This window comes from Amblyomma americanum, chromosome 9, assembly GCF_052857255.1.
Source record: "Amblyomma americanum isolate KBUSLIRL-KWMA chromosome 9, ASM5285725v1, whole genome shotgun sequence".
Taxonomy (NCBI): domain Eukaryota; kingdom Metazoa; phylum Arthropoda; class Arachnida; order Ixodida; family Ixodidae; genus Amblyomma; species Amblyomma americanum.
Window position 1 is genome coordinate 128563087 of NC_135505.1, and position 143174 is coordinate 128706260.

The window sequence follows — 143174 nt, forward strand, 5'->3', positions numbered from 1 at the left end:
TTATGAGAAATATATAGCGCTTGGACGCTCCTAATGCTGTTCAGGTCCCAGATTTTCTGTACTTAATGGTTTAGTCTGCATAGTAACTGCTGGAGTAGCGCCAAATATTTTTCTCTTCACGTCAGAAATCTATCCGCGCTGACTGCATAAAAAATAGTGTAAGGTGAATGCTTCTTTTCTAGAATAAGCGTAGCCCTGACGTTGACTGCACGCGTCTTGCGAGGACATGCGACCAGCACGATCGCGGAATTGTGAAAATATTTCACACAAGCGCCACAAAATGCAACCTTGCCTGCGACAGAAAGAAAAATGAAGGCTTGCCTCGACGGGACGCTTGCAGTTGTCTGGTGCAGCCAGGTTCTGCAGTCACTTCGCAGCTTGTGCGACGGAAAACAAGGCGTTCAGTCACCGAAGAGTTGATAAGATATTAGCGAACGAGGAAGTTTTCTGCACCAGTGACAGCAGCACTTGCTTGGGCGTTGCACAAGCACATCAGAACAACAGGATGGTTGTGCCTTCCTTTTGCAAGCACTGCATACTGGTGTGACAACGAGATGCCTGCTCAAAGGAAAGGAGACTAAAAAAAGATGGTTTTGTTTGCAAAAACAAAGAAGAAAGAAACATGTTTTTTTTCTTAAAAGCTGCAATTGCGGCCTAGAAAGCACTGTTTTTTTAGCAAGGAATATACCAGTTTGTACTCATTTATGGCAGTGGCTGGCTCAGCGCGATTATTCCGTATCTTGGTGTCGAGGCTGCTGCATTTATCCCTTTCAAGCGCTGGGTCCACATATGTGGACGTGACCTAAGCCTCCTTATATTTTCGTACGCAAGGCGAACTTGTACCTTTGAATACCGCGCTCTTACCATTTTGACCCTCCTTATCAAGTTTTTGGCGCCATGTCTTGCAGCTAGAGCGAAATGCGTTTGCAAAAAAATAAATAAAATATGTGCATCACGTCGCTTTTTGGCGGGACGAGTAAATAGCTTCACTTTGGGCATTCTAGCTTTACAAATTATCGTGAATGATGCAATTTAGGGCTTGGAATGTGTCGATAGGCTAATGTAGAAACGGCACACGAAGTTTGATCGTCATAGACGAAGAAAAAGTGCTGCAGTAGACTTTCAGAGCTGCGCGTGTACAAATGTGGACATGGCGCCTGAAGGCCGAAAATATCAAAGTGGCATTTTCTCCCCGGAATGCGCTGTTTTTTGTGCACGTGTGGTTCGAAATGGCCTTATTCCTTACGAGCGTAGAAAACTATGCTTGTATAAAGAGAACGTTGGACGTCTCCAACGCTGAAGCGTTTTTCATAAAAATAGCCGGTGGAGAAGCACTTGCAAAGAAGTGCGGCCGATCGAGCAATAAAGACCCGCAGATGGTCGCAAACAACCGCCACTTAGCTGAGCCGCTGCCGGCAAACAGAGTGCGCTATAACCAGTGCTTAAAGTCGGGGAGGTCTGGGAGGGTCTTAGGCCCCTACCATTATTAGAAAAGGATCTGAGACCATTTGTGCTAGACTGTAGAACGCACGAATCCGAAGGCAGCACCCATTTTCAGTGAAGGTCAAAGCATGTTCTCTATAGGTCTGAAAATTCCTTGCGGTTTAACAAGAATCATTACATTATGTATGAAACCCAAGACGGGGAAAAGACAAAGTGGCAGCACTACACAAAGGAGGATGAAAAAGGGTAACCCGCGCCCTCACACCGTGGCTAGTTCAGAGCTGGCCGCTAGGCTACAAGGCTAGAAAAAATAATCAGCACATTCGTAGATCGAGGGTACAGTTTGTTCCAGGTCTCTGACATAAACTGAATAAACAACGACATCTAAAAATAATTTCTCATTTTTGCAAAAACCATGTGTAAAGCAGGCCGCAAAATGTTACCCCTCTTTCTCTTTAAACCTGTGCCTAGATCACTCGAAACCCCTTGGATGCAGCCGGATTTAAAGCATTACTTTTGATGGAGGCAACCATTGGCCCCTGCTTTTGAACACGTTAATTACACAACGGCGCCGACCTGAAGGCTGCACATCTAAAAGCCAATATTCTTCTGCGTCACAGACTGACTGATTTTATCTGTTTTATAAGTCATGAACTGCAGAATAATTCCTTGAAGTGTATATTTCCAGAGATAAACATTTATTCGTGTCTAACGATCAGTTAGAAAAGGTAAGCAATTGTAGCAGCGTTTATGCTCTGGTATCAGGTTTAAGGTGTTATGTCCACAAATGAGGCCGCGAATAAAATATGCTTAAATATCAATATTTTCGAGTAAATGTTTGCACATCACTTCTATTTAGTCTACTGATCGCCATTTATTGAAAAGCAGATTTTTCCTTTCAGCATATTTAATTGGCGCCTGAAGGGGTTACTGTCCTGCTGAGCGGGAGTTTCGAATAAAGCCGTAGTTTCGAAGGTACAGTAGCGCCGCCTCATAGCGGCAGAAAAAGTTGACTGGGCCGTACCAAACAGCCTCTGATAGTGTGCAGCGCGTATCTTGCCGGCTTTGTGCTTCGACTACAGGTTTTTCAGGCCCCCTTATAATTAAAAACAGCTCATAATGGACATCACTGTGAATTGGTTTCAGTAGTAAGTGGTTTATTGATAATAAAAAGGAAGGAAAAGATTGTTGCTAGCCCTGGCATGTGCCGTCAATACTGAAGCACCACCTGAGCCGGGGCAGCGGAAATAAGGAATAGCAGACAGAAAAAAGAAATGAGATGTAAGAGGTGAGAGGACAGGAAGAGAGGAGAGTGCATTGGCTTCAACCGACCGTTTTCGAGACAGACGCTTCGCGTTCAGTGTGACAAGATGTTGCAAGCCGAAGGTGTCGACGAGGCAGATCTGCGGGGCAGCCATCAATCCAAAAACACCGCTGCCGTCTCTATTGCTGCATGGTAAGCTGCATAGAGCATGGAAATCTCAATCCTTCCGTTCGGTTCTTCAGTTTTCCTGCAAAGCCCCATCTCCTTCCCCGGCGCGGACCGACTATTGCGCTTGATACGGCCACTTCAATGTACCGGCTGACGAGAAGCATTTTTCGTGCCACTGTGGTCACACCGCAGTACCCGTTGATCAAATGTTGCGAAAAATTTGCTCACATGGTGTGTTCACGTATAGCCGTAAGAGACATTGACCACGAGGCTACTTTTGAAGCGAGAAGCTTCACTAGGCTCGTCAATACCGGACTTCGCGTGAGCCACACTACATATTTGCTCCAGCTGCGCATGCGCGAAACCGAGTGACGCCGCGCGTAGCGTAGGTGGCCGCTGCTGCCGCAACCGTCGTCGCCGCCGCGCGCTGCCTCCGTCGTCTGACCTTTCGCCATGGAAGGAGGAGAAGAAGACCCAGAAGTGGTAGTGTGGGAGTTGGCTCAAAAGCAGCGAAGATATTAAAAATGCAAGGCCAGACAAGCGGCTGAAATGCCAGTATCACGAGAGGCATGCCTTGCTAAACGGCGGCAAAAGGACGCTGAAAATGCGCCGCTTGGCTGCGTCAATTGAGAGTGGCCAAGTGAGCGAAGACTGCACTTCGGGAGGCGTCGAGCAGTTTTGAAGAAAGAGTGAAAATGCGAAAGCTAAACGAGCGACCGAAACACCCGATCAACGAGAGGAGCGTCTCGTTAAACGACGACAAGACGCTCAAAAGCGGCTCTTAGCCGCGTCTGCTACCAGTGTTAGCAGCCAACAGAGTGAAGACGACGATGCTATGGAAGAAGAGGTAAAGACTCGCCTCTACACAGACTACATGTTGAAACTCGGTGATAGTGCCAGCGGGACCAAGGTCTTTACGACAGACTTTGTGGCCAACCTGTTCGGCCACGTGTGTGACGTTTGTGAAAGACTATGACATTTGCGGGATCTTTAACCGGCAAATGATGCCATGCGGATAGGATAGGAAAACTTTTAATATCCAACAGAAAGAGGGTAGCCAGAGGGCTACCCGCCTAGACGACGGCCGAAAGGTCTTGACTCTCGGCGGCGGCTTCGGCCAGTCGGACGAGTTGTAACTGAGTCGCCGGGTCGGAGCTCAGTAGTAAGGTCTCCCATTGATCTTTTGTGTTAATACCTCGTCCCTCCCGGGGAGCATGAGGACATTCCCATAGTATGTGGTCCAAGGTGGCCCTAAGTTCGCAGTTCGCGCATTTTTCTGAAAATTGCCCTGGGTACATAAGACTCCAGAGGGCCGGGTTTGGAAATGTGTAAGTTTGTAACCGGCGCCAGTTGATGGCTTGGTATCTGGACAAGGATCTATCCGCTGGAGGAAGTCTAGCTCGTTGCAAACGATAGTGTTGTGTAATTTCTCTGTAGGTCACCATGCGATCCCTGTCTGTGAAGACCACCTCGCTCGGGTCCGCCCGGAAAGAAAAGCCTCGGGCGAACTCGTGGGCCGTCTCATTACCAGGCAGGGATGCATGTGCTGGTGTCCAGACTAGCGTAATTTTCCGGTCTATTACATGACGGCTTAGAATTGTATTCGTAAGAGGGGAGACCCGGCCCCTGCTGAAATTTAGTATGGCAACTTTGGAGTCACTGATGATGTATCTCGCTTTTGTGCCTACACAAGCCAGTGCTATGGCAGCTTCCTCTGCAGTCTCTGGGTTACCCGAGAGTATGGAGGCACTTATTTTGAGGAGTTGTTTATTATTGACGACCGCGACGGTCATCGTGTTCTTACCATACTCAGCGGCATCCACGTAGACTACGTCCTCGTCTTTGTAGGAGCGGAAGCGTTTCTCTAGCGCCTCTGCCCGCTTGGCCCGGCGCACTGAGTGATGAATAGGATGCATATTCCTGGGTAATGGGGGTACAACTATATTGTCTCGAATTTTTCCGAGCATGTCAACTTTGGCGGTTGTTCTGTTATCTCGGCTAAGATTGAGTTTTTCTAGAATGGCCCTGCCGGTTGTGGTCCCGGCTAAGCGTTCGATTTGGGACGTTCTCACTGCTTCCGTAATTTCTTCCAGGGTATTATGCATTCCCAGCTCTAGGAGGCGGTGAGTGGATGTACGGATGGGCAATCCTAGAGCTTGTTTCGTGCATCGCCTGATAATTCCATTTATTTTTTCCTTTTCTGAAACTTTAAGATCAAGGAAGGGGGCAGCATACGAGATACGGCTTACTACGAACGCCTGTACCAGCCGTAGGAGATTATGCTCTTTCATGCCGTGTCTTCTGTTGGCAATCCGCTGTATGAGCCGCATAGTTTGTTGCGCGCAGTTTTCCATCTTAGTTATTGCATCACCGTTGTGCCATGCGGCAGACATTGAGCTTAGCATCTGTTAAGTTGAGTGAAACCGTGGCTAGGGTGTGTGCTTTATGTAGGGTGTCTTTAGTCGAAAAGAAAGTCCCTCTATTCAGTGTTAGTAATGGAAATCGCTATCCACCCAAGCCGTTAGGTCTGCCAGTGTTGAACAATGTGGCTGAGCGTTTGATAGCGCCGCGCATACCATTTGCCAAATCAGACGCCTTCTAAATTGGATGGGCGGACAGTTTGGGATAAAAGGACCAGTGGTTAACGTTCCCGTTGAAACTGATGTAATGCTGAAGCAGCTGCCACGTGACATTAAAGAGGATAAAACCATAGTGGTCAATTTGAAGAGGCGGATGTTCTCAAAGACTACTTACCTCTCGAATGTTGGGCTGATGCTTAGCTAAAAGCCCCGCCGCGGTGGCTCAGTGGTTAGGGCGCTCGACTACTGATCCGGAGTTCCCGGGTTCGAACCCGACCGCGGCGGCTGCGTTTTTATGGAGGAAAAACGCTAAGGCGCCCGTGTGCTGTGCGATGTCAGTGCACGTTAAAGATCCCCAGGTGGTCGAAATTATTCCGGAGCCCTCCACTACGGACCTATTTGTTCCTCTCTTCTTTCACTCCCTCCTTTATCCCTTCCCTTACGGCGCGGTTCAGGTGCCCAACGATATATGAGACAGATACTGCGCCATTTCCTTTCCACCAAAAACCAATTATTATTATTATTATTATTATTGGCCAAAGTGTTAAGCCTGGATATCTCGAAGCGAAAAGCTTCGTTGCGATGCTCGTGGTTTAGCTTAAGGTTTCATACATAGGGTTACAATCTGGGTATACATTTCTAGCTTTTACAAGACGTGCTGTCTTAGGTATACAAAGCTCGTACTGGTCCCAGCTGTGCCATGATGATTCATAAATCGCAGGGAGGGACTTTCGACACCATTGTGTACGATTATGCAAAGACGCATCCTCAAAAACTGGTCTATGTTGCACTTAGTCGAGTGAGAAGCTTTAGTGGTTTGTACATCACTAACGCTGAGAAAGACCATGGCCTCTACCACCATCTTGCTAACCCTGACCGAGCGTTGCAAGCTGAATTACAGCGCCTCGACAAACCCGGCCTGCTTACATTCCACACTCGGTGTATAGGGCGCTACAAACAGGCCCCGCCACAGTTTTGAAAGTTGCTGTGCTCAATGTCAGATCGCTAATTGAGCTCATGTCGGACATTTGTAAAGACGCATTGCTAATCAGCGCCGATGTTTTGTTGCTTACAGAGGTTGGTGTTGCAGTGGGATCACAAACTGTCCCAATCCCCGACTTTATCATGGCTGCTTATGCCAGTCCTAGTGGCTCTACCAGAAACTCCAGCGTGTGTATCTACGTGAAAAACGGTATTGAAGCCGTCCAATTGCCTACCGCCGCAGTGGCCAAAGGAGAATCACGTGGTGTGCGATTACGTGAAACTGGAATATCTTCACAAGTTTGTACATGTCGCCAAACAATACAGTTAACGATGTTGTGCGAGTGGCGTCGAGTGCTATACCGAGCCAAACGGATGGTGAACTGTGTGTGGTTGCTGGAGACTTTAACCGTACTTCGTCAACTCTCGATGCGTCTAAAAGTCCGCTTTGACTTCGACTTGGCCACGTCTCCCATTTAGCCCACTACACAATGGGGGACAACTATAGACCTTGTCTATCAGAGACAGGGTGTATACTGCGTAGCAGCCACATGCACAGCTGCTTGCTACTACTCTGATCACCGGGCCATCTTTATGGCTATACAAAAAGTGCAAGACATTGTGTCCATTGAAGAAGAAGAAACAAAGAGATTTTAATAGCCTTGTATAACGATTGTACAAGCTTTGTATACCTATGACAACACGTTTTGGAAAAGCTAGAAAGGTATACTCAAATGTAACCCTATGTATGAAACCTTAAGCTAAACCACAAGCATCGCCACGAAGCTTATCGCTTCGAGATATCCAGGTTTAACACTTTAGCTAAACCTCAGCCCAGCTTTTTTTTATTAGTCGCGGATCGAAAAACAACTGCGGAAAGCAACACAAGGCTAGGAGGTATGCAGCCGAGCCCAATTATTACTAAACCATTGGTCACCCCTACTGCCTCCATTGTATCCCAGGTTCGCAGTAAGGAAACTTTTCATTATAGCCAAAAATAAACGTTCACACAAAGTAAGCCTCTATTGCTTGATGCGGTCGAGGCTGAAGCGTTTATAGAAGCACATGGTAGTTCGGCCTTCTGGTCAACGCCTTCGTCCGATCCTTGGCAGTCTGGGACTGTTTGTACATCGCATGCAATCGCTACACCGGTGCACAGCTCTACGACGAAGACATCATCTTCGGCACATATGGTTGCCCTAACCGACATCAGGTGTGGCCTGCTCGACATGAACGAAGCGCTGCCATAAATACAAATCCGATCACCTGGGTGTTCGGCTGCTTCCCCCCTTGTTCTCGTGTCCATAAATACTGCCCCTACTGAAGCAAGTAAGTCATGCGTTCTGCAGTCACCTCGATCCCGTGGCCTTTTATTAATTCCAAGGCGGCGAATAAAGAGATCCAAAGCGGGGCGTCGGCCCCTTGTCTAAGTTGATGTCGGCTTACACTGTGACTCAGCGCTCTTTGTGCAGCCTGAGAGCCTGGATATTCCTCTTGTTCAAGAGCTAGTGTTTTTCATCGCTTTCGGTCACACAACGTTACGGCCACAGCAGTCAAAAGCCGCAACACATGATGACACGCCAAGGGACCGAGCGCGACCAGGAACTGCCTTTATTGTTTTTCCGTCGTCTAATTCAACAAGAACAGTTGCTGTAATCACTATTACCATCCTAAAATTATACCTAGTGGCACATTCATCGAATAAAAATATTGCTATATCTCTCATCGAGCCCTTCACGTTGTGCCCTTAACGTACAGGAGTGTAGCTGTGAAAGCATCGTCGCTTGAGAGACTTGCCGATGAAAAACCTCAGCTGCTGGTTTTTGTTCATGCACATGGCGGTGGTGGTAATGCGAAGCACGCTGCATTTTACACCAGCGCACGCATTGCCTTGGAATATGCACAATGTTGAAGGTCGAATTCGTTAAATATTTTCGCCCGCACTGCGTGCGTCCCGCTTTTGTCATTGCTTTCTTGGGTCGGTACCTTCATTACGGAGTAGAGGGGCTACCGTTTGTGCCATGGGCACTGGGGGACGCTGTTAGGTTACCGGTCCTCGAGGAAGCGCGAGTTGTTCGACCGCGCGGGACTAGCTTCGCTTTGACTGAGGGGTGCAGGCACATGTGTTCGTTTTATCTGAGACGCCGTGAGTACATTTGATGGTAGCTCCACCACTGTTGGTAGTAAGGGACTATCCGTTGTAACTGTGGCCGTTATAAGTTGGCTCGAGTGTAGTGCACACCACAACACATCCTGCTGAAAAAATCAGATACCTCGCTGTAAGCAATAAGGCTCTAATCAGAAACAGAAACAGATGCAATTCACTGAATTGATGATGCGATACGTAGCCGCCTTCGTAGCATTGTGAAAGGCGCGATCGGGAAAAGTGGCTTTGTGATTGAGTTGCGACTTGCCAGTGCCGTCTGAAAAACCTCTAATTGACGTATTTAATGTAAAGCCTTCTTAGAAGCCAACAGCTGAGTTAGAAAGGCAAATTATTAATAGCATTGCATGCGAGAGGCATTTTGAGATTCGCGAATTTTCGATCAATAATAATAATTGGTTTTTGGGGAAAGGAAATGGCGCACTATCTGTCTCATATATCGTTGGACACCTGAACCGCGCCGTAAGGGAAGGGTAAAGGAGGGAGTGAAAGAAGAAAGGAAGAGAGAGGTGCCGTAGTGGAGGGCTCCGGAATAATTTTGACCACCTGGGGATCTTTAACGTGCACTGACATCGCACAGCACACGGGCGCCTTAGCGTTTTTCCTCCATAAAAACGCAGCCGCCATGGTCGGTCGGGTTCGAACTCGGTAACTCCGGATCAGTAGTCGATCCGGAGTTCCCGGGTTCTAACCCGACCGTGGCGGCTGCGTTTTTTCATAAATTGGTTTTCGCGATGAGTGCCCGAACAACTGGCATCAGATAAGCTTCATGCTCCAACCGAATTCAACCGAATTTGCAACCGAATACAAAAGCCAAAGAGCAGCAGTGGCCGGATGGATTCTTCTCGTGTATTGTAAAATAAATAAACAAGAGTACTTACGGTAATAATAAAGGGTGACACTTTATTCTTGCCGCTCTTCCTTCTTTCGCTAGAGTGAATGCGTTAGTATATTTTGCTGCCCAACAAATACGCTGCGTTCATGTCTAGCCCCTAAGGGAAAGAATAGGCTGGGGTGGAGAGTCTTCGTCCAGTTATGCCCGATCATATTTATACAGTTTGAAAATGTGTACCAATCTGCAAAGCGCTCATTTCACACCATTTTTGTTTCGTGCACTTCCGCGTGCCAAAATGTAGGGCCAATTCACGTTATGGGGAGTGTTCGGTTCGGTGAAACAGAAGTAAACGTTAGTTCGTGGTTGCAAAGGTGGCAGTAATTCGGCTAAAGTAATTCGGTTACAGTTTCTACAGCTGCGGACGAAAAAAAACTGAATTCATCCCAAAGAGAGGTGGGCTCGAAATGGCAGTTCTCTATAGATAATTAGCCGTTCGAACAAGCGGTACGGCTATCATGGCGTGCCCTTGGTATTCAGCGATAAAAACCCATGCATCTTCGCCCATGCTTCGAAATCAAGCTCGAAACTCACGCACAATAGGTTATGGAATATTTAGAAATATTGATGCCAGCTCAACACTTGTTAGGCAGTTGGACCTCCTTCACAGTGCTCACATTTCTGGGTCTTTCCTGAGAGGAGTTTCTTATTGTGAAGTTTCCCGAAGTGTGTGTACCACCATTTAAAATGGAAGGCATATCGTTGTAGTGGATGACCCGCATAACAGAATATGTCGCTGTGCGCAATAAAAGAACTAAGAAAGTGATAAGAACAATCACGGCTGCTAATTATTAGACGTCTGCATGGAGGTTTAGCGAATTTACATGCCATGGGCCTTGAAATTAGTTACTTGAGGATGTTTAATTCGGTTCATTAAATCGCTACTAAGGAGATAAAGTACTGTAATAGGAAATCATACGCAATTTTTCCGGAAAAACTAGAAATTGAAAGGCGCTTTAGGGAGCGTACCTTGACTACCTTCGCGAGTGGTGGCGGGCTGTGAAGCATACACTCAATATAGTTATCAAACAGCGTGGGTATGAAAAATGCATTAGCGGAATGCTAAACCGTTGCCACCGGAAGTACTGCAGAAAAGTGCTTATAACTAGCGTACTTTTTTGTGGTAAGTATACGGGATGTTGGAGAAAAAATGCGAATTTCATTTTATTTGAATTACATCTGTAAATAGGTTGGTGAACGTCATAACATGCATGCACATTGTAGGGAACATTGAAGTGCAGGTATGCTATAGCAGGTGGTTGTGAATAACGACAAGTGAAAAGAAGCATGTCACAACGAAGAACACTGGAGATGTGATCGAGTTCAGGACACAGCACAGATTGATTTCTCCCTGCTATCTTTAATATGCCTGTAAGAGGAGGTCATGGAATACTTAGTAAAGAGGAGGAAAAACAACCTTGAAGACAACACAGTTGTGGAAGAGGAATCCCTTTCTTCCGTTCTCCAGGAGCGGAATGGATATGACTTGCGAGAAGCCGAACTTCGGGTTAGGCTGGTTTGACGCAGGCTTCTTGAAGGCTTCGTCGGCATTTACAGCTTCCGCTGGGTTTAATTGAAAACTCCGGCTGGCTGCTTCCTCTTGCTGGTTGATAAGAATGACTAGGATCTGAAAAAGAGAAAATGGTAGATTTTTTAGACAAAAAAGCAAAAAGTGGCACACCTAAAGTGCTGTCTTAGGGAAAGTTTAAATTTGTGGTCGGGTACTTACTTGGGCGAAGCAGCGCAGATATCTTTGGTTAGCAACAATGGTATTAAAGATAATTACGTGTTGATGAGAACCGTCACTCTCCAGGTATAAGAGGAAAGCTGCTATTGAGGTATTTCATTCATTAAAACTTTCTGCGCCTCAACCACCATCAGTACTATATCAGAAATGCTGGAGACTGCGCAAAATAGAAAAAAAATTAGTTTCGAACCCTCATTTACCGTTCGCGCCAAGAGGTATGCGACGCTATGCAAGAGTATGTGACGTGGAACGGAGGTCGCATGCGTTAATACAGAAGCGACAACAACGGACCGTTATACACAAGAGGAGATGACAATATAAAAGACATCGGTGCCACATTAGCCTAACAAGGCCAGTAAATATTCCCTGCCCGGTCAGTCACGTACTTGGGAGAAAGCTTCATTGAATCATAGAAAAAAAACAAGGCTCAGGTATCTTTGTTTCAGCTTTGTTTCCACCATCAGCATCACGAACTTTTTTTGTCCTATCCCATTTTCTTGCGCTTTGAGGATGGACAGTTACTTAAATATTAATGTGTCCAAAATGCTTTATGAAAAAAAAAAATTGTTTCTTTCTCCTGCCACCATTGAGGAATTACAGCTGTAGCACACTTTCGCTCTAGGAGTTTACTATGGACAACAGTAAGACGACCACTGAGCTAATGCAAGGAGCGGTGGTAAAAAAATAGGGCTTTAAGGCCTGCAGCGTGGACAGCAATGATGAAAAGATTACTAGCGTGCGCGAGCGATGGCTTCGCTACAAGGGGGTGCTCTTGCTTCGCGCAGAAAAGATGATGGCGTCCAGGATTCAATAGCTGAATAATCCTACGGTGATTACCTTCGTATTGATTCTGACTATACATTCTGTTCGCGACAATACGCAAACCTGCAATTTTGTTTTGTTGTAAAGATGTCATGACGTCAAAGTGAGCTTTAAGCTCCTGAAGTTGGGGGACGCAAAAATAAAAATTCGATAATAACTCAGATCTTTGCCGTGAATCACGTACTATTAAAACAATCAATACATATTACTAATCCTGCATTAGCGCCAGATTACTCTAAAAATTACACTTTCAGAAAATGTTGCCTTGAAGCCTATGAATGAGAATGAGAGAGGTATTGATCCTAGCTCCGTCTTCCGAGAGTGCAGAAGCGTCTAACGAGCATTGTTCAGGAATATAGTTTCCTGTACAGTAAATCTATCGTCCGAATAGGCTTATGACTGAATTTCATTTTTTTTTTATGTGGCGCTCACCGTATTCTTGAAAGGCCAGGGAAGCATATCGTCGTATTCGCTCCCGTGAATCCTGCACTTGAAAGACAGTTGTGGCGTAGTAACAGCTGCGGAAGGCCGAACGAAGCCAACTAAAAACTCCATCGCATAACCGGGCTTGTTGATGTACACTACACCGGAGGATATCTCCTCTGTTGTCGCCATGGCTCCATTCTTCAAGTGAGAGTACGGCTGCAGTTTCCACAGGTACTGAAAGCCAGGTGTCAGCTGCAAAAGAAGTTGCAGGAAATGCTGCGCAAAATAACCTAGACAAATAACCGCCTCACAGGGTGAAGGAAATACGCTGACAGTGCTGCGCCGTTCTACTCTGTTCATCTTGGCATGTTCTTTACGCTTTTATCACATGCACTTATCACGCAGCTCAACAACCTGCAATTGCTAAAGTGAGAACAATATGTCTGCTAAACTCCTTCTTCCAAGTAAGACTGCAGCATTCATGTGTGGGCTATGAATTAAGCAACTAATTCACTAGCAAACAAAAAAAAAGACCTTCAACAATTCAAGCAATCGCGGTGGCTCAGTGGTTATGGCACTCAGCTGCTGACCCGTAAGGCGTGAGTTCGACTCCCGCCGTGGCGGTCGAATTTCAGTGGAGGCGAAATTCTAGAGGCCCGTGTGCTGCGCGATGTCAGCGGACGTTAAAGATCCCCAGGTAGTCGAAATTTCCGGAGCCCTTCACTACGGCGTCCCTCACAGCCTGAGTCGCTTTGGGACGTTAAACCCAATCAAGCAGAAAGTACAAAAGTAAAAGCAACGAAGTAACCAGTGAACTATATGAATAAATAAAATAAAAAACCAAACAATGAATCAATACAACTTCAACTGAACATACGACTGCGCCAACGTGAATGGTAACGTGAGGTGAGATTCAGTATCTCTCAAAAGGTCGGCAGTGAATTATGGGCAGGTAATGAACAAAAAATACCATGCTGCTCAAGGGAGCCGGAAGTAAATCACGTTTACTGGGGTGTAATCGTGCTTGTACATATGTCACACTGGCCGCCATTTTGAGAGACGAGTTGGAATGTGAAAGCCTGTTCTTTCGTGTAATCTGCTTTTCGCCAGTCGAGGAGGTGGTAGAAAAAAGGTTAGTACTGCGCGAATTAGACACGACAGGAGAAGAGGAACAAACACGACAACACAACAACAACGCACGGCAACACGGTCCAACGTAGAGGCCCTCAAGTCAATACGATCTCAATACATGAAGTCAAAACGAATACGAGAGGGCCTGGTACGGTTACGACTGATCTTCAGACTACTAATCTGAACACTACAAGAGCATATAAAGCAGCTGGTATTGCACACACAAGAAGAAAATGTTTAGAAGAAAAATATTGTATGGAGGAAAGAAAACGTCTAGTAGAAAAACGCTTCTAGGATTCGTCCGTCCATAGAGGTAACTCCAGAAACCTAAAGGGTTGTGTGAATAGTACTTTCTCAAAATAGAATAGAATACATATAGCGTAGCTTCGTTAACAAACTGAATACAAATATAGTAGTGATAGAATTGAATGGAATATCTTTACGAATACTAGATACTTCTGCGAATATTTATACAAAACGCGCCATTTATTCTAATGGCGGCACAGTTTTATTTTCTGTTGACAAGGTCGGGCTTTTTTATGACGTCCACCTGTCGAAAAGTGTCGCCAGAGCACTGGGTCCATCTAATCCCATTTAATACACCAGGAAGGTGCTTCCTATAGGTGCCAGAAATTAGCTATAGCTGTCTTCCATAGGGGTACAAAAAACTAAGACAGTGTCAACTCTATGACCATCATGTCACAGGTAAATGTAATCATATCCTACGACAGCTGATGACAGTGAATAAATAAGCGGTATGTCTCAGTCGGTGACAGGGCCGAGAGCTACTTAAGAGCCACGGCCTCCGAGACCGGACATCAAAGTAGGCGTTTCTAAACCTTGCGAAACCCTTTTAGAATTAATGTATGGACATTATGAACAGTGCCTCACGAATATACCCCGCCGTCGAGCTTAACACTTTATCCCGCGCAGACCAATCGCGGCAGTTGAGGGAGTTGGAGTGAGCCCTGTTTTCAAGATCGTCGAGAAATCAATGGGGTGCCTTTTTCAAACTTGTGCCGCTCATTCGAAAACTACTCAAAAGCTTTCAAGCATACTCGATTCATTTGAAATAGTTTTAGACGTCCAACTATTGGTTTGCTCTGCGAATCAAACAGGAGCAATAGAGATAGATTCGTTCTTCAAAGATTTCGAATATTCGGCACCCCTAGAAACTACGCATTAAACTTGATGTGTTCACGGCCGGGAAGGTGGATTCGGCGATAGAAATACTAGTATTTATCAAGGCACAATAATGTTAAAAGCGCCTGCGTTAGTTAAAAACGCGCATTGTACTATTCGTTTAGCTGCATCGGCCAAACACCGATAACTCAGAAGTGCAGAGAACGAAAACTTAGTTCCAAATATGCGGACTTAGAGGAGCCCCTTTAAAGTTACTCCATGTTGACTGAGCCAGACCATCAAGTCAGAAAAACAATGTTTCAATTCAGCGAGTTACATTTCACAACACTCAATTATACAATCCGAATCACAAAAAGAATATTGTAATAAAATAGAAAATATAAGGTGGACAGGTTTATAGAGAAGGATGTGCCGTAGTCCGTGACAGTACTGGGACATCCTATATGACTAAGTAAACCAGTAGTAAGTAATGAAACACAGCAACTGCAATAAAATTTCAGCACTTCAGCCGTTCTCGCTATTGGCAGCGGTACAGTTAATAAAGAAAAGATGCGAGCAAACAAACAGAGACTTAACAAGTAGCACATAGTTGAAGAAGCCAATTAGGGAAGGAAAAAAGAAATTGGATACGAATGATATAAATTCATACACAACAAAGGAAACACTTCGCCTTTCAGGTTCAGGAACACACACCAAAAGTCCGTACGAAAACGTATGACAACAGGAAAAGTATTCCTAATTTTTGTTGCCTTATTTTAAAGTACAAACAAAAAACGCACCAGCACCTTAGCTTTGAAGCTCATCGAAGCCTTGCTTTGTGACAAACACTATAGAAACCAAATATAGAAATGTAGAATTATATGTAGAAATATAGAAAGATATGTAGAAATATAGCAAGATATAGGAACACTTCCCTTCGTTTTCGTTCTACATAATGTGCTCTGCAATGAGTTTGCTCAGTGAGTCGCGTTTTTTGTCGCAGGGCAATATTAAGCACCTCTACCAGTAACAATAGCCTGCGACTTCATCAATTGCCCCCCCCCCCCCCCCCCACCCCCCTCCCGGCCTCCTTTCTCATCCGACTACTACAGTGCAGTGACGAGTGCCGGACAAATCGCACTACACCGCATTCTGTAAACTGCAAAATTTTGATACGAATGTACGCGTAGGATAACTCCAAAGAAGGTAATTCGTTCACAACTTGTAACCTGAAATGCCTAGTAGAAATGTTTTGAGGAAGGCTTTGTGATGACTGCGCACTTGACTGAGACTGCACAAAATGGCGAAATGCGATGCATTATTATGAAGCAGGATGCCAGCATTATTATGCAGGTGATTTTGTGGGGGTTTGATGTACCAAAGCGACTCAGACTATAAGACACAGCGCACAGAGGGCACCGGAAATTTCGGCCGCCGGGGGTTCTTTAACGTGGACTGACATCGCTCAGTACACGGGCCTCTAGAATTTCACCTCCATCGAAATTCAACAGCCGCGCCTGGGATCGAACCCGAGCCTTTCGAGTCATCAGCCGGGCTTCATAACCACAGAGCCACCGCGGCGGCTATTATGCAAGTATGAGTTGCATGATGGCTAATTGAATAAGGAGTTGTGGCAGATACCAATACGGAGGGGATGAAAATGTTTAGTATCCTCTTGGAATTCGTAAGATATGGGTGCAGGGACATTATGAACCTTGTTGTTCAGGACAATCCAGGTTTCTTTCAGCGGTTTGTGCCAGTCGTATTTATGATTCCTCGAAGAGGAATGACGCGACGTCACCACTTCTTCAGAGAGGCCAGTGTCTGTCCTTTAAGGCTTCCGAAGCGGCTCATGTTGCACTAACCAAACCTCCAGGGAACAAGACGATGCCCACAGTAGTGAGAGCTGGCGTTACAGCCGAACGTTTATTTTTATAGCCTTAATTAACGTACAAATTTATGTACAAAGGCTGAAAGGTTGGTAAGAGGCACCCAATACTGCATGACATCAAATTAACTTCGGCCACAAGCAGTTCCTGAAAGTAAACCGAATCCTAAGTTCACTAACATTTAAGCAGTCCGTCTGCATCGAACTGCAGTTGTAGTGCTCGTAATATAGTCGGCGCGATCTTAAAGAGTAGCAGATCGTCCCAGCCACTCAGCTACCATAGGACGTGCGACTTCATGCAATTTTAAACTTCGTACCAAAGTATCTCACACACAAGCACACTTGCCATTGGTCGTATGAAGTTAACTGGTGAGCAGTGAATGATTATTCATGAAGTTTCTGAAAAACATGCGTTCGATCTCAAGCACCACAAGTACTGTCTCAGTTCTCAGCACTCAATCGCCGAGAGGCCGAATATGTGATTAATTCTGGCAGCGGTAGTGTACACGGCTATTACGTTTGGGCCTAGATAAGCTGTAGAAACTGGGTTATCAAAGCGAGTGTTTGGAACAGTCTGAAAACATAGCGTAAACTGAATACTTATACAACGCTCGTAAATACTGCGCCAGACAACACGCATGCCGAGGTTGATTGTGCACAGTTAAGAAAAAATGCATTCAAAATGCCCTTTGCGTAAGCGAGCAGTATCTACATAACGATTAAACCAGTAGCCTTAATTCGAAACTGATTAAAAAGAATCCAGTCTTGATAAGAAAACAACTTGTAGTGCACACGACAGAAAGTGCCGATGAGCACAGCTTATCTGAATTTCTACCGCATACATTGGCGGAACACAGGTAACTCTAGGCACGATAGATGTGATCCAAATTTCTGGTTGACTCCTCCGAGGTGTCTGAGGTTGACAATAAGGGCATAGATGCAAGTAAGATCTTCTAACTTGGCGAAGACTTAAGGAAGCTGTGGAGCGTTGCTTCAGCCATACCCCTGCTTCCAGATTCTGGTGCTTAGAGTGACTATTCCTTAATTAAAATTCTACACTACACGTGGAAGTGTTCCTAAACAAAGATAATAGCCAATGGCTTAGCTGGATGATCACATCTGGCACAACATTCTTAGCGATGCTTGACTCGCAGCCAAGAATTGTCCCTCTTCTCTCGATAGGCTTTGTTTTTCCATCACCATGGACACCCTTATATTACAATCAAATACAGTTAAAAGCATGCAAAAGGAAAAAAATTCTCGGCACGTACTGGCTCCAAGTGCAGTTCGTGATCTAGTTGCTTGACGGAGTTTTCAGTTTCCTATGAAGAGAAAGAAACACCGGAACAAAATTCGTTAAAAGGCACAATGACCGCACTAAAGAACATAATGTGCGAAAGCTTAAAATATGACTTACAACGATGTGCTCGAAGAGAAGACCCTTGTCCGCATGTTGCAATATTTTCAGATCCTTCAAATGAAAGAGTATGATTTTAAAGTCTTAAGGGTGCTTTTAGGAATTTCTACACACACGTTGTGCAGCTTAAAATCAACTATTGTGAGAGGAATGTTCACTGGCATCTCTACCGTATAAACAGTGCTGGATCTCAGAAAAGTGGAGCAGTAAGAACATGTTTTGCTTGTAAAGCTTCGAGTAAAATTAAATACTGAAATTTTTATTTTGATGAAATATAAAGCTTGATCCACATGCAAATCAGTAGTCACCATAGAGCTGACTGAAAACATGTGCGCAGGCATGTGGCCATATTCGGTTACAGCAATGTTCGCAGCTTGCAGTGCAGCCGCACAAACAATCGTCTTGATGTTGTGAAGGAAATGAATAAAAGCCCATTAGAGGTGCACCAAATAAGGCAACGCAATAATGGTTTTGGATGGATACCGCACCTCCTATATATTTCGAATTTTTTCATATCTCTCCAAAGTGAGTTTCTGCAAATTTTGTCTAAGCAATTCATTAAAGAGTAACTTGTGCATTTCTTTTTTTCGCAGGATTTTATAATTGCCTCCTGAGAAGTCGTTTGATAGGATTTGGATTCCTACTTAGCAGCCACTTTTCTACGATACTTAGTTTTGTTGTCATCGTTGCTTCGCTTTTTTGTGTGATCCAAGCTGAATTGTCAAGCTGAATGAATGGTGAAGCTGAATTGAAGCGTTACTTGTAAAACAGATTGGTCACCTGAACCTCACACTTCAGGTCGTTCAATGCTTTTTCCAGCGTAACCCGATGATTGAACTCAGCGGTGGCTTCTTTCTCGAGGTCCTCCTGTTTCATGCAGAGAAGGTGGCATAAAACTATGTAGTGCAATATGTGCGACAGCTTTCGCTGTTTTAAACATTTAAGTAGGAAGCTAACTGTGAAAAATATTTACCATCTTAGTTACCAGGTGCCTTATTTTCTCCTCGTACATTTCTGCCACCATCTTTTTTTCTTGCTCAATGGTTTTCTTCAGTCGCTGAGAAAAAAATTAAAAGAGATTAGGGTTCACTCTGTAGAAAGCCACATCACTCTAGAAACACATAGTAATTTTATCCTATCCAACTCTCCCATTTTCAATTTGTTGGGTTTTGTCTTTATGTGGTTTAACGTCCAGAAGCGACTGAACCTATGAAGGACGCCATTGTCGATAACTCCGGATAATTTCGACCACATTGGGCTCTTTAACGTGCACTGACTTCGCATATTACACGGGCCGCTAGCATTTCGCCTCCATTGAAATGCGACCGCCGCGGCCGTGGTCGAACACGTGTCTTTCAGGTCAACAGCAGAGCACCATAACCACTAAGCCGCCCCGGCGGCTGTATCCTAATGTGCTCACAAGAAATTCATCGCCTGTGCTCTCTTGCTATTTTGGGTGAAATTTATAGTCACTAAATGCATGGAAACACAAAATGATATTATGCACGACAAAAATTAAAAGATAGAATTCATGCTGGGTTGCAGAATATTTAGGGCTACGGGCTCTGTTCAGACGCCTCCATAAGAATAGCAGATTGCCCACATAATAATAATTAAAAGTTTTTGCATAAAGAGAGGATAAAAAATTATTGCATAAAAACGCGGCGTATTTAGAGGCTTCTATAAGCTTGACGAAAATGTTCAAGTGCCTTGCGGCGCTGGACATTTGAATGTCGAGCGTACCGTGAGAACAGCCATGCCTATGTATGTAGTTCGGTGGCTTCTCTTACCGCGTTGTCGATTTGCAGACGGCGGATTGCTTCAACGAGAACAGTACTGTGGCTGCTATCTGACATGTGATTTGCCATGGATCTTCTTTGTGTCTGAAATGGATGTATCTTACGTAAACATCCGTCCAGAAAGCGGACAGCAGAGCTTTTTTCACATATACAGCGTTTACAGCGCACCGGAGCTTCTGATCGCACCATTCCCAGAACTCTCCTCACTGCGCATGTATAAAAATATGGCGTTTTGACTTCTTAATAGCTTTGATATTACGTGGTTGTAGAGCCATTTTAGATGCCCGAGCGCAATAATCGTGACTACCCAGGGGGCTAATCTTGTAGCGTGTAAATGGTACATGAATGAATTGCTTATGTAGGTAGAGTTACCAATTTCTGACTGCTAGAGTCTGGCCGCTCACGCTTCCGTGACTGGAGATCAAGTTTGTTATCTAGAGTGATAAAAAACAAAACTCAGTGCTGTCATGCGGGGTCCAAGAAGCAAGAGAACCGTAGTTCCTTTCTCCGCCAATTTGAAGATGTGCTTACTGCAGAAAACTTCAAAGCATGACCCCCAGAGCACAAAATGACGATTAAGCCTTAGTGCACTACAATTCTTTTAGAATGCTTGAAGTGTTTGCCATTGTAGGCAAAAAAGAATACCATATCTTCGTTTTGTTTCCTATTCTTGTTTGCTATGCAAGGCCAGTTCTGAAATCTCGAGAGCTCTATCAATTTGTTGCAACAGGAAAAACGCTGTACTGGCAAAATGCAACCTCAAGCCAGGTTGGAGATAGGAGGTTCAATACAAGCTTGTCATGTTTCACATTTTGAAACAAACACTAAAATGTCACGTGGTACCTCTCGAAGATGTGATGAAAACGGCGCGACGAAAGAGGACAAAAGTAGAACACGCAGGAGAAGACCAGCGCCTCCATTCATACATCTTCAAGTATGAAACAACTAGTCAAAGCAAGAGTTTTACTTGGGCATGTCTCCATTCTATTTGATTCTTAAGAATAAGCCACTTAATTTCGCTGAATATTGCACTTTGCTTACAACATGCCGAAGACAAGCAATATTTTAAAAGAAATGTTCGGTAGTACTGATTGCAAAGCATAAATATTGTTTATGGGGGTTTGACGTCCCAAAGCAAATCAGGGTGTGATGGACGCCGTGGTGAAAGGCTCCGGAAATTTTATCCACCTGGGGTTCTTCAATGTGCACTGATATCGCACACCGCACATAGGCCTCTAGAATTGCACCTCCATCGAAATTTGACTGCCGCGGCTGGGATCGATCCCGCGTCATTCGGGTCAGCAGCCGAGCGTCACTGAGCCGTCACGGTGGCTAACATTGCCCAAAATAACGGGCAATTTTTTTGGAGCGATAGCTATATTACGGTAGCATTTCGAGCCTTCAGCATGGCGGTGCCGCCACTCTGTCACGTGGTGCGAAGCAGCTGCCGACGGCGCGGCGCCGTGGCTGATCACATGATGCGGAGCAGCTGCTGCTGCCGGCGGCGCGGTGCGCTGACGAAAGCGCGCAGCAACAGCTGTGCGCATGCGCCGTGTCAAGTGGGACGAAGATGAAGAAGGAACGCCCAGAGAAACTGAGCGGTGAAAGACTGACTTTGCAATTCAACCGAGCAAGTCCCACTCGGCCAGCAGCAGCTATCGTGTCACTCTAGGTTTAGCAAGAGCTAAACCACCGCCATTTATTTTTTTACCGTTACAGCTTTTTACTTGAAAAACAGTGAGATGTACGAGCATATGATCTCTGTGTGTAGCTTCTTCACAAAAAAAGACATATGTGATAAAAAAACACTTTCATAAAAATTCAGTAGCCGACCAATAATTATTTTGTTAATTTATGGAGCGAGAGTGCATTTCGATTTCGAATGCCGCCAACTTCAAACGCGAGCCAAATTATCAAATTATAAGTGCAGAAACTTTGGTACAATATATCAAAAGCGAAAAATTCCCCTCTGAAAGCTCGTGAAGTTTGATTTTCCCGCGTAGCTCACTTAAAACGGCGTTGTCACATTTGTATTGAACCAGACACAGACGCAGTTTGTGTACTTTACGTTGCAGAAGAAGCTAACGTGATTTCAGCGCGCTACCACGTGAAGCAACGCATTTCTTCAATCGTACGCGGGCACGTCATCTTACAATCTTTTGAATGCGCACATGTGATGCTTGATATTTAGGCCCTCAATGTGACAGCATGGTATGAAAGCTGTCGCAAGGAAACATTTTGAAAGCTGAGCCCTGACTCCTCAGGAGAACTTAGTAAGACGTTCTATCGTTCAGTAAGCATGGACTAGATTGCGGAACGGAGTGATTTATTAGGGAAGGCTTGTGAACTGTAAAAGATCAACAGTTGGGACATATGGGGAGGAAAGCTTCATAGGGAACCGCACCTGGGGGCTTGCAAAAAGGCCCGGCGTTAATTAATTTTTGCTCCCTTTGCAAAGAGGTATGCAACTTGTGGTGATGAGAAAAATTTGTGCTGGCGAGGCTTACAGGAATGGTTGTGCAGTGCTAGCTAGACTGAAGCGTTCCACCATCCATATTCAGCGACTATACTGTATGCGGCATGAATTTAGCATTCAGAAGATTCCTCAACCACATGAAATCTTTCATCTTCTGCGGGGACCGCTGATCTGGTCGCAGAATAGGCTTCGGGGTGCTAATGTTGCGCCATCGTTATCGGTTTGTGACTACTTGACTGAAGAGTAGTTCTTTGCTGGGCAGAACACTGGGAACTAGTAACGGCAGTCATTCGTTTGCAGAAAGGTCAGGTGAGAGGAACACCTAATGAATTGGGCAGTACGTTCAGCCACGCCAGTAACAGTGGCGGGTCTCTATTTTTTACGATCATAACGACACCATAATAGAACCATAATTGATTTCTATAAGGAATGAATCAGTGATGAACGGCGTCAATGCGGATCTCTGGGAAAAACAGTACGAAATTTTATCAGCAAGTACATCTGCCGTACATGCTCGTGGCATTTGCTAGAATCTTTAAGAAACGTAGAGAACGGGGTGAAATTGATGATACTGTTAGTCCTGGATATTTGTTCAACTAGCGAGTAGCTGGAGACGTATAGTACTTGTCTTAGATGTGTTGTCATGGGCGATGTCTTCGCACATTGCATCCGCACGTCAGTCAGTCATTAGTCTGCCTTATACAGTAGCCACTTCTACAACTGGATTCTTTTGCGTTCAGTATAACGAGCAGTGACTTCGCCTGCACTATCGGGGTGTTACATTACAGCACTGGAATTGCCAATTTACATTGGAATTTTCTCTTGACGGATGATAGATGGCATGGATGTTTGCTTGGTTAGAAACTTGCATTGGAGACCCCCAGTCATCTAAACTGCTCCTAAACTGATTGTGGTGGGCTTCGAAAAATTGGGAGCACTATTTCAACAAAACCTCCAGCCAGTTGTTGTGGTTGCCTCAAGAGCGATGGCACATACCCACGGTGGGGCATTGGCCAAGGTTTGGTGCAATTTCAAACAGGATAAAATTCATCCAGGTTTATCTAAAGCGGCAAATAAATATAAATATAAGAATCTGTGAATACAATTAACAAATTTTAAGAGATCCTGAGGAAGTCGGAATGAAAGTCGAGGAAACAAGGCGGAAATCAATAAATAAAATAAAAATAGATTAAAAAGGCTTCATCACCATCGTCGTACTCTTGGCCTCTTGTTGCTAAGAGGCGCGTTGAAAAGAACAAAACCCGACAGCACCTTGAACACCTAGGTAAAGTGTTCAAGCCGGACGGTAATTCACTCGGTTGGAAAAAAGAGGCTAAGAGCAAGCCAAGACTACGATCTCTTATGAAAGTAACATTTAACCTACACTGCGTATATATCAATCTAAGCTGACGTTCATCAATATAAAGTATTGCCTGCTTTGGGTACCAAATTCTACTGATTAAAAGTATTTCTGCTTACCTTAAAATCACAACCAAGGTCTTTAAATGGGCAGAACACTGGCATTTGAGGACATCGAGGGTAGTGTTCTCGCTCGAGCTGGAAGGAAAAACACCACGGAAAAAGTACAGTAAATGTTTACAAAATTCGTATGCAGAGTGAAAGCACGGCGTAAGATGGCAGGTGCTGCCCCCGGTGGAACCTGTGCGACCAAGGTTGGTCTCGGGCAGATAGGAAGAAAACGTTGCACGATTCTGATCGAGTCAGAACCACCGGATTAGTTCTTTCGCACTTAAAATGTACTCGACACCTCTTCATGCGCCTATATCACTCACAGAAAGAGTGCTAGTTCAGCCGTTTGAACGATCGGGGGAACTGGTTTATGGTTTATGAGGGTTAAACGTCCCAAAGCGACTCAGGCTATGAGAGACGCCGTAGTGGAGGGCTCCGGTAATTTCAACCCCCTGGGGTTCTTTAACGTGCACTGACATCGCACAGCACACGGGCCTCTAGAATTTCGCCTCCATCGAAATTCGACCGCCGCGGCCGGAATCGAACCCGCGTCCTTCGGGCCAGCAGCCGAGCGCCGTAACCACTCAGCCACCACGACGGCTCCCCGATCGGGGGAACTGATAATCGCTTCTTCAGACAGAGCACAATACCAGAGCGTATGAGGAGCTCCACTACTCTAGGCAACATGAAGGAATTGTTCAATTAAAGGGCTTTACTGTGAAAATGCTGCTAATGCAACAGATGTGAAAACTGCCAACAGAAGGAGGTAAAACTCTGGCCGGTAAATATTTTCTTCCATAGTTAAATAGCATATGCAGCTATTTTGCATTTTTTTCTTTTTTTTCCATAAAGCACAAAGTCACCACTCATTAAGGGCGTATAAAATAAGCACATTTGTCAAAGCGCTAGGACAGGCCGGCTGCCTTCAGAGTGAGTACAGAGTGGCGTTTCGCATGTTCCAAGGAAGGAGAGGTATCAGCGCTCGAGGTCGAATAGTATATTGTATCTCAGTTAACATCATTGAGTGACATGGACGTGAGACTAATTGTTTCGTGGTCAAATGAATTGTCAACTAGATACCCGCTCCTTTATCAGTGAATAGTAATCAGCTCCGGGCAGCATTCCATGCGCGTCCGGCTCGATAAGCGCTCAGTACACATTCACTGATGTATAACTTTGCACTGTAGCTGTGTAATTTTTCACGTGTTGTTTATTAGAAATGTGGTATCATAGTATTTGTGAAGCTTTGCCGATTGTATTTGATATCTGCAACAGATGTGTTAAATAATTATCAACAGGCTTAGGCTTTCCTAATGTTGATATATGTGAGAATATGAGATATCACTTCGTTCGTGGGTAGTATTACGACTCTTTATTAAATTCGTGAGGCGTGGACCACCCGAAGTCGAGCCGGCAATACGATCAGTGACTCTAGCGAGAGGGACAACAACCAGCGTAATTGAGAAACAGGACGTTTAGAAAAGATCAGCTGCCTGTCGTCGTTCTCACTTCCGACCGCCTGCTTATTGAAGATTTTGTTTTGTTTGCGAGAATATTTTTTGGCAGCGCTGTTAATGAATGTCTGCGAGCTAACGAGATATAAGAAACCGCTAAGTGTCATTGCATGATTTTTCTGGTGGCAGCAGTGCAGAATGCTTACACGGTTAAAACTCGATTTAACGACGTGGAGCGCAGCCACGAATTTGTTCGTTAAACCGCGAAATTAGTAATATAGAGGAAGGCATTTTTCAGCCCTTCAAAATCAAAATCCTAACGTGGCGGCATCCAAAAGCAACCGTATCGTATCGTTTTTTCCAATAGCCGCGCCTGCGCGTATTAAAGGTCGACAAAGGCGGCCTGAATTACTTGTGCACGAAAGCGTAGTGTGGTAATACGGATGTTATGGCAAAGTGGGAAGCGTAGCCGACTGCCGAGGCCGTTGTTTCGTGCAGTGGTGCAGCTTGCAGCCGCCTCAAAACGAAACCATGTGCGTTACTTAAGCTGCTTCATGTTACTGCTGGCAGGCTGCCAACAATCTCCGAGTCATCGCGGGAAAAATAAGTCAGAAAAAAACGTCTTTTTTATTCATTTCTTCTCTGAAGAAGTTCGTTAAATCGAGTAGAGTGGTTTTTTTTCTTTGTTTGGGGCTATTGAGAACACTGAAACCTATGGGTACTTACTGGAGAATCAAAATTAGTTCGTGCAATCAGGAACTGCATAAAATCGAAACGAAAAATCGTGTTTCGTTAGATCGCTTTTTAGAGCAGAAGTAAGGCCATGTTCTTATTTTCTACTTATCTGTCACTGGTTAACAAAGTTATTGTTTAAGCTAAGAAGACTAACTTGTCTTATTGTTTTGTGAGGAGCTGCTAGTTTGGCAGTGTACCTTTTTTAGTTTTAACTTCACGTGGTTGTTGCATTAACACTGGTATGTTGTATAAGAGATTCCGGTCTGTTGATTTTCTTGCATAATGAGCTAACAAAATAAATCTCTCGATATAAGAACTGTACTTGAGTCGTTACTGTTCTTAGGAGCTGTGGAAATAATTTGACACGGTTGTAGACTGAAACAGTACAGAATCCCTGTATGATCGGTGTTACCTATCGACCAGTGCAAGGACGGTTTCACTGGCAGAAGAGACCTGCTATTTCTGCATGCCTGTAAAGGAAGGAACAAGCATGCGGCCAGAAACGTCTGGCGAACGTCTGGCGACATTCACAGCACCTCAAACGGCACAGAAGTATCTCTGCGCCATGTGTCGACAGCTCACTTGAAAATGACAGTCATGATCAAAATAAACAGAAAAAACCAAAATCCTGCATGTTTCGAGTACAGTGTCAATCTCCAAAAAGAAGTTACCTGCGCGTAAGTTTTGAACTCTTGTCCGCAGTGTCTGCACGTTCCTGGACGCTGGCCGCAGTTGGCTTCATGTCCCTAATGAATAAGAGTAACATTATAAAGGGCACGGGCATAAATTATGCGACTCAAGTCGATGAATACCTTCTGAAAAACTTGTTTTTACATATCTCAAAGAAAAAAAAAGTAAATGATGGCCTTAAAAGTATCTTGAAATGATTTCAATGTTCATATTCTAGTGCAACAGCTCTGTAGAGGTGGTCTCTAAGTATATCAGTCAAATTTGAAAGCTCTGCGCGGACCCTATAACGCAGAAATAATTTTTAAACACCGCTGCTTGCAGTGGCTCGCAAACGATTAGGGCGACACACCTCTCCGTGCGCCCCCTACACCGATGACGTCAGTGGGCAGAAAAACGAGCCTTCATGCTTGCCCCGTCTGCCCACTGACGTCATCGGGAAAGGGGACGTGCGGCGAGGTGTGTCGCCCAAATCGGTTGTGAGCTACTGCGGGCGACGATTTTTAAAAATTTCTAAATTATAGGGTCCATGCAGAGCTTTCAAATTTGACTCGAATACCCTCAAAGCCACCTCTACCGATTGTTTGGACTACTATATGCCCATCTAAATTATTTCAGGGCCCCTTTAATGCAACTGTTTAATCTGAAAATAAAAAAGTAGGTTGAAAAGGAGGCTTACTAAGTGTTTTATGCAAAGGAAAGCCCTGCTATCCAAGATAATGGAACAAAGACTCGGATAGTTATCCATAGCACAATGTAGACCATAGCAGGCCCAAGGAGGAGATTAAAGGCGAGAAAAAGAGAGAATAGGTGCATAAGTGGCCAATAGTAGTTCCCAAGAAGAAACCAATTAAAGTATGGAGCCAAGGACAAGCTTCGATATCATCTCTGCTGTCTTAGAATCATAAGGGTCGCTGGTTGCATTGGGTTAGCGTTGGATGAAAAAAAGAAATGTTAACATGTTGACTGTGGCGTCAATGCACATTAAAAGGTGTGATTTTTTTATTAGCTGTGATATTAGTGTAAAAACCCATCCGCCGACATCCCGAAAGAAATATTGTGCCAAGCTAACCTAACATCGGAATTCGTCCTTCAAAGCGCACAACATTTGGGCGCCTAGCTTTCTTATTTTGGAAGTCAAGGATTCGCTTTTGAGGCATTTACCTTGGCTGAATCGTGGTACATTTCACTGCAGTGTTTTCTGAAGGGGATGACAAGACACGCAAGATAAGAAGGTTCATAAGGTATGGACCTAGCTGCCTCCCATTGAACCGTTTCCATGTGTGTATTATTAAAATATTTTATGAATACTCATGGATACAGTGGATTTGTTGCAATGATTGACGAATTAGAGAAAAGTTTATCCTCATTAGTTTCATTCTTTTTTGTTCAAGAAAAGGAAGGTTCTAACAATAACGAGACAATTGAAGGAATAAAAACTTCACCCACATTGGTGTGCTGTTATTTTAGTGGCTTTTTATATTTTTACCTTGAAATCCAGTTATATTTGTAACTTACACATATTTAGTTTAACAAATATCTTTATCTCTTTAGTTGTTCGCAAGGACGCTGCTGTATGAAAGCTGCTTACCCCACTGCATCATGAGTGAATGCTTTTAGAGCGGCTGATTTGGAACATCGCATCCGCCCTTGCACGAATCGCGCCTGTTGCTTTCCAACTCTTTGTGTGTGAATGAAAATCGAACGGTATGAACCTGCGCACAAATGAACTTCTATTTCATAACTTTCAGCAGAACAATATTTGCAAAAATATGTGCTGTGCTCAACCTTTAAAAATTGAAGGCTTGGTTTCCGGATTACTGCGTGAGCAGAGGTTTTCATAATGAAGCGATAACGATATAAATTATTTTTTCTTTCCACGATGGGCAATTGGTGGAAGAACAAGTGACATGGAAAGTATCCATTTTGTTGGAGAGAGATATTACATAGCTTCAATCGACTCAAGCATCTTTGATCACTTTTGTCTCATTTGTTGCTTATTTCTCTTCACTCATTTCTACAACTGCTGGTATCTGTGTAAGAAAATCCATGGAGTGAAACCACCATGGTTCCTTTAGGATGCTTGCTTTTTTTGTATGACAGCTATATGGGCATCCGCTCTTCAGTACTGGTAAAGATTAAGCGTTATGCATAGAACAATAATATTTATTGTAATATATAGCCTTGGTATCATGAAAGCAGGCTGAATGACGTGTTAAGCATAATCTGTACTTGGGACAAAAGGTGAGAAATGAACACGAGCACAGAGAAGACCGTTGGTGTGAGTACAACGGAATAAAAAAGACCACGTTTACTTATAAAATTGACGATGTCATTCTAAACGAAGACACCGAGTTCAGGTACTTGTGCTACTAGCATGATCAGAGCAGGTGAGCACATTCAATCGAGGTCTATGATAAGGTGATTAGAAAGCTTGGCTGCACCGAAACAAATTGTGACGCCGCGCCTGATGTAAGGTTTACTGGTACAAAATGACAGTCCTACTAATATTTATTCGTGCAAGCTACGTCTACCTGCAATACAATGAGTTTTTTTTTGACAAGTGAACAGGTTAAGAATAAAGCTTTTAAGTTCACATATAATGCTCATTCTCGAATGCAGCCAGTTTCAGATGTAGGAAAAAAAGGTTGATTCAACTGACTGCACGTAATACAATCAATCTCAATAATATTTTATCGTCTATGATATCTTCCTTGGCTATTACAATGTGTTGCTCTAGAGATGCGTTGCAGTAGACACCTCCACGCAGGTAAACACCTAACACTCAAAATATATTAAATCAATGAATAAAAGGCAGATTATTTTGTTTTTTTTTTCTCGCGAGGACAATCGATGAGTGAAACAAACTGCAAAATGAAATTATCAGGTCTGAGTTTTGAAGCTGCATTGGGGGATTATTCTAACAATACTTGAAAGCACTTTCTACACAAAGCTCGTTAAATGCTACTGTTAAGTGTGTACGTTGCTTGCCTCTCTTCATTTCAGTGCATATCAGTCGGTCTAGTTCTTGGCTAATTTGTACGTTCATTTTTTATTCTGGCGATGCGTCACTTTGCTTATCACATCACAAGATTTCAAATAAGAGCGATTATTTGTGTAGTATTTAAGATTGTGTTCGTGTTATTTTATTGCGCGTTAACATCACAACAGTTTATCAAATTACACTCTTGGAATTGCGTGCTGGCCTCGCAAATATTCAAAGAAATCGTTTATTTTCAGTGCTTTTGCTGTATTTCACAAGGACACAAGGCGATGTTTTCGGAGTTCCGTGTATTCGCAAAACTTTAACTCAAGCCTTCGCTAAAATGATCAATCCTTAGTATCCCCCCAAATGCAGATATGCGGCTGCAAATGAAAGCTAACAAGCTTCCACTCGAAGTTCTTAGATAAGTAAATATTCGTGCAGGCCCAAGAATCAGGACAGGCGGTAGATGCAACAGGTGAGGGGGGTGCATTATAATAAGTAATTGATCTCTTCCTACCCACTACTCTTCCTGGGGGGCCTCCCCTAGAACAGTGGACTAATTTGTGCGCTTCTGCTCTCGTTTTCAACCACCCAGCTGCTGTTTTAGATCTTGAAATAAGCAAGTCTGAGTAGAATAAGTGTATTTTGTGAAGTATTGCCAAGCAGTTTTAAAGCAGTGCGATTAAAGTTCAAAACACTTCTGCCACCCACGTAGCATTTACAACACACAGGCTAATAGTACGCACCCTTTTATGACAAGCTTCAACGTCACAGTTGCAGAAGTTGCACTGCTGGATTCTGTTGGGACACTCGTTCGATATGTGGGCCTGATGAGCCTTTATACTGAGTAATTTTCCACATAACGAGCAAGGCGCTTTTCCTGTAAAACCACAATTCTTGTAGTGTTTCTGCAAAAGAGTGAGAGGTGTAAGCAGATGGAAACATATAAAATTTTCAATCCATCGATCAATAAACCGTCACTTACTCATCAGTCATTCGTGAATGCAATCAGCCAAACAATCGCGCAATCACCGAACGCCTGCCAGCCAACCAGCACACCACCTCAAACGGGGAACCTTCTACAAGTACTTCTTTTTACGTTGCCTAAGCCATTTACGCTGGTTGTCTCTAAAAGCAATTCGGGAAGCAATTTTAGTCTCTTAAGTACAAATTTAGGGCTATAAAAGAGTAAATTTTAATCTATAATAACTACAGGCAGCCCTAGTATTTGCATAAGACTACTGCCGGCGGAGTTGGTCTTCTTCGACGCCGTATAATATATACAACTTATGATATGCTTGCTAAGGAATTTTAATGCCAGAATTTTCCACTTTATTAATCAGCTAGCAACGAGCATTTGCGTGGTACCAGTGTATATTCTTTAAAGGACAGCGGTAGGCTAGTGGGGAAGGCTGGACCGGATGGTGCTCAAAGGACAACATACTCAGTGCGTCTTTATAGTAATTTGAATACATCGAAATAAAGAAAAAAGTAATAAGGAAGTGGTGTGAGAAACAAAAATAAACCTACCAGTACTTTTTTCAAGGTTCCATCAAAAGCACACCTCACTTTCTGATTAGGGCACGCGGCTTCAGCTTCCTGGATAATGGCCCATTCTGCCGCATTTTTCTCCATCTGAAATAAGAAGAAAAACAATTCAGAACGTTTGTACATTATACCCACTCTAACATTTCTCTAATATTTGTACGCGCAGGCCGGCTTTCAGATCTGTGACGTTGATTCGCGGGCACTTGAATACATTACTCTTAGAAGCCGTTTCCTTGCATTTCTCTGTTCGAGTTCATTACGAGCAAGCTGCTGCAGCTACTCGCTTTATTCTGGCAAAATCAATGTGCTGCAGAAGAGTAGCTTTACTATAGGACAACTCTCTGCTTGCTAGGCGCTAACATAAAGTGCTGCTTTTTCAGGAAACGGCATGCTCTCCGGCACACTTACGAGCGGGCACATTTCACATCACTTGATAACAAAAAAGTGCATTTTTCTCGTGGCGCGTGTAGCAACATAATTATGCCGAAAGCGCGTCGATATCTGGCAGTCCCGCTTCACTAGAGCCGGAAGGTGTTGCTGCAAAGCTAAGCCTGAGATTGGTTGACAAAGATCTTTGATACTTATCAGCGCAAAAACACTGGGAACTGATGCGTTTGCTTTTGTTTTCCTTTTGTTGCGTTCTCATATCACGCAGGAATGAAATGTCACTGGCTTCCTTTGCACGCGTGGAAATCGGTTGTTAATTCTTTTTTGTGCTTTTCTTACGCCTATAAAGCTTCCTTTCTGTGAGTAAAAATTCAGTTGATAGCCTGCGCTTGTGTTTTGTCTCCTCGATCCCTTTTTTCCTCGTTTTTTTTTGCGCTTCTAAGTATAAATCCACACCAACTAGCCCAACTCTGTTTTTAAAGGTCTTTGAGTACGAAAAAAAAAGAATGCGTGAAGATTCGTATATGAAGGTAATCTTGTTGATGACAGCATGCAATCTTGCGAAGTTCTGTACCATCGTCAGAAATTGAGAACTGTCGTAACAACGTTGGATTTCTTGCTGAAAGCGATATGATGTTAAAAGGTTGCCGTGCTTTCTTCATGCGCGTAGAACCGCTGTGTGAGGTGTAGTGCAACTTAAATTTCAGCTACGGTAGGCCGTAGTTACTAGTCTCAGCATCGATGAAATTGGGCAGGTGACGGGCTGTTGCAATATGAAATGGCTATGTATACCCTGGCCGGAGAAGCCGCTCGACAAGTAGATGTAGAATCCTAGTCCTTTTAATGACACCCTTAGCAGTTATATCTATCTTCAGTAAAATTACACATTACATATACAGTTCGCGGGAGCCAAGTTATATTCACATCTGATAGCACCAGAACATATCGACATGCTGAAGTAAGGCTCAGTAAAAGTCAACAATTAAGCAATGCCGAACGAACAGACCTAGATAATTGGAAAGGCTGTAGAAGCTGGGAAAATTTACTGAGCACCTGATGTAAACCAATGTGCCGGTTTTTCTTTTGTTGCCGGAGATGCTGCTTTGTTGTAAGTTACTTCGTGTGCAGTTGCAACTTACGTTGAGTGCAAGAATAACGAGTAAGGTAGAAATTCTAGATTTGTTCGAACAGAGGTTGAGAAAGAATGGGCTCAATGCTCTTTGGCTACTGTTTGGCTCAACCGAACGAATGCCTCTTCAGCGGTGGTCGATGTGCCAAAATTGTTCAGCCACTTTCATATTCACTTTAGTGCTTAATATTGCACCTATCAATTTCCGTTCCATGGCTGGCTGTGGTTAGATGGTTGAAGCTCTACTTATTATAAGTGGAGTACATGGAATACAGTGAGTGTCTAGAATCTAGAATATCAGTAGACAGCTGGTGGAGCGGCGCATGGCATTGAGGCGTGTCACTATTTTATTGATGCTATAACCATCACTTAGATGAAAATATTGTGAGGTGCGCAAAAGATGCTCGGAGGATTTGTGAACGCGGTGCGTCGACAGTGTTGCGTCGGACAGCGGAGCGCTGCGCGTGCCAACCCAGCGTTGCGCGTGCGAAGGGTGTGTGCGAGGCCACGGCGACAAACAGCGTGGTGAGCACGAGGGCCGGAGAGCTGACGTGTCAGAAAACCGAGGTGTAAAGGAAGACTATGCAGCGGAGATCGGGTCATTCAAGCGTACAGGTGGCAGCCGTCGGACGTTGGGTCCATGCTGCCGTGGATCTCCCTTGGATCACCTACGTAAGCCTACGGCGTTCCTTGCAAGCGTGGAGGTGGCAGCCGATAGAATGAGGGTCCGTGATGCCGTAATATACTCTCGGATAGCCTGCTTTAAGCCTCCGGCGTTTCGTGACGCCGTCGACGGGACCTGGATACGCTTGCTCTTTGTGCTGCTGCCAAGTTCTTCGGGCTGCTGACTGGTGTCCACCGGCGTCTCCCCGTGTTCCTCTCCGCTCCTACTACCACCTGGATCCCTTCCACCGCTTTCTTCGAGGAAACGCCAGCGACGCATCGCACTACAACCACCCGCGTCCGCCCTGTCTGCAAGGCATCCTTGCCTCATCCGGGACGCTCAGTACCTGGTGAACTTTCGTTTATTTCTGTATTGTTGTACGCGTGTTGAGTGCGTGTTTTGCGTGTTTTCGTCTCGTATCGGCTCCTTTCTTTTAAATTATAAATATGACTTCGTTTTGTTTTGTTTGATCTTTTTGTTCTCTTGCCCTCTTGTTCGAATCTGCACGCGATAGCGTTCCCCTTCGGAAAGTCGGGGACGCGCTACGGATTCGCGACAACTGGCGCCGTGGCTCTGCCAAAGATAGATTCAGCGACCGTGGCAGAGGGTTTGGTGGAGATGTTTTCGCGAATAGGTTTTCCGAGAGAGATCCTCTGTGACCAGGGCTCCTGTTTCACTTCAGAAATGATGAGGGAACTCAATAATTTCTTGCCGGTGAAACATCTCAGCATGGCCCCTTACCATCCCATGTGCAATGGGATGGTGGTAAAAGTTAACGGCACGCTCAAGCAGATGCTGCGGAAGCTCAGTCAGGAGCAGCCCAAAACTTGGGTCGTTATAGCGCTCCGCTTCTGTTCGCATTTTTTTGAACGACATTTATTTATTCCACACAAAAAGTGAAAAGGGAGGGTGGAGAAAAAGCTGTTTTAATACAGCTTGACAGCGCTCCATCCCCCCAAAGGCAACAGTAACAGCTTGCATACAGACAGGTACCGCAGGCAAGTCAGGGGTTTTCTTCGTTTGAGTTGATATTTGGACGACATGCGCGAGAACAGCTCGCAGTGCTCAGAGAGCTCTGGGCAAGGGAAGAGCTGGGAGAAGGCACGAAGACGGCATATGGTTACGTGCTCAATCTAAGAGAACGTCTCGAGCAAACTGTGAGAGCGGCACATCAAAATTTGTTACGTGCCCAACATTCTCAGAGAAGTATTACGATAGGAACAGCAAGAAGCGGCATTTAAGGGTTGGAGATCGTGCCCTCATTCTTTTGCCGAGTAGCCACAATAAACTCCTGATGCAGTGGAAAGGTCCGTTCGCGGTTTCTGGCAAAAACACCGACATGGATTATTGGATCGACTTGAGCCACTCTAAGAAGCTATTCCATATAAATATGCTCAAACGGTACGAAGAGCGTGCATCCCAAGAGACTGCGCAGGCGTCCTCTTTCGTCGTAATCGAAGAAGGTGACTTAGAACAACTGCCTACCATTAGCACGGACCGCGGTAAAGGAATTGAAGCCGTGCAGATCTCCACCAAGCTCGATGGCCACAAACAGCAGGAGATTCGGAGCTTACTTGACACGTATGCAGACATCTTTTCCGAGCTTCCCGAGAAAACTGATCTAGTGGAGTGTCAACTCAGGCTCTCGACTTCTGAAGTTGTGAATACCCCGCAATACCCGTTGCCTTTTGCCATGAAGGACGTGGTCGAAAAGGAGATAGACGAGATGATGAAATTAGGGGTAATTGAACGTTCAAAATCTCCATACAATTCCCCTCTGGTTCTGATTAAAAAGAAAGACAACACCTTTCGGACCTGCATCGACTTTCGACGTATCAATGATGTTCTTGTGTCTGATGCAGAGCCCGTTCCAAGAACAGGTGTAATATTTACCGAGGTTGGAACAAAGGTATACTTTTCAAAATTTTACCTTGCTAAAGGCTACTGGAAAGTACCCTTGGAGGAAGCTTCGAGACCGACAACAGCGTTCTCCACCCAATCCGGTGACTATCAGTTCGTCTATATGCCCTTCGGCATTAGGACAGCATCGGCTATCTTTACGCGCCTGATGCGCATTCTGTTACAAGGCATTGACAATGTCGTTCATTACATCGACGACGTTCTTGTCGCGACCTCTACGTGGGAAGAACATCTTTGGACTTCAAACCGGCTATTTATCAGTGTGCTTGAGGCCAGCCTCACGATCAAGCCACAGAAGAGTGAAAACTCAGCCACTAGCACCTCCTTTCTTGGACACCAGATCGGAGAAGGGACCATCCGACCGTTGGAAACGGTGGTGGAAAAGCTTGTCAACGTACCGCCTCCGAAGACGAAGAAGCAAGTGCGTTCCTTCTTAGGGCTTGCCGGATATTATCGCGATTCCATCCGTGGTTATGCGGACAGTCCAACCGCTCGTGGAGCTCACACGCAAAAATGAACGTAACCTTGTCTCTTGGGATACCACAGCGGCAAGCCGCTTTTGACGAGCGAAAAAAACGCGTTAACTTCCAGGCCCGTATTAAGATCTCCACTACTCAGTAAGCAGTTCGTGCTCCGCAGAGGCTTCCGAGGTCAACATAGGCGCCGTTCTCCTGCAGGAACATGATGGAATCCTCCAACCCAGTATCATATGCGAGTAGACAGTTAGTACGTCGCGAATTTCGCTATTCAGCGATTGAACGCGAGTGTTTGACGATAGTCTGGGCAGTTAAGAAATTCCACACATTCTTGTACGGGATGTTCATCATTCAGACTGACCACCAACCCTTGCAATATTTAACAAAGGCTAAGCACTTGAACAGCAGGGTACTGTGCTGGAGCCTAACATTACAAGTGTATACTTTTCGTGCAGAGTACATCAAGGGCTCCAAAAACGTAGGCGACGATTGCATGAGTCGTTTGTAAATTACCGAAGGGTTATGCCCAAGGCACAGCGCTACAATCTGGGGTGTTTGCAATGGTAACCTGTGCAAACGCATGGGGTAGTGCTTGTAGGTTTTCTTCTTTCGTTCTCCGGTTATGTGTTGTTCAGTGTGTACATGTTCACTTTTATGGTACAGACGTGTTAAAAGATTGTGTCTGATGTTTTGCATGGTTTTAGTTTCCCTTTTGCCAGCTGTATAATGTTTGACCCCATGTTCCCACTGTGCGCGTTAGCATGTGCCTCCACGTGTCACTGTGTAAAGTGTCTTCTGTGACTACGGTGGCGTCTAACTTGTCCGTTTATCTCGTGCACATTAATTTTCGTGCATCAACGGCGTTTGTGTACTTCCCACATGAACATAACTGTTGTGTGCACCAACGGCAGTTTTTTCTATGTGAAAAACTTTTTCGAAGGAGGGGCATATGTGAGGTGCACAAAAGTTCCTCGGAGGATTTGTGAACGCGGTGCGTCGACAGTGGTGCGTAGGACAGCGAAGTGTTGCGCGTATGTGCGTGCGAAAGGTGTGTGGGAGGCGACGGCGACAAAGAGCGTGGCGAGCACGAGGAGCGGAGAACTGACGTGTCAGAAAACCGAGGTGTAAAGGAAGACAGCGCAGCGGAGATCGGGTCATTCAAGCGTGGAGGTGGCAGCCGATAGACTGAGGGTCCGTGCTGTCGTAAGGCACTCTTGGATAGCCTGCTCTAAGCCTTCGGCGTTTCGTGACGCCATCGACGGGACCTGGATACGCCTGTTCTCTCTGCTGCTACCAAGTTTTTCGGGCTGCTGACGGGAATCCACCGGAGTCTCCCTGTGTTCCTCTCCGCTCCTGCAACCACCTGGCTCCCTTCCGCCGCTTTATTTGACGCAACGCCAGCGACGTATCGCACAAAAACCACCCGCGCCCGCCCTGTCTGCAAGGCATCCCCGCTTAAATTCTGTAGTGTTGTACGCGTGTTGAGTGTGTGTTTTGCGTGTTTTCGTCTCGTATCGGCTCCTTTCCTTTAAATTATAAATACGGCTTAATTTTGTTTTGTTTGACCTCTTTGTTCTATTGTTCGAATCTTCAGGCGATAGCGTTCCCCTTCGGAAAGTCGGGGACGCGCTGCCAATTCGCGGCAAATATACATGCCTTCAAGCGTACCGCACAGGAAAAACTGCCGTTCTTTACCTGTGAGATAAACATCGCCTACCGTAGCGACCGCTGTGGCTCTGACCGAAATATCTTTGGTAAGGCTATTTTCGGAGCCAGTTTCATGAAAAAGTGACTCAGTAATTAGTCTACGAGTTAAGTATTCATTATAAAAAGGCAGTCGCTTAAAGAAAACTGGCACTGTCATATGCTTATAAAAAGAGATATCAGTGAAGAACGGGAGCGCATGCTTGAACTAGAAAAGTACATATAATGTTGTGCCCTCGACACGAAAACATTCAGAATTGTAAAGTACCATTCACGGTACCCAATGAAACTCGAGAGCGCTAGGGCATGACTTTGCCAAATGCAATGTCACTGATGCTTTCATTTGGAGGTCTAAAAGGTAAAATGCCATAAATTTTCCTTGTAGATTTTCGCTGCAGTGTGAGCACCATACATCCCAGTTTGGCCTTCCATGCGAGCTACAACGTGTGTGTATAAAGAAGGCATTGGACGAAGCAGATGCTCCAAATTGGGCACCGCGGAAACTGTCGTGGTATCTAATTTCTTGCATGCCACTAGTTCCCACCGAGTAGCTTCCCAAGCAGCACATATAATCGGCCTAATATTGGAGATGGATGGTTTTACTCTGGCCCTTCGTTGGACCAGTCTTGGCCATAAAGTTTCCAATATTGGGCCGATTACCTGAGCTCCTTCAGTTATTGAGTTCTGCTTACTTCAAGAATGCGGCCTATAAGAATTTCCGGCTTGAACTGTTCTTCTACAGGTTTAAAAAGATGCGTTCAAACGTGTTAAAATTAACTTACGTTTGGCTTAAATGTACCGAACTGTAAGCTTTACAATAAACTACATGACGAATTCTGACCGTCACTCTTTGGCCGCTGTAGATCCGGAATATTGATCAAGAAGTGGACATGCTTACGGTGCGTCGGCCTCCGCGCCAGTCGCAAATCAGGCACGTTAAGTCGTTCATGTCGTCTGTTAGCACGTCGGCGCACTTTCGGCAGAAGGTATGGCCATTTGTGTCCTTGATTCCACTGGCTGTGATGGCATTGCACCTCGAGCACAACAGCTCCACCTGGAGCTGTGAGTGGAATGGTATGTCGACTTCATTTGGAAAATCCTTGTGGTCTCTCAGCTTGTAGCACTGGCTTCGTTCCATTCTGAATACCGTGCTGAGACGTCACTCGCACTGCGAACCACTGGGCGCCTGCGTGATACACACAGCGAATTAAACGAATGCCGGAAAAATGAAATAGTACTTCTCGATAGGTTAACCGAACTGCAGCGCCATATTATAGTTTCTAATATTAAAAACACAATTCATCTTTGCGTACAGACAAGTGAAAAGTTCAAGAGTGTAGCACATCAAATCGAAGCTGCTGGTCGACGTAGACAAAGCCAGCATACCAAGTCGACTCTGGACCTGGATGAACTCACCGGACGCATTGCCTCATAATGTTTTCTTCTTCATTAGCTTTTTCCCTCACGCATATTGCTAATCACAACTAAAAGCAAGAAAGACGGAGGTCTTTTTTATAATGAACGAAATCAACCTTGAAAAAAAAAAAACGACAGAAACGTGGAATTTTTTTTATCTGCAGGAACGCATTGGAAGCTGTTACGTGGGGTGCTTTAAAAGTTAGTTGTTTTGCCCATTTCATTTTGGTAGTTTTGCAATGGAAAGATCTAGGGTGGACTTCTAATTAACGCTGAATTTCACAAACCTTTGGGTTACGAAAATGAAAATTGGTTTTTGAGGAACGAAAATGGCAGAATAACTATCTCACATATATCGGCCGACACCCTAACCGCGCCGTAAGGGAAGGGATTAAGGAAGGAGTGAAAGAAGAAGAAAGGAAGAAAGAGGTGCCGTAGTGGAGGGCTCCGGAAAAATTTCGACCACCTGGGGGATCCTTAACATGCACTGACATCGCACAGCACGAATGCACCTTTTGCGTTTCCTCCCCATCAAAACGCGGCCCCCGCAGTCGGGTTCAAACCCGGGTACTCCGGCTCAGTAGACGGGCGCCTTAACCACCGAGCCACCGCGACATTTGGCGCATTTCGAAAAAAAAAACTCCAGGAATTAATCGGTCACTCCTATGATTGTCCGCTGCAGCAAAAATACTTCAGTTCTCTTTGAAATTAATACTCGCTCAATATCGTTCCCCTTTCTGGGGAAGTGTTATCATGCACTGATGCTTCTTAATCCCACCTTTCATGTCATGAGATATATTCCCGGTATCCCGCCTAACCGTACCACCACCTACTTGTACTGCGCACTCAGTAATATTACCTGTCAGGGTATAATTCATTGCTTGCATATTAAACTCGATGTCTTCAATTAAAACCGAATTACTGTTCTGCGGCGAGGTCCTGGATTCCCTTACTTGCCCTCTTAATATTAACTACTCTATGAGCGTCTTCCTTACTAGTTTATTCCGTTCCCGTTTCAAGTCTATGCTAATTCCAGACCGTACGAATGTATGGTGGTCGCTACATCCCAACTTTCCGAGGACCTCCACATCTTGCACGGTGCCAAAGTGACCGCCCTGTATTCAGTCTGGTATTTATTCTCGCCGTCAGGGCTCTTCTATGTCCACTTCCTATTCTCCCGTTAGCGTAGGCCTTAGTCGCGCACAGCCTGGTCTCCAGCCCGCTTTTTATTTATTTATGAAGACTGCGACCTTGTACAAAAGATCATAGCAGGTGGGAACATTGTGTTAATATACAGAATTACAAACAAAAGGATTGCACATAGAAATTCAACAAGAAAATACAGCGACAAGGTCAATTAACAACAATCAATGCAAATGCTCTTGAAATGAATGTAATGATGTCTGCCTGACATCATCCATGAGGTTATTCCAATCAGTGATGGTCCTTGGAAAAAAGGAATATTTAAAACAATTAACTCGCGAATTTAATGGTGTTATGGAAAGAGAATGGCGATTTCTAGTTTGGTACCCCGAGGAATAAGTAAGGATATTGGAAGTGTCAAGTTTGAAATTATTATTAATTAATTGATAGAAAAACTTGCCTACCTTGGCACTGAAGTGGCCAATTAGACTATGTGTGCACTATGTACACTATGTTTAGTTTGCCCATTCCAGATTCGACGTCTTCATAGGGCTTTCGACGATCTTGTCATTACAGCTGGATATAGGCACGTAAACCTGTACCATCGTTAATAGTATAAAATTCACATATGTTGACAGCAATATTCGTTCTGATGAGGGATACACCGCTTGTAAGAACAAAGTGAAAGAGGTGCTGTAGTGGAGCTCTCCGGAATAATTTCGACTACCTGAGGATCATTAACGTCCGATGTCAGTGCAAGTTAACGACACCCAGGTGGTCGAAAATATTCCGGAGCCCTTGCTAAGGCACCTCTATGTCTCTTTTTTCTTTCACTCTCACCTTCCTTCTTTCCTTCCTTCTCTTACGGCGCGGTTCCGGTCTCCACCGACATATGTGAGACACTTACTGCGCCGTTTCCCTTCTTTAAAAACCAATTTTCCTTTTTATTTTTTTTTCTGTCCGCTAATCCACCATAGCATAGATGTTCCCGTCCTTTAGAACTGCACACGTCTAATCTGTGCTAACCTCACTAAGCGCAATGACATCTAATTTCATAAACACTTGTTCCTCGAATAGCGATGTTAGACTAGCCTCCCTGAACAGGGTCCTAGTGGTAAACGCTGCCAAGTTACGCTTCCAAACGCGGCCTGGCCGGAGCAAGAGATTGTTAGCACCTTGAGTTGCGTCACAGGTCTCACTGCCGCTTTGGTTACCGGGATTGATTGGTGTATCCATATAGTCGGTTCCTGCCCAGTACTACACCGGTGTGGCGAAACCATGTTCTGGTCAGGGAGTGCATTGTCGGTTCTTGCAACCGAGATCAGCCCGCAGACAAGGCCCGGATATGCAATACTGTCGACACGGGGGTTTTTTCTTGTTATCTACACCCACGAACTGAAAATGGCTCACAAGCTACCTTGGTAGCCGCCGTAATGCAGTCAGATTTTCCTGTTGTGTTCCTGACGAGTTTTTTGAACGTCAGGAGTGCCTCATGGTTCCAACTTGGAACCGCTGTTTTTAGTATTTATTAAGGATGTGCCGCTACACGTCAACACAAGGGTATTGTTATTTGCTGACGATATAAAATTATTCCCTAACATTGAGACCTTGGAAGACTGCCACCGTTTACAAGCCGACATTCGCAACATAGAGAAATGGTGCTTGATGAATAAGCTTAAACTGAACACTAAGAAAACTTTCGTTATGTCGCTTACTCGGAACCGCGACACAAATACATTTAAATTTACTCTTCTTGGCGGACAAATACCACGTGCTGTCCATGTGCGAGACCTCGGTGTTATTATTGAGTGAAGGCTCGATTTTCGGTTACATGTATCGTCAATTGTTTCCCGCGCATTGAGACGTATTGGTGTAATTTCTAGTTTAACAAGAAAATTTCGTAGATACGTATGTGTGCGCACTCTTTACTGTGCTCGCATAAGGCCACGTCTCGAATTTGCATCAGTAGCTTGAAATAGTGTGTCCGTTATCTCTGGCAATGAAATCTAAAATGCTCAACGGAAGTTTGTGCGCGTCCTTTACGATAGATATAATGGGCGCCGTCGTTTCTACGACTGCGATTCTCCTCTAGCAGACCTCAGTATGTCTACACTTCATGACAGGCGACCCACGCGGGACATGCATTTTCTACATAAAGTTGGTCTCGGCTCTATTGACTGTGATGGGTTATGGATGTCACTGCGATTTCATGTTCCTCAGGGAAAATGCACCAAATGCCGTGATACATTTTATCCTGGCATGCATGCCATTTCAAAAATGACTCGTTTGCAAATAAAATATAATTCAAGTTTTTAGGACACAGATATATTTGCCTAATTTGCTGTTTTCATTGTTCATTTTATTATGCTCGTTTTTATTTATTATTATTAGTGTATTTGTGATCACTTTTCTGTATTATGTCTATTGACGTCATGGTGTTTGTATTGACTTAGTGTGCGGTCGCTTAGGCCAATTCGCTGTTGAGGCACATTTAAAATAAAATCATCCGTCCGTCCGTCAGTCCATCCATCCATCTGCCCGTTTGTCCGTATAGATATGTTATAGATAGGTAGATATTTATATCCGTATAGATCCGTATAGATAGGTTGATATTTATATCTACCTATCTATATCTACCTATCTATCGCTGCATCAGGCAGAATAGAACTGGCAGAGCTTTAAAAGATAATGAATGAGCGCAAAGTAGCCGGCATCATCCTCATCAGCCTGACTACGCCCCCTGCAGCCCAAAGGCTCTCTCATGTCTCTCTGTTTTCATTGTTCATTTTATTATGCTCGTTTATATATATATATATATATATATATATATATATATATATATATATATATATATATATATATATATATATATATATATATATATATATATATATATATATATATATATATATATATTATTAGTGTATTTGTGATCATTTTTTTGTATTATGTCTATTCACGTCATGGTGTTTGTATTGACTTAGTGTGCGGTCGCTTAGGCCAATTGACTGTTGAGGCACATTTAAAACAAAATCGTCCGTCCATCCGTCCGTCCGTCGGTCCTTCCTTCCTTCCGTCCGTCCGTATAGATATGGTATAGATAGGTTAATATTTATATCCGTATAGGTCCGTATGGATAGGTAGATATTTATATCTACCTACCTATATCTACCTATCTATCGCTGCATCAGGTAGAATAGAACTGGCAGAGCTATAAGAGATAATGAATAAGCGCAAAGTAACCGGCATCATCCTCATCAGCCTGACTACGCCCCCTGAAGCGCAAAGGCCTATCCCATGTCTCTCCAACTAACTCTCTTCTTTGCAAGCTGCGGCCACCGCATCTCCACAAACTTATAAAGCTCATCCGCCCACCTAACCTTCTGCAGCCCTCTGCTACGCTTGCCTTCTCTTGGAATCCACTCCGCTATCTTTAAGGACCAGCGGTTGTCTTGCCTTCGCATTACATGCCCTGTCCAAGCCCATTTCTTCCTCTTGATTTCGACTATGATGTCATTAACCTATGTTTCTTCCCTCACCCACTCTGCCCGCTTCCAGTCTCATAACGTTACAGCTATAATTTTTCTTTCCATGGCTCGCTGCGTTGTCCTTACATTAAGATGAACCCATGTTGTTAGGTTCCACGTTTACGCCTAATAGGTGAGTACCAGTAATATGAAGCTGTTGTGCACTTTTCTCTTGAGGGATAGAGGTAAACTGTTATTCATGATCTGAGAGAACCTGCCATATGCGCTCCACCTCCTTCTTATTCTAGTTATTTTCCTGTGATGATCCTGTTCAGCTGTCACTACCTGCCCTAAGAATACGTATTCTTTACCACTTCCAGGACCTCGCCACCAATTGTGAGCTGCTGTTCTCTTGCGAGAGCGTTTAGGCTTACTTTAGTTATCTGCATGTTAATTTCAGGATCTAGCGTTCTACTCGCCGCGTTTAACTCATGTATCATGCTTTGCAGCTCACCTCCTGAGTGACAGTGTGGCATATGTTCATCATATGTCATCAGCGAATCGCAAATTACTGAGGTATTCTTCTTTAACTTTTATCCCCAACTCTTAATTCAGACCTTGGAACACCTCCTGTAAACAGACGGTGAATTGAATTGGCGATACCAAGTGTCCCTGCCTATCACCCTACCCAATTGGAATTTTATTACTTTATGAAACACTACGGTAGCTGTGCAGTCGTTGTAGATTTCTTGCAACATTTTCAAACTGGACTCCCTTACCCCCAACTCCCTTATTCCGCATTAAGAAAAAAGGAGGTTAACGAAAAAAGTTCAATTTAAGCTTCGGACTTCGAAGCGGGCTGTGGAACGGAGAACTATAGAAAAGAATATTGAGAGGTGTATCGTTAAATTTTCGCGCAGCCTAGAGCGGTCCGGAGCACGCAGTTAAGTCGTACTTTACATGCATTTTCCTGTCTACACGATGAGAAAAGGCAAGAAAATAGCAGCGGGCGCGAACCTTCGTGCTGATATTCTCTGTCTACGTAGCTTTTATGGTGCCAAAGTTGTCATTATGTAGCTACCATGGTTAATTGACATGATTCAAAAAAGCGAAGTGGAACTGCTGTCCATAAAGACGTGCCAGCGACATCAGTTAGCGGGCATGGAAATAAATCGCTAAAATGACAAGAGTGGACAAAGAATGAAAAATTACATGAGCCCACATTTATGATCCACAACTTAACATGTGCAGTAGTTTACCTCGGTTAAACTAATCAGATCGAACATAGCTAAGTTTAACATGGCTAAGCTTGGTTTTTAGAATGTATTTCACTTGTTAAACCCAAGTCAAACTTTAGGTGCGGGGCGGGCCAAATCAGGAGGCTGGTCCGGCAAAATTTTGGTTGCCCATGCATCGATTTTGAGCCCGTTATACCGAAGCTAAATTTTGGCTGGAGAAGGGGTGGGCAACCCCTATATTGTGTTGCCCATGTTAGAATAGGCTGGGAATCGATTTTGGAACGTTACCATCCAGTCCTAATTTTGGAAATTGGTGGGCCAAATTAGGGATTGGTCCAGCTAAATTTTGGTTCCCACCATCGTTTTGCCCATGCTCGAATTAGGCTAGACGTCGGTTTTGGTCTCGTTATATCGAGGTCGAATTTTGGAAAGAGGTGGGCCAATTTTGGCTGTAGCCCAGCTAAATTTTTGTTACCACCGCCGTATTGCAATGCTAGAATTTTGTCAAGCGCTCTATTAGTTCGGGCCAGCATAGCACTGCCGTCTAGGCGACATCTTTCTTGTTCCTAGCATATTTTTACCTTGTCTAGGCTGAAGGTCACTCGCTCGTGGCGGACAGGTCACATGTTGTTGAGCTGGTTGGCGCGAAGATTAGAGAAGACACATCATTACTTCTATTCGGAAACCTTTTAGGCATGTGCACTGCTTTCGAAAAAAACAACGCTTTTCTTCTCAGCATTTTTTAATTTTTTAGTTCCCTCTGATGAAACCGGCGGAATGCCACCAGCAACTGGCATTGTCCGGCCTGTGTAAGCAGTCATCTCGTGACTTCGTTGGATGCGACTGCTCGCCTTTAATTAGCATTCAAGTGCCTGGTCAGTGTTTTCCTCGGCCTGCGTTGTCGTCATCTATGCGTAGGCGCTCGTTTTTGCCAGACCAACCTCTGATGCAAACATAGGCTTTGGCGCTGCTGCCTTTGGAGAGGCCGTGTGGCTTGAGACGAACAGTGCAACGTACGCAAATAAGTGATTCTCCATAACAAAGCGCCAAAGTATGAACTACTCAACTGGCACCACACTGTGATGGTAAAGTAGTGCAGTTAATTTGATATGGTGTTGCCCCTGGCTAGCCCTAGCAGCCAGAAACGCGTCTTATAACGTCTGTTTGGGAGATGCCAGATGTGACGTCTAGATGATTGGTGGATAATTTGTAATGAAGTGCTTATTCATTGTGATTCCTGTTCATTTCCTGTAACTTACAGTAGGACTGAATGACTACTCCTTGTGTTGACAGCACTGGGTGAAATAAAGTGCGAGAACTTTTTGAGATCACTGCGAATCAACGCGAAGATAAAAAGTATGCACGGCCGCGCCATAATTTCTAAAATAGGATGCGCAGTTGCCTTAGTTGTAGTGTGCACCAAATTCTTTACCATGAACAAATAAACGCATGAGCGTCGATGGCCGAGTCGACAAGCGCCATAAACATGGAGCACAGTGGGCAAATGCCTGAGGATATGCGCGTGTGCGCAATAAACCGTCCGGTGCGAGTGTCCTGTGCTGAGCTGCTCCAGGAAACGAGCCCAACCTTGCGTTTCTTTTCACAACGTATCGTCGTCTCTCATTGTTTTATGAACGCTGCCGTCAGTTACAAATAAGAAGCAACGTAATAGCGCGGCAGCAACATCATCTGATGACATCATTTGGCTTATTCCTTAACACTTTTCATTCCTACAGGAAGGAAGGGGGCACACGTTCCGATTTCTAGTCTCTTATCAGTGGCGTGCAGAAAACAACAGAGGGCGGTAACGGACTCGAAAGCAAGTATGGATGGATCTGTTATCGGAAGGATCCCAGCGAACAACACTTGCATTGCACTGTTCGTGGCACAGATGCCCGTATTATAGCACATTCCACCACTGCGCTCTGTGATACGGCGCTTAAAGACTGTGCAGTTGATGCTCCTGCATTCATGATAAAAAGCATGGGGCCTAACATAAAATTTATATCTCTCTAAATGTTCTGGAATGCTCTAAAGGAATCATTAGCCCTAATTATCCAAAGCGCGAAGTGAATGCTGTAGCGAATGTTTACACTCCCTACATATTCGTGACCGCCAGAAATTACGACTGAAAAGGTTTGTGTGCACAGACTTGCCTATATTTTGTTGTCGTTATACTGCCCTTTATATTGCCTTATTATCGTAGACCAGAGAAGAGTGTCCTGGGTCTCTAACTCCACCTTCAGCAATGAAAAAAACTATTTTGTACCATGACGCTCTTTGGCCAAAGCTGCACTTGCTCCATAAAAATTCATCATCATCAGAATAGTGTCCTGTATGTCGTATCTCATTGTCTGCTCCCTTTGCAGAATATCGACGGCCAGTTGCTATTTCGGGAAGCGTTATTTTCAGCACCATTATGCTATTTGTGCACAGCTGGAAGCTAGCCTATCATACTCTGCGCGCGCATATTTTTGTGCTAGTTCAATCCTTGTGTTGTGTCCCCTATTCGGAGCCTGGATAGTGCGTTGCGGTTTTTAAATATCAAAATATGGGTTCTGTTGAAACTTGTACTTTTTTCTAGATGATAAAAACTCGAAAAAGACAATTTTGTCAAAGGCCATTAGCACCAGGTAGCCCCCCTCCTCCTCTCACCCCCCCCCCCCCAAAAAAAAGTAAAAAACTCAAAAACTGGCGAACAAGGAGCCAGTCTCCTTGAACTGTTGGTGAATGGGAAAGCGGAAAGTTTGTCGTAACGTTCGCACCTTGCAATTCATAGCTACACACGGGACGAGAAGAGAGAAGACGCACGAGCATTGAATATCTATAAATTTTGTTGGTAGTGAGCACCGGTCGTGTCTACTTTCTCCGTCCTTGTCTCATTTGTGGCGCTGAACGTCGATACGTTCAAGGACTTCGTTTTTGTTGTGTTTTTTTTAATTATGACTTCACTTTTTAGCCGCCCACACTGTTCAAACGTGGCGCTGGCTCCGCCCCACGAGACGCCATGTTTTGAACCTCGGGGCTTCTATGCCAGCTACGCTATCATTGCATCTACCTTCTCATCATACGAACGTTTCGGCGGCAATTGTGCGGTTAATCAGCGTTATTCATTCTTCTGTTGCTGACATTCTGCTTTCACAAGGACTTCATACCAGTCTTGAAGCAGCACCGATCAACTCAATTCGGACCAAAGCAAGAACCATACAGACGACGATGGTACCACCCGAAGGTTTTGGTCACTAGTGTAATGTACAAGCGCGGCCAGAATAATACGGAGCACTGGAACGGTCGCAGAACTGCTTACGCGCGCCACCTAGCATGAGCGTCGGGAACTATGCCTGTCGGCACGCGCAGAAAGGCGCCGGGGCACGGACCCACTTTTTTTGCTGCCGGCCTATCGCATCACTGCTTAACGTATAGTCTGCATTCCTGCAGCAAAGGTAAGGCTGCGCGCTTCGTAGCGCAACACTACTTGGCGCTCGGCGCGCGACATCGACGATAAACTCAGCCCGCTTGGAGGAAGGCATCACTTGGCGGAATTGCACGGAACAGCTCAGCATCTTTCGAGCAAAGAGAACGCCAGGGTTGAAGCAAAGAGTGGGGCTCCGTGACGGGCAATCTCGCTGCGCGGCGGAGAACCAAGTGTTTGTTTCTGTCATTGATAGGTGGCGCTTAGATGCAGTTTTTCCTTGATGAGTCGCCTGTCGCGTGCTCCGTATTATTCTGTCCGCCCCTGTAAGTCTTGCTAGAGTCTGTTCAAGGCGCTGCGAATATCAAATGCAGACGTGCTCTTAATCGCCTCGACAATGAATTACACAGCATAGAGGCGGCGTTAAGCACCAGCTCACGTAAAACTTATAACAGTCGCCTGGTATGTTATTTTTCAAATTTGACAGGGGTGAATTACTTTCCAAAAAGTAAAGGTGCGTAAAGCGCACTTAACAAAGCAGAAAGATAGCGGCGGCAATAGAGGAACTGGAACATAGGTCTTAATAATAGAAAGGAGAAGGGTGAGAGTAATCCTTAATTCAGACGTTCACACCTGAAGAGAAGCGCTACCTTTCTCTCATAACTCCAGTGCGGCAATGTTACCAACGCTCATGGCAACTTCAGCTCCGCTAACCGTGCGAAAATGAGTAATTAATTATGGATGACTAAACTGCGGTTTAACGACCCGAAGCTACGCGTGAGCTATGAGGGACGCGGTAGTGTCGCGCACCGGGTTTTTTACACCAGATGCGGTTATTGAACATGCGTTGACATCGCACGCTACTCGGCCGCATTTTGCATTTAGCCTGCATTGGAATACAACAGCCACGGCCAAGATCGAATCCACAAACTTACGCTCAGCAACCGAAAGCAAATGAGCTACAGCGGAGGGTAATTCTTAAATAGCTTCAACTGAAAACACGAAATCTACAAGTACGCTGCAGTGAAATTGTTAGGTTGGGCACTGATTCGAGTAATTTACGCGACGACGGCGATAACGTGTTCAGATCTTTGCTTGAAAGAAGACATAGATATACAAACGAAATCGCTACAGCTTTTGTTAATAATTACTTTTGAAACTGCAGGCTGAATTAAGGAAGCCAGTTTGAGGACGCCAGCCTCGGCACTGCCGAACTAGGACTAATGCGAACAGCGCTGGCGTGAGGTTGCAAAGATCCTCCCTCCGAAAGTTGTTAGTCATCAGGCACTTAGTTTGCTTATCCCATTCAGAGCCCACCAACACATGGTTCGCGTTCAACCAAGGAGATGGCGGTGGGGTCCATCTGAAGTTCCGGATTTGAAAGAAGCGATATCAACAAGTGTGCATAACTACGCAATAAGAATCGACACTCTCGCGACGTCTGAAATTCTTTCTGCGAGCCAAAAGTTAATCAGAAATGGTCGAAAAAGAAATAACGCTACAAATCAAGCCGGCTTCCAATAGCAGCGATAAGCAATGTTTTCAACGTACTCCTTTTTCAGGGACGCTGATGTTAGGTGCGGGTGGCAGCCACTGAAATGTCTTCCTCAATTTTTTTCAAAATTCTCTCTTTTTTTGGTAAATTTTACACCTTTGCAACAAGAGAAAAAGTGCCAACTTACCTACACAAAACGCTTGCGGGGCGCCGGGACAAGCACACACGAGAACTGCAACAACACTAGTGCAAAAGGGCGTCCAGTCACAGGCCCGCTGATAAGATACGAGCGGAGAGGAAGTTTTCAGCAGCAGGACGAACTGGTCGTTGGAAAAAGCTGACACTGCGCCCAGGAAGTGCCGCCATCTGTTGGCAACCAGTGAAGCGAATTGCGACTGCTGCGACAGCCAAAGCTGGCCACATACGCGTAAAAAAGAAATAAAACGAAAAACTCGTACGTAACTGTCCGTTTTCTTGAAAGGAAATACTAATCAGATCTGGAAAGTTATTTACTTCATAAGTTCGCAACACACACGGCAAGGACGCAGGACTCGGTGACCAAACCGCCAATTTTTAAACTGTCACTTGCTGCGTACCTGATCAGGAAACTTCGGAACAGAGCACTTGCGCTGCCCGAGCACTTCGCCACAGATCGAATAACACAGCAAGGGGGAAAGCCAGCATAAAAAAAGGTGGTGACTGACCAGGTAAAAGACGATAGTAATGGTGGCTGAGTGGCTATGGCGCTTGGCTGCTGGCCCGAAAGACGCGGGTGCGTTCCCGGCCGCGGTGGTCGAATTTCGATGGAGGCGAAATTTCAGAGGCCCGTGTACCGTGTGATGTCAGTGCACGTTAAAGAACCCCAGGTGGTCAAAATTTGCGGAGCCCTTCACTACGGCGTCCCTCATACCCCGATTCACTTTGGGACATTAAGCCCCTATAAATCATAAAAACCAAAGGAAGCCAGGGCAGTCTAACAGCAGCTTTAAAAAATTGTGGTTTTTTTAGCATTGCTAAGTACGGAATGTTGTGGGAGAACACAATGTTTTCTATATGGGCACCACCGCCAAATACCCGAAAGCGCGATTTAGGTGTCCAGTGACCAAGAAGCCAGTTATGCGCCTATTCTACTTTTTCATTGTCAATGCTGGTTTGGTTTATGGGGGTTTAACGTCCCAAAGCGACTCAGGCTATGAGGGACGCCGTAGTGAGAGGCTCCGTGAATTTCGACCACCTGGGGTTCTTTAACGTGCACTGATATCGCACAGCGCACGGGCCTCTAGAATTTCGCCTCCATCGAAATTCAACCGCCGCGGCCGGGATCGAACCCGCGTCTTTCGGGACAGCAGCCGAGCGCCATAACCACTCAGCCACCGCGGCGACTTTCATCGTAAATGCTCAATAACCCAACACACGCCTGTAGCCTATGCTCCGGTGCCGCGTTTCTGTAACAGTGTTGTCAACTCCAAAGCGCATTGCTCCAGTGCCGTGCTTCTGCCGGGCCGGTGTCAGCGCCAACGGATGCAGCGCACATCTCTCTGTCACTAACGTTGAAATATGGCAGTATAAGCAGGTGAATACGACCCCATGGTAGTATCAGCAGGTGAAAACGGCGATGTTCAATGCACAGCACGAGAGTGTGTTCCAGTTTAAAGCGAGGTGTGACCTGCTGTGGCGATAGCGTAGTGTTCTGGAGTAGTGGCCAGCAAAGCTGATCAATCAGTTCGCTCCACCGCAGGTTCGAATCCTGTTCGAGAATATTTATACGTGGGGTACAAATTCGCGGAGTTCTACAATGACACCACTAGACATAACCGGACGAAGCGCAACTATCAACTGACATTTATTATGGAAGATGGTACATATAAAACTCATATAAATAAATGGTACCTCAGCTGTGGAATACCAACTAGCCCCACTTGTCGCCTTGTTAGAGGATATTTATTTGATTTATTGTCATTTATTGATTTCACTTGACACAAACCCACAAATATCTCAAGATCTCGCTCGGGGTTTACCCATCCGAATAGTGCTCTCAGAGTATAATAATATTGAATATGAGAAAGTCAGGAGGAAGGAAAATAGGCAAGGACGAAAAGCCACATGGCTCCTTTGCATTTATGCCAGGGCCCCTGATTGTTAATTAAATGCAGGGCTTACCAAAGCACCACGTGAAAAAGGAAATTTGAGATGTATGAGCATTGTATATGCTAACGTAAATACCCTAGTGCAATATAGAGAGTGTACTCTGAAGTATAGGCCTCCTTATAGACTTTCGTCAAAATGCGAAGACATTAAGCGGCAGCATTTGCACTGGTCGCAAGACAGAACACTTCCTCTGTGCTATCAGCTCTATGCAGGAAGACAATATGAACAGAATCTGCAAGCTATTTCGGCAGAATAATTCTGTGCCCCATTGTACGTTGCTTCTACTGTCTGAATTCAAAAGAAACAAAATCGTAGGATTGGTATCTTGAGTGAAGCAACCGACAGACCGGAACGAGACATTGTCATTCGCTGGGAGCGCTTGTGCGCGATATGTCTGGAGATAAGAAGAGCACGAAGGCCGACCGTAGAAGGATAAAAAGGCCACCTCTGACCTTTCTAAAAAAAAACAGTACGAACAGCTGGTAACATGAAGGAAGTTGTCTGTAGCTTATGTACAACCCAGCGGTGCTTCGGGAAATCTTATCCTCCTTTAGCGTGGGTTCCAATACAGATATTTTTTGTAGGTTTTTTAGAGTTTGAAAAAGCGGTTGAGGTACCCATGGAATCATGCGCTCTAGCCCGAGAAGCAATGGTTCTTCGTGAACGACTTCGATACACGCGCAATCGGCCCTAATATTTATATGCCTGTTTCTATGGCCTGCGTAATTTGAGCCCATCCTAAAATTGCGTAAATCATGAAAGAAAATACCCTAGTTTAATATAGTTTTCGTCAATAATGCAATAGTAAAATGTATAATGAGCAGTGTGTCTGCGTAATTATGGGAGTTATTGCGTGCCTTCTTCCCCTGCGCCAGAGCAGGGAATCTAGAAAGTGCAGACGTTAGCTTCGATTCTGAAAGCGAAAGTTCACAGATCTCCGCACACAAGAAAAATTTTTGCTAATGGGTGGAAGTTAATACTGACTATTTTTATGACCGCTTCGTTTAGATTTACATACACCTAACCACATTCCAAAAAAAAACGTTGGAGGACAGCTATGCTGAGCTTAATTATGAGTTGACGCGATAGCATACGCAAGCTGTTTGGTGCGCCGCCTGAAGCTGACGCGACTATTCAGATTTTTTTACAAGATTATTTTGTTGGGACGGCGATATACACTGAAACTTACATTAGAAAACATTGGCTTTCCATTATGAGCAGTTCGACACCTTTGAACGCATTGTTAAATTTTTAAATTATTTCAGTTCATTAATTGATAACTCAAAACACTAAACTTTCTTAGCATCATCGAGCATTGTCTTTTCATTTTGAGCATTCTGACAGCTTTGAACCCTCTTTGTTAGTGTTTTTTATTTATTTTACGAATCACAGTAACTTCAATAACTCGTGATCGCCTATCACACACCAATAAATCACTAGAACCGCAAATCACTACGATAGGATTCTTTTACGCAGCCCCCGATAATCTCCGACACGCGATGCCGACTACTACTTGGCCGACGGCATTTCGTCCGAGCCAGCAGTATACGCTATCGCGTAAAAGATGCGGTTTAGCAAGTGCGACTACTTTCCGACCGCTGTCGACGCAGTGAAATACCCGGCGGTCGATCGGCAGCAGACGCCGAGCAGGGAAATATTTTTGAGCTCCTCGGTGAACGCTGGCGCTATCTTGTTCTCGTTTCCATGGTAGCGCGATAAGCCGACTGTGCTCCCACATCCTCTCGCGCCGTCAGCGGCGCTGGCAGAGAGCGGAGGCTCGGAAGGCGGCTGCTGCTCGGCTCGTCCCAATCGCTGGCAAAGCGGCGACAAGTCAGGTGAGTGCGTCTGTTTAGCACGTATGCAGCAGTTGAGGAGGAGCTCGACGCAGTGCCGGCACGTAGAATAAAACGATTAACCCAACCTTCCGGCAAGCAGTAAGGGGGGGTAAGCAGCGGGTCGTTAGGCGTAGCAGGTAGGCTTGCGTCTATGTGAGTCAGACGTGCGAGTTAGTGCGATAACACAGCTGCGGGACTTGGCGCACTGTGAAAAGAGTTATGGATGTTTTTTGGTTGGCACGCAGTGCCTTTCGATGGGACATATGACAACGCATAGAGCAAACTACGCCTCAAAGGGAGATTATTGTTCGACGCCTTGGATACGATGGTGAATCACACAATAGGTGCGGAGTGAAAGCAGTAGTTTCGCAATCGGAATCGCTTCCACTCATTTGAGCCAGTGTTGTATTTAGTGCGTTTCTACTTCTCTTGCGGGTCAGACTTTCGAAAACTTGTCGTTCGTAGATTGAATAAACAGTTTGAACAGCCGTATGTGCCCAGTCCGGCTGCTTGTAACGGACATACGTAGTTGCTCGTGTGTAATCTTTTTTTTTTTTTACAAGTATGAACCCGAACAGGAGGCTGTAATGTAATGTGTAATGTGAAGTAACGAACTGCAGTTTATTTGAACGTAACTATTAGAGAAAAATCGAACGATAGTAGACGAAATACTGTGAACAAGCGGCAGATAAATGTTTCCTCGAAATTAGATCAGAAATGAAGAGCTGCCGATGGTCACGCCTGCAGTGATCAGCTCCACAGAAGGCTGGAATTGTTGGTACGGGAAATCAGAAAATGCAGCTTATATGCACGACATTGCAAAGACTTTTTCTCTAATTTGTTTTGAACTTTCACATTTGCATCTCCTAAAGTATACGACTGGTCGTGTCAGTGCAATTTGCGGTGGCACATAAACGGCTTGTTAAGCGAGGTGGTTAGTTGCCTATACGTGGTTCAGGCTTCGCGGAAATTTGGCTTTCGACGGCACTATTTTGTCTAGTTTCTCAGTCTGTTGTTAGTGGTGCCGTAGGTGGCATTGAAGAACGTTAAAATTTACAGTAATAAAACCATTGCATTATTTGTCACAACGTTGCATTAAAACCGCTATCTTGAGCATTTGTGAAACGCCACCTTGGTAGTCGCCGGCGTTTTTGAATAGCATCAAATATAAGCTGCATTCATGTTTAGTTTCACGCAGAGCCTACTTATGTACCACCGTCAGCGCGCTTCACGGGAACGCTCGCCAACGTGGTCCTAATCTGTACTTCTTGAGAGCGCTAGCTTTGAGGCCAAAGTGGAAAGGCGCGCCATCTGTCGCGCTAGACGTCCGGCTGCCCAGATGAGTAAACTGCATTGTTCCGCGTGCGCGCAGGTGATCGCACCCACGAGCGGAGCGGGGCTAAACGAACCCGTCGGGTGCGTGTGCTCTCCTGTCGTCAGACTCAGATGAAAGACAAGTGGCTCCAGCTATTGTCAGCCGCTGGAAATATGCCGAGCATTGCTTAGGTTCCAGCGGCCAACGCTTCGCGGCGCTGGTGTTATTAGTTCAAGCCACGCTGTCGAGCGTTTGTTTTAGGCGGGCTGACGGCGGTACCCGAAATGCTCATAGTACGTTAGTAACAAGCCCGAAGTAGCAACCGCCGTAAGCTGATAGATGCTGGAATTGCCATCTTACTGCCTACCGTGATGACTCGGTGGTTTCGGTGTTTGGCTCCTGATCCGAATGTCGCCGGTTCGAACGCCGCAACGGTAGTCGCATTCTTATGAGAGCAAATGGAAAAGCACCCATCTGCTTTGTGATTTCAGCACCTCTTAAGTAACACCAGTCATATTAAACGACGAAAAGTCTTTCGGGATTTCGATCGGGACATAACATACCACACGAACTTTTTATCTTGCCAAATGATAGCTGGTGTGGCTACCAGCTAGTGGGCATAACTTTTTGCGTTATCATGGTTTATGGTTTTATACAAGTTTAACGTCTCAGAGTGACTCAGACTATGAGAGACGCGATGTGAACGGCTCCGGAAGTTTCGCAAACCTGGGCTTCCTTAACATCCGCTGACATCGCACAGTACACGGACCTCTAGTATTTCGCCTACATGAAAATGCGGCCGCCGCAGAAGGGAACGAACCCGCGTCTTTCGGGTCGGCAGCGGAGCGCCATATCCACACAGCAGTCGCACCAGCTTGTGTGTTATCAGTGAGGTGCAATAGCTCTAACCAATGTGCATATTTGATGTGGTGCAATGGAGACACAAAATTGGATGTTTTGATATCGCTTGAGATACCTGCTGTATTGTCGATTTTCAACGGTGCTTTCACGGTCGATTTCTAATTTCAAGTCGAGGCAAATACTTTCGGACCAATATATCATATCCAGGCCTCTAGAAATCTAATACTTTAGTTTTTCAACAGTAAATACTAATGATTACTTTTTTGCAAGCACGTACGATAGCTCTTATATAACATAACATCTTACTTATAACATCTTACTGCCGAAGTACTTTGAAAATGTAATACCGGGATGGTGCGCAATCGACACAGGGTTGGTGGTGATTTCTTGTGTCGAATAAGCACATTAGCTGAGAAATGAATACATCAGTAATGGTGGCAAGCCCTGGCTGAAAAAAAATGGTGGTATACATGCAGTGAAGCTGTGGGCTTTGTGAAAAAAAAATCCTGTGTGGACTCGTTGGTTTAAAGAACCGCGAAATACCCCCCAGCGAAAAAATTAGAGGTAAGGAGAGCGCACTCTAAGAGCTGCCATTTAGCATTGTACACAAATTCTTACAATCAGTCTTAATCGATAGAGTTGCACAGTGCCTGTAAATAGTTTTTCTTTTGCAATTGTTGAAAAAGTAACTTTTGCACAAGGACGCCATTGGAAGCATATATGACTCAACATCCAGTGCACGTAGCTGGGAAAGTAAGTTCAAAGGCACTCAACCACCTAAAATTAATGTTCAAAAAATACCTGACTTTATTTTGAACAAATGCGCTGCTTTTTTAAAATCTTCCCACGCCAGGTACCAGAAAACAAAGGGAGACTTTTTGTTTTTCGACTTGATTTGCTAGCTTAGAGCTTAAGATTGTGATGTTTGGGCTACACAACTTATCCTAAATGAGTGGGCTTAGCCTTTAACGCCACTGTTTTTCTCGTTAGCCCATTACTACTTTCTGCTACAACTTAGCGAAGTTGCTCACAATATATACGCAGTTTCTTAAGTCCAAACAGCTAGATAGTGTGCATGTGTACATCGCAAATTGTCTTCTTTTATCTGTGCTTGGACGGTAGGGTTTATCAATGTTTCAGTTAAACACAGACAATTGGATAGCTTTACGTAGGTAATTCTTAGGTAAACAAGGGAATTATAAAATCGAGATGTCTCGGAAGTAGTAACCAATCGGGCCGAAACCTGGAAGTAGCGAAAATGGTCGAGATTGAATATCAGATAACGCAGGGAGCTGTGAAGAATGACATGAGCGGCATTTACGGGTAGAAATAAAGCAGAGTTAGTTTCGCATCAAGCGCGAGTTGGTGGCGAAATCAAAGAATAAATTAATACGGGGTAATGCAGAGCACCAATAGACGATGGCGCGTGTAAAGGCGTGAAGGTTTGCGAAAAAAAAAAAACGCCCACAGAAAGAGACGACGAGCGCGAGCAAGACGGGTCTTTTTTTTTTTGCGCACATTTTACGTCGTTAAAAAGAACAAACCAAGTAGCGTTGCATCAACGTTTTCTAAAACAACGGTCCGTGAGGGTAGCGCAGTCAATTCCAAAGGAGATGAACGCATGACGGGTGGCAGAGCCAAGCAGTTAAGTGAAATTAGGATGTTTGTGGAGATAGGGTGGCTGCACGTGGCAGAAAACGGTGCTGTTTCCAGACTGTGGCAGAGACATTTATAATAATAATAATAATAATAATAATAATAATAATAATAATAATAATAATAATAATAATAATAATAATAATAATAATAATTGGTTTTGGGGGAACGGAAATGGCGCAGTATCTGTCTCATATCCCGTTGGACACCTGAACCGCGCCTGAAGGAGAGGGATAAAGGAGGGAGTGAAAGAAGAAAGGAAGAAGTAGGTGCCATAGTGGAGGGCTCCGGAATAATTTCGTCCACCTGTGGATCTTTAACGTGCACTGCCGTGTTCGAAACTGGGTCGATGAGGATGTGAACGCATAGGCACATCAGATATTATACAATAAGGAAAGCGTTGGGTGCATGAGAGTGATATTGTCCACTTTTACTCCGTCGAATCCAAAATACGCAGTGAGGCTTATAAATTAAACGAAAACAAAAAGGATATCCATTGTCATTATCAACGTAATCAATCGAAAGAAAAAACTCTCTTCCAGACACCTCTAGTTTCTGTCTAACGCATCTGCTGGCGATGTTACAAAATTTGCTTTGCGCTCATGTTCGGGCGATGAAATAATCGGTTGCGAGAAAAAATTAGTTATTCGGCAAATATTAAGAGAAACTATTTGGAACATACGGTGGAACTGTGCTTCGCTCTCAGGTCTATAGCGAAAACAAGTGGGCTGCAGGCAATCGGGGCCCTGGCTTTCAACCTGAATTGAAGCGCATATATATTGCACCTTCGTTTTCTGCTCTATATCCACGATAGGTACGACATTCCCGGGGCTGTATTTTTCCCTACAGAATGGATTCGCTTGCGCGTCAATTAGAGGTGGAAGGTTTTTCGGTACCCTCGAAAAAACTGCGTACCCACACCATAAATCGGCTTGCTCACCATTCCGAAGCTGTCGCGAACGCAAATTTAAAATATAACAAGCCGAGCAAAGAACAAAACACTCTCATTGGCTATACATTTAATGCGTGCTAATTTTTTTTTGAATTTCATTTCAGGCTTCTAGGAAACAACGAGATTCACAATGACGGTGCACAAGCTTTTAGTCAAGGATCGGAACAACACGTTTAAGGACAAGCTGGTCACGTTCACCACAGAAGTTCCGCTTACTGTACAGTGCGCACTTTGCGGGAACATCTCTTCAGAACTGCTGAACGTTCCCTGCGGACGCTCGTACTGTCAGTCATGCGTGAACATGCTGAACGACGACGGGGAGATCGAGTGTGGCGACAACGAGTGCAAGCATGAGATTTCAGAGGTAATGGATGCGATGCCTGTTTACAAACGCTGGTGGTCGCTTAAATGTATGAAAGCTAAAACAATGCACAGTTCATAACTATGGCGTTTATCACCACCAGGACATCATCGTGAGGACGCCTGCATCGAGATTGTCTATCTATATCTATATCTGTGGATTAGCGCGGAGTAGTAACATGTAAACGCCATAGCATAGATTTTTAGCGGTTTCAGGAGCTCAATTTGCAAAGTTTATTTGGGCTAGTTTTCTTCACCTGGTGATAAGAGCCGGTATTGATCGCTGTAAGTAAAGCCTGAATAAATTCTCACAATTGCCTGAGGCTGCTCACGATCAACCCTATCAGTGCCTACTTTAAGTGTGTCCGTAGGCGAACGAATGTAAGAATCTTAGTGATAAGGCCACTTGGCAAGCGCGCTATCCTCGGCTGAGAAGGTGGAGAATAAAAATCCTATATTGAAGAAGGAACATGTTATAAGGCAGCAAGCATGTTTTTTTTTTTTTCGCTGGGCCTGTCCTGGAGATAGTGCAGCACCGGGTCGACCCGCGGTGGTAGTGGCGTAAGCCTCGAGCGCTCCGCCGAGCTACAAATATCAGTTTAACATCTTGGGCCCAATTAGGACCACACAGCAGATAAGCTGATATGTGATGAGGACGAACCATAATGAGGCAAGAACAGCTTGGCAAAAGAGCGCTATGGAACGAGGTGCTTCGCTTTTTACAGGGTGTGGCCAAGTGACCAGTTTTGAACTATGCAGCTCGGAGAAGCTCGTTAGAAGAGGGCAATGTGCCCATTGTGCAACAAGTGGGTGCCTGGCGGTAACCGGGATCAAAAACCGCACCTCCTCCACACGAGGCGGATGCTCAAACTACTACGCTACCACTAAGGTCTCACCCAGCTGTGTCACCTAACGCGAAGCACCTTAAGAACAAGCATGCTCGGAAACGCGTCTATACTAGTGCGCATTTTAGCATGTTAAAGTTGGCAAAATTTTTCAGTTTATTCACCCGAAGTCGTCTCAGCGCTGCAAGTGAGAAAATATATGGATGTTTTCGCGGAAGTCCACACACTACTGCGTAAGCTTTTTGCTGACTCAGCAGTTCGCGACGATTTCGGACTTCTTTTTTCCTCTCTGCAGTTGGTAAGCTGCAACGAAGCGTTTGAGGAGGCGCTGCTGCTGACTGCGATGTGCCCGAAACAGGGCTGCTCCTACCAGGGATCGCTTAGAGATCTCATGGTGAGTGATCTCTCTTGACGTCTGTGCGCCGAACGCCCGACACACCACTTAAATCACTACTGCCGCAACCTGAAAGCACGGGTTCCAAGCCAAGGCAAATGCTTCCGGTGTCATATCCTTCCTCAAAACAAACTGAAAGAAAATATTGCCTTAATTGTTTAAAGCTTATGGTTGTTTTGTTTTCACAAGTCTATTAGATAATTTTGTTTTGGCCCCTGCTCGGTTCCGACTAGCACATGCTTTATATTATCTTGGCATTATGAGCTGTTGATTGGTTGATTACCACGGTATCGTTACCATAAGTTTCTCCTCAGCCTAGTACGATTTCTTTTTTGGAAATTTATTCTCTCCCCTACAACTAATACAGCAATTATTACCGGAAGAAAATAATTCTCATGCGTGACGCATTCAGCGTGCTTTGCTTCAGATTTTGGTGTAATAGGCGTGATCTTGGCGGTGTTGATTCAGTAATCACGAAATGCTGAATACAACTCCATTATCACAACACTATCACGTGATGAGAAAAATGTCTTTTCACATGAGGAGATTCTTCCGTGCTGTTTAAGGAACCAGCAAGCCAATTTCCTTGTCTTTTGCGCATTTCTGCTCGCTTATTTACATATTTAATTATTTTTATCAATGCCGTAAGCCTATTTCAGAGGCCCCAGTAGGAGAGGACAGGCAAGAATACATGGGCCATTTATGCAACAACTTTTCGAGCCATGCGAGAAAAATAGACATGAACAACAACAAAAAAATTAAATCACGTCAATGTTTAAAGTAAACAATCACGGATGGTTTGTAAGCCAAATAAACGAACTCGTATTCTCGATTTAATGGTTATGAACATAAGTTCAGGCACAACACTGGTACTTCACTCAGGCAAAGACTGCAGATACACTTCAAACTGTGACACAAGCCCCTCAGCAGATCGGGCTTGGACAATGTCACTTAGCAATCGATTCCATAGTACTACACAAAAGGAAGAAAAGAATCGCGATTAAAACGGATTTACTGTGATTCGTTTTACTGCAGTTGTGCTTAAGTGGTTTTAAGTATTTTTTTAATATTGGTATGGACATGATAAACCTCGATAAGATACTTCATAGACGCCATATTTCGCCGAGTGCAGGAAAGGATTTCAGCACGCTTACAATATTTTAGTACGCATATGTCATTGAGATTATTTTTAAGCACTGAGAATTTAGGCAAAATCGTATCCAAAGAAAAATAACTGAGGGGTATTAGAATCGCGTGCATTTTAACACAAAAACGTTTTTAGTGTATTTAAGAGGCACGGGTTTGGTGGACATTCTTTGACAATTGTGTGTGTGTTTGAGTGTGTGAGTGTGCTTGATTTCACCATTCACCGTTTTTCTCCTTGCTATTTTTTTTTACCATCCTCTTCGCTAATCTTCTTTCACCCTCACTAGGACTAGCATGCCAGGCCGAAAACCAGGCAGACCTCTCCTGTTTCATTGAAGTCCCTCCTCCGGTTCCATTAAAATCCTGCCTCCTCCTCCTCCTCCTCCTCCTCCTCCTCCTCCTCCTCCTCCTCCTCCTCCTCCTCCTCCTCCTCCTCCTCCTCCTCCTCCTCCTCCTCCTCCTCCTCAGGGATCGAGGAAACACTTCCATTGTGAAGTCAGCGGTTGATTTAGCAAGTGCGGGGTGAAAATGTCTTTGGACTGTGAACCTACGGGATCGCCAAATAATTATCTAACGGTTTATTCTTCGTTTTTTTTTTTCTTATCAAGAACCACTATAGAAGCTGTTTACCGAGTACAGCGACATGCACGCTGTGTGGAGAAGACGTTCCTGCAAAGCTGATGTCCTCGCACGTAGCAGAGGTTTGCGAATCCAGGCCGCTCTCCTGCCCATACTGTGAAATGGAAGTGCAAGCCCGTAATCTAGAGGCAAGTTTTCTCTAGGTCATTGTCATTGTGTTAACTGCCAGAGGCGGACATTCGTAAAAAGCAAACAGTGTCGAAGCAGCTTCTACATAGCTCGCAAAGCATATCAGATCACAGTGCATTTGTGAATATTGCAAGAAAAAAAAAAGGTAGTTCTGGTGCTCCCCTGCATTCATGAATCTAAATAACCCCGACGGGAGGTGCACATCTGCTGCTTCTTTCAGTTTCTCGTATTGGTGGTGTTCAGTATCAGAGAAAACTTTCTGCATGGAGATGTGTTTGTGTGTGTACTTGTGTATATTTGTGTATGCCTCAGCATTTAGATGTAAAAAGCCATTATCTAAGTTAAGATGATCACAATGAATATTATAGTGTGACGTTTCAAATGGTTCTCGCGTGCGGTGAAACGGCCTCAAGAGAATTCCCGAACCAACCTTTGCGGTTGAAGCCAGTCTTACGTGCACTGAAACAGTCGTGATATCACGCTAAGTGCCAGCAAACTAACAGAAAACACTAGAGCTGAGGATTTTTTTCGCTGTGAAATCCGAAAACTTGGTAGTACGATAGTGTATGGTCGCTAATCTTGTAAGGTATTTAATACCTTAAGGTTTCAGTTTGGTGCTAGGCTAACACCACGGCAAGCAGCGTGAAACACGGGGAGGAATTTTTCGGTCGCTTTCTGACGTCATTCAGTTGTGCAAGAAAAAGTACAGAGTACCTTGTTGTCGAGAAAACAGCCCCCGATAAACCCCCTCGATACCTTTCTAGATTCACATGGAAGACTGCGATCTCAGGCCGGCAACTTGTGACTACTGCAGTGGTGATTTCGATACCTATCTTGAGGTGAGCATATACGATATTACCACCACTACTGTTACCTCGCTGCTAACAAAACACATGAAAAAGAAATGACCTCAACTAATAGAACTTGGTTAAGGTGTCTCTCCCATTTTTGGTGAAAAGGTGCCAAGTGCTAAAGTATTTGCTGCGTTGTATATAATGAGGCAGACAATAAATATATGGATCATACCGCTACTTTGACGTTTGAAATGTTGGCCCATTTCGATTCGTGTGTTGAGTCGAGTTTTTATTAAAACGCTGGGTTTTAAAAAGATGCAGCTAGGCTGGGAGCTTACATTCATTTAAATGGAAACAGTCTTAATTGGGAGGATTGCTGCTCCTAAGGCATCGAAATGTCATAAAAGGATGAACAGTTGAATGGTATATATCCTTTGACTTGTCATGTGTACAGGGGAGCCCTCAGTGTTGATTTTATCGGTGGTTATGATAAAATGCTCCTTGGCACGAGTTAGCAGTTGTGATGTCCACAAAAATGTGGCCACGGTGGCCGCATTTCAGTGAAGCGACCAAATCTAAAGGTAAGCATGTGAGTGTGAGCTACCTTTAAATGTACCCGATGCCGAACCCAGCCACATGAAGCTATTTCCTCCGAGAAAATGCGATGACAAAGAAGAATGCATTTTTGTGTCCGCTAAGCTGAGGTGTATTGCAACCGTTTGATGAGCCTCGTAAGCGAATAAGTTTTTCATCTCGTTCAAGTTCCAGAGTCGAGTGGCTGTAGCGTTTTTGAAAGAGTAGATAATGTTTTGAATTTGCGGATGGAAGACAACTTGTGAACGAAGCTGCGGTGGTTAGAGGGTCTTCGCATCACAAAAGTTCCTTGAAGAAACATTATGTCTCATTTTAAATATTTTCTGGGTTCAGCTCAGGGACAAGCACATGGATGTCTGTCCTAACAAACCTGTGAAGTGTCCTTACCAGCAATTCGGCTGCAACATTCAGGTACTTCTGCTTTATTCAATCTCTGTTAAAGAAGGCAACAATAGTCCTGTTGTGGAGCACATATGCACTGAATGGTGTTGTTTTCAGCTATCCAACAAGGAAATGGAGCACCACTTACGCTCGCCCAGCCACGTCGCCCTTCTTGTGGGTCGTATTCTTAACTTGGAAGCCCAAAATCAGGTAAAGGCAAGGAGTGACCGCATGAGTGCCCAGAGATTGTTCAGTGATGTCTGTAACATGGGGTGGGAACAAAGGTTTAAAAGCTGCCTTTTACATGAGGATTTACAGTACAAGTTTTAGCGTAATATCCTCATTCTAAGTACAATTCGCCCAAGGAATAAGGCTTCTAAATCGCCATTCAGCCATCACTGTGCAACTAAATGCGTATTTGTTTGCTTGTTTCAACGGTACGAAAGTGAAGAAAGCCGGCGAGAAATCTAAATTGGTTATAAAATAACGAGAATGAGGCGACAAAATGCTCATTTTTATCGAAGACGAAAATCAATCTAATTAATGGGGACAGTAATGCAAGCTCGCTACTACAAAGGCGCCCATTGCCCAGTTTCTCGGGATGCAGTAATATTTGAGAGTGGGGTGCCTAACTGCTGTTTGCGGAGGAACATATTATATCTTGAAAAGTCACAGCACCGAGAGTTCGCGAATTCGTTTTAGTGGTGCAACCGAAAGGAGAAAAATCGTATCAAGTATTCTCTGCCGACTTATGGGAGGTTTGAGGATTCGAAATATAGGACGCCGATATTGAAATCAAACAGAAGTATCTAAAGTGCAATAGAGAACTGGTAGCTTCTGGCGTGCGAATTCTCGAATTTCAATCAAAATCTGACGCGAAGGATCTACAAAAGACCTGTATATAACAGCGTATGCGCCATTTTATTACTCTCGAAGCGGCCATTCAATTGATTGCTGCTACATTCTGAAAAATTATCATTGCTCATAACCAAATAAGCTGCTTTTAATTATGAGTCATAGTTAAATCAACCCTAGAAATGCCAATGGCAATTAAGTTAAGTGCCTTCCTTGAAGATAACTGGAAGCAAAAGCAGGTGCCAATTCAAGCTAGCTAAGATTCGCCTATTTCGGTTCCAGGAGTTGCGAAATGAGAATGATACCCTCAGGGACAGTGTTCGAACCATACAGGACAGAGTTCGCGCCATAGAAGACAAACAGGTAAGGATGCCGCCTAAATACCGGTCAATATTTCCGAATGATTTCATAACGAAATATTACTATGATTATAGTAAAATTTCACGAAAAGAAGAGAGAGAAACATTCTACTGTTTTATGTATGAACATTTGAACAATGACCTGCGACTTTCGTTGGGTTCTTATGAACGTATTGTGAGAGTGGTCTTATCACTCTAATAATGGATATGTCGGTGCTTCAAACCAAAAATTTGAAGTGTTTGTCCCAACAAGTTGTCATAATGCAAAATTTTGGCTCATGACTACAGCTGCCCGCTGTTGAACACTGAGTGTTTTCAGGGCTGCCGGCTCTGTATTTCACTATTTCAGTAAGGTGTAAATTAAGGAATGTCTCTCTGCATTAAGCAACAAGGGTATCTATTAATGATAGTGAGGTTCTGCGGTATTGCCTAGAATTGTCGCCCGGCCACAGTATCGAGGCGGAAAACTACGCTATGGGACCGACAAATGACGAAAACGAGTCACCAAATTTTGGTAGAGATGAGGACTTGCCATATATTGAGTGTCTGCATTCAAATACAAATTAAACAAAAAATAATCCTATTATTAAATATTAAATTAGCAATAAATAGCTAGAGCACAGTTGTGTAATTCAAACGTCGCATCAGAATGCTCAGTTAAGAAGTGTGATTGCTCATGAAAAGATCTACGAATCCTGATCTATACTACCTGGTCGTCTTTTCTGGCAGAAAATAGAGGAGTACCTTCGAGCAAACATGGCTGATACCCAGGAAGATTTCATGGAGAAAATATGTGTAAGTGTATTTTTTCATTACGCATATTAGCCCTGACGTTTCTGCTTATTTGTACGTCATTTAGTTGTAGCAATTGGAGGAAGTAGCTTTGTCAGTAACGTCGGCTGACTCTACTGAATAGCGGGTTGCGCGGACTTAGAAGATATAAAAGCTTCGCACTGCTCTAGAAAAGATGAGCCGGAAAAAAATAAGCCACTCTGGAATCAGCCGGAAACCATTATTTTTCGGATTTTGGAACACACTGGGCGCACAGGGGTTTCGTGGGGACACGTTGGAATGGGCACTGGATGCATTGCATGCTTAATGGGTTTACGCTGCAAAGGCCTCGGACACACTGTGAAGAGTTACCCTTGTACCATGATGCCTGCCGCTGGGCCACCCGGGCAAACATTTCATCGCGCTGAAATTCCACTGGAGAGAACTGCAACCGCTTTGGGTAACATTGGGCCGCACTGGTATTAACTTACTTTGCTGAGAAGGCATACTACCGAGTTCAAAAATTCAGGTTTCAATGTGTGAAAACTGTTTTTTATATGTATTTTATGTTTTTTAGTGTGCAGTTAAAGCAGAGTTGAATTTATGCTGTTTCGAAAGAGTGAACCTTAGCATGTTTATCACGTCTCAGCCAAAAACATATCCCCACTATAAATTGCCTCAGTGCCTTGGTATCACGCTTAATGATTTGATAGGCATACGTATTGCAAGCGGCCAAACCATGACTTGCTGGGCAGCTTTGTTAATATACTAAGCAAGCCAAGAGATCGTGCCCTTGAATACTAGCAGCGTACGTGTTTAAATTTCTCTTAGTTCCGCAACATGATCATATTTCGTCTAGCACTTTGAGGAATTTCTCTCCACGTATGGTTTGTTGTTAGCATTTCTGTTCTAAACTTTTATGAGGAAATAAGTCGAAGCAAAAATATGCCGGTGCAGGTAACACCTACATTGACCTACCGAGGACCGTTGAATATTGCGCATGTCGGCAATGACGGCCACACTTGCAACACAATGACTAAAGACACATTATGCCATTCACGCCCAAAACTGACGCCTCAGTAATCCTGTAACGCATTTAGTGCATGACGTGGTAGACAACGACGAATAACGGAGGTTTGCAATGCCCCCTGTTCGTAATTGAATATTTTAGAAACTTGGAGCAGTCTGCGCACCCAAAAAAAAAAGCTGCCAACGCATTGCTTTCGTCAAGATTACAGAAGCATGTCGCACTCGTACAAGTTGGTCTGAAAGCTATGTTAGTACTAACAGATGGTGGAATTGAAGAAATTAAAAACTAAATTAAGGTACAACATATCGACAGCAGCACGTGAACCACCAGGTAAAAGTCCGGAAAGAGCATGCGTTGAAACTTTTATAAATTGCAAGGAGAGAACAAAATGTTGGTCTCTTAATTTTAATAAAATCCTCCAACAGTTGAGAATTCAACCTTGTTAATTGTAAGAATTTATGGTTTCCCTGCAATTTGTGCCAGCAGGGTGCAGTGATCAAAGATGTTCAGCAAATTGGGTGACTTGGTCTTCTGTTTGAAGGCATGATTGTAAGGCAGTGGGTAATTAACTCAAATGTTCTGAGGGGTTGTTCTAAATTGGCGCGTTTTGGTAATTTTTTGTTTTATCAACGCTGAACTTATTGCTAAACGCCATATCGCTGGGAAGCAATGTGCCAGAGTTGGAGATTGCAACGAGCCATATTCACCCAGAGCGTTCATGCGAGTTATAGGCAAGTCCGTAATTACGCCAAAAAACAGGGTGTTCTCAGTTAATATGCAGTAAATGTGGAAACGAGCGCAAAAAAACACTCTGGATTTGTTCTAGAAGGCGCTCAAGGGCGCTGGTTTTTGCAATTGGGATAAAGGAAAATACCAGAAGCAGGGTATGGCAGCCTAGCATCCCGCATTTCAGCATCCAGTGCCTAGTGCCGACTGGCCCCAATGTCTCATTCTCTTGTGCCATACTGATGTGATAATCAGGCATGACACTGGATCTCAGTGGCACAGATGTCTATTTCGTTCTCACCTTAATGTCTGTGTTCACTTCCTCCCCTAAATCAGTGTTAAGTTTTACGCCTAAATTCCTCATGAAGGACGTATTGGGTAAAGTCATTGTGGTGTTGCTGTATGTAGCCTTTCGTCGCTGAAAGCCTGTTTCGCGGCTCAGATAAAGTGCTACTAAGATGGACTGCACCGAAATGTAAATGTATCTTGAAGAGGGCGATATTGTGAGGTAGAAGCCGGTGTGTTAGCCATGGTGTTGTAGCTGCATACGCCATTGGAGGCTAACTATTGTAGCATCCATATGCCATAGCTGCTCTTTTATTGCGAAAGTTGCCTTTTCACAAAATGTTTCACTTCAAGGCACTGCATAGACAGGTGGTCATGAAAGCAGCCGACTACCTTCAGTATTTGCATCTTAATGCATTCATGTACGCACGAAACATCTTTGGGACCTCCTTCAAAGCCAGTCTAACATTTGAGTTTGGATTTCTGTGATGTCGTCTTTGTTTTCCGCAGGAATTGCAAGAAGCAGCAATGAAGACCCAGCCAGAAGTGGATGCAAGAATTAAAGAACTGGAAGACAAGAACGCCACTTTTCAACAACCACTAGGCACACTTCTGCGTGAAATAGCCAGACTGTAACAGCGCTCTGGCGTTGGGCATGAAACGGCTTTTTTTCTTTGCTTTCATAGGGATAAGCATAAATCTGCTGTTCTCATTAAATGCGCGTGGATGTGCAGTCAACAACAGTTTTTATATGTTGATATTCGTTTCTCGAAGCAATAAAAACTTCAATCATTTCAATAGAGCTGTGTAAAATGACGCAACTTTGTCGCAAGCCGCAGGTAAGGCAGTCCCGCCACAAAGGTGGTTAATAAAATAAAATAATAAAAGCCTAATAATAAGGCTGCGATATTCGGCTTGTCTCAAGTGATAATGCTCGATTCGGAGCTTCGTTTGTGATCTAATAAATTTCGCTATATTAGGTTTTGTTAGGAAAGCAGATACTGATGAAAATTTGGAAGGTGTTTCAAGATGTTCTTGTTATGCTACAGTTTTGTGCACACGTCAGAGGCGAAGCCTTTGATATAAAAGGTTATAAATACTGCTGATGGGCAAACTTGTAATGGCAGGCTATTAATAAATTGCTGCATGGTAGGCTGTTTGGCTCCTTGACACAGCCGTGGCGAAGCTGATTGCTTTGAACTGAAATCCAACGAAGACAAAATTTTTTTATAGTCACCGTTTAATCACGTCGCCAATGCGACAGTACAATGGTTGCAGTAATAAATCATAGGGGCAGGATAGCCGGATGATATATGCATCGCGACTATGCAGAGAAAAATATGCGGACGATGTGAGGCAGAAAACGATGCAATAACCTGGTGGCATTCGCTTGGTCCTGGCTTCTGGCAAACATCCGACTATTTTTTTGCCAGTTTTTGGAGCGGCCACTCAGTTGAAATGAGTGCGATGGTTGACTACAGTTTTAGGACATTTTCGCTACAGTTCTAAACATTTCTTTCCACATTGCTTGCCTATGATTGGACATGAGTGCTGGCCCGCAATTTTAGATGCCTTTTGAAATGCCATAAAAATTTACAACAGATCTCAATATCCCCAGATTCGCAGCGCTACGAAGGTGGAGCCTCGCGCAGTAAGATAAGTTCGAAAAATTTTGTGAAATATTGTCTAAAAATGGAGTGAACTCAAATTATTTTTGCAACTAATTTCGCCACTTGCGTCTCTACAGAACCAGAACAGGCTTGAGATAGATCCGGCTATGGGGAACTTGCGCTGAAGTTTGTGGTGCCGATTGCAGCGCCATAACACACTGCCTAGCGAGAAGAGCAAGCACTTTTGGGTAGTATTGTTAGTACTTTTCCGCGCCATCTCCAGGCGCTTACTGGCGTGAGCCTCCGCGCTCTGTCGAAGGCGCACGTGCCGTGCGTCAGCTATCTGGGCTACGTCGAGAGAAGCTAGACAATGAACGCTGTCAGCCAAAGGCGGGTATCTAATCGCGCAGAATGTGTTCTCGCGTTTTCAGCGGCCCAAGCGGCTGACAGCAGTTTTGAGCCACCGAATGGAACAATTGCAGTTAAACCTTGGCAGCGCAGGTTCCCCATAGGACATGCCGTGGAAAAAGTAAGAGAAAGTTTGTGCATGTTGCGAATATGAATTAGCATGGAATTTTTACGTGTTCTTTTTTAATGCAGGTTTGTGTAGCTCTCCGTGATTATTTGATATTTTTGTTATTTATACTTGTACCTTTGTGATATTATTTACAATGAGCTTTATTGATCAGAGATTGTTCAATTTCAGCAAATAAATTTCGCGTTGTACAGCATGTTGCAAACGCAGCACCGTAGGGCATCATTGGTATTCCTTCCTCAGTGGTGCGGCTTGTAAGAAAATTGCCACGTTGTGCTAATATCAATTGCGATTCTACACCGCTAAGCGTAATTATGCCAAAAGTCGGTCTCCTTCCATCTTAAAAGCGAATTTGTCCACTATTTATTATGATGACGCCAAAAACAACGCAAAGAGCAAAAGCTGCGCTGGAGCGTGGAACGTGTTTCAATAGATTCGTGTAGCCTTCCTTGTGTCATTACACGCATTACGTGGGAAATTTCTAAGCGGTTGTAACAAAACACGGATGCTCTGCGTGCAGTCACACAGAATAAAATACCCTTAATAAGATCGCCTTCTATATTCTGTAGATACACGCGTGTTATTTCCAGTGCCTAAAGTGTATGTAAATGGGAAGCCGCGGTGGCTCAGTGCTAATGGTCTTCGGCTGCTTACCCAGAACGCACAGGTTCGATCGTAGCCAAGCCGGTAGCTTTTCGATGGAGGTGAAAAGCTAGAGGCCATGGTACTCTGCGATTGCAGTGCTCGTTAAAGAACCCCATGTGGTACAAATTATCAAGAGCTCTCCACTACAACATCCCTCATAGAGTAAGTAACTTTGGGACGTTAAATCTATGCAAATCAGTGTAGTTGAGTTCAGTGAGACTGGTTGCGCTGGTTGTACGGACACAACACAGAGAAAATGATACAGACGCGCACTGACAAGTGCCGAATATAAAGTTCACACGCAGGGCGTTCTTTTACCTCTTATTCGGTTAAATATAAGACAACTGATTTTTTTTCATTATCAACCAGTTTTCACAGAAACCCACCTTGCTTATTGAAGTGGACTAGAACAGAAAAGTTATCCTCCGAATTTATGTCGGCCTCGTAACGGCATGCATGTGTTAGCCCGCAGACCTGACCCTAACCTTCATTGTTGATTTCGGGATTGAGAAACCATGATTGTGAATACCTTGCGCAATTTCAAGCTACCGAACATAATGCTATGCACTCAAAGAAAAAGAAAATATGTTTGGTTCGCAATACTGGAATTTAGCCTACTTATCAGAACAAAAATTGTGTGCTAAAGGATATCCTATAGAAAATAAACTAAAATCCACATTTTGGCACTTCGATGCGCGACCGGAAAACGCGTTTCTTCCCTCCGTCAGAGAAAATCAGAGCGAGCTAGACGTGTCGGCATTCACACGGCTAGCCAGTGATAGCTTCCTCCCGGACATCAGACACGATAAGAAACATCAAAATAAATAAGCAAATGGCGAAAAGCTGACAATGAAAATTTCGAGATAGCAAATGCCCTTCGAAATGGCGCTGCCTATGTGTGCAACCGCCTAGCAGCTTAAAGAAATGCAGTTTGAAGCGAAACGTTTCTTTCACATTCTAGACGCGTGGAGCGTCATTCCTTTTGTCTGACAGACGCTCGCAGACTTTTCATTCAGTTTGGCACACAATGGTGAGAACCGCTCTTATTTTTTCTTGTAAAAAAAATTTCGAGCCTAACTTCTGCGCATGGAACTCTTATAGTGTTCTGCTGGGCAAGTACCATTGTAAGAGACATATGGCCATGAGTCAAGCGATGTTGTGTTCTTAACACTTGTTTGGGTCTCGAATGGGGTTTTGTTTGCACGGTGAATACTTTAGAATGAAAAGGACTAGAAATGTACTGTTGAGAGCAACAAGGAAATTTTTTCTTGTCGCCACTAAAAGAACTAGGTGACATGTTTTGCCAGGAAGCTAATTGAACAACGTCTCTCTTAGCGTTTCTGCTCTTCAAAGTCCGTATCTAGTTGAGAGTAAGACTTCCGGCTCATTTTTTTAGTCAACCCGACATTGACTCCACCTATGAAACGCGAAGTGCTCATATGCCAGCGGTCTGGTATAGTTATTTTTTTTTACACCCCCAGCTGCGATCTCTGCTGCGCTAAGAAGGTCGGCAAAATGTTGCAAGAGGCGTACCCTCAAATAAGGCAGCGTACAAGGTGTCTAATATTTATTATAATATTAAGTGGTTTTTGGGGAAAGGAAATGGCGCAGTATCTGTCTCACATATCGTTGGACACCTGAACCGCGCCGTATAGGGAGGGATAAGGGAGGGAGTGAAAGAAGAAGAAATAGGTGCAGTAGTGGAGGGCTCCGGAATAATTTCGACCACCTGGGGATCTTTAACCTGCACTGACATCGCACAGCACACGGGCGCCTTAGCGTTTTTCCTCCATGAAAACACAGCCGCCGCGGTCGGGTTCGAACCCGGGAACTCCGTCTAATATTTATACTTGGCTCTTTTAGGCACTTCAAAAACTGCTTTGAAAAACAACCTGTCAATTACGCCACGCCGCGGCAAAAGAAAAAGAATCCTGTATGAAACTGATTGCGGCTGTCAGAGATAGATGGCGCCACTCGTGTGAGCTTTCGTTTGATACTTTTCTGTAAAGGGCTTCACCCTACAGTGTAATGCAGCGGGGCTGATTTATCCAAGCCATTGGGGTTTGAGGTCAGTGATGGGAAAGTAGATTTTAAGCGGGTAGAAATAACAAAGCGAAGGTTATCTGATTGGTGGGCGATATCAAGAGAAGAGTAAAAGTTCATAAGTCAAGGCTAGGTGGCTTGAGCCACCGCCCTATTTAAAGGGTTCAGTCGTATCCATCCGTCCATCCATCTTCTCTTTTTGACGGGTTGCCTGACGAGTGGATCTGTTTCATAAAAAAAAAACCTTGCCAACTGCAGCCAGCAACGTTCGAGGCGTACCAAAGAACGTTAACAACAGACGGTTGCCCTCCCTCCTTTAGAAGACGCCACAGGAACGCGTAAGTTTCGATTATTTCCTTGAGCCCTGCCATTCGTAAGTGGAACCCAGCAAGTCCTAAGCGCAGGCAGTGTTGATAACGCAACGCTCGATCGTTCGCATACTTGAAAAAGGAATGTGGCTAGGATGTTTTGGAATGCAAGACCAGTGTAGGTTATGATTGTGGTCTACGTAACCACACCTACGTACACTGCCGCACGTTGCCCTCCGCGTATTCATTACCAATTACCCATGCAGAGCAGGAACTGCGTTTGCAGAAGTCACTTTTATTTTTTTGTCGTCTTTCTACGTGGCACTAGGCCACATCCCACTTCATTTCCCTTATATTGAATACAATATGGCACCACAGCCAACCACCTCCGCAGTGAAGGTTTCTGGTTCTTGACATCAGTAGTAACCCGAGCTGATTAATTCCAATTTCATGACGTTACCATAGCTATTACGTGACGCTGCGTCTCACACGTGGGGGGGGGGGGGGGGGGGTGCAGATCTTAGGGGCTGGTAATCACAGCAGCGAGTACCTAACGACGACACGTATTTAGTGAATGCTAGAGCAACTATCCCGGCTTGCTTTTCTCGTTCAGTACTGTACCGTTAAGCCGTGTTCCTAGTATCGCACTTATTTTACCATGTATTCTTCTTACTATTGCCATAGTTACTCGTGTGGTACCCATTCTCAGTTTTAGGAGCATACTCCGAAACTGCTGTTGTCATGCGCTGTGGAAACATGGCGCAAGGCATTTAAAATTTTCCTTCTTAAAATGTTTTCCACTAGATAAGCATCAGTTGCACCGCCCGCAAGTGTTATAGCAGGTAATCTTTTTTACCGTTTAGAATTTTTTATTCTAAGAACTGCGAGAAATACATCAGTTCAGTCTCAGAAAGCGGATTGCACAGCAAAGGGGTTATTATGAACTAGATAGAGCTGAATAATTCGGCAAATAGGAACTAATATCAATACCTTGCCTTTAATTTCAGACGAAGGTTATAAAGGAAATTAAACGCTGTCAAAATCAAAGGTGCTCATGATTTTGTGAATTTGTTTAAACGGCATTGTGGTTCAGACTTTTAAATCCGAAAATTGTGTATTTCCAAGCTCGTTTAGTAAGCTTCCCGCGTTGCATATCTATAAAATACAGTCGACCCGCCGCGGTGGCTCAGTGGTTAGGGCGCTCGGCTACTGATCCGAAGTTCCCGGGTTCGAACCCTACCGCGGCTGCTGCGTTTTTATGGAGGAAAAACGCGAAGGCGCCCGTGTGCTGTTCGATGTCAGAGCACGTTAGAGATCCCCAGGTGGACGAAATTATTCCGAAGTCCTCCTCTACGGCACTTATTTATTCCTTTCTTCTTTCACTCCCTCCTTTATCCCTACCCTTACGGCGTGGTTCAGGTGTCCAACGATACATGAGACAGATACTGTGCCACTTTCTTTCCCCAAAAACCAATTATTATAATTATTATAAAATATAGTCGCTGCGCGTAGTTCCGTCGCCAAAGTCCCATTAACTTCTTCTACGACGTAAAATACACAAAATAAATCTGTATTTGCTGCATTATAGGTGGAAGTGGCACCGATTTATAAATGTGCAAAGGGAAAAGTCAGCTAAACCAGCTTTAAAATTAGTGTTTTGGCTTTCGATGTTTCTAAGCAAATAGCACAGGAAAAAAATTTAAAACGAAGTGTGCCTTCCATGTTATTGTTAACAGCGAGTTGCGCACAAATAAAAGACTAGTAGTTCAGAAGCGTGAATTGTTGGTACAAGTTGGTACAAGTCCGGCGACAGTCTGTGTGCGTCTTCCTCTGGTCCTGCGTCTTTTCTCGCTGTTTTTTTTTCACGTTAAATAAAAGACCAACACAGGAAAAACAGGGAAGACGGAAAGAGCGCGATTTATCAACCAGTTTTATGCTTTTCAATACTGTGTGCATAGCCGGTGTACAGCTGCTTGTCAGAAGTAGAAGGAAGGTGTGGTAAAAAGTGATAAAACGTGTGGCGGCGCTTCATGACGCCGGCTGGTATAACTGATTAGCCAGGTCGCCAGCAAGCGGTGCGCGCTATCGGCAGACCCTTATGTTTTGAGTCCGGCGATCACTCTCGGCAGCTCGAACAGGTGCGCGTTGCTATTAACTTGCAACCCCAGGGACTTATTCGACGCTAGCTGAGATGCGTTCGAAAGGCGTTTCACGCCGTCTGAAGCTGGTCGGCAGATGGCGCGTGCGGCCTCCGCCAATCAGCATACGTCCCGACTGCATACCTTGAGTGTTTAGTTTATTCATGATGCTGCCATGAGCGGCGTGTTTTGTGCGCTGCTTTATTTCTTGTGCTCAAGTCCAAAGTCTGCGTTCTAGATCTTCTTCAGGGGGGAGCCGCGTTCAGGAACGGAATCCTTCATCCGATCGTGACAGAAAGAACCTGAAAACGCGCAATGAGCGTGTTAAATCTTGTATAATGCACAGTCCGTTTTGTTTGAGAATATTTATTTCCTGAAATTCCTTGGCATTGTCAAATCATTTCATAATTATATTTGAGAGAGGGTAAGCTCTTGTTGCTATTGTGGTTGCGATCTTGCAATGTAATGCCCCTTGGACCTCATAACTCTGGCATTCTAGATCACAGAAATGGGAGACTGAATGAATTTCATTCAGAGCCTCTTCTTGCAATTGTCTTTGTCCATAAATGTGCTAGTTTATATTAGAGTTCCCTTTAGCCTTCATTTCAAACAAATGTCTTTCTTTTTCTCTCTGTATTAATAATGGCCGCTTCTGTGAGCCTTTTAAATCGGCGAGCTAGCCCCTTGTACTAACGCACCAGCGGTATTACGCAAGATTTAAAGCGCTCATAGCCTTTTCTCACGTCCTTTTTGTCACCATCGAATGAAGCATGCCGCTCCTGAGCCTGGCTTATGCCAGAGAAGCCAAAGTGAAGCCTGACTTGAGCAGTGAAAATAAAACAGCGCACCGAGACATTCCACTAACGGCAGCAGTATGATTAAATAAAGCAATGAAGGCAGGCCGTCGTGACGTGTGCTCATTGTCGACCAATTTCAGAAAGGCGCGAGCCGCTCTTCAAAAGCACCGCTGCTAGCGCCAAAGACATTCCTGGTGTTGCATTTTAAAAGGAACAAGCACCCGTTCCAGCTGCCCACAAGGTAAGGGTCTGTTGATAGTACTCGCTGATTCCTGGTGAGTGAGCTAGTCAGTTATGCGAGACGCCTTTAGAAAGCTTTATGTCACGGTTTGTCACGCTGTTGAGTCTTCCAATTACTTCTCACAGCATATGTACACACGTGCCTAAAAAAGGAAGGAGAGGGCAAATTAAGCCTGCGCATGAATCAACAGAATCCGCGGAAAAGGTTTTTTTTCCGCATTACACATGGTTACAGACGTGTTACTAAAGCAGTCAATGCCTTTTATCTTGGTGTAGCACACTTCTGAAAGTTTACGGGCTATCTTAATTGTCATTGCTCCCGCCTAAAATTGTAATGCCCTTCTGCCGCGGCTCACAACCTTTGCATGCAATGCAATAAGATAAGTTCGCCCCTTATCTATTCTCTGTCGGCCGGGCATGATCGCCTGCGCGTTCATTCACGCAGCGGCCTGTTTGGCCGACTTACACTCGTCGGCACTTGAGCAGCATTTGATATACCATGCCCGTGGCACATTTCACGCATGTTTTGGCATGTTCTATTCTGCATCCACTTCAAGATCCTTCGCTGCTTATCTTATCGTGACCTATCGTAGCATTGAAAAGATGACAGGGACGCCATGCCTCTTTGCCACTTTCGTAATGTGGGTGGCTTTGCGCATGCGCGGCACAACTGTGGCCTTCTTTCTGAGAATGCCATTCCAGGAGAAGCTAGCTGAAAGCAGCTTGTTAATCTGATTTTAGGATCTGGTGTGCACTGCATGCGGGAATGACTTTCTAAGAGCATTAGCAACATCACTAATTCGATCATACGTTTGACGATTGTGCTGTTTGCTAATGCCGCTGAGTAGGTTACTACTGATGTGCGCAAAACTTCACTAATCAGAGGTTCGATTTTTGGCATTTTGCTTGTCTTCTGTCCACACCAGCACTCCCCTAAGGCGTCAGTGCGATGAGGCGATGTTTTCAATGCGATAATATCGACTTATGATAAAAAGCAGGCGCATGCTTTTGCGAGAATCGAGCAGCACTGGTCGCCAAAGGTAGACACAATATAACTTTGGCGTTGTGTTTTCGCATTCAAATTTTATATGATGCCACCTAATATTTTTGCAGACTGAACGCCGCTAACATGGAGACGTGTGGACGATGCCGAGAAGAGGTGTATTTCAAGTCGATGAAGATGCACGCCGAAGAATTTTGTGAACGAAGGCTGCTCAGCTGCCCTTACTGTGAAAGTGGCGTAGAAGCCCGTAACCTAGAGGTAAGTTTCTCTTAACAACGTTCCTGTCCCGAAAATTTCTGAACGTACCTGTGTGAAAATGAAATCTTTGGCCTTCGTTGTTTGGCGCTTAGTCAAGGAAGTGCGATCACATCGCATTCATTACTGTGGCTTGCATGCAAAACATCTGCTGCTTCCCTACTGTATTCTCAAACTCGGAGCCGCCTCTTTGCACACCAGAGAAAAAGCAGTTCGTATCACGTTCCCTGCGGCAGATCAGTTTCCTTTGCTACCATTGGAGAATATAACTTTTCGTTACCAGTAATTCGGGACAGCATTTCAGCCAATTGTTTCGCCACTAAGTGGTACTTGACCAGAAAGTAACGGTATATTGTTGTACTTTGGAAACAAAATTCATGGTGGCTGAGAGATTTTCCTTTAAGGACATTTTTAAGCGACATTTATTGCCTCAAGGCATTATGACGTAAAAGAAAACGATTGTTAAATGATTGAAAAATGGTTGGCGGATCAAATAAGTCGGGCAGAGCGAAATGATGTGGTCTCCCCGTCGAAGCTGTATATGACGAGGGATTGGTCGGCGAGAGACTCGCTGCCACCAGGTGACGGATTCTCGTCGGCTTCAGCTCTGGGAAAACCCATAGCAGGTGGTCGATATCGGAAATTCAGTATGAAATAGCGTAAAATGAAGACGACGGATGAATGTACAGTCAAGTATGACCTTTGCACACCTTTTCATATTGCCACAGTGTTAGCCATTTACTGGCGCCGCCTTGCGGTGGGACAGCACCCGCTGGTCTTTGTCGTCCCCGACTCGTGCGTTCGTTCGCTGAGTGCGTTTGCCTGGCTAGTCCTGGTGTGCCCCTCTGCCCTTCCTTCCGGCTTTCGGTGCCGACTTTGGGTGCCGGCTTTCGGGGCCGGCTTTCGGCCCTTGTTCAACAACAGCGAGATGACGCCGAGCTACGACCCCTCAAAGGAGTCGACCTCGAAGGTCGCACCTCGTCGCCGCCGCGCTTTTTCACACGCGGGCTATCGTCGTTCTGCTTGCGGGGTGGCATCCTCTAAAAGAGAAACTACGGTCCCACGGACACTCCTTACCTGCTCGTGGCACCAATGGTGCTTCGAGACGAAGTTCTGCACGCATGCCACGACGACCTTTATTCCGGCCACCTCGGCTTTTCTCGCATGTTGGCGTGGATACGGCAGAAGTATTACTGGCCCCGGCTTGCTACAGTTATGCAGCGCTACGTTAAGTCTTGCCTCGAGTGTCAGCGTCGGAATACACCACCTGTGAAGCCGGCCGGCCTACTGAAGCCCATTGTTCTGCCTCGAATCCTGTTCCACCAGGTCAGCATGGACTTGCTGGGACTATTTCCGACATCATCATTTGGCAACAGGTACATTATAGTTGCCACCGACTACCTCACCCGGTAATGTGAGACGAAAGCCCTTCCCTGCGCCAACGCTGCCGAAATTGCGACCTTTTTCATCTTTAACATTGTCCTCCATCACGGTGCCCCTGAGGTCGTTTTAACTGATCGAGGCACGGCTTTTACAATAGCCCTTACTAAGGAAGTTATTCATCTCAGTGGCACCAGTCACCGTCGAACCACTGCCTACCATCCTAAAACAAATGGACAGACTGAGCGACTCAATAAGACCATTGCCGACATGCTTTTCATGTACGTCGACACCGACCATAAGAACTGCGACCAGATCTTGCCTTACGTCACGTTCGCATATAACACTGCTTTTCAAGAGACGAAGCGCTTCACGCCGTTCCGTTTGGTGCACGGTCGCGAACCCACGACTATACTGGACGCAGTGTTATTGCCAGACGTTGCACAACCCTCCGCAGCTGGCGCTGAAGAGTTCGTTCGGCACGCAGAAGCCGCCCGCCAGCTAGCTAGACAGCGAACCCGTACCCAACAGGAAAGCGACACTCAACGTTACCACCTTCATCACCGGGCGGTGCTTTACCACCCTGGCGATGAAGTTTGGGTTTGCACGTCAATCCGTCGGCGGGGTCGCTCCGAAAAGCTTCTGCGCCACTACTTCGGCCCCTACGAGATACTGCGCAAACTTCGTGACGTTAACTACGAAGTGCTTCCGCAAGAGTCTGTTCGCTCCTCCAGGCGGCAGGCGGCATCCGAAATCGTCCACGTTGCCAGGATGAAGCCCTACCACGCCCGCTAGGACTTATTCTGCCAAGTCCGGCACTACAGACTTTATTCCGGATTTCCGTGATTCCGCAGCATCGAGGCAACGCCCTTTCCAAGAGGAGGGGCAATGCCACAGTGTTAGCCATTTACTGGCGCCGCCATGCGGTGGGACAGCACCCGCTGGTCTTCTTTGTCTTCCCCGGCTCGTGCGTTCGTTCGCTGAGTGTGTCTGCCTGGCTAGTCCTGGTGTGCCCTTCTGCCCTTTCTGCCGGTTTTCGGTGACAATATGTCTAGTTTTTGCTCCTTTCTGTCATGACCGTTCGCTTACTTGCCCAACTTGTAATAAACATTACCAGTAGGGACAGATGGCGGGATGAGCGTAGCAGTTCTGATAGATTTTTCTGCTTTCCAGGAGCCGTGATGAGACGGTGAAGGCCAGGAAAGTTTGTGAAAACCTCTACACTTAATTTTTTGTTCGGATTGCCTCTTCATCTTTTGTAGTGAGGAGAAAAATGCTCTAAAGGCGCAAAGGTTATTGCACTCTAAAGAGAAAGGTGCAATATAGAAGTAAACTGTCCTCTAACGGACTCCATTTTAAATAAGGCAGTGCTCTAGAGGACATATTACTCTGTGTTTTTGAGTGTGGCAACAGTGATGTCTTTGTTTAACGCTCTATAAACATGAAAGCATTGGGCATTACAGCTTTTGAGAGTATTGTTATGGTCTCTCTCCTTAGAGATATAATCCGAACAAACTGGTTGAATAAACCTGCAGTTCTCCGTTCCAGACCCACATGGAAGAGTGCGATGCAAGACCGGCGAATTGTATCCACTGCAGTGCAGAGTTTGACTCCTTTGCCGAGGTAAGTAGATGTAGTTAGCCACACTATATGGCCCCAAGGTCTCTCTTACCCAATTCTAGTGTCGTGGCGGTTTGGCAGTAAGAAACAACTAACTCGCTAATAAAACTTTAAACTTCGACTATTGGTCAATATGCAGACAGGAGCTTTATATGGCAGCATGCGTTGTGCCTTGTCGCATTGCCAAGGTTGTGGAGGGCGTGCGTACCTGCGAAATTTGTGTGCTGTAAACCGTAGATACTAAGAGTGTTAGTGAAGTCAGCAATATTCTATTTTTCATAATACCCACAATACTCTGGTATTAAACTGTCATGTGAAGGAAAGAAAAACAGGTTTCTATGAAAACAAAAAAAAATGACACCTATGCTACACCTGGCACTTTTATCACATCAGTGATGTGCTAGCCAGGAGTTGACGGAAGATTGGTTGTAGTGACCTAGGTGAGCAGTGCACTGGATCTACCTAGAGGGCCCAAATGAGATAAGTGGGCAGACAGTGTTTATCTCATTTATATATGGAAAATTTTGCGGCTTCCTAATTATAGTAGCAATCACAGGAGTGACGATTGATGTCCATAGCTTGCCTATCACTTGGGGTATTAGGCAGTAGTAAATGCTTCGTGCTACTGCGACAGTGAGAGGAGAAATTAAGAGTGGAATCTAGATCGGAAAAGAAGGAAATAAGTGTAATGTATGCTTAAGTGAACAATATGTGGAGCCTTCCGGAATGCAGAGCAATTTTTATGTTCCTCTATAGAGCACCCCTTCACACCGAAACCGGTCATGATCCTTGGCCGGGTCATCAGACTAGTGTACTGTCTTTTAAGGATCAGAGCTATGTGTGTTTTTTTTCTCTTAAATGTGTGAACGGTTTTCTTCAGTCAATCAAGTCAATCACAACTAAAATGAGCATTGTCATTTCAGCTTAGGGACAACCACTTGAATGTCTGTCCTGAAAAGTGCTCTAAGTATTCTTACCAGCGCTCAGACTGCAAAAATCAGGTAAATGTGTTTGCTTAGTAGGAATAAAATTCAAGGAGAAAAAACTTGTTGCATGCACTCGGACCACTTATTACTCTTCGTGTTCTCAGGTATCCAACAGACAAACAGAAGATCATGTAGTACCTGCTAGCCACGTCAGAGAACTGATGAAGCGTATACACGATTTAGAAGAGAAAGTCCAGGTAAGCCCATTATTGACAACATGATTCAGTCGATGGTATTGATTGATAATAGAAGTGTTTTTGTTACTCAGGCGTTTAAGATTGAAAGAAGCAAAAATGGCTTTAAAATTGAGGTAGCGTTTTATTTGCAGGAAGCAACAAAGATGAATCCCTGCGGGTGGCGTCGGGCAAAAAGCTCGAAAGCGTGAAGCTTTAGACCCCTAAAACTAGTTACAGCCTGCAAAAACATAAATACATTTTGTGATATTGAAAACATGCGCGCGGTGACAGTAGGAAAATTATTACACGCACTCAGAGCACTTAATATACTTTTGCTCCCAGGCATCCATCCAACAAATGGAACAGCAGGTTGGCCATGCCAACGTACTGAAGGCCCATATTGAGGAATTAAAAACGGAAGTTCAGGTAAGCTCTTTGTCAACAACAGAACTGACTAGTCTATATTGGCTAGTAATCGAATATTGTGCGTAATTAAACAATCATTTCAATCTAACATTTATGGAGCCCATTGAAAGTTGCTGTTTGTTTGAAATTGACCCATGTGCGTTTCAGCTTTGATATTTTGTTTCAGTAAATAGATATTTTTGTTCAGAAACGGCAGTTTTGGAATCACCATTAGAGTAGACCCTGGGCTGGGGCAATGGTAAATTAAAAATTAAAGACTGCGCTGCTTAGATTGACGAAGACGCAGTTAAAACCGGAAACAGGAGCGGCTAAACGTGTTGTCTTTAACTCTGTCTGCGTCCACCTAAGCTGCGCACGTCTTTCATATGATCATATTACAACTACCCCAGTCAAAAGCACTCCTAAATAAACAGTAGAGAAAAGTTTGACGTTGCTAGATAAGGTTGTTTTGCTAAATTCGCCCTACCGTGAAAACGACTGAAGCATTGCAATGCCTCCTGTTTTGCGGCATACACGGGAAGTGAACGTAAAAATGCCTTCATGGATTTAAGTACTATGGAATTTTCCTCTTACAGGCTTACCTCGAAAACCTAATCAATAAGGGTTAGGATAAAAAATAACTTATAAGTGCCTGATTACTGTTTCCGGCTTTATACTAATTAGAAGCTGGCCACTAACTGGTTAAAAAGGTGATCTTGGAATGAGTGCACATCACTGTAAATGACACATAGCATTTAAATACGCTAGGATTTCCAGACCATTATCTACACACGCTCCAAAGAAATACAGAAACAAGTGAACTATGCGCTGCATATGAATGCACCCAGAAATTGCTAAGTTTCTTCTGTAGTGGTGTTGCACTGTCTGTGAGATTCGGGCGCAGAGTCCAAATGGCGGCCGCATATCACTAAGTGAAATGCAGAAACTCTCGTTTGCTTCCTGAGTGCAGACTTAAAAAACACCGGGTTGTCGATATTAACCAGGAGGCCTCAACGACGATCCCCCCTCAAACCGTACGCGTAATACAGTGGGACACTAAAGCCCACACTCCATTACTTCCGGCTAAAATATTGTGAAAAGAGAACATGGCGTTGCTACGGCTGCTGTTTATAGTTTTGAGTTACAGTTAGCGCAATGCATGAAACTCTTTTGCTGGTGAATTGTCTGGGCAAAAGAATTACATGGAGCCGCAGGCATCCGTACGAGAAGTTTTATGATCTGCGCTTGATGTTTTTCTTACAGGAGTTGAGAGCAGAGAATGATGTACTGAAGAAAACCGTCTATGACATAGAAGTCGCTCAGGTGAGAATGAAGTACAGTATATTTGCCAATGCTCCAGAATTATTTCGTCCTAGTAATATATCCTCAATATGAGAGAAATGCGAATTTGAGATAAAAAAAAAAACTCACCCCCGAAAATGTTTTTTTTTTGGTCGGATCGAGAAAGTTAACCGTCATTTGAGAATTTCCCGGAAATGCTTTCAAACTCATTAGAAAACAAATTAGTTATCGACCAAAGTATTAGGCACCGAGAATGAGAGCGTGAAGCGCATGTTGTCAAGTTTTTTCAAAACCGCATCGTTGGCCAAGCAGCAACGTGTTTCACTTAGTGAGGACAAGGTGCTGGATTCGATGCCGGCTGCGGTGCCTCATTGACAGTTGAAATTCAATTAAAAAAAGTAAACATGTGTGTCATGGTGTTATTTGATGTTAATAACCTCCAGGAGGTCAAATTTAATCCCTTCTTTCTCGTCTTGTAACATTTCTTATAGCCGAACGGCTAGCTTAACACGTATCAAGTTGTGTACTACAATGGTTTCGAGAAATTAAGTACGAAGAGTGGTGAATGGGCTGAGGGTAGTCATGCATGCTGCACGCTTATATTCATTGGTCTGCCTCCGCAACAACGGTGGTGCCAGGTAAAATGAAACGGAGCCATTGCGTCATAATATCAGGAGGCACATGAAAAAAACGTGTTTTAGGGAAAGGTAACCGCGTTTGTCACAGGACAACGCAAATTGAAGAGTAGGTGGAGGGTTTGTCTTGCAGTGCAGTCTGCTTGGCTGATCATTGTAATCCTAGGAAACAAGGTTCAAAACTCGGCCGTACCGCCAAACTAGATGCATTGATCTCACGTGCTTGTCGGGGTAATCCCTTGCTGGCATTCTACATTAGTATAGATATGCTGAGCAAAAAAAAAAATGACTGCGTAATAAAATTGACATCACATGCAAAACTATACAAACTTCGCTTGTTTTTCTGCAGAAAACAGAGCAGTACCTGCGTGTGAACATGAATGACACCGTGGAATGCCTCCGAGAGCAAATGGGCGTACGTATATGTTCTTGATGTACAGGAGCTCTCTAGAGCTGAATTGTTACCGGTTCCCTTTCTTGGTAAAAGGAATACGCCGAAATACCACAACCAAGAGGCCTGACCTTTTCAAATAATGAGTTGAAGGTGCTTATTGGAAGTTGATGAGGAAATTTGCCCTGCATAATGAAGGAAACTTACCTGTCTATAAAACCAAGGCACGGTTGCTGTACAAAGTTCATTTTTATTCTTTGGACCAGGAGGACATAAGAAATATGGGAGTTTTGTATTCTATGTCGGGGCATCCCCTTTCATTACTCTACCTCCATGAGCCTTGTGATTAAATCTCTGTGCTGAATATCGACGCAGAATGAATATTAACTGATTTTAATTGCTTGTTGCTGTTGATTTTTTACCCGTCGCAGTGGCTCAGTGGTCAGGGCGCTCGGCTACTGATCCGGAGTACCCGGGTGCGAACCCGACCGCGACGGCCGGGTTTTGATGGAGGCGAAACGCTAAAGCGCCCCTGTGCTGTGCGATGTCAGCGCACGTTAAATGATCCACAAGTGGTCGAAATTATTCCGGAGCCCTCCACTACGGCACCCCTTCCTTCCTTTCTACTTTCACTCCCTCCTTTATCCCTTCCCTTGCGGCGCGGTTTAGGTGTCCGCCGATATGCGATACAGATACTGCGCCATTTGTTTCGCCAAAAACCAATTTCAATTTTTTTTTCATTTTTTGCTTGCTCCCTATCAGAGATCCTTCAGTTATGCTTGCTGACACTACTGTAAACGCAGGAAGCAGCTTCATTAGCCTAGTGATGAGAGCATCAGGGTCACATTTGGGAATAACAGAATTGTATATTTCTTCGCATTGGAAATGTTGTCATCTAACACCCCTATTTTGACTCTTTGCAGGAATTACATGCAATTGTGTTGCAGAAGGAGGAAGATATGAATAAAAGCTCCGACTGAGTGGAATGCAAGAATGTCGCTTGAGAAAGAATGCTACATACCCTTTTGGAGAAAAACAAGCCTAAAGTAAATTAGGACTTCGGCTTTGTTTCGGTCCAGTTTAGCTTTATTTCTAAATTCAGTGAAGAATTCTGTCCTACATCCTGCATGGATGTCGAGGACTCTTGAGTGACCGCTTTTGCTTCTCGAAATACAGAATCCCGTCTCTCTTGAACATCGCACCACATTATAATTATAAATTTTGCACTGCCGGAGGCATTACAAGATGAAGTGCATTTTTTTTTGTAAACCGAATGCAAAGATTTAATAAAGCGCAAACTATACCAGAAAGCTACTTCCATTCACATTTAAGAAATGTTGTATTAGGAAGCGTTTTAGGATGGGGATTTTATAAAATCATGGCTTGAGTGCTAGGAAAACGATTACCATGAAAAGTGACGTCTAATTAGGAAGAACTTTTTCGACACAAGTTCTTGTGACGAATTGCTCTTAACGGCTTCAGAAAAAAGTATCTTATTATAATGGGTTATATGCGCTGATATTGAGAGACTGGTCGCCTAATGAAGGCGGTTTTTATGCTTTCGTTCGGATATTAAACAAGGCGTGAACATATATATCTCTAGTAGCTGAAGTCCGGTGCGAGGAAGCTTAGGGGGCATGTGATTTTTCCTGCCAGCCAGACACTGAGCGCAGCGAGTGGGCTGAAAGAAGGGATTGCGGTTTGTCTTGCACACTAATATTTAAATACTAAAACAAAAATTTCATATCGTGTGCCTGCTTCCGGTGGCAGGCTGAGGGTCCCTAACACACGGTCGAGTGTTGGAGGCACTTAAGTGAGTGATTCCACAAGATATTCGTAATGTGCACGCTTCTCAGCATACGCTGGGCATTCTAACAAAATATGTTCCGCTGTTTCTGCTAAGACGCAGATGTCCCAACAAAGACTGTTCTTTTACCTAAACGGAACTTCAGGGCACGTTCAGAAGCTGTAGGGAACTGTAATGCCGTAAACGCAGCATTTAAACGAAGCGATAAACAGCGTCTAGTTGGCAAGAAAGTCTGGTTGACAGGTTTATGTTGTCTACAAATGGCTACCACCACAGAGCGGCATCGCAGAACGGCACCAATCATTCCGCGGACGAGGCAGCGCTAACCACGCATCGCGACGGCGAATGAGTGCAGATCCCGGTGTCGAGAGTGGACTCGTCGGAGAGGCGCCGAACATTTGAGCGGGGGATCACGCCTGCCTCGGGGAAGTCTAGCCAGTTTTTGAACCCATGCTTACAACCCCGGGAGTCTGACTTAAAGGTTCAGCTTCCATCCGCACCCACAACGACATGAAGCAACCCTGCTGTGCCGCATCAAGCGGGGTGTCGCATGCATAAACCACAGTGGTGTGATTACTATGCCAAACTGCTTAAAAAGGGAAAGCCTGCTACATGATGCTACATCATAACAAACTACGAGTGTAATGCGCCAAAACGCCGTATTTACTTAAGAACAAAATTTTCGGTGGCGGCTTCTTATCTTTCGTGAACGTATGCACGCTGCATATAGAGCTGGCCGTGTTAGCTTTCACACCGCGTAATGAAACCGCACAGAAATGAAATGGGCCCGCGGCACGCAGGTATTTAACTCCGGTCGCCCAGCGGTGCGGAGGGCACGCCGCAAATATGCACGGGAAAGTATTCGCAAACAGCGCCGGTCTTGACTGCCAAGTACTTGCTCGGCTGAAGTGAGGAAACGGCAAGCTGCCGCGAAGTTCTCAGGGGGCGTCAGTTTTGGGGCTCGCTTCGTTGCCCTAGAGAAAAGAGGTGCGCAGTCCCGGATAATTTTTTTTTCACTCCTGTCGAACTGCCTCCCTGCTGTGTGGTTCCCGTTCTCCAGTGCGCATTAAACGGCACGCATCTTCAGTCATCATGGTAGCGGATCATTTCGACCCTTCATTCTCGGGCAGCTGTCCGCACTGTGCCTAGAAGTCTTCGGACATCTACCACATGGTGTGGGCCTGCCCCTCCAACTCTGCTATCCCCCCTCACCCGAACACGAGCTGGGAGGACTGGGAGGCGACCCAGCTCGGCTGCTCTGACCTACAGGCCCAAAAAGCCCTGGGTGAGCGCGCCCGGGCAGCGGCCGACGCCACTGGGGTCCGTGGACCTCCACGTAATGTTTGTGAAGGCTGGGCCTTTAAAAGTCTGTCTAGTCATACCTCCCTATACGTGCTCTTTTCGAGCCAATAAACGTATTTTCACCACCACCCCCAAATCCCAATGCTAAATCTTTGTAACTACTCCGTTGTTCTTTTTTTAGATGTAAATTTTCTTTTCACACATTGTCACTAGCAACGCAAAAGATAGTGCTCAGTGGCGCGTCATTTTTCGCCATATGAGTCCCACCGAGAAAAAAGAAAGTGCGACTTACACACCAGAAATTACAGTATATATATGCATATGCTCCAAACGCTCACTTTTTTGCGCCAAAAGTTGCTAAAAAGTTACATCGGCCAATCACATCTCTAAAACCCTACTCTTTTGTCTATGCTGACGACCATGCATGTGCCATCTACAGGGATGACGAGACCATAGTACATATTCTTTGTGTAAGCCCTGCTTATACAGCGCCCAACGACAATCTGTGTTCCCTGTACTAGAGCGTATTGATCTACGCCCGCTAACGGAGATGAGGACTCTCGGACAGCGGCTGTGACGACCGTCTATTTTGAAGGCCTGCCAGGCACTGCTAGGCTTCTTGAGAGCCTCGGGCCTACAAAGAGGCTGTAGTCCTCAAGTGAAAATTTGTCTCGTGTACCTGGATTTTATAGTCATATTCTCCTCGAACTTTGACGATCACCTGAAAAGGCTTGGGACAGTACTGGAGGTGAGCAGGTGGTCAGGCTTACGTGCTCGGCGTGCATAGCAAAAAAAAAGGGGGGGGGGGGGTGAACACAGAATCAGCAGTAGATATTTATCATTAGCCAGACCGCTGTGCAGCTATATATCTTCCTAGGCGTTAGATTTGCGGTTTTGGCCCCGCAGATCGAGTCTATTTGTGCTATATATAGACAAGGGAGACACCTGATTGTATCCAGTTGCCGCTCAACGACACTGTCCGACGATGAACGATGGTCTGCGGGTCGGCGCTGTCGGCGCCACTGACATGAGTAGAGAGTAGTAGTAGCCATCTCGACGCCAGACTCGTTGGGGCACATGGGTAGCCGTCGGTGACGTCGGCTGAGCCCGAGCGTCGATTTATGTAGAGGTTATTGTTTACACTTGCGTGACGTAGCGTGTGCGCTCGTGCCTGTGCTACGTCGGACTGTAAACGCGCCTTAACCCTGAAGCCAAAAAAAGGTCACTTCAATTCCGATGAGCTGCTGTTTATAGGTAACATCTTCAGAAAAATAGAGTACGGCCGGATCCCCAGAACACGACTGCTCTCACGCATTTACCACAGCCAACCGACAATAAAACCTTCAGAGAAATGCGGAGATTGTGCGCGTATTATCTACGGTTCGTGATGAACTTTTAACGCATTGTTGAACCCTTCACAATGCTGACGAAGTCAAACAACTTCAGCGCTGCTTAAAGCCGGCACCGGTGCTTCGACACTTCGTCGAAAGCGCCGAAGGTGATATTCGTGCAGGCGAAAGCAGTGTGGGCTAGGCCAGCGTCTCGGGCAAAAGAAAGAAGGCCACAAGATAGCCATAGCCTGTACTAGACGCTCTTAGTCGATGGCAGAGGGCAACTATATAACGACAGAGAAAGATTGATAGATAGATAAAGAGGAGGAGGGAAAGGCAGGGATGTTAACCAGAAAGGGGTTCCGGTTGGCTACCCTGCACTGGGGAAGAGGGATTAGGGGACAGAGAAAGATGTCGTGCCATAGTGTCTGGGTCCGCCCGCTACTTGCGCAGCAGGGCTTCAAAAAATGTGAGCCATAATTAGGTGTCTTACTAGCTTGCACCGCTGAAGCATACGTTTGGCCGTTTTACATGACAGACCTTAGCCGCCAAGGGTTCAATTTCACCGTTGCCTACAAGTGTAGGTGCAAGCCTGCCGACGCAGGCATCCTATCACGAGCCCCAGTCGACATGCCACCGAAAGAAGACGATAACGACGCCTTCCTGGAACCATTATGCGCAAGCGATTTCGCGCGAAAGCAGCGCTCGGACTCCGAGATAAAACGCCTTTGCGAGTACCTGGAATGGAGCATATATTAATCTCCCAGTGTGTTGAAGCGCCACTTGCTTGTCAAGCGGCCAGTGTGTTCAAGTACCATTGTTGTTTTTATTCTAACAGAACGACGTCATTGTGAATAAACTCGCATGTAACAAGATCATATACCTGCATGTTGTGCCTACAAACGTCCGAGAGGTAATGTGGAGGCTGCAAAGTTGAAATCGACAACAGGATATCCATGATTTGAACGCATGTTACGCCAAATCCGTGACAAATATTACTACTCCCGTCAGCCTCGGATGTCGCACGCTGCGTAAAAATTTGCCACGAGAGGCTACGACGAATGCCTCCAATGATCAGGCCAGCTGGACTATTCAAACCGCATTCCGCCCCTGGGAAACCCACTGAGTTGATTTAAATGTATCTGCTCGGCCCTTTCCAACCATCAACACCGAGCAACAAGTAGATCATCGTGGCTACCTACTTGAGCGTTACGATAGAGCACAAGCTCTGCCGAGTGGTACAGCTCCAGCTGAGTGTGCATGACAAGTGGCACATCGCGGATAGAGGATCAGGATTTGTGGCAATTTACGCAAGCAGTTCACAAGCATAGCACGCAAGCCATTGGCGAATCACTGCATACCATCCGCAGATACATGGGCTCATGTCGCGTCTGAAGAAAACCGTGCTGCGGACATTATGTCCAATTACGTCGATGCCAAACCCATGATTGGGAAGGTATAGTACCCTGTCTGGTCTTCGTCTACAATACCGCCGTCCATGATACAGCCCGGTCAACTAAATTCTGACAATAATATGGCAGGGAGGCCACGACAACACACGATGCAACGCTGACGGGCGTCTCACGAAGTCAACCTCGACGTCACAGCCTACCTGCGGGTCGGGGAAGCTCAGCGAGTTGTCCGCCTATCTCTTACCCTGTGCGGCCAAATGTACAGGTGCGTAAAGTAGAATTTGGATCATAAGGAATAAAATGTACAAGTTTTGACTAGTCGTGCACGCCCCGCTGACTCAGTCAAACATTGTGGGCCTTATACCCGCCCTGACAAGAACCTTCGCTGTCTATTTCAACAGGACCATGAAGTCATGTCTGATGAAGTGACCGTATCGCACCAACGCCACGCACAATTGGAAGTGGTGTAGTCTGGCTTCTAATGCCATTTCATGCGGTCTAATGGATGCGAGATGCTTTATTTTACACTTTGTTTAGCCAACCTTATTTTTGTTGTAAAACACCGCGCCCATCTTTTTAAAGGAAGGGGTAAGATCGCAAAGTTTTGTAATATTTGGCTTAAACCCTGCTGCACGAGTCTTCGTTTTTTAAAGAAAGATGCGAACCAATTTGCGGGGGATATTTGCAGCCGCACGGAAGTAGTTCTCCGTTGCTCCAGGTTACCGTAAGTGCGTTACGAGGCTTATCTAGATACCTGTTAGTCTGTTAAAAAAATAGAGCGGTGCAGAGCTCGGCAGCCAGAACCCGCCTTGTGTCGTTGAGGCATGCGCACGCATGCTGGGTCGGGACCAATCAGTAGGAGCGCACGGAAGGCGCGAAAGTCTCTATCACTCGGCGCTCGAGTTGGCACGAGCATTTCGACTCGCCTCTGATAATTTGATTGTGCTGCTATGATCTAACACAACGGCGTTGACATCGGAAGAACCTTCCACACGTACTGCTGCAATGACCGAGATTGCGATCGCCTTCGGAAGCGACACTCTAAACCTTTACCTCGGTAGAGGGCCTATGGAAGCGTCTGGCGAAATTTTTGACGACAGAAGAGGAGCGAGTGCAAGAACGCCTACGGTACAGGAAACACGAGTCAGTAAGCATAAATTCTTGCAGTGGGGTAGCGCAGGCGTAGCGTGGATTACATCGCTACTTTTCCCAAAGCTGAGAGCTCAAGAATGTGCGGTTTTTGAGGAGCAGAAACGCCGCGATAACTTTGACTTCTCGGTGGGCACCTCATCCGCGGCGTGAGGGAAGGAAGGGAGGTGTGGGTGGAAGAAGAAACTTAGAAAGGGGTGCCGTAGTGGAGGGCTCGGGAATGATTTCGACTACCTGAGGATCTTCAACGTGCACTCACAACACGCAGCAAAAAGCCGTTATTTTTATTAACTTCTTGCGCTAATTATTATTTTCCTGGTATACCACCTTGAAAAGATAGAAACAGAACGAGTTCGAATGCCACTTTCCTCACTTTGCGGTTGGCCTCAGAACGTAAGAGCTTTGGAGTGCGTCATATGAGCAGAAACCGGCGCCGTAAACGCTATTACTGAAAGATATTCTCAATACAAGGTCGCTCTCACAGCTGTGCTTGTGGTGCGTTGCTGTAGATACGGCAGAAGGCAGTGGGACAGGCGCAAATCTGACTAAGCCTCTTCCAAGTTGTCTATACTGACACCACGGTTAGAATACCCTGCAGAGGCCGGGCCCGATCGTCTGCTTTCACGTGAGGTTCGATCTTGTGCACTAAATGTCAGCGCATGCGCTTTGATACCCGCTGTTTCGGCTTTTATCGCGTAATTTACGCTTTAGTGCTTTAGCACTTAAAGTAGGCAATACGCCCATTCAGCCATTGTGTGTTTGTCTGTCTGATTGTTTCTCTGAAGGCTGCTTTTGCGGAGGGATGGTTTCTGTGCGCACAAAAGATAGTGCTGCGCATTTTGTATATTGTGTAATGCGTCCAGTGGCCTTACACGGATGTATTATTCCTTACAGGCAGTTACCCTTTTCACGGCATGACAATTTTCACGAAACATGTCGGAAAGTATGTCGAAATTCGTGCCTGAGACGAAGTATTCAATATTAGTTGAGATTTTATATAATCTTGTGCTTTGATTGACGAGCTGTATTAATAAAAAGTCATAACAAGTGCATCGAAGAAATTTTTAACGGTATTCATGGATGCTAGAAATAATATCTGGCAATACAATTCAGGAGAATTCAAATAAACTTAATGTGTGCACAGAGTTAAAAACGCTCGTATAGGTGGTTCAAAACCAATTTAAATGACTGGAAAACATGCCAGACATATCAGGTGGAGAATGAAAAGCGCAGACGACCGCACTAAACTCAGACACATAAAAATGCAGGTGCATTCAATGAAAAACGGATAAAGACAGGTGCAGCAGTCACCTCGTATTCACGACGTGGACACCAGCCGTTCTTCGCAAGTCTGCCAGAGCGAAAAAAAATTCAAGATTGATGAAGATTCACGTTGTTGTTAATGTAGATAGTGTCGGTAAGGTAAGTTACAGTAACTCATCATCTTCAGCCTGACTACGCCCGCTGCAGGACAAAGACCTCTCCCGTGTCTCTCCAATTAACCCTGCCCTTTGCCAGCTGTGGACACCGTATCCCTGCCAACTTTTTAATCTCATCCGCCCACCTAACTTTCTGCCGCCCCCTGCTATGCTTGCCTTCTCTTGGAATCCACTCCGTCACCCTTAAGGATCAGCGGTTATCTTGCCTCCGGATTACATGCCATGCCCAAGACCATTTCTGCCTCTCGATTTCGACTAGGACGTCATTAACCCACGTTTTTTCCCTCACCCACTCTGCTCGCTTCTGGTCTCTTAACGTTACACCTGTCCTTTTTCTTTCCATGGCTCGCTGCGTTGTCTTTAACTTAAGATGAACCCCTTTCGATAGCCTCCGCGTTTCTGCCCCGTAGGTGAGGGCCGGGAAGATACAGCTGTAGTATACTTTCCTTTTGAGGGATAATGATAACTGCCAATCATGATGATGCAAATAATGAGCTTAAATGGAGATGAAATGCATAAAAAATGAATGCTGTGGATGTGAGAGCCTGTTAAAGTCTCGCACAGCCGCCGACAACAGTATTTCATTGTCCAAACGCAGCTTTGTGACTTTAATAACCTACATTTGGCAGCTGCTAGCTCACCGGCTGGGTTGACAGGACCAGTAGTTTGCGGAAATGTGTATTTCCGGCTCTAATATAAAGAGTGGTGCTGGAAAAACTTTATAGGAATGTTGTAGTCTCCTCAAGAATCGAGGGCATTGCATTTCCCTCTTATCGCAGCTTCTCTTGCAACTCCTGAGTGTGTTTCCGTCAGTTTCTTTGCAAGTGTCGGTCGATCAACCGCCATGTTCGGACTGCAGTATCTGCAACTCGCTATGCTATGGCGGAGCAGTCATTGACATATATCCTTTTTTTTCTCATTTTTGATTTCGATTCTCTATCTAGGTTCCTGTTTAAAACTGTTGCGCACAACCCGCTGTCGGGTTGTGATGACGTCAAAATGTGACGTCACCTCTCTCGACCTGATAATAATTTAACACCTGCAATGGTGGGCAGAAAGCTCAAAATTCGTGGCCAGCTTGCCACCCGCTACGTTGGGCTGGTTGCGATGACCACACAAGGTAACGTGACCTCTCTCGACTAATTGGTTCATCATCGCAGTTCATCATCGCATCATTATCGTGATTCATCAGAGCAGGTAGTGATGACGTCACAGGGTCAGGCGAACGATATCGACCAATAGACTCCTCCTAACTTCAATATCTAACCAATATCAAACTCGTGACATCGTTATGTTGCGACGACAGCTATAATGCTGTCGCATTAATAAAAAAGGATATGAACCAAAATAAAGCTATAATAAATTATTGCTGAAAAGCCTGGTTCAGCTATCTCTGGCTTTATATTCGTTGTTGCCTTTCCTGTGGTTGTCTTTTTATGCGCAACATGGTTTCTTCAAAAGCAATGTACCAACTTGCCCAACAAGAAGTTCTTCTAAACTACGGAATACACGATAGCGTCATTCCGGCCACGAAACTTCCTTGTTTTTAATCAGAAAATAAAGCATACTTTTGCGAGCAGCGCGGAATTACCTTTTTGTTTTCACAACACATATTGGCACAGCGCAACGAAACGAGGACGAGAAGAAAACATGAAACACAGGACGGGCGCTGTCCTGTGTTTCGTGTTTTCTTCTCGTAGAGAGTATGAACCAACTAGCCCACACTAGAATCCTCTTATAAAGTTTCACAAATTCCGACAAGACTCTCCGGTCCCTGTGGCTAGTTCGGTACAAAAAACAGAAATTTTGCAGTGTTCATGCAATTTTAGGATACGAAATTGCTTGCCTTTAAGCAAATGTCACGTCGCGGAGGCAGCGTCGCGGAGAATGCACGAACAGAATTGCGTGCAGGTAAAACTCTTAACTCGGCTAACCTGCGCCCACAAACAACTGATCAACTGAGCGGTAGCAAACCTACTAAATAAAATGTTGTATGATGCAAAAACCTAATAAAGGCCTCGTCATACAAATGTCATGCAATCTGCATGATATTGTATGGCATTTCTATGACAAACGTATGATTCTGCAGAAAATGTACTCCGCACAAAGCATGGTAATGATTGGAGGAGGGGCCCAGAAAAGGCCTACTTAGAACCCCAGAGCGTGGCAGTCCGATACAGCGTTTAGTTTACTTGCAAAAACAAAAAGGCAGGAGAATATGACTGACACTTTTTCTTCTCTTCTGCTAATTCACTGGCGTGATATAAACTTCTCTCTAATTGAATACCTACAGGGCATACGCGTTTGTTTAGTGAACCTATCAAACAGGAGAGCCCGTGGGAAGTTGGCCGCGCGAATTAACCAAAAATGCATACCCGTGTGAAGTCTTAAGTAGGATACGATCTATTCCCAATATTATGTGCTCAAGCTTGACACAGAAAATAATCCATGCTGGTAGCATGTGGCGGTTTGATATCGAAAAGGACCATCACTAAAAACTATGCGAGTTTCTCTGTTTTGCCGTGTATAATCACATCGCATTACTATATGCTGCAATTTCAGGTAAAATGCTGAAAGGCGTGTCGATGTGAGCCAACTACGGTTAAAAATACATGACAGCTCAAGATTCAATACTTCTTGCTTGATCGTGTTCAGCGCCTCATAGAGCCTCGTCTTAAGGAGCACATGTCGTTAAGAGGGAATGCAAGCTGTGCAAGCACTGTTGATACTGGATTGAAGAAGACGATCCAACACTGACGCTAACTTTGTTTATTCAACTACACCTTGGCCAATCCCCCCGCGTGGGTATGTGCCCTATACCTGGGGTGAAGAAGAAGAAGAAGAAGAAAAAGAGAAAAAAAAGAAAAAGAAAACAGAAAGAAGAAGAAAAAGAGAAAGAAAAAGAAGAAGAAAAAGAGAAAGAAAAAGAAAAAGAGAAAGAAAAAGAAAAAGAGAAAGAAAAAGAAGAAGAAAAGAAAAAGAAGAAAAAGAGAAAGAAGAAGAAGAAGAAGAAGAAGAAGAAGAAGAAGAAGAAGAAGAAGAAGAAGAACAACAAGAAGAAGAAGACGCTAACGACGAAGCGCTTGCGCCGCCAGTTGGAGGGTCGTGCTGGCGAGCTGTCGCTTGTGTCCCTGTTTCTTGTCTCGCTGGTTCTTATATTACTTGCGCTAGGGTATTCGTCGAAGAGCTCTATCAACGTGCCAATAAATTGCCCTACAATACATATATTTACTCCTCACAAGGAGGAGGTTGCAGGCAAGTAAAACTTGTCTGCGTACATGGAAGCCAAGCTACACATCATATTCGCCATCGTTAAGATGAAAAGGTGTGGGCGAATCACTTGCAGGTAAGCGAAAACAAGTCTCCACAACAACGACTGAAGTTTATTGTGAGTTGAAGTCTATATAGCTATACAAGAAGGACAAATACCATTTCATCGCCTTAAATTATCATATTTGCTCTACACTGAAGCACAGAAAGTTTAACGAGGAAAGCATCGCACTTATACAAATGTTCTACTATTAGTTGGAGTCTGCCTCCGATATGTAAATGCGTGTTAGTGAAATTTTCTGGAAGTACTGCCGTCCACAGCGAGTTTGCTGGCATGTGCTTGACAAAATGTCAAACAAGTACAATACTCCATTACAAGAAAGGCGCGTTGTATCAGTAAATATGAAGTGCAGGGTGCATAGCCTGCTCAAAAGTGAGCGTTAACAATTAAAATTACATAAAAACTAGCACTACACAAAAGCCATTTATTCAAGCTGGTATTTCGACGAAGCGGACGAAAACCGAGAGGATAATTTTTGTTATTCAGTTTAATACCTAAAATCAAAAAGCTACCTGATTAGCGTCTTCATCCACTATCTATATTTCTTATGCACACTTGAGGCGGACGTATTTTCAAACAATTGCGCTTGGAAAAGTGCTCATAGGACACCGGTTTTTTTAAACATTCGGGGCTAAATTTTCAAGTCAAAACACGTCAATGCGCACGCAGCTTAGCGAGGATTGGGTAAAAGCTCTTCTATAATGCTAGCTGCTATTTCTTATGCAATTTTGTTTTTTCTGCTCCACATGTTAAGTAGCCCATTCATCTATCGCCCGCGGCTTACCGTTCACCTGATTATAGCTCAACGTTTTATTATAAAAGAAATGTGGAGGCATTATTCTATTAAAATTCTGTGTATAGTTGCCTGTGTTTTACGTATTGGAGGTGATGTCATTTAATTGAACGGGAGCAATGCTTGCCCACCTTTGGTAAGGAGAGGGGTGTTCTATAATAAAACAAAAGTGGAGGCATTATTTTATTTAACTTCTGTACACAGTTGCCTGTGTGTTACGTATTGGAGGTGATGCCATTTAATTGAACGGGAGCAATGCTTGCCCAGCTTTAGTAAGGAGAGGGGTGTTCTATAATAAAACAAAAGTGTAGGCATTATCTTATTTCAATTCTGTACATAGTTGTCTGTGTGTTACGTATTGGAGGTGATGCCATTTAATTGAACGGGAGCAATGCTTGCCCAGCTTTGGTAAGGAGAGGGGTGTTCTATAATAAAACAAAAGTGGAGGCATTATTTTATTTAAATTCTGTACATAGTTGTCTGTGTGTTACGTATTGGAGGTGATGTCATTTATTTGAACGGGAGCAATGCTTGCCCAGCTTTGGTAAGGAGAGGGGTGTTCTATAATAAAACAAAAGTGGAGGCATTATTTTATTTAAATTCTGTACATAGTTGTTTGTATGATACGTATTGGAAGTGATGTCATTTGTTTGAACTGGAGCAATGCTTGCCGAGCTTTGATAAGAAGAGGGGTGTCCATGAAACAAAGTTACGCCGGAACGAAAAAAAATTGTTCATATCCATGATTCCAGACTTCTTCTCGAGGCTCCTCTATGCTCTGGGCTCAAATTCGTTATAAGCTTGCTCTGAGATTGTTAATTTTAAGGCGAATGTTCGCGACCCAAACATAGCAGTAGTGGGCGTGGCCAGCTAGGCTCCGTAGCCGTGTTACATAGCCTGTGACACGGACGTAGCATCTAACTCCATCATCCGAATGAGGGCTGTGTGGGGAAAAAGATGACGCTAAAGCTTCAAAACATCTTTCAAGAAAACGTACTGCCATGACTGCTTGGCAGGTTGTGCTGTGCTGCCGCACAGTGGCAACCGCCGCAGTTGTGATACAGCCTCCTGCGGATATATACATCAGCCATGTTGTGGGAGGCACTGAGACGCAGCTGAGCAAGTGCATCGTGCTCCGAATGCTTCCTGTATGCGCAGGCTATAAACAATCAAGAGTGAACAGTCAAACGGAAGACGAACGCTTTTAAAAGACAGCCCGCAAACGGACGGCTCGACGAGACGCCCAAGTTCGTGCGAACTAATTTCTTACAGCACAAAACGCTCGTTGTAACTCTAACGAGAATAGATTCGTCGCAGATCCATGCTTGACATGAGCAGAAAGAGGAATTAAATTAAAGATCACAACGTACTGATGGTGCACATAATCAACATTGCACTATCATTGTCATTAGATTTTCTTAACCCATGGTTTCAGGCCGAGGTGGCAACAAGCAGCGCCACAGTGGGTATATCTGTACAACAGCTTCAGTCCGACAGGAGACCTTCCTCGTTATAATCAGTTCTAAGAGATTGCCACTGCCTAGAGACACTCGAAAACAGCTATTGCTATCCCTCAAGTTATCTGTCGCAGAACTTCCTTGTTGCAATTAGATTAGATTACGCACTGCTTGAAGACAGTCAGAAAGAGTTCCTTCTATCTGTCGATGCGATAAGGCACCTCAATGCATTTAGCCGCCTGCTTTGTAGAAGACAAGTTTGCAGTAGTTTACGTGCACATTTAGGGCCCTTAACTGCTGTCGTATTTACGAAATACTAGATTTCGGCAGCGTTTTTGTGTTGTTTCTCCATTTATACCTTTAAAAAGCAACCACCGATACTCTGTAGCGCTTTAGCATCAGCCGCATCATGCACCATACTGATCATTTATGTTTATGTTTAGGGGGGTTTAACGTCCCAAAGCGAACCAGGCTATGGGAGACGCCGTAGTGAAGGGCTCCGGAAGTTTGGTGGACCACATGGGGTTCTTAACGGACACTGACATCGCACAGTACACGGGCCTCATGCATCATACTGAAAACTGGAAACACACTTTATTCCCTTGTTTGAGTGAAAATCTGATACTCGAGAAATATTTCTGTTCGTGTCCAAGATGAGCATTTACATTTACTGCGGTTGCAAGCTGGCATAGCTCTGTTCGCCGAATTTAGAATTGTCGGTGTCAGAGAGGGCGCCCATGCACACGGGTTGGCTAACCCGCGACCACACGAGGACTGCCGGCACGCAGTCCATTATTCGAGCTATCTTTATGCTCTTCGGTCGGGCGCTCGGTATCTTTTGCTGTCTGCGGCAAACAGATCACCAACGAAATCATCGTCTCTTGTTTCATACCTTAGGAAAAGTTCCTGCACAATGTTGCTTTGGGGGAGGGGAGGGAGGGGTTGTCATTATATGCTGCAATGCTGTGGCGGCAACGCCGATGTACAGCGTCATTTCACACAGTGTTTGATGCCCGGCAGACTCCTGTGCAGTTCAACTTGTACCGAGATCATCCATGTGGCTGTCTCCGTGTCTCCTGGCACCGCGATGAAAAACGGCCACCGCCCGGTGAAGTCAGCCATTGTCTTCATGCAGCTTCGTCCCAACATTGCTCTTTAGCGGCTTCCACCCATATACCAAAAAACGCGAACAGTTCACTGCAGACGTAACAGCGGAAAATTAACCTTGGGACATACCCTATTTGACCAATGAAGTCTTGCAAAGCATGCACTGATTTGGTGTTCACTCACAGCACAACTTTCCGCCGTGCAAAGAATTACCAGCATATTAATACATTTATCATCAAAAAGGGCGAACATAAGCGTGACGAGCAAAAGTGCAACCACCTTGCTACTCTTGATCCATTTGCGCCGTTGCTTCGTCACTACTGAGCGAAGCTGCTGTCCCTGATCACTCGCCGCATGCTTGCGGTCCTCATAATCAGCCTCACTACGTATACAACGAGACAAAGACCACTGCCATATTTCCTTTGAGATAGGAGCCTGATAATTATACAGCTTCAACTGTCACAGAACTTCTGCGCGTACCACGTGTTCCGAAAAAAAGTCACAGTGGCTAGAACAGAGGTCCTGGCAGTGTCTATTTAACCCCCTGAGCCACGGCCATCCATAAGAGTATCCGTACACGAAAAATAAACTGGAATGGCTAGCTTGCGACAGGGATTACAGCCCACACTAACGCACTACTGGGGACAAAATTTTCCGGAACGCGAGTTCTACCCAAAATTTTTATTGCAGCTCCACGTCACCACCTAGACGCCTGACATGGTGAAGAGATGAATGAGCATTTAGGCCTTTAATGCCTTCATACAATGTCAGGTGTCTGGGTAGCGAGGTGGAGGTGGAATAAACGTTTTTCCTAGAACTCGCGTCCCGGAAAATTTTGTCCCCAGTAGTACCTTTAACAGTATGCCTTTCACGGAGTTTCGTTTTACAACTGTGACACAACAGTTCGCGGTGCAGCGTTCCGGGTTGTGCCATACAACTTCTCATTGTACATAGCATACAACTGCTAGCCAAGTTGAAGGCTAGCTCACAACAAGGATACCCACCGGCGATATGTAAATTCTGAGTGAGAGATTCATGCTTTCGCCTTCACAGCACGTGAGCAGTCTCAAGTGCCCTTTGTATTTTTCTGCTCCGAAGCTCTAAGTTCAATGGGAAATAGGGAGTTGGTGGAAGACCATTTTGCAGAGAAGCGATAATTTTTAATTCTGAATTAATTTGTGATATTTATTCATTCCAAAAAAAACTTTAGCTAGCGTGCATGCACCATGTTTCAATTGTAGTACTATAATCACGACCTTCGTTGTACGAACCGCTATGCTATTAAATAGCACCATACTACCTCAAAAGATTGCACATCCTACCACCATGCTACTAACACTTTTATAGTGAGCTATAACTTTTACTTCCCTCAACGTAGCGTTCCAAAGTAATGCTCTACTAAATAACGCTATTGCTATTTGCAAATTTTTTCTTTAGTAACTTTAAATAATTAACCTGTCACTGCAGTTAGCACCTAAGATGGCAACGCCTTGCGTGACAAGTACCTGGTTAGTAGGTGAATTATCAAGCAGTTTGCTTAAGAACCTAGCTTTTTCCGGAAAAGACTCTCGTTCCCTCGACTAATAATGTCGCTGCACTTAGGCGTGCCACGCATGCAGAAGTGCAATGGGAAAGGCACCAATATCTAGCAAAAAAATATTTTATACAGCTGACGCAGAAATTTGAAACGTAAAATCAATGCCTTAAAGTCTGAAATGAAAACGCATGGGATACGAGGGACACCGAAATGGGGGTATCCCGAATAATTTAGACCCCGTGGGGTTCTTTACCCTGCACTGGCATAGGACAGCATACTGGTGTTGCAATGCGATAGCGTAAAAAGTATCATCACGGAAAAAATCAGCCTCGTGGTCTGCCATAAAATTTGCGAAAATTCGGTGTGGTCCGTCATCAAATTCTCTGACTAGTCGAGAGAATTACAGCTCGATGATGTCACGTGACGTGCCACCTGCCACCGTTAGCCCGCCTCTCTCTCCCGCCCGTCCTTTCCATCTGCATCGTTGCAAACAAGAAGCCCCATCACGAAAAAAATCCGGCGTCACAGTGTGCTTTGTCATAACTTTCGCTCATTGGTCGAGACAGTTATCACGTGACCAGGTAACTTGACTTGACGGTCCGCCTGCCAAACTTGATTCTTCCCCCAACTCTACTCGCACTTGCACCATCGCAAACAGAAGCATGACCCAGAACAAAGCCCTAACGGCACGACATTGAATTCGTAAGGCCGCCCAGAGTGATGAAGGCTGCCTTTTCCCGATCTCTTTCATCAACTTTAACCTGCCAGCACTCGCGCTTCAGATCCTTCGAGCAGAACTACTTGGCGTGGCAGAGTCGGTCAAGGGTATCGCAGATTTAGGGTAAAGGGTGAACGTCTTTCTTGGTTACGTTATTTAGTCGCCGTAATAGACGCAGGACTGAAGAGTGACATTTCTTTTTCACTAAGACAGCTGGGGATTCCCCACTGACTGTTCGAAGGCTGTATGACGTCGTCCTGATGAAAATTTTCCACTTGGTTCGCTTCGAGTGTCTCATGGCGAAACAAGGCAGGATATTAGCCAAGACGTTATGCTGGTTCGTCGGTCATGGCTGTCCGTCGGTTACAGCAACTGCGCATTTCCCTCGCTCATTAACAAGATGTTCCCGCTAACCCCCGCAACCACAGCTTCGATCGCCGTTGACCGGTGTGGGACTTTCACGTATTCATCAAGCACACCCGGAGCCACGTTATGCTCTAATGTTATCTTAGAAGGTTTGGCTTCTCTTTTGAAAACATGATGGACTTAGACCGATGGTCAAAGATGGCTCGATTGTCAGAACAAGAAGTGGAGGCCTGCAATGGCGACTCGGCAACACTGTCACAGAATTTTGAAGATAGCAGGGCAAGTACGTGTGTTGACCGTTACTCATGCATTTCACCGTCTAGATGACGAAACAAAATGTTGCCTTCAGGGGTACGGATTCTTAGGGTGTCCCAGGAGAAAGTCACTTTCTTTTACGTGTCCTCGCATGACACGTTCGCGTTGGAGCTTGGTATCTGCTTCTTCGGGTCCTCTGATAGCAGCTGGGGACTGCCTTGTCATTTCGCTGCGTGGCGATGCCATTTTCAAGTTCTGTCCCCTTCTTGTCGAGGTTATTTGTTTGAGGCGTGGTCGTGGTGGGCGCGGCTTCATCACGCAGATTATCGCAACGAGGACCTCCATGGCCAGCTGCTGTGTATACTGCGTCGCGGAGTTACTTTTACTTCGCAAGGTCGCTGGCCGGGATCTGGCCTCGATGCGTCGTAGGTTAATCTTCGTAGACTCATTCTTCGTTATAGAGATTGCCTGAGGACGCAGCCCGCCTCGCCGCATTGAAAGCAGAGTGGGTGGCGCTGGTCGGGGCCTTCAACAGGCCTGCTTTCCTTGGCAGGGCCTGCTGAAGTTTGGGCGTCGGGTGAGCGGGTGGCTGGTGCCGTTGACATTGTGCATAGGACTCCTGGTTTGGGCTGTCGGGGCGATTCTGTCTGCGCACGTCGGTGGCGTATTAGGATCCTAACTTGAGGTTCTTACGCTGGAGTCGTCGCCTGAGTGCTCGATCCCGAATGCCTGTTGAGCTTGTTCATCTTTGACGTACGTGACCGAAGCCGCCTAAGGCTGCGTTCGCGATGGCGGGAATCGGCGCAGTAATTCGCGGATGACTGAATGAAATCCCGTGTAGTCCTCAGCCCGGCATCGCTGCCCGCCGACGTCGTATCCCAGTGGATCCCCGAAATTGAGTGGTTGTATTGGAAGGCTTAAGCAACGTCTAAGGCCAGTTATATAGTAGACTACTGTTCAGTGAACACGGCAACAGCCTTTTTTTTTTGGTGGTGGGGTGGAGGGTTGCGCACAAAGACAGCAAACAGTTGTTCCGTCACGCCAGCACCCACAACCTTTTCTTTCCTTTCCTACGTCATCTGAGAGTCGGCACACCCGAATAGGCTTTTTATTTTTTTGCGCACATTGCGATGAACTCATTGGGCTGTTGGATGCGTGAGTGCACAGCAAGCCGACGCTCTTCTTATGTACGACTCTCGTGAATGTCTTCAAAACCTCCTGCCTGAATGTTCCCCGAGCCTTTGCGCAAAGCTCCTTGTTTTCGTACCAGACATTTGGAGATTCCTTCAGGGTACTGAAGGCTTGGTGAAAATTCATTGGGTCCTCCCAGTTGTTGGAGGTAGGCACACTGTCGAAATGATCGCACATTCCTGTGGGCGCGAGTAGGAAAATCTTCAAAAGGTTGAGGTACTCCTGTGCTGCTGGATAATTATTGCGAAAGGCTGGATCATGGTTGCTACTTCCCTTTGCAGTCAAGTAGAAACTCTTTTTCTTGAGGCGCTCATTAAAGTCATCCCAACCTAGTGTTCGTCTATTGGAATACAGTTCCCTCATCCGTCCGTTACTAGAATATGCTGTAATCATCTGGGACCCTTTCCCGGTAACAAACATTCAGAAATTAGAGCGAATACAGCATAAAGTAGTTAGACTTATTTTTAATTCATATGGCCGTGCATCTGTAAGTGAGCTCGTGAGGCGAAGTGAGTTACCCCCAGTTGTGGAGCGCAATCGTGTTTGTCGATTAAAGTTTTTCTTCCAGCTCGTAAAAGGTCATTATAAAGTTAATACTTCTAATTAATTTGCTTACTCCTCAGGTTATAACACGAGAGAAAGGCATGCACTAACAATAACCCCTTTGAACGCACGAAATACCTGCTTTAAATATTCTTTTTTTCCGAGGACAATTAATGAATGGAATAAACTTAATAGCGAGACTGTTAATCATAATTCTTTAGTGATGTTTGAAAAGTGCCTGCAAATGTTATGAATTTGAGTATTTATATGCTTGTATTTTTTGTTTTTCCCCATCCTGCTATGATCTGTACTAGATAGCAGCATTAATTAATTAATTAATTATTAATTAATTAATTAATTAAGTGTAATAGGGTAGAAGTGCGGGCTAAGGTCCAATCTGAGGAGACTTCGGCTGGTTAGAGTTTGTTGTTAGTTTGGTCAGATTCTCTGGCTTTGCCAACACCTTTTCCTTGCAAACATGGCATCGCCACCATGATGCCAGTGGTGGTAATGGTAGTCCAGCTGCCAGGAAGGCTGGAAAGGTTGCCTACAAGAAACTCTTCCTTCAGCTGATTTGCGTCCATAAATCTGAGCTCAGCGGTGGTGATAGCAGAGAGCGCGCTCGGCCTTCGTCGAAAGACGGAATCACGGCCGTTCTCCGGCTACTTTCAAATAAACCTGGCGAAGAACTTTCAAGATAAATTTAGAAAAGAGTCTACAGCAATCTCGAATCAAAATGCAGCAGCAGAATCAAAATGATGGCACCTGCCATCGGCTTCGAGCATAAACAAGCGTTAGAAAGCTTCGCTCTTATTAGCTATAAAACTTCATTAGAAGACTAGTATTAGCCCTCTGGATATTAGTGCATTTCTTGAATATATTGGAAACCTCGATGGTTTATATAAACACGTGGATGTACCGGGAAGTGACGTTGCCTATACACTGCATTTAATTTCCGCCCTGCCGGCTGCCCGTCCGTCAGACCAGTATGAAAGCCACTTTTTCTTATTTCGGGAAAGGGGAGTTTTACGAATTGATTATAGCAGTGCGAGACTCGAGGAGCAAACGCGCGGCCCCTCGAGTACAGGTATGTGACTAACAGGCCGCAATTTCCAATGACAACGAGAGATGGCGCGAGAGGCCCAGGTTCGACCCAACATGCAATCGTTGGATGTGCGTCAGGCGCACTCGTGTCGTTTGTGATACGGATACGCAGCCATCGAATACAGGAAGAGTTGTTGCCAGTAAGCGAACGGAAAAAAAGCCAAACGACAATTCAGCCTACCAAGCGCCTGTGAAGTATGAGCCGGAGAAGTACGTAAGCCTTCATTGTTTCCTTGACGTCGGTAAGCCTACAGCTATAGCTCACGGACGAACTACAGCGAATTTAAATGATCAATAATAGTACTTCTTGCTCTGTGACAGAATTAATGAGGAACAGACCGCTATCAGGTGTGTGTCATTGCTGCCGCTCTGCTTAGGGCAAGGCGCCTGTCCCTGTGCAGTTCACATATGTAGTTGGCTGCGCTTGGGAGCAAGTGTTATCACCAAAATCAGGATGTTCTCTTGAATTTTGCTCAATCTCCTTGGTACGCCACTGTTCAAACGGTGCAGACAGGTGTGATCGGGTCTGTACGTTGCGTGACAGTGTTTATATTTCTTATTACGCCGGAAAGCGTTGCCCAGGGATACTGTCCTTGTCATGGACGATTTAGGGTACAGTGTACCCGCAGGGGCCGTCTCTGACAATTTGTGCGCTCACTTCTTCACTTCAAGCGAATAAGATGCAAGATTCTATGTCTATTTCACGCTTAGTGCAGGCAGCTTTGTTCTGTGTGCGATTGTGTGTTTATGAGAGCTAACAAAAAAAAAACGAAAGTGTAATATGTTTCTTGGTACGTTACTTGCCTCAGGGGAATAAACGTGCGTTTAACTTTCCACAGTATATGGCGCTCCAGAATGGCAGGCTATTATTGTGACAAAGACGCACGACCTGCCCGAATTTATTTTCGGGAAAGAATAGACTGCTTTCTGGCCATCCAGAAAGCAGCTGCGGAGCCTCCCGAGTGGCTCTCGAGGCTAGAGCCGCTCTGTATGCTTCGTGAATTTTAGTATGACGAAGCCAGACTCATGATGGCGGACCACGACAGTGTCGTATGTACATAGCGTTTTGTGTGTTTTTTGTTGAGTGTTTTTTGTGTAAATGTTATGGGTCAAAGCCAGGCAATAAAGAAAAAAAAAACTTTCCAGCGATGTAATGTCTGTGGGGTATACGAAAGTGAAGGTGAAGGAAACAGCCTGAACGCGCTTACGTCTGCCGGCTGAGTTGAGATATAACAAATATATAACTAAGAAAAACAGGCTGACCCCAGGGGCTCCCTCGGTGCGCTGCGTCAGTGTCCAGGAATGTTCTAAACGAAGCTATTGTCCGTGTGATAGAAGAATTTCATCTCAACGGAAAAAGCGCGAACGTACCGGCCTCGGCCCGATGGCCTCCGACATGAAAAATTATAGCGCAGATTAGCAGCGTGATAATACCGGCGTCTGCTCCTCCGCTGCATTTGTCTGTAGTAATGTCCGAAAGGAAGTTTGATGAATATACAGGAGCGAATGCTATTATGAAAATTCCCCACTGATTTAAGTAATGTGCAGGACCTTCGTGCTTCTGAACAAACCTACGATGTTTTTTCGCCCGTGCGACGATATTCAGCAGCGTCCGGCCTGGTTGTCAGTTCGCGGGGGGCGGATAATCGTGTTGCGTTTACGTCTGGATACACAAAATTATGAGTACATTTCTGGTTACCTGTAGGAGAAGAATGTGACTGAAGTTGTTATTGTTAGTAGTTTGAATAATTGCGACAGAAGCATATTTGCTTCTGTTTATTTATTGGTCCCATGATCTATCCTGATGTTAAAGACGAAGTGAGAGGTTTGATTGCAAATTGGTCTGTGGGTGCTATCTTGCTTTATTCTTGTTTTTATTTCTTTTTTTTTGGGGGGGGGGGGGAGGGGAGTGGGCGGAGGCGGCTGCTTGCGTTCTGGAATTTGTTCCGAATAGAAATTTTTGCAAAACACGACATCCGCAGAGTCAGTAAAAAAAATGAGTTCCCCCTTAATATCATATTAATAGCTTTCTATGAAGCAGGGCTGATATTTTATATGTTGATCATGAGAAACGCTTTTAGAATTCAGTTCATAGCCCACCCTTTGATGTAGGCGGCCTTATTGATAAGTGGTTTTTCTTGTCAGTCATTAATGAATGCGGCAGGTGGTTGTATTCTGTCAGTTCTGTTCCCTGTCGCTGCTCTATTTTGTGTGATAGCGAAGACAATTTTAATTTTCTTAATGTCGCAATTTTCTTAATTTTTTATTTTGCATTAGGGGGTTTTGTTAGCTTCCGTCCCATATTGGTGATGATTTAGCCGTCATTTTCAACACATGTTTTTAACTGCACGGAGCAATACGCAGTCCGTGAATGGTGCAGATGCATGCACAAGCAAGGCAAAAGATTTGTACAGCATGCTGCTGTGAGGAGTAGCTTCATATCACTAAAGAGAGTCATTGCAAAAGCTACACTTGCTCCTAATTAGGGTCTTTGCGTTCCCTCGCGTGAAAAAAGTAACTTGATTATTTGATTGGGAGACAGACATGCATACTTTTGCTAGTGCATGTGTTGTGTATTTTGAGAACTACAGTTTTAGAAATGAAGACAGGGTCATAAGACTGATTAACGAAGCGACCTAACTTCAAGAGCTATTTGGAATAGAGCTCTTTAATTCTCGATTTCAAACCTAAATATTCCAAGAACACTCTTGCCTAAAAAACGTGAACCGGAAACAATTGAAGATATTCGGTTGCACGTGGCTGGTGTATAATTTTCAATTGAGGTATAAAGTTCTACAGTCCCAGGTTTTATTGAGACTGTTAGCAATGAAACCTTTGAAAGAATTTGATCGCCTATATTTTTGTTTCTGCTAAACGCTGCTTTGTATACCATGGTTGACTCCACTTAAAGCCTGACGCCTGCGATATGTGTTACGATCAGTACTCTGTATATTGCGTTAATGCAATATACATTGCTTCAATTCAATATACATAAACGTGTGGAAGGTACGACCGTACTTCTTGTGTTCAGAAAGGTGCTCCCGTCCATATGCTACGTTTTCGTTTTAATATGTCTGACCAACTGGCCCCTCAGTATACTCTGTTAAACATTCTGCCCAAAGAAAAATCATGGTTAGCTGAATTTTCAGCTCTTTGAGCACTTTGCACTAACCTGAGTGTGGCGGCGGGCCTCTGCAGACGAATAAACACACACCCGGGCGTCTAGAGAAGCCCGGGGACTAAGTTTTGAAAACAGGCTTCTTGGAGCATAAAAACCTCTGTTGAGGCACAGTTACAGTAGTGTCGGCAGACATTCGAAAACAAGTGGGTCAGGTTAGCGTGTGAGCTGATAAACAAGTTAAAAAATATTTTTTTTTACTATTGCCGCTAGGCGCCTGCCTGTTCGGCTATCAGTAAAAGTCAAATCAGTTTTGAGAATTTTAAAAATTTTATCACCTTCGGTACTGTGTCTCAACACACATTGCCTATATCGCGCGCTGTTAGAAAATTGCGTGTTTGTGAAGTAGGATGCCTCAATGCCTTCGCCGCCGTTCAGGGTGGAGACAACTTAAGCGACGCCGCCATATTTAATCACAACTGGCCTCTCCCATGCACCGCGAAATGCTCGACTGGTAGTCCAGTGTAGCTCTCACTGCAAAAGGCCGTTCAAGTTAAAGCACTGTGAAGCGCGCCGAGAGCATGAACGGCGCCGTTACAGACGCTAGCGCCGCTGATCCCGTGTGATTCAATATGGCGGCGCCGCTGAAGTTGTCTCCACCCCGGCGGCGCTGGCATTGAGGCACCCTATTTGTGAGGTGCACCGGAGCGCCCCCACGTGGATGTCGCTCGGTGGTGCACGTGCCTTGTGACTTTCTCCTTCTCGGCCGCGCGGGAGGGCCCTTCACAACGCTGAATAGTATGTCTCGTCGCTTGACAGGTGCCATGATGGTCCAGCGTCTGCGAGTAAAAGATGGCGCTCGCACTTTCGGAGAGGACCTGGTACCCTTCGTGACACAAGTGCCCGAGACCTACCTGTGCTCCCAGTGCACAAGCATCGCGGAAGACATGAGAAGCGACTCCCACGGGCACGCGTTCTGCGATGCGTGCTTAAGAGAGCTGGACAAAGGAGGCCATTTTCGATGCAGGAGAGACGGAGCCACCGAGTCGATCAGCAAGGTTCGCATGATACGTAGCCTAAACCCTGTTCTAGGTAGCAGGATGGGGTCAGGAAAAACAGGATTATTTTTATATTACTTCCTTATTATTTACAATGACAGCAGGCGCATTACCACGGTCCTTAACAGCATGGTTAGCCTTAGGCCGGTGGAAGTTATTAATGCGTAAGCAATGTATCACTATGAAGGGGCTTTCGGCGTGAACTAGATAATCTCGGTCTTATAACGGATTAACTAGTTAGTATATCGAAGAAAGAGTGGTATCGTCCGATAGAACATCAAAAGAAGATGCGCAAGTGACAAAATGGTTAAGCTGGGTCGATTAGATAATTAATTAGAGCCAATTAAGTAAAAAACGCTTGAGTGGACACCCGAACGGCGTGGGTGGGGGAACTTGTCTGGACTGTAAACGTGGAATAGGGCATCAAAATTTAATGCAGTAACAAAATAATTCGATGTAGGTTAATTAGGCAATTAATTAAATCCAATTTGGAACAGAGCATCGTGGAATAGAGCATCAAAAAAACTTAAAGCAGTAACGAAATGGCGATGTAGGTTAATTAGGTAATTAATTGAAGCCAATTAATTGGGTAAAAAACGCTTTTGTGGACACCCGGACGGAGTAGACGGGAACTTGTCAGCGCTGTAAACGTAGAAGAGAGCATCAAATACGCTTTAAAAAACTTAAACCAGTAACAAATATAGTCGACGTGTGTTAATTAGGTAATTAATTAGAGCCACTCAGGTCGAAAAACGCGCTTACGCTTTTCCCCAATGCGGGTGCCGCAGTGATCTCTAAAGTTTTTTTTTAAAATAAACTGCAACTCAAAGGCGTGGTATTTACACTTATTACCATCAAAGAGTACAGAACACGATTTTAGGTTGGCCTAAATCGGTGTTTATTGCGTTTTTATCGCAGAGGGATTAACTTTTCTGGAAATTAAACTTTTCTGTTCAGGAAAAAGCAAAAGAAGGACATACAACTGTCACCGGCGGGTTTCCGATGGCGTCAGTGCATTTTTAAAGCACATTTCTGAAGCTACATAGCTTCGTCATCCACCGTCGGTCAGTCAGCACTAAGGTGTTTTGTTTACCGGTTTTGCGATTTTGAATCACGTTTCAAAGAAAATAGCGCTTCATCGTGAGCTACAAGTTTCTGAAGAGTAAATGGAGGCATTTTAAAGTCACTACAAAAACACAAATATTTTGTTTTATAGATGACCACTTGCAGCGGGAACTATGAAGAGGTATTGGAATTTGAAGTACAATGCCCCAAGGAAAAATCCGGGTGCAGCTTTAGTGGGAAACTACGACAACTGCAAGTAAGTTGCCTTGGAACGCCACCCTTGTGTCACTATAATGCTAGAAGGCGAATCTCTTTTTTAAACTAAACAGGATATCCCTCCTCAGGCATGATGTTGTGAAAGCGCTCAAATAAAATGGACAGCGACACATTTCTGCTAACAAAGAATGGTAATTTTTTTATTTCGATGTACGAAAGCAACTTAAAACGCATGCCAGTGTGACATATCTAAAAGAGTAGTGCCATCAGTAGCCTTTTTCATATGAGCCAAAATATAGCGTGAAATAATGTACTTGAGAAGCTTATCACGGCTCTTCTTTGTTTTTCCTTTTCACATTATTTATCATCTGTCCAATGTAAAAAAAAATAACCACATGACCGTTTTTTGTAGGACCATCTGCCTTCCTGCAAACCAAGAATTGCAAAAGTATGTCCACGCTGCTTTAGCAAGATTGAGAATTTGCCGGCACATATAAAGGACTCTTGTCCGAAAAGACTCATCAGTTGCGAGTATTGCCACGAAGAAAAAGAAGCCTGGACAATAGATGTGAGTGATTATTTGACGCATTATCCCTTACAAAAATGGTTTATAGACTTCTTATAGACTCTATTGCCTTCCTATAGATATTTATTTTTGTCTATTCATAGTCTATAGACTTTCTATAGACAAAAGTCGACTAAAAGTGTATGGCCATATATCTAAGTATTGTCTATAAACTTTCTATATTATTTGTATTGCCTATAGATATTCTCAACGGTTTGTCTATAGAGAGTCTATAGAATGTATAAGCAAAAGTCTATGGACAGTCTATAGATTGTCTAAAGAAATTTTTCCAAGCGTAACGTGGGCTGTGATGAAGCCATTACACCTGACTTGCCGTGAAAAAGTTTCGCTTGGTTCTCCTTTGGTTTCATTCTTTATCTTGGTTTGATTATAGGCATCTATAGATCAGGTGACGTCAGTTTTATTTTTTTGAAAGCATGTCTCAGCGTAGTGTATGTGAAATTTTTCAGCTTACTCGAGATAGTTAACATTTAGACCAAAATGGGATGCATGGTGAGCCAAGATTTGAATGGTATTGAATAAAGCGAGGAAATATCACCTTCGTGCCCGCTAGGCAGCCGCATGTAGCAGTTCCTTCGGATCACTTGAAAGTGCACTGAATGGAAGCCAAGGGGCTCTTGTGGTCTTAAATACCGATTGAGAGAAAGTCGTTTTTCGGAAGCACAGTTATCGATGTGGACGGTGTAAGCTTAAAAACAAAAAAAAAGTCTTCCTACGCCCTTGAGCTCTGCTAGATGGCTGATATCTTTGGTCGGTATTTTGAGAAATGAATTCTGAAATTTTGTATTGGTTGTTCCAGTCGGCATATTTGTCTTTTTGTTCCGTGCTGTGCTTTGTTGACAACATTTTCTGGAGCCGTGTGAACAGAACCTCATGAGTCCTTAGGCACAGATAAACGAGAAAGATTGCGTTAAAACAAGCGTAATGACGCGAACAGTAATTTTGCCTCTATATAGATAAACGCAGGCTATTTCTCCAAAAAACTGATCCTTACTGTTATAGCACCACCTCGAAGAATGCGACAGCAGGCCAGCAACTTGTGACTTCTGCAAGGAGACAGTCCAGTCTTACCTAAAGGTGAGCTAGTACGAAAAAATATAGTGCTTATTAACTACAATGTGGTCTCGTCAGCTATTATTTTTTGCCTTCTCGTTCAGCGCAGTTTGTCTTTTCAGATTGAATGTCCACCCTGAGTGAAAAATCTATGGATGGCAGAAATGTTGATAAAATCTTATTACATAAATATCGTATTACATATCCAGGAATAAAAATGTGTAGCCTAATTGCAATTTTCCGAACTACGCAGCGCACCTTAAAATCACAAGAAATACGCCATGAATTCAACGAAATTAAATTTGATATCGAGGCCCTCTTTCATCAATTTTTCACGTCTCGTGAACGTTCAGTTTCTTGGGACCAAAGGATAAATAACAAAAAGAATTTTTCTTTAAGGAAAAAAGATTGTGTTTTTCGCTGATCATTGACAAACATTCTGACAAATATTTTAAACCTAACGTGAATTCGTTTTATCAGGAAAAAAATTAATTGAACGGAGACCAAGCGTCATGTCCGGCACACATTGTCAGGATACTGATGCTATCATAGTGGCGCCAGCAAACAATGCCTACCGCGCCATCTTGTGTTAGTGTTTGAAAGAGTTACCGGTGAGGTAGCGCGAGTCAGAGCGGAGACGGTCTAGATACTAGCGTGCCTACCTTTTCAAACATAATGAACGGAAGCAAAAACAAAGGAATGTTTTAGCTTGTCCCCTTGTCGAGAGTAGGGGTAAGGAAAAAGGGGTAATGCATTCTATGACGTCTCCTAAAGGTTGGCAGCCGCACTGAGGTGTTGATCAGCTTCTTTGCCCACTGGACATGCTGTGACTTTTTCACGTTAAAGTTGTTCGACCTGAGCAGCGCGAATGGTCTACGCGGTTGCTTTCACGACATGAGAAGCGACTGCTCTCAGCTGCTTCCCTTAATCTTAAGGGCTCTCTTGGCATACCTCGCAGCTGATGATGTTTTATATTGCGCCGCTTTCATACACTTATTGTTGTGAAGGGAAGCGTTCAAAACGTACCTTGCTACTCGCGCTTCTCGCAACGCAATAGAGCTCACTCATTCCTGTTCGGCCTTAACAACGTGTTAAGCGGCCACGTTTTCATCTTCTCGTGCGGCTACATGAAGCTTGTGGTGGCGGCATAGGGAATCTTTTCAATCTTGACCCAGGCGACCGCAATGCCACTACGTCGGCACATTTGCCACGTTTGCATGGGGTATGCGCATACCATCGCTTGAAATGCAAGGTTCTGACACCAGACGATGCTGCTTGCATTGACTAGAAGACAAACCAGTATGCATGCAGCAAACCAGAAGTTCAAAATGAATTGCTTTAAACACCATGCCAAAAAATCGGGAGGTGAAGACTATGTTCCTTCAACGCAAATAGGTAGACTCTTGGCCTTGATAAAGAAAGGAAAGAATAATCAGAAAGGAATATTTTGCTGATAATTAAAGAGAAAGGGCCGTCCTCTTTGAAGCCAGATCACGTTGTCTTAAAACGTTTTCATAGAATATACAGTTGTGGCAGATGTGAAGTAAAAAGCATACTCTGACAAAATGTGGCAGTATCAATCCACATGTCGACGCTGGCAAAGTCGCTCTCGTCGAGGCCCTGGGGTGTAGGCGCAACGAACGGAACGTGAATTATATGCGGCAGTCATTATTAAAGGGACACTGAGGAGAACTCTATCAATTTTTTTTGTTAGCAAAATCTGATAGTTCGGCTTTTCATGGCCTTGTTGCCGCTTGTCCGGGAGCGAAAGATGCATTTATTTCAAAGAAATTTGGATTCGAAGATAAAGTTTTTCCCGCCGCTCTGATTCAAACTCAGGGAACTCTTTATCACGTCACGGCAACTTTTATGACGTCACAAAACGGAGTGACGTGAAACATGACGTAAACGCAGAATCCGTGATTTCTGATGGCTAGCGGTGCGGTGCGCAACCTTCCTTTGCCAGCCTCAGAGATTCTTGGTTGCCATGAAGTAATGAAAATTCCTCCAAGGTGGCGCCTCTTGTCCTAGGAAGTCATCACGCTTGTACTTGCGAGATTGGCCTGTGGCGGCGATACCTGTATTTTGGTTCTTGCTATTTTCTACATTACAAGAGCTTTGTATTCAGTAAGGGTGGCGTTTTTGTTATCAGGAGCTGCTATTCTATCGATACAAGCCAACTTAAATTTCTCCTCGGTGTCCCTTTAAAAAGGTCTGGAGCGTTCATGGATTAAGGGTAAGAGAGCAGTCTAAAGGTGAAACTTCACGATTCAATATGGCTCTGATGAAGAATTCAATGGAAGTTTTTGTTTAAGTATTTACAGGTCGTTCATTTAAGTTTAGCAGATTGAGTAAGTATAAACAATACATACTAAGTACCGTCGCACCCAACACCAGCCTGTTACTAAGGCTACCTTCCGGACACCCATCCCGACATTGACATGAGCTACCATATCTCTGTGAGCGATTTCGATGTGAGTAAAAGCTCGCTTTTGGCAGCTTTAAAAAGCAAAAGAGGTGTGAAATGATCATCTATAAAAAGTACGTTCATTTCAGCTCTGGAATGATCATATCCCTGTGTGTCCGGCAAAGCCAAGGCCTTGCTGCTACAAGGAATTCGGCTGCACATTCATGGTAACAAATAATCGTCTTCATACAATAAACAACCATAGCAGTGCCTCAAAAAGTTTTCAGAGATTTTAGTTCTTTCTCATTTGATAGGGCACAGAATTAGTTTTGGAGGAGCACATAGAAGGCAACAGTCACACGGAGCTCCTGCTGAAAACGATACTCGGACTAAAGGTAAGGAGGACAGGAACATACAACCCCTGTGATTTGTAAATGCTTTTTCTTCAGATGGATAAAGTAACGGAGGTTCAGTAGTTATAATGCTCGGCTGTTGACCTGAACAACTCAAGTTCGATCCCGGCCGCGGCAGTCGCACATCAATGGAGGCGAAATGCTTGCGGCCCGTGTACTGAATGATGTCAATGCAAGTTAAAGAATCCCAGGCGATAGAAACTATCCGATGCCTCCACTATGTAATCCTTGACAGTCTCAGTCACTATAGGCCGCCGTGGTCGCTCAGTGGTCATGGCGCCCTGCTGCTGACCAGAAATACGCTGGTTCGATCCTGGCCGTGGCGGTGGAATTTCGATGAAGGCAAAATTCTAGAGGCCCGTGTACTGTGCGATGTCAGTGCACGTTAAAGAACCGCAGGCGGTCGAAATTTCCGGAGCCCTTCACTAAAGCGTTCCTCATAGCCTGAGTCGCTTTGGGACGTTAAAACGCCGTAAACCGTAAATCATAAATCAGGCACTAAAAGACGTTCAACCCATAAACCAAAGTTCTATAATTCAACTTAGAGCAGTCATTTTGACCCTCGACCAAAGCTGAATAATACACGGATGTGTACGGTCATCTTTCGGAAGGATTTTGTTTACAATGATGTCCTATTCATGTCTCAACACTGCCACCATGGATGTTTTCTTTGTTGTAAGCTTAAGACTACGTACATATTGGCGGTACTGCCAGGCGATGCCTTAAAGGTCAGGAAATTGGTTATGTATGATTATGTCTTAAACTGTCAGTGTGAACTGCATAAAAAAAATGCTACGTCGTTTGTAGAGGCTGTTTGCCTTTTCGATTGTTTTAGATGAGAACTTGAAAGCACCGATTGTTGTTCAGACTTATGTTGTGCTCATGGCTATCCGCTCTTGGGCTTTCGCAGGAACATCAAGGAGCAGCTCTAAGGACGCAGCAAGACTTGGATACAAGGATTGCGCACCTGGAAAAGCAGAATGGCATCCTTGTTGAGACAGTTGGCAATCTACTCGATGAAATAGCCAGACTGAAGTAAAACATCCAGATTTTCTTAGTTATGTACTCGGTATGATTTGATTATTTAGAGAAGTGGGGCTGCTTTATCTTTGTTGTGCTCAATAAATGAGTATTTTGTACTGAATAAATAAGGGGCGAAATTTCACAAGTGACTATATGTTCATAGGCTAAAAGCATAGAAAAGCTTCACATTTCATAGCCTCAGGTTTCCTGGACACCATCAAGTGGCCCCATCTGTCGGCAGCTGGTAGCCAAAAGCGCACTTCTGAAATAATATTTTCATTCTTTATAGGGAGTAAAGCAAAAAGCGCCGCGAGGTGGCGCGCGAAGATGTTCTTCATTTCCTACAAATGCTACGCGTGGCGGAATCATCCGGCCGTATGAAATATATTGGATCTACGAAACATTCAGCAGCATTGCCACGGTACTGTTGATATTCAGCGCCATGCAGCAAGCGGTGGTGGCCGCGCAAACTAGAAGAGTTAGTCTAGGTTTTTTTTTTATGTGGGGGGGGGGGGGCATGAGGAGTAGAGTATAACATAGTGCTGGTAAGATGCTGGGTCACAAATTGCAGGTGGCTGAATGGTTTAGAGATGTGTAGCGCAACTCGAAGCATATAGGTAAAGTGATGTCATTTCGGAGTCTGAACGTTCTAAAGCACTAAATAATGATCTCTCGGATGATTTGGTGAATTATTCACCAAGGGTAACATTAAGTTCGAGTGGAGTTTACTGCAGCATTTCCATAAGAAAAACTGAAAGCTTTAAAAACTTGGAACCTGTTAATGTTCAGTTTGATGTTCAAGTCGTCACACGTAGTGACTGCACTGCCAACTAGGCTCGGGTAAATAGGCCTGCACTCGCTCACTAGTCGGCACGTTGCATGCCAGCGAGGAAAGCTGGTGTAGAGGTAGAGCCTGTGCATAAGCCTTGATGAGAAAATACTTAGTGCCCACAGGGCTACGTTTGGAACAGCGGTGAGCTCTCAATTAGCAGTGTCAATGGTTTTTATGACGCTTAGGCAATCCAAGATCACTAGTACAATAGTGACTCGCTATGAGGAGCACTCGTTGCCTTATCAGTATGCAGAACCGGCACCGGATCACATTTGCCGCAATACTGCAAGGACTGCGGCAAAGAAGAGCAAAAAATTTGTGAAGCGAAGCTCCAAGAAACTCAGACATTATGTAGGAGTAAAGATAAGACTGCTCGTGAACTGCTTGAAGCCCACCGGAATAAAAAAAAAGCGGGAGTTCCTGTGTCAGCACCCCATCGCTGGTCATTCATAAGAATGAAAGTATATTTTTAGATAAATTTAGAAAGATTTGAATCACTTTTGTCCCCCCCCTCCCTCTGTAGTATTCTTCCCATCGCACTAGTCATTTACCTGTTGTTTGTTATATTGTTTTTGTACCCTTTCCTCCACGCCTTCTTGGCTACAAATAAGCCATTATTGACTTCAATAAACAGTTGAAAGTAGCGCCTCTCTTGTGTCTTCCTTTCCTGTGTGCTGTGGTTTTGTGCGCTTCGTCTACTCAAACCAGTATACATGGTTTTGGCACTAGACCGGGGTTTGTGCGCTTTGCTACAGTTGCGTGCCTTAGCGAGTCGCTTAGCTCGGTCTGAGGTGCCAAATCATGGAGAATATCTTTCATAGCGACAGTGTGACATATGCCATTGGAACAGTAGGAGCTAGTAGAGAATGAACATAACCTTTTAGGGCCAAGCTTCAGTGTGAGATGCATTCATAAGTTTCTCCAAGATATGATATATAGATGACGCGCAGCTCTGCCGGCCGCTGAGGGAAATATTTGCCTGTTTAGCAGTGTAAGTTAGGACCATGAACCTCTGCTCGCGTAAGGCGCCATGACAGGTGTGTGCTTGGGCCGGCCCGTCACGATGTAAATTACTTCACGATTAAGCTTCTCGACATTATTAGAGTGTATCCATGTCGGGACGTGAGAATTGTAGCCATTCATTGTGTGGCAAGTGCCAAATGCTTTGATTAGGTGGCACGCATCCTTCTACCGTGAATATTAAAGAAGGTATCAGGGAAGACTTTAGTTGTGGCCCTAAATGCTAACCCTTGTTGCGCCCTTTACGGCTTTGGGAGTTTACCGCGAGAATACGTACAACTGAGTAGCATCGAATGAGTTGGCGAGAGCTTAATATTCTTTTACACTTCGTGCAGCTGTCGTCTTTTATAAATGTTTTTGGGAGGGATGGTTCAGTCCTCTCCAGGCAGGCAGGCATGCTGAAGGAATTTTGTATAGCAACGAGGCCTACCTGAAAAATACGTTCCTGTTCACCCTCTACCCGAAGTTGCCCAGGTCGTGATGCTATCAGCGTACAAAGCATAATGAAATGGTGGTAAGAAAGCAAGGAGCGAAGAAAATAATGCAAATACAAGAGTGAACACTGCATGTAAACAACACGAATCAGTGCTACGTCGCTATTTTTTGGCTGCTGAAGACCATTGTGGTCGCCCACTTAAACGCGCTATGTCCGGGTGGCCAAGAATTTTTTTATGAACATCAGTGCGCTGCCACACATCCGTGCTAGACACCCGGGCTCAGTGACCGCTGTTAATGGGATGAAGACCTCGAAATTGCGAGTGCCTAGGAAACCCACTGCCTTAGGCTGCATAGAGCTGTGTACTTCACGAATGTCGGGCCGCCGCATAAAGTGCAGGTCCCGAGCACTTATCCGCCGGCAGAATGCTTTTTTGGGGAGGTTGTTAAAAGACGTGGTTTTCTACGTTCCTAACAATTCGCTGAAAGATCAGACAGCTCGTTATCTTGCAGAGGTTGCTAGTCATAGACATCGGCCGCGAATTTCCAGCTTCGTTATCAGGTTTTGCTGGCTTGGGAATAGGCGTAAGTGCAGACTCACTCCTGTTCTTTGTAAATATGCCCGTTGTTGAAACCTCAGAAGATTTTTACGAACACTGAAATAGTGCAAAGGGATGCCACTTTCATTCGGGCGGATTAAGTGAGAGGCATTGAAGCGTATTATTCAGAACAAGCAGGCTGTATATCGCGGCGCGAAACCTTACTCAATACAGCAAATAAATTAAAGTAGAGGCAACGCTTTCCTCACTGTAGTTGAAGGTTAAACATAGATTTTGTGGCAGGTTTTCTGAAGAACCGGGTCAGCCTTATACCGGGCCGACCCGTGCCAGAGTGCCTCAAGCCAAGCACTCCACCATATTCCAAAAATAAGTTTAATATCTTCGGTCCAAGGACCCGCAGCAGATATTAAATCAAGTATCAGGTATCAGGGGTGAGGGGTCAGGTAGGGGTCGGGGGGGGGGGAGGGTAGTCGCAGCCTTATGTCCCATAATTTCTCCCTGTTCGTCTTCTGTGTATTAAACGAGTTCTACCGTGGGTAACATTGCATCGTGATATAATTTTTTTCCCTTCATTTCGATTATATCTGATTCTACCTGTACGTGTTTTGCCTTGGGGCTTTAAAGACACTGCGCCGAAACTACTTGTGCAGGTCTGCGTGACATACTTACGTAGAATTACTTAAGGAAGTATCTCTATTACGCGCAAAACATTTCACGCCAGGAACTAAAGCCCAAGATTTTGTGGTCTCATGTATAAAGTTTGCATCAAGTTTTCGATAAAGAAATTGTACAGGATAAGCAGGCAATATCAAGAAAAGTGAACACTGCCCGCCTTGTTGCACTGAGTACCTGCGCAATTTCCTGCACTAGCTAATTCTGGGATGCATACGCTATAAAACGTAATATAGACTCCTAATAGTCTTTATGAGAAGTACTAGATTGCATCAATGTGTTTCGAACACTGGTGTCTTGTATACCCGCAGCAAGTTTCCTGCTTTTGAGATTTCATCGAGGTCATCTTGTTATCCGTCTGTCCCTCCAGCCAGACTGCATGATTTGTTAATGGTGGCCAAAAGGGAGTTTGACAAAAACAGACGCTGCTCAGTGGTTAGGGCGCTCGGCTACTGATCCGGAGTACCCGGGTTCGAACCCAACCGCGGCGGCCGCGTTTCGATTTGGGCGAAATGCACAGGCGCCCGTGTGCTGTGTGGTGTCAGTGCAAGTTTAAGATCCCCAGGTGGTCGAAATTACTCCGGAGCCCTCCACTATGGCACCTCTTTCCGTCTTTCCTCTTTAACTCCCCTCTTTATTCCTTCCCTTACGGCGCGGTTCAGGTGTTCGTCGAGATATGTGGCAGTTACTGCGTCATTTAGTTCCCCCTCCAAAAAAAAAAACAAATTGAAAACAAAACACTTAGGTCAGTGCGGAACTGAAAGGGGCAATGCGGGGCCCTTGGGCTAAGGCGACGAGACGAGTGGGTTGTAATGTTCTGCAGCAGCGACAGATGGCGCGACAGGTCCAGAGTAACGACTTGGTGTCTACGCGCGTCAGCCGCCTCCGTGTGTCATACTGTAGGATAAACATCCACTCAGAAGGGGAAGTGCTGTCGGAGCTTCGTTAGCGGGCGAAAAAAAGAGGACCAGACGAAGGTTTTAGTCACCAAAACGTCTGAGAAGTAGCTGCCGGACAGGTAAGTATGCAATTCTTGGTTGTAATCCAGGGTATGACGGAACGCCGTCTGGTCAGGTAGTGGCATGGTCGAACAAGTCTTGGGTCACTGGCCGATTGTCAAAATACAGTTCGCTGACGTTTCGGAAGCCCTACGGGTTCCTTCTTCACAGTTGTTCACAAGATTGTGAACAAGGAATCCGTAGGGGCTCCGAAACGTCAACTAACTGTTTTTTGACAATTGGCCAGTGAACTACGACTCATTCAAGCAATTCTTTGTTACTTCCATGACGCCTGCAAATCCTCCATTCCATTGCAAAGGGACCCCAAAAATTCTTTATGAATAAATACACTACCATTTGTTCCGTGAGACAATCATGAATATAATGGCTTTAAATGTTTTTGACGAGGCTTAGCTTTTACTCGCTTGTATGTAGTCCTCCATTTCTATAAGCAGTATGTACTTTGCAGGTGGTCCTACAACACTCCCCTCCCCTCCCCCCCCCCCCCCCCACCCGTCATACAATTCGTGCCTTCGTATTCTTGTCAACAGGCTCGAAAGCCTGCAAGTCGCATCAGTTTTACACATAGCAAGAAAGGGTGTCAGCATTTTATGCTCCAACGCATCGCTCCACAAACAATGAGAACGTTATTGACCGGAAATATTTAAAGCATGACTTCTGTGCTTAAAAAAGTATGAACAGGAGTCAAGACGGAAACACAGTGCACGCGATATGCTTCGCGCTTGAGTTGGGAGGCGCTAAACCGCCGATGCTCAGTTTCTAGGTTTCAGGAAATTTTCGTCTATTGCATAAGTCACTGAGAGTCTAAGTCACTGAGACATAAACGAAATAAAACGTGGGGAACAAACGCAGACAACTGAGCGACACACTCGTAAGCGAGTTAGGTGCGTGGCACTTCCTTATGTTCACCAGCTTGCGCGCCGCCTTAAAGAGGTGGCGATGAAAGGCACCGTTAGGGTTGGCTATCTGAGCAGCCTTCCAAGATAGCTTATTTGTGTAAACCAGATTTCTGCACCCAGTGGCCTAACAGCTACAGTATCGCTTGCTTATTGATGAGATGTATTTCAGTTTTGATTAAATACGCGTTATGTCGTTCATGATTTAAATAAATATACGCAATCAAACGTTGTGGCATGTTTATGTAGTGCAAGAGGCCCGTAGCAGAGAACATGGCGAAAACTCCTAAGGGAAGAATTTTTGGTCTTACAGCTAGGAGATTTTGTGCGTACATTCACGGGATCACCGAGGAGGCTTAAGCTATTCTATTGGATTAACGCTTACAGGCAGAACTGGTCTCACAAGGATATAATGCGATATGTCTGAGATAAGCGTTAAGAGCTGCGTAACCGACTAATAAAGGTAAAACACGCCGCAGTGCACCAAGTATTGTAGGTTCTTGTCGGTGTACCGTCGGCAGCGAAGCAAGGAAACATCTAATCATGCCATTGGTGCTTCAGGGGATGATATTTACTATACGTTTCGGACACACCTTTCTTATCATGCATATCACAGAAACAAAATATGCAAACTTACTGTACTGGGCGAAATTATGGACGGTAACTACCTTAGAGGTGCCTCACGCCTGTTCGCGCAAACGCTTCAACAGAAAACACAATATTGATTCTTTGAAGATCTTCTCCCATAGAACGAAGCCGTTTTCAGGCACAACATTGATGCTCAGTGCCGGCCGAGCTGATTGCGTGCTTAGCGAAATTTCGCCGTGAGGTGTCGTGTTTAGAGCGTTTGGACTTTGTGAATAGCAGAAAAAAAATGGTCATTTGTTATTGGTTTAATTGCATCTTTGTTGTGTTTCCGCAGAAAAAGTCGAAATCAGGCACTAAGGCAAGTAGGAACGCTCATGTAAACCAGAGAAAATTCTTTGCGATAAAACCTTCATCAACGAAAGAGAACTTGTGCTGCTGAGTCTGCAGCAACTTGCACGTTTTGCAGTCGTTGATCAAAAATCTTCCGTGCTGTAAGAAGCTACTGCACAAGGGTCATACATAACATCTCTCATTAATCACATCAGGCGTTTTCAGTGCTCCGAGCGCAGTCATCACCGAACAAAACGCTATATTTCTAGGTTGCAGCGTTGCATGGCTTAGGCAAAATTTCATGCTGGTTTGCAGAGTTCGAAGAATAGAATTACAGTTTATTTGACGTCTTTGCGGCTGGATATTTTTAAGACATGTTTAAGGCATATGCGCTTTGACACGAAACACGTGTCCTAAAGCAGCGCGCTTCTGTTATCTTCTTTCATTATTTGGCGACTGTAAAGCGGTACAATTACTGGTAAGTAGCCGGTGGTTTCTCTCGGGCAAACTGTAGTCCATTGTTGCAAAGAACATCAGGGGCGGTGCTCTGCTAGACGAAAGGGAACATAATAGAACCGTTGAAAGTGGACACCTGGGGAAGTGGTTTTGAGAGTGAGGACACTACGCGTGCGTACGGACGACTGTAGGAGCACACAGCGCCATTTCTACAAAATACTGCGACATAGACAGAGAAGCTCATTTGCAAGTCCGAATCGTCTCCGATGAGGAAAATGTGAAAAAATATACTTCTACTTATTTATTATTTCTATAGCAATGCTGCCGGTGTGAGGTAAAATTATTACAGGAAATAAAACACACAAAAAAGAAGAAAAACTGAAGCCAAGGGTAGGGGTGAGGGGAAAAAACTCGAAGTTACAAAGCATTGCAATTTCCCATTAAAATTAATGAGGAGAGCGATAAAAATGAATAAGGCTTCGCGCCTGAGGCGATAACGCCAGTCATATAATATATGAACAACAAACTGCATTTTAGGAATTTCAGGATAAAATACATGACAAAATAGGAATACAAAAATGAAACAGGAAGGGGTACAAGACTATATATATGAAAAATTGAAATGGAAATCAAAGATTAGTGAACCTTAGGCATTAAATTATATTCATTATTTTGAAACTGTACAAATTAAATGCACCAAATTCACATCAATTTAGTAGGAAGCTTAATAAAGTGCAGCTAGTGATATCGCTGCCCCGGCATATTATCAACTCAGCAGAACTGGATGCAATTCGTTTTCCACCTGTGGTGTGTAGTTGCTTTGTGATTGATTATTAAGTACTCAGGGTTCACGTTTGTTGCATTTAGTAGTTAGTTACTTGAAGAAAATGAGGTTGTTTCAGACAGTTAGTACTGCATGAGTTCTCGCAGAGTGTTTGCTGGTGTTGATAGCGTGTTTATGTAGTGTCTGTAAACAAGATGTACCTTTATAAATCAGTGTTTACTGGAGCGCTAATTATATGGAACATAAATTTTGTTCGCGCTGGTTTGCTGCAGTTTTGTAGCGTTAGCAATCCTTCACTATTTAGAAATATACTAGTCGATTCACTTTGCCTGCGCATATTCAGTAAAAACCTCCTGTCTTACACTGTATCGTTTCAACTTTTCTTGCGAGTGCTTTGTTGTAAGGAACACACAGAATTAGCTTATTCCAGTAATGATCTGATGAGCGTGTTGCAATTGTTTACGACAGATGATCTGTGCTGTCTGAACAAATCAGGTGCCTCATTGGTGGGTATGACATGACGCACCCGTGCGACAAAGCCCTAGAAGATGTTAAAACAAATGGCATATGTTTGCATCTTGACATATGTTTACATCATGTTTGCATCATATGTCTACATAAATAAAACATGATGTTTATTTGTTTCCAAACACAGAAGCTAGAACCGCTAGCTTCTGTGCATGAAAGTAGAGCGCAGTGTTTACAAACGGACGACGATGGAGCCGGGTGGAGTAGAAGGTGATATTACGGCTTTCGAGGCTGCATGTAAACAAAGGCTTTGAGAGGAGTTCACTTTTTACTGCACATCTATGATGTCGTCCCTTCATGAAGAAAAGCCGAGTATACCCTGGAGGAGAAAGCAAAACTATGAGACCTCATTTCAAAGGCGATGTATTTTTAAAACACCGCGATATGTGCGCACGGAAGTCAGCCCTCTTCTGTGGATACGCGACTCATAGGAACGCATGTAAAAAAAAAATGTTTTCTCGTTTAACAGAGCAGCCGTGATGGCGAATGTTCCTCAGCAGTTAGCGAGCTCTTTGAAGAGTAGTGTTACAAAGTATTCTACATCATTTCAAATATCTTTTAAAACCAGCGCGATAAATGCATGTTGTAAGCCGAGACATTTTCCCCAAAACCGCAATGTTCGGTGGGCCTTTCACCAAAACGCATAAGAACATCGTGGAGTCTGACTTGTTGCAGCTTGCGCTGCATTTATTCGGCAATACTACCGTTGAAGCTAGACACAATAGATAGTAGTGTAGCGTAGGCAGCTGTCGAACAGCATGATAAACCAACCGCACACATTTGCAGATAGCAGCGCAGACAACACCCTCGCCTCGGCTGCCTCTGACTCCGGCGTCCGCGCGCGTCCCCTATGTTTGTGCTCACTGTGGTGGTGTAGCGGTGCCGTTTACTGCTACTGCGCGCTGTTCGTGTATCCTGCTGCTTGACCATTGTCTTCACTGCGATATTATCTAGAGTTTAAAGTTTGAACGGCGATATCTACGGGAAAGTGCAGCGCACGCTCGAGCTTGTTTGTTTTCGTGACGACCGAGCTTGTGTGATTTGGAGAAACAGGCGCCGGATAGAGCGCCCATTGGGAATACGTCCCCTTCTCAACATACATTTATTGTCATGTTTTAAAGAGGTAGCTTCTTAATGCCGCAACCAACATTTATGAATCGTGCCCTCAAAGAACTCGCCAACTGTTACCGAACAGTCGCCGTCATGACAACTCTGTGAAGCGAGAGATATATTTCGGACAATTTTTCACGTGTTTCTATGGGTCGTGTTCCCGCCCTGTATTAACAGTGGGAAATGTTTCCTACGCGCACGTATTGCAGTGTTTTAAAAGTGCGCCGCCTCTGAAGTGACGTTTCATACTTTTAAGTTCAGTACTAGGCTGTACTCAGCCTTGGTTCACGAAACGAAGACCTCGTAGGTTTAATGCGAGATCAAAAACTGCTTAAGAAACCTTTATTTACATGCATTTTTGTGGTCCGTAACAGAAACATTTGAGAACCCTCAGTCGGCGCAGTCCCCGACAATAGACCCAAAACCTCTTCCCTACTACACAGATCGGTGTTCGTCTATGGAAAGCTAAGTTTCAATACGTGCTATTGGAGACAATATTCTCCAGGATGCCCGAGTGATGACTTTGGCTCATAGGCGCGAAGTGCGCTATTGCTCGGCTGATTTCGCTAGCGCATATTATAGAGTCCAATACCTATAGTTTAATCTCCATAAGTGGGATCTATAACCACCGGCTGATAACAAAGCAATATGCTTTTGATGCTGATGGCATGTCCTGGGCACTTTTGTCCCCCACAGTACAAGCAATAATGACGAAATTTTTGTTATGAATCTTTTCGCGCGTTTTCCGCAGTGGATGTGAATCTGGCTTCAAGTGGCTGGTGAACAATTGAATAGTCATTTGAATGTAAACCAGGAGTACCAGTTTCCTGTTTGAACATAAACACCAAACCCGCCGCGGTGGCTCAGTGGTTAGGGCGCTCGACTACTGATCCGGAGTTCCCGGGTTCGAACCCGACCGCGGTGGCTGCGCTTTTATGGAGGAAAAACGCTAAGGCGCCCGTGTGCTGTGCGATGTCAGTGCACGTTAAAGATCCCCAGGTGGTCGAAATTATTCCGGAGCCCTCCACTACGGCACCTCCTTCTTCCTTTCTTCTTTCACTCCCTCCCTTATCCCTTCCCTAACGGCGCGGTTCAGGTGTCCAACGATATAAGAGACAGATACTGCGCCATTTCCTTTCCCCAAAAAACCAATTATTATTAATTATTAACATAAACACCAACATTAAAATGCTTTACACCCTATGTTACTAGCAAATAATTCAAGGATCCTGGCTTTGTATACAGCACCTGCGGCACTACTCAAAGTGTGAAGACAGCGGTATGTCTTGCCGTCTGTGGCTTGTTGGCAGCGTGAGGTCAATATTCTTAAACGCATGGCAGCAGCTACCGTGGTTATTATATTCTGGAATGTGTCGTGCAAACTCTGTTCTTAAATCTGCGGCCATGAAAAAGGACTACGACTAGCGGCATTTCTGCATCAGCAGCATCTAAAAGCCAAGGAAAAAAAGTGATGACCATTGAGGCTAGTTGTAGCAACCTGGCTACGACCATGGTTAAATAATGACAAATTATTTGACCCTGGATTGCCTCTTACATGTGTTCTCATTACGCAGCTCCCATGGTAGTCCAGCGTCTTGGAGTGAAAGATGTCACTGGTACATTCGGTGAGGAGCTGGTGCTATTCTTGACACCGGTTCCAGAAAATTTGTTGTGCTCTGAGTGCACTAGTTTAGCGGAAGAGATGAGAAGCGACTCCAAAGGGCACGTGTTTTGCAACCCATGCCTCAGAAAGTTGGACAAAGGCGGCTGCTTTCGATGCAGGCGAGACGGAGCAACGGAGCTGATTCACAAGGTGTGTTCTCACTGGTAGTGTATCCTTTTGGCCACGGTGGCGCTGTCACAAGCAGTCAAATTTTCTACTTGATCTACTTATATGAGTACAATACCAATTATAATAGTGATAACACTTGGCTCCTTAGCATTCCTGGTGGCCGTGGGCGCATGCAGGAACTCCGTGAAAAAAACGAACTTCACTAGGAAAGTATTCATGAATCGTACTATCTTATTCATAAGGGAAATAATTTTCTGCGAAAGAAACAAAATTACCAAAAAAAGTATTCACAAATGATGACAGAGAATGTCATGCTGGTAGGAATGTGAAGCATTTTTTTATTTCTCTAAGAGAAACGCAGACATAAAAAGAAATGTAAAAGCAGTGTGCATCCCAAAGTTTGTAGCATTTCTTGAACACTGCTATTTTTAAATATTACTGTATAAAAGTGTGCTCATAGACAGCAAATCAGAGGCACGGGAATGATTTAACCGACATATGTACTCTCCAATTATCGGCATTCCAGCACAGGGAACAGCGCACATCAATGATTTAGACCCAGAGCGAGAAGGTCCCGTGGCCATATACGTAACTCTTCGTACTATGGGGAGCCTGTTCCGCTGATACATCCGTGTGTATGCCTGCCCTGGAAGCAACCACTGTGAAACTGATTCTGAGCAGTGTGAATAATTTCTCAATTAGCCTTCATAAAACCTGTCGACTGTTTGCGAAGAGTATTCATGGTTAGAAAAATAGCAATCACTTTAAAAAATTCAATAAATTGAACTTTTGGCTGTACAGTTGTTAAGACTGTGCGAAAGCTGCGTTTAATGATGTTTTGAAACCATTGTAACCGATCAGACAAAGGAACGAAATGGCGTATGGCCTGTTTTCCTTTTCTTAAATTTTATTGCAGCTATTCAATATAAGTAGGGCTTAGCAGAACATAGGTGTGACGAATAATCATAACGTACATGTCTACTCAGAGTGCAATGCGTGGCTTTTGCATTCTCCAAACCTTACATGGTCGCTCAAGCGGTTGTCACAAATATGATCAGTGTGGTTTTTACGGACGTCGTATGTGTTCTGTCCGTATTTCTCCCTTATAACCATGACGTTTTATGCTGCAGCTGGCACCGGACAATGTTTATTGTGCGTATATAAAACAGGCCTCTGTTCTTCAGCTGGCGTAGTTAGGTTGATGGCAATGATGATAGTGACTATGCTGGCGTATGTAGGCTTTTAAGATTTCAAAGCTGTACATGGATATTAGGACGCCGTAGTGTAAGGCTCCGATGGATTTAGACTACTTAGTCCGAACATGCACCGACTCCGCATAGCACATAATTTTTTCTCGCTGAAATGAGCGTGCCGTGGCTGGGGTTCGATCCCGCTACCTTGTGCTCAGCAGCTGAGCTACTGGGGCTACTCCGCCGCCGCTGAGCAATCATAGAGTTTCGTACTATTAAATAGAGGGAAAGCAGGAGGCGCTGCACCTCAGCCGCCATGGGCGCTCAAAGCATCATGGAGCGATGAGCTACTTGGTGCGGGACATTTGGTTTTTTTCAGGAACAGAGAGTGGTGTTACTGAGATGTCCCGTTCCGTCCACGGCTCAGACGACTTTGGCGCAAATGTAGTGCGCAAAAACCATAGTAGTGAAAACGCAACTGCACACGACGCCAATAAAAGGTTTTTGGTTTCTGATGTGCCATAAAAAACAGCTTAAAGTACTGAGGGGACAAACATTTTTTCAACGACAGGTTTCTTTTTAAAAAAGCGCCTGTTAAGTACGAAACGTTGGTTTTGTTGTCTGTAGTACTTGGCCAATATGAGAGCAAGCCATCGCTTATTCTGGGCGAACTTTATATTTACATGCTTTTCTGCTCGTTTGTAGCAATTTATAGACAGGATATTGCTTGTTAGGACATCCTTGATTATTAAGCAACGTTTGTTTTTCATTATATTTTTGTCCAAAAGTTGCGGTATTGCAGTCGGTAGCTCTCCGCCCCATGATGCTTAGAGCGCCCATGGTGGCTCAGGTTGTCTCGAGGAAGTTCCCTGCAAACTCCCATAGGCGGGCGCCAGCTTTCCCTCTAGTTAACAGCAAGAAACTCAGTGTGCTCAAGCACCCTTTGAGTTTCTCTACTCACTAAGGGATGAAAGAATATGGAGAAAGTAAAATTGAAAACAAATATGTGGGTCGGTTGCTCTGATTTGGAGACGTGGTATTTTTATATTCTCTCCGCCGTAAACGCATATGCGATATATTCTTGAACTTCAACTGTCACTTCACGTCCGATGGCAGACAGGACACCATTTGCGGTCTTGAGAGCCAGGGGAATGATGCTGGCTGGCTTCTGATTCAGGAACGCACTAGACTTTCAGGTGCATCGCAGGTTAAAGTTTTGCTATAAAATATTCTCAGGAGATTTTGACTGCCAAAAAACGTGGGAAGTGTTCCTGCCACAGCGACCAAAGAAGAATACACACTGGCTGCATAGATTCAGATACGAAAACAAAAGGTTATTTCTGCTGGTACAATGCTGGAGTTCTTAGCCTACAACAGCTTGCTAAAGTTGAGTCTTCATTCTGCACCTATTTTAGTACCTCTAGGCTGCAGTCTCTCTTGGGGTACCGCTGAAAAGAAATTCAGAAAGTGAAGGGCAGAAATCCTTATTGCTTTTGAGAGATGCCTTCAGAACGTACTGTTAACCAGAACTTTCAAAATCCCTTATTCACTACCCACCACCATGGGCCACCTCACTATTGCAAGAGCTGAATGCTGCTGGATGCACTGGTATACATGAACCGTAATACAAGCTTTTACTACGAAGTAGGGGCAAAATTGAGTCAACAGTGCGATTATGTGCAAAATTATTTCAACCAACTTGTGATTTAAGCTACACTGCACAAGGATGCAAGACTGGGCGAGTAGGAGTGGTTTCACGTTGAAAAAGCGGCTAAAAAAAGACGACGACTACATGAAACCAACATACAACCACTCCAAATCACCCAGTCTTGCATCCTTATGCAGTTCCTTTTTTGCGCAACATGTTTTTTTCCCGTTCTAAAGAAAAGAAAAGCGCTCGTTTGTGCTTCCTTTCTTCCGGCGCCGTTGGTTTTGCCCTGTTTTTCCAATATGTAAAGTTATACTATGTTCTCTGGTAGATGACGCCCTGCAACGACAACTATAGGAGGGCTTTGGAATTTGAAGTAAAGTGTCCGAAGGAAAATTCTGGCTGCCAGTTTCGTGGAAAACTACGGGAGCTCAAAGTAAGTAGGCAGAAATCCATCCTTGTTGCCTTAAATCTCATTAGTTTCGATGTAGGAAATGTGGAGAGAACCGCGAAAAGACGGATTAAAATGCTGAGTAAACATTGGTGTTCCTTAAAAATTGTCACAATTTCTGCATTGAATTGTGATGTGAGGACGAAGTGCTTTTATTTATATATAAATGAAATTCAGCTTTATAATATGAACGTGATAAGCTTACCACACAATATTTCTCTCTCCTTTTCCCACTGCTTTCTTAAGAAAGTTTCTAATGTCGAAAGGTTTCAACCCTTTGAATCTTTTCCAAGGACCACCTGCCGTCCTGCAAACCACGCAAACTGAAAGTGTGTACCCAGTGCTTTAACGTGCTCGGGGACGAAAGTTTGGCCGCGCATGTGAAAGGTTCCTGTCCGAAAAGAGTCATCAGATGCAAGTATGGCCGCAAGGACATAGAAGCCTGGAAAATAAGCGTGAGTAACTTCTTTGTCAGCAGCCTGGGCTCTGAATCAGCCAGCTGTCAATTACATTCCATCAAACAGGTTCAACTTCTTGCAGTTTTTGTGCGGACATTTCCTGCTCTGATGGATAGTAATATGCCCAGTGACATCGATATTAGTTCGCTGAAAAGAGAGCTCAGCTCTCTTTTAATTCAATTACTTTGTAACACCCGGCATGGGTAATATGAAGTCAAATATAATACTACTTTTGGAAAAGTTTGGGACGCTGTTGCTTTAGTTTCTCGAAGTCAAAATTTCAAAGTCGTTCAAAGTTTTCTTGAGTGCCCGTTGATATCATTTTATCCGCCGGCACGTGACTTGCGGTAGTGGTGGTGATGAGAACTTTATTTGCAGTAGTTGTTTCTAATAATTTTATTTTGCATTGCCAGATTTCCTTCATTTTCAAACACAGTTTTCTCTTTGTCATTCGCTTAGTGTGTATTCTAGCCCTCTTAAAGTAGCCTGATCCTTCGTTGTCGGCTTTCATATTGTTGGTGACCTTGTGTAAAAAAAACCGTTGAATAAAAAATAAAATAAATTGTACTTTTTAAGCAGTGTCCTGTTGTGAAAATTAATCCTGACACGAACACGCGGTATTTAAATCTAAGATTTTGGGCATCAAAAACGAGAGATGAAAACTCGTTTTTCAGCAGTGTAGCTCTAGCATGCGCGCAAACACTTACACGTAGATCATCAATATTTACTCCACAAATGCAGCTACTGATTTTGCTCTAGCAAATTCATATAGCTTGCATTTTTTGTCTCCTAATTCCTTAATGAATTTTTTTGACAGTTTTTTTTCGGGGAACGGAAATACGTATAGCTTCCGACGCAGGTGTGCGCCCCAAATAAGTTTAGTGAAATATACAACACCGGGGATACTAGGCTTCTATTATACACAAAAATGGCCTGGTAATATTTTATTACGCGGATATTTCTGTAACAGGTCCACCATGAGCAATGTGATAGCAGGCCCGCAATCTGTGAGTACTGCAAGATGGCTGTCGAGTCTTACATCAAGGTAAGCTCATTTTATTAAACATAGAAGACGTGTAGTAAGCCGATGCTTGTCATTGTTAGCACTCTCCATATCCTTCAGAGCTTCGGTCCTACTGGTGCAAATATTACTAGCACGCATGAAAGGCGGCTTTTGCGAGTAGATATGTCCTCCAGCAATGACATCATTTCACCATGAGACATTACTTCATGTTAGTCTCACTTTCCCCTCTACAATCCCGAGCCACCCATTGGAATTGCATCCGGTTTACCCGTGCAATTCGTTGACGAATTTCATGACGCCGTTCACATAATTACTGTACGTTTTCCGAGCATGCCCATTCCATTTACTTGCGACTTTAACTACCCTAGTATGATGTCGACCTATGCAGCGCATTACCTTAGCCCTTTCTCGACAGAGTGCTACAAGTTTTTGATGGCGTGTTTGGACGTGTCACAGCTAGTCTCTAGACCAACTCGAACTGCTTCACCAAAACTTCTAATGTTTTAGATCTTGTTCTAATTAAAGTACAGCATCCTATCTCTTCGGTCTTGCATCTACCTGTCCTCAGTGGTCATTCCTTGCTTCATTTTTGCGTACAAATCTCTGCTTCTATCCACTTAAATCAAAGCAAGCACATTACAGATTACAAACGCACTGACGTTAAGGCTATTAACTGCGAACTAGCTCTTTTTCTGAACGAGTACTTACGGGGTTTTCTCAGCGTTCTGTTGACACTAACTGGGGAATTGATTAAGGAGGCCGTCGAAGGTGTTGCTAACGCTTTTGTACCGCTAAGGTCCATGAGGTGTTACAGGGAAATGCTCTGATTTAATAGTCTCTTAAAAAGGCTCTGCATTTAGAACAAGCTTACTTTAGAATAAGCCTACTTTCTTGCGGCAGCCGAGCACACAGCTACGCGAAAACAGGCGAAGGACTTTTTCTTAAGCCACAATTAGGCTTCTATGCTAATCAAGACTCCTAAACAATTCTGGAAATTCTGGAACAATTCTGGAAATAAACATTGCCCTGGCAACTTTCGTCCTTTATTGCTCACTAGGATTCCGTATAAAATGATGGAACTTGTCATATACTCCAATCTTATTTCTTTTTAAAATCGAATTACCCTTTCGACTTAGCCCAGCATGAATTCCGTAAGTCAGTTTTATGCGATACCCAGCTAATATGTTTCCCACATGACCTTCATTCCATCCTTGAACGCTGGTCTAAGGCTGACTGCATAATTGTTTACTTTTTCAAGGCGTTTGACTAGGTCTCTCACAAGCTTCTCTTTCTCAAATTAAGTAATCTTAAGATAGACCCTAAGGTACTTGGATAGCTGAACGTTTTTCTTTTAAACCGTTAACTGTTAGTAATAGCGAACAACATTGGTTCACATTTTTTACCCGTCCGTTCTTGGGCCCGGCCTCTCTCTTGTCGATATAAATAACCTATCGCATAACATTTCTTCTTCAATTATCTCTTTGCTGATGACTGCCTTACATACCTAAAATGATCATAATTATGTCTCTAACCTCCACTACGACAATAACAGTGTTTTGGATTTCTGTAATTTATGGAGTAGGAAACTAAATATTAATAACTTTAGGCGTGTGCACATTTCTCGTAGTTCAAATGCATCTTCTACTTAACACATTAACAATGTTTCTCTTGAAACTGTGTTATTACTATTAGCACCAGGGTGTTTACGTTTCTTCTAACTTATCTTCGTAAACACATGTTGACTATATCACAAATAACGCTAACCTCATGCTTGTGCGCCTTCGCAGAATTTTCTCTCGTACAAGTTCATTTACATTATTGCTTTATTAAGCACTGGTTCGCTCTAAATTAGAATATTCTGCATCTATCGGGAGTTTTGGTATTGATTCGCTCTATTCCGATTTCGAAGTTGTGCTGCACCGCGCCTGTCGTTTTAAAGTTTCAAACTATCACCGGACAGGTAGCCTAACTGCAATGAAATAAAGTTTGTTCCTTCCATTGCTATGTGAAACAGGTATCTGAAAGAAAATTATTAACAAGACCATCTTACTTATCAGCACGTATTGATCACCCACAAAAAGTTGGGATACCATCTTAATTGTCACACAAGATGTTTTAATGACATACCTAAAACTTGTGTCAGCTGGAATCCCTTTCCCCATGACATCGCTTTCATAACAGATAATAACGCATTTCGTAAAGCCATTGTTTCTCTCTGAATTTGTATATGCTTGTTACAGTCTAAATGTTGCCCCGACTGCCTGAACATTGCTTGTAATGTATCCCCGCAGCATTTATAATGCCATTTCTGCCTTTGTGTTTAACCTTTTTCTATGTACTCGTGCTTTCTTTTGTTTCTCTTTCTATTGTTGCTGTTTGTATTGTTTCTATATGTATACACACTCCTCACTCTAATGCCCCCCGCGCCATGAGGGTACGAAAATAAATAAATACCCTGTATACATGCATCGGGTCCCGCTTGCGCCACCTTGAGATTTTTTTCCTTACTCTACATTTCTTTTCTGCGGTGAAAAACAAGACAAAACAACAAAGATGACTGCATCTGCGTAAAGGTATTTCCTTAGGCTTATTGTTCGATTCAAACAATTTATGCCGGTGTTTCTGTGCGTAACCTGGTTGAATTTATTTATCGCGCAAAATTAAAAAAAAACATTATGGGCGTTCATATATTGTGACGAGGCAAATATGCAACAGAGGCTTTAAAGTGTCTCGCCTACTCTCTCTTGCGATCCACGTTCTCTACATAATGGATCCAAGTCGGCCGCTCGCAGCGCTGAGTCCTGGCTTCTTTTTCTTCCAGCGGTCGTCTCAGCCGCTACAATTCGTCATGCCCGGCTGTGGCAATAACTTCGCCAGTCGATATTGCAGAAGCATGCACTGCACACAGGGCTTAGAGCAGTATGAGGCGCTGAGCTGATCTAGCTCGTCGATGACGTCACGCAACAAACTAAACCATTCCCCCTTCCCTCGGCGCTTCCTCCTCGCACTTCTCCGGTAGGGGCGCTCGGGTGTTGTGGAAACGAAAAAGTGAAGGTTACTAGGGCCAGAGGCGGCCATTGTACGGTCGCCTTGAAAACAACTGGAGGACGCTTAAGCTTCGCCTTTAAGAGTGGAACGCGACAGCGTGTAGCTAACACGGCTTGAGAGATTCTTGTGGTAGCCACGAGCGTGATAGCCATGGATGCGCTTAACTTTGCATAAGAAATATGGTCTTTCTCATCAGATGAAGCTGATGTAATCGCTGATAATAATAATAATAATATTAATAATAATTGGTTTTTTGGGGAAAGGAAATGGCACAGTATCTGTCTCATATATCGCTGGACACCTGAACCGTGCCGTAAGGAAAGGGATAAAGGAGGGAATGAAAGAATAAAGGAAGAAAGAGGTGCCGTAGTGGAGGGCTCCGGAATAATTTCGACCACCTGGGGATCTTTAACGTGCACTGACATCGCACAGCACACGGGCGCCTTAGCGTTTTTCCATTATAAAAACGCAGCCGCCGAGGTTGGGCTCGAACCCGGGAACTCCGGTTCAGTAGACGAGCGCCCTAACCACTGAGCCATCACGCGATTCCGTTTTTTGTGAATATTTCCCTGCCCCCTAGAAGCCTGCTTAATGCTAGCCGCACAAACAAACGCCTGAATATGGTGCTCTAAGTGAGATTGTGTATTGCAGCTCCAGAATGAACACCTTGCTGCGTGTCCCGCAATACCGATGGCTTGTTGTTTCAAGGAACTCGGCTGCAGATTTCAGGTAAGCGAAAAATGATGGAATAGTAAAGTCGCTGTCGACGAAAAATGTTGGGTGAAAAAAATAATTGAGTGGTTTCGCCTTGCATATTTCTTAATACAGGGCACAAAGGCCCTGCATGCGGAGCACATGAAAAGCGAGAATCATATGGAGCTTTTGGCTAAAGCTTTGATAGAACTAAAGGTAAGGAAGGGATAAGTATTCTTGCTCTGTCAGTTTTCTTATATTGTTTAAAGGTGCCTTCTATTACAGCGAGTTGAGTAACACTGAGTGATGTTTGGACAATAAGTGGCAAATCTGTAAAAAATGCTGGCAATAGTGAAAACCTATCGGAAAATTATTGTGAAATCTGGCTTTATACGGCCAATGCAACTGATTTTTCAGCTGGCCAGCTTATGCGATAAAAAGGTCAAGAAGACAACTATAAGATCGAAAAGTTAAATTCAACAAAATAATTGTGCTGGGCGCAAATTATTCAAAACAGCGATAATGGTGACAAATTTAAGCATACAGTTTCTTGAAAATACACGCACACTTCACTGTTAAGAAAGGAACTAAATTGAAACCAGTCATTAATGTATTTTGTGTGGGGATAAACATCCGCACGCTGCATTGTTTTTTCAGGATGTAATTTACAACTACACATTGACCTCTCCACCTCGGCACATTCTTATCTGTTCGGCCATCCAACCACACTACTATAAAAATGTCCTAGAATACACCGGAGAAAGATGTAGGTCTAAGTGCAGTACGAGCCAACGGCCCATTGGCGCGCAACCGGAAGCCTTCTTGGCTGAGAGAGAGAGTGCACTTTAATGAGCAGCTTCATGGGTAACCGTTAAGTGTGCAGTGCTCTTTCCGCACGAGGGCCAGCTGCTCTTTCAGCTGGGTCCAGGTTATCCAAGAGTACCAATAAGGAGGTGATGGGTTGGGGTAATGTAGTGACTGTATGAATAATTGCATTAAAATGTACAGTGGGAGATGTTGGCATACTGATCTGGGCAGTTGGGATACGCAGGTGTGGGCCACTTGGGCTACACGTATGCCCTAGCCGGAGTATAGAGGATTTTAAGCTGAATTGGGCAGGGGACTTGAATAGATGACAGAGAATTAGCAGGGGGTTGATGAAACGATGCGCGTATTTTCTCGATGGTTTTTCAGCGAATGTTGCCGTGGCTGCGATATTCAAGAGCATACAGACCGGTGGACAGGTATGGCCAGGGAATCACAGGTGCCCCACTGTAAAATTTCACTGGCGAGTAATCTGTCAGCTCATTCCTCGACACCTAGCGTGACCAGGGGACCGTCTAATTCACACATCAGTGGTGTATCTCCAGAATTTTTTTTTGCATTTATTGCCTTCTAGTCACATTGACATGACAACTGCATTATTGAAACCAAGAATCAGATCGCCTAAATAACTGCTGGTTCAGCACACATGGCACACATGGCCACCTATCATGGTTAAAGAAGACTAAATAAAGGTCAGTGAAGAGGGCACCAGAGAAATGGAAAACCAGAAAAGTAGAACGTGGTTACCGCAGTAGTGAAATGACACACGCTGAAGAAGAAGACGAAGCGGCGGCAACAAAAAATTTGGAGGACGCTTAAGCTTCGTTTCTAAGAGTATGACGCGACAGTGTTGCAGCGTTTCCAAGGGGTGCACGGAACGCCATCGCCCGTTCGGCGCGACGCGTGGCCCGTTGGACAATTTAAGGAAATGACGCCTGTCCCACATATCTCGGTGGACACACGAACAGGGCCGTAAGGGAAGGAAAATGAAATGAAAATTGGTTTTAAGGAAAGTAAATGACGCCTGTGTCACAATTCTCGCTGGACACCCGTATCGCGCGTAAGGGAAGGAAAATCTCTTCCCTTACGGCGCGATTCAGGTGTCCGCCGAGATGCGCCATTTTTCGCTTATGGCCAACGCCGCCGACGCCGACGACACCGGCTTTTCTGCGACACGAGCTCCTTAACGCTGTAGCGTTAAAACGGATTTTGCTGACATGGCCAAAAGGAGAACCTTACTTGAGCAGTACGAGGACGGCCGACTCTCCAGCCTCGGCCCTGGAGTGCGTTCTGAGCCGGCGCTTGCACGACTGCTCCCTCACGAGTACGAAGGGGCTTTGGGGGAACTTGCGCTGAAGTTTGCGGTGCCGATTGCAGCGCCATAACACACTGCCTTGCGAGAAGAGCAAGCAGTTTTGGGTAGTACTCTTAGAACTTTTCCGCGCCACCTTCAGGCGCTTATTAGCGTGAGCCTCCGCACTCTGTCGAAGCCGCACGTGCCGTGCGTCAGCTATCTAGGCTACGCCGAGGGAAGCTAGGCAATGAATGCTGTCAGCCAAACGCGGGTATTTAATCGCGCAGAATGTGTTCTCGTGTTTGCAGCGGCCCTAGTGGCTGACAAAAGCAGTTTTGAGCCACCGAATGGAACAATTGCAGTGCCACATTGGCTGCGCAGGATCCCCATAGGGGTTACACCTGTCACGGCACCGCGCCGTAGACATCATGTAAGGTTCCTGCTTTAATCCCGGCAGATGTCTCGCTTACAGCGCTCACGTCGGCGGCTTCTAAGACGCACTATAACGCGTCAATGGTAACGACACTTATCAACCAGGCCGACCATGCGCCGTGCAAAGCGTCACATTTGGTGTGGTTTTGTTGGCAAGAATGGGAGGTCGATACCCTGACTGCAGCATTATGCGTCGGAATTGAACAAAGAGCTGGCTGTTTGCCATTTGGGCATTAAGGCTGTCCTTCGTTCAAGTCCTTCGAGATCGCTTTTTTGGCGTTCCTTTGAAATGCCTTGAATAATCTTTCTCTGTGTTATTTGTGTGTTTGGCTGCGTCCTCGTGCGCATAAAATGTCTGCGCTCGTGCAAACGCTTGCATACTCGTTCGTTCTATTGGCTTGGCCAGCCTCAGCTCGAACGCATAACAGCGCCGGGAAAAAGAAAGGAGGAATAAAAAATAAAGGTTATCTGAAACTGTCAGAAATGATGATAACATTGTGTAGACGTGACAAAGAGTCAGTTCGGCAGTATATATACGAGGAGGCTGCTGCGGGCTTCAAATTTTTCTTTGCTCGCGCCAAAGTATATTTAGTCGAGTTAAAATTTAAGCATTGCAGGCATCGAAGTTGGTGTGGATTATGACCCACCTCACGTATTTTTATCTTGAAGGCCTTGATCCTTAATGTATGTCTTAATCTCAGGGAAAACTCATTTTCTGCGAACTTTGCAAGTCATTTTCTTAACAAGTATTTGGTTTACCAATTTTAATTAATTTTTGCGCGAGGTACTGCAACGGGTGAAAGCAGCAAAAATTTTGAGGCTAAAATGCTACAGTCGTTTACATGAATAAATTATTAAATCCCCGCATGTATTTCTTTTTTACTGAGCCATGAAAACGTCGAGAACTCTTGCATCCCTTCAATAATGCAGTCAGCTTAAAGAATAAGGCAAGCGAAATATTGGCAATTAAGATTTATTATTGTAACCTGTTTCACATCTGATTTCGAGAAAAATGCTTCGTTGTAACTCTATTCACATATTCGTTAACTAGCCCAGTTTCTTTTTTTTCAAAAGAATCGGCTGTGGTTGCTTTTGTGGTCTGGGACGTTTCGCGTGGAATGGCTCAGCCTGATGCCACGCAGCTGGCAAATCTACTTCTGCATGGCTCTAAGTAGGCGACGCACTCCTTCTGACGTGCGCGCTGATACGCCTTAGCAGTATGACGCGATAGCTGATGGGTTAACGCCCATATGTGCAATATTGGTCCTCATGCCATTCCAGGCGCTGTGGTGCAACGGTTGAGTGGTGCGCCACTATCCCGTGATGGCAGGTGCTGCCACCCGTGGAATTTGTCCGAACGACGTTGCTCTTTTCGAGCAATCTCGCGCGACCAATCGTTATATAACGGACACCTGCCAAGTTGCATGTAGACGCCATCTTTTATGGGTACTATCGAGTGTGACCGCACGCACGCACGCACGCACGCACGCACGCACGCACGCACGCACGCACGCACGCACGCACGCACACACACACACACACACACACACACACACACACACACACACACACACACACACACACACACACACACACACACACACACACACACACACACACACACACACACACACACACACACACACACACACACACACACACACGCACGCACGCACGCACGCACGCACGCGCACACACACACACACACACACACACACACACACACACACACACACACACACACACACACACACACACACACACACACACACACACATTTGCCGAAAAAACAAATTACGTTAAAAACGGAATTTTGTTTCTTTGATGGGTGCCACACTGGGTAAATGCGCAGCAGCTTACCTCGCTTACCGCTGAAAGCTTCAAAGGTTACTGTACGTAATTAGTGCCATTTGACGAAAATATCTGCATAAAGGGTGAAAATTCAGCCGCATAATTTGTAAAGGGCAGATTGAAAAAAATTCGTTCATATGAAGGAATCCTGTCATTGAAGCAACGCTTTTGTTTTCTACAGAATCCACATCAACAGAACAAGATTTTGTCTGCGGAAGTTAAAGATCTTAAGAGACGTCTGAATGCTTTGCAGGTAAGCTGAGCGTAAGTTCTGAGACTAGACCTTTTAATTTTTAAACAGGTAAACGCCTTTTGTTATCATAATTTTCGATACAAATCCACATTATAGAGGAAAGACAACACAGTTTAATTTTAAGTAGTTCCTCATTAAAAATCTCAAATCGTTGAGCAAGGATTTGAACATTCAAGAGGCATTTAGAACAAAGACAGTGGTCATGAAGGGTGAACCTTTTGTGAATTGCCAGATGTTTGCTTTAGGCTACCCTTCAAGGCAAGTAGTTTGCTTAGCATGGTAGGTTTGGGTTTCTTCCGTTATATCTGAGTCATGATTTTTGAGTCTTCAAAGGACTTTGAGATTTTAATGAGCTCCACTGATTCAAGCCTGCTATATAGTAAAGACGCTGGGACGATATGGGTTTCATGCTCTGCCGCACCAGAAAAGCAAATAAATAATAGCAATAACTGATGTGGGTGGTAAACGAAAAGCAGATAAGGTTTCCTTTTTTCTACTGCAGCGAGTACATGCCTATGTGCTCTGAGGGCCTTCAGTAACACTGACTGCGCAATATGCATTGAACTTCAAATGACCTTTTGGAGGAGTATCTAGCTGCGCATTTAAGCAAAGGCTTGTCTCAGTTGATGCTGCACTTGATCGCCCCTACTGCCCGAATAAATACGGGTGAGAGCGCAAAAAGGTCAGAAAAAAATTCGACACTCGGAACAACTTGCCATAGCAGTGCTTGGTGTCAAAACTGGTCGCCTGGCTGGTGATGTGGCGCAGACAAATGTGATCCCATACCTCCAGGAGCTGGATGGTGGGGCTTTTGGGCGAAACGGCGAACGACCAACAAATTCGCAACTTTGCCATTGATTCCCGCCATTGATCGAACACTCCCGGGCTGGTTGTTCACGCTTCAGCTCCGTCTAGCGCACTTAGCCATGCCTTCAAAAAAGCGTAAAGTCTATGCAGCGCTAGTTTCTTGACTGATTTCAATTAGTTCAATAGCTGTAAGCAGTTATTAGTCGTGACGTGCGGGATTACGCTTACTGCTACGCGCCATTCGGTTTTCGCAGGAATCTCAAGCAGCAGCTTTGAAGAAGCAGCAAGAATCGGATGCAAGGATCAGGTCCCTAGAAGCTGAGAATGCCGCCCTTCGGCAGCCGCTTTGCAATCTTCTGGATGAAATAGCCGGACTGTAGTAGGGCATAAGCCTCCACGAAATGTGCTTGGAGTCGTTTGTGTTTAACTTCTCATTTGATCGATTAATCTCTTGCAGTCAATAAATGTTTTCCCATACTTCGGAAGTGACTGGTTTTTTTTTTTTTTTGGGGGGGGGGGGGGGGGGGGTAAAGGGCCTGTATTTAAGCCACAGATATCGGTGGTATCCAAAAGCGGAAAACGCGTTTGTGCTGTAGGCTGCTCCTCCTCACAATTCTTGGCTGACTTTGGGATATCTATTAAACTTCTATTCACCATTGCAATGGCCTCTGCTCCTAATGAGGATTTAGTAATTCATGCAGCAGCGGTGGTGTAGTGGTTTGAGAAAACACCTCGCATGCCGGAGGTGCGGCGTTCTATCCTCGGTTACACCGGGTATCGACTGGTGGTACAATAGGTACAACATTTCTGCTGGCCTAATGCTAGGCTTCTTGAGGGTGAAATGTTTGGGAAATGGCTCTTTGACTCCACTTTGAGAAGAAGAAAAGTAACTTGTGCCATGGTGGTCTTTGGTCTTAGATGCCCTCACGCCATAGAGAATCTGAATCGCCAACATTTAGTAATACTATATCGTCAGAATTCTACTTGTTTTCATACACTCCTTTCCATATGAACTCTGGAAAATGGTACAATATTTTCATCTTTGAAGACCAACGAACGTCCTAAGGGTGTGCTGTTTAATATGATTGAAACTACCTTGTTTACTTAACGTGAAACAACCTCTTGTCTGATTAACCATGTAACTGAATAAAAAATCTGAGGCATAAATCGCATGACAATTCTTTTAGAAGGAGATTGCGGTTTGTAGAAACTTCTTTGAACAAAAGTCTGATGCATAACATTCGTTGGTACAGAATTGATAAATTTTTCGCATTTATTCGTATACACAGCTTTTAATAAAATGTTACTAGAGAGTTAGGAGACATTATGGCTTATGATAATGAAATGTCCCATAAACCTCGAGTGTCATTGGGTTGCACATGAGGGATAAATTGTACATTAAGTAAAGATTCACAATCGCAACACACGTTAGCTTGTTATGCGAATAATTTTCGATGACTTAGGTAGCAGGCAGTGGCTGGCTTTTGTATTCAAAGTAGAGGGAAAACAATCAACGTTAACAAGAGAACAGCTGCACCCTTTTCATAGAGGAGCCTCCTTCTGAAGATATTGTTACACATATATTGCTCGAAGATGATTTTTTTACTTGTTTGCATGCAATATATTCAATGACACTTGCTAGATCGGGAAAGCATTTCTGGCACAAAGCGGATAAATGACTAAAATTATGAAGTATTGCGGCAAAGCAGTCGAAAACAAAGTAAATTTAAAAACAAAGCGAAAATCGACTGTTGTGCCACCTTACTCGAGTAGATGAGTGGGGTTTTTACAGCAATTGCATTTCAGTCACCTCAATGCAATCCGCAATAGCCCATTAGATGCAGTGTAAAAGGAAGTTTATATGGGAACGTTTAAGCACTGAAAATTAAAATGCAGCTCGGCCGGAATTAATTCCATTGATAGTTTTAATAGCAAGGTGGCAAATATTTTGCTTTTTTATTAACTATGGTATAAAAGTTACTAGGAAACATAGTCATTATGGTTGAAACGAATAACTGCCTAAAATAATCAAGTAATATTGCAGCGTAGTTTAAGAAAATTACAACAACTTTACGCGCAGGACAGGTGAAGATTCAGCCTTCCGCTATTCGAGCAAACTTATGAGTTTGTTGCAATAATTTTGCTTTAATATTGGGTCATTCTATGCAAAACGCGCCAGTGTATACAGCCAAAACCATCTGCC

General features: G+C 44.6%; 5 protein-coding genes across 15 annotated transcripts; 4 read left to right on the plus strand and 1 right to left on the minus strand.

Annotated features, from left to right (window-relative positions):
• Window positions 1–10808: 10808 nt before the first annotated feature.
• On the minus strand, window positions 10809–49971 carry LOC144104312 (TNF receptor-associated factor 6-like). Of its 2 annotated transcripts, none has more exons than XM_077637228.1 (13): window positions 49838–49971; window positions 38378–38665; window positions 31182–31286; window positions 30398–30559; window positions 26650–26724; window positions 23799–23876; window positions 19835–19927; window positions 19018–19101; window positions 18825–18911; window positions 18045–18098; window positions 17899–17949; window positions 12493–12738; window positions 10809–11118 (listed from the first exon to the last, which is right to left on the minus strand). In XM_077637228.1, the coding sequence occupies exons 2-13, from the start codon at window positions 38615–38617 to the stop codon at window positions 10885–10887; spliced, it is 1509 nt and encodes a 502-aa protein (XP_077493354.1). In that variant the 5' UTR covers window positions 38618–38665; window positions 49838–49971; the 3' UTR covers window positions 10809–10884. The 2 variants fall into 2 exon arrangements, with proteins under 2 accessions (XP_077493354.1, XP_077493355.1); XM_077637229.1 differs by having other exon boundaries at window positions 49842–49864.
• A 3506-nt stretch (window positions 49972–53477) lies between these two features.
• On the plus strand, window positions 53478–68523 carry LOC144104314 (TNF receptor-associated factor 6-like). The gene is made up of 10 exons (XM_077637230.1): window positions 53478–53633; window positions 58522–58781; window positions 59918–60016; window positions 61771–61929; window positions 62695–62769; window positions 63652–63729; window positions 63817–63909; window positions 64837–64917; window positions 65643–65708; window positions 68236–68523. The coding sequence occupies exons 2-10, from the start codon at window positions 58548–58550 to the stop codon at window positions 68359–68361; spliced, it is 1011 nt and encodes a 336-aa protein (XP_077493356.1). The 5' UTR covers window positions 53478–53633; window positions 58522–58547; the 3' UTR covers window positions 68362–68523.
• Window positions 68524–69690: 1167 nt separating this feature from the next.
• LOC144104315 (TNF receptor-associated factor 5-like) lies at window positions 69691–85508 on the plus strand. Of its 7 annotated transcripts, none has more exons than XM_077637231.1 (10): window positions 69691–69864; window positions 75942–76042; window positions 77155–77302; window positions 80228–80302; window positions 81223–81300; window positions 81390–81482; window positions 81804–81887; window positions 83130–83189; window positions 84153–84218; window positions 85118–85508. In XM_077637231.1, exons 1-10 carry the CDS (start codon window positions 69706–69708, stop codon window positions 85172–85174), a joined length of 921 nt encoding a protein of 306 aa, XP_077493357.1. In that variant the 5' UTR covers window positions 69691–69705; the 3' UTR covers window positions 85175–85508. The 7 variants fall into 7 exon arrangements, with proteins under 7 accessions (XP_077493357.1, XP_077493358.1, XP_077493360.1 ...); XM_077637233.1 differs by lacking the exon at window positions 69691–69864 and adding an exon at window positions 70615–70677; XM_077637236.1 differs by lacking the exon at window positions 69691–69864 and adding an exon at window positions 72551–72896.
• A 19598-nt stretch (window positions 85509–105106) lies between these two features.
• LOC144104317 (TNF receptor-associated factor 4-like) lies at window positions 105107–116120 on the plus strand. Of its 4 annotated transcripts, none has more exons than XM_077637239.1 (8): window positions 105107–105246; window positions 108974–109212; window positions 110429–110533; window positions 110906–111061; window positions 112082–112156; window positions 114689–114766; window positions 114854–114934; window positions 115863–116120. In XM_077637239.1, exons 1-8 carry the CDS (start codon window positions 105234–105236, stop codon window positions 115989–115991), a joined length of 876 nt encoding a protein of 291 aa, XP_077493365.1. In that variant the 5' UTR covers window positions 105107–105233; the 3' UTR covers window positions 115992–116120. The 4 variants fall into 4 exon arrangements, with proteins under 4 accessions (XP_077493365.1, XP_077493366.1, XP_077493364.1 ...); XM_077637240.1 differs by having other exon boundaries at window positions 105130–105250; XM_077637238.1 differs by lacking the exon at window positions 105107–105246 and adding an exon at window positions 105257–105384.
• A 4272-nt stretch (window positions 116121–120392) lies between these two features.
• On the plus strand, window positions 120393–141460 carry LOC144104318 (TNF receptor-associated factor 6-like). Its single transcript, XM_077637243.1, has 9 exons — window positions 120393–120512; window positions 126780–127018; window positions 130167–130271; window positions 130580–130741; window positions 131715–131789; window positions 135468–135545; window positions 135645–135725; window positions 140093–140164; window positions 141226–141460. The coding sequence occupies exons 2-9, from the start codon at window positions 126785–126787 to the stop codon at window positions 141349–141351; spliced, it is 933 nt and encodes a 310-aa protein (XP_077493369.1). The 5' UTR covers window positions 120393–120512; window positions 126780–126784; the 3' UTR covers window positions 141352–141460.
• The last annotated feature ends 1714 nt before the right edge of the window (window positions 141461–143174 follow it).

Coding starts and splice junctions, on each gene's coding strand:
- LOC144104318 (XM_077637243.1), top strand. CDS start 126,785: ATGGTAGTCCAGCGTCTTGGAGTGAAAGATGTCACTGGTACATTCGGT. Junction 130,272..130,579: donor GAAAACTACGGGAGCTCAAA/GTAAGTAGGCAG, acceptor ATCTTTTCCAAG/GACCACCTGCCGTCCTGCAA. Junction 130,742..131,714: donor TAGAAGCCTGGAAAATAAGC/GTGAGTAACTTC, acceptor TTTCTGTAACAG/GTCCACCATGAGCAATGTGA.
- LOC144104315 (XM_077637231.1), top strand. CDS start 69,706: ATGAACGCTGTCAGCCAAAGGCGGGTATCTAATCGCGCAGAATGTGTT. Junction 69,865..75,941: donor TAGGACATGCCGTGGAAAAA/GTAAGAGAAAGT, acceptor GACCAATTTCAG/AAAGGCGCGAGCCGCTCTTC. Junction 81,888..83,129: donor AATTAAAAACGGAAGTTCAG/GTAAGCTCTTTG, acceptor TTTTTCTTACAG/GAGTTGAGAGCAGAGAATGA.
- LOC144104317 (XM_077637238.1), top strand. CDS start 105,324: ATGATCAATAATAGTACTTCTTGCTCTGTGACAGAATTAATGAGGAAC. Junction 110,534..110,905: donor GGAAACTACGACAACTGCAA/GTAAGTTGCCTT, acceptor CGTTTTTTGTAG/GACCATCTGCCTTCCTGCAA. Junction 114,767..114,853: donor AATTCGGCTGCACATTCATG/GTAACAAATAAT, acceptor CTCATTTGATAG/GGCACAGAATTAGTTTTGGA.
- LOC144104312 (XM_077637228.1), bottom strand. CDS start 38,617: ATGGAACGAAGCCAGTGCTACAAGCTGAGAGACCACAAGGATTTTCCA. Junction 31,287..38,377: donor GGCGCGGAGGCCGACGCACC/GTAAGCATGTCC, acceptor TTCTTATTTCAG/ATGGAGAAAAATGCGGCAGA. Junction 26,725..30,397: donor TTGAAGCTTGTCATAAAAGG/GTGCGTACTATT, acceptor CTTATTCATTAG/GGACATGAAGCCAACTGCGG.
- LOC144104314 (XM_077637230.1), top strand. CDS start 58,548: ATGACGGTGCACAAGCTTTTAGTCAAGGATCGGAACAACACGTTTAAG. Junction 60,017..61,770: donor GATCGCTTAGAGATCTCATG/GTGAGTGATCTC, acceptor TTTCTTATCAAG/AACCACTATAGAAGCTGTTT. Junction 63,730..63,816: donor AATTCGGCTGCAACATTCAG/GTACTTCTGCTT, acceptor TGTTGTTTTCAG/CTATCCAACAAGGAAATGGA.